General features: G+C 42.0%; 5 protein-coding genes across 5 annotated transcripts; all 5 read right to left on the minus strand.

Moving 5' to 3' along the window:
• Positions 1–2,133: 2,133 nt before the first annotated feature.
• On the minus strand, positions 2,134–9,972 carry calcrlb (calcitonin receptor-like b). The gene is made up of 13 exons (XM_073462520.1): positions 9,860–9,972; positions 6,145–6,220; positions 4,653–4,803; positions 4,455–4,565; positions 4,260–4,372; positions 4,082–4,173; positions 3,874–4,000; positions 3,650–3,803; positions 3,513–3,573; positions 3,357–3,423; positions 3,025–3,243; positions 2,802–2,843; positions 2,134–2,490 (listed from the first exon to the last, which is right to left on the minus strand). The coding sequence occupies exons 2-13, from the start codon at positions 6,208–6,210 to the stop codon at positions 2,284–2,286; spliced, it is 1,410 nt and encodes a 469-aa protein (XP_073318621.1). The 5' UTR covers positions 6,211–6,220; positions 9,860–9,972; the 3' UTR covers positions 2,134–2,283.
• A 7,107-nt stretch (positions 9,973–17,079) lies between these two features.
• fam171b (family with sequence similarity 171 member B) lies at positions 17,080–24,582 on the minus strand. Its single transcript, XM_073462114.1, is given in 8 exon segments — positions 17,080–18,373; positions 18,595–18,739; positions 18,839–18,955; positions 19,047–19,217; positions 19,460–19,618; positions 20,084–20,176; positions 21,922–22,155; positions 24,357–24,582. Coding segments are annotated over 8 exon segments (2,439 nt in total).
• Positions 24,583–29,613: 5,031 nt separating this feature from the next.
• On the minus strand, positions 29,614–47,519 carry LOC141020386 (SLAIN motif-containing protein 1-like). The gene is made up of 9 exons (XM_073495442.1): positions 46,965–47,519; positions 43,565–43,701; positions 37,233–37,397; positions 37,041–37,154; positions 34,890–35,039; positions 32,774–33,145; positions 31,206–31,355; positions 30,781–31,123; positions 29,614–30,691 (listed from the first exon to the last, which is right to left on the minus strand). The coding sequence occupies exons 1-9, from the start codon at positions 47,390–47,392 to the stop codon at positions 30,616–30,618; spliced, it is 1,935 nt and encodes a 644-aa protein (XP_073351543.1). The 5' UTR covers positions 47,393–47,519; the 3' UTR covers positions 29,614–30,615.
• A 4,349-nt stretch (positions 47,520–51,868) lies between these two features.
• On the minus strand, positions 51,869–63,722 carry mrps9 (mitochondrial ribosomal protein S9). The gene is made up of 11 exons (XM_073462704.1): positions 63,617–63,722; positions 63,088–63,270; positions 59,097–59,159; positions 58,152–58,182; positions 57,988–58,067; positions 54,906–54,991; positions 54,636–54,711; positions 54,386–54,554; positions 54,138–54,246; positions 53,242–53,411; positions 51,869–52,189 (listed from the first exon to the last, which is right to left on the minus strand). Exons 1-11 carry the CDS (start codon positions 63,713–63,715, stop codon positions 52,098–52,100), a joined length of 1,158 nt encoding a protein of 385 aa, XP_073318805.1. The 5' UTR covers positions 63,716–63,722; the 3' UTR covers positions 51,869–52,097.
• A 22,892-nt stretch (positions 63,723–86,614) lies between these two features.
• On the minus strand, positions 86,615–88,338 carry pou3f3b (POU class 3 homeobox 3b). The gene is made up of 2 exons (XM_073462558.1): positions 87,127–88,338; positions 86,615–86,713 (listed from the first exon to the last, which is right to left on the minus strand). The coding sequence occupies exons 1-2, from the start codon at positions 88,336–88,338 to the stop codon at positions 86,615–86,617; spliced, it is 1,311 nt and encodes a 436-aa protein (XP_073318659.1).
• Between the last annotated feature and the right edge of the window lie 55,841 nt (positions 88,339–144,179).

The raw sequence follows: 144,179 nt of genomic DNA on the forward strand, positions 1-144,179 counted from the left end.
ATTGAAAAATCAGATTCAGACTCGTGACTAAAACATCTTTGAAATATCAGAAAACGCACGTGTAACAGCTTAAACATCGGGAAAACATATCTGGGATAATATATTCTAAACTCAAGGTTCACTTACTGGCTTTTTAAGACCTTTCAGCCAGATCGTATCACCTTCTTCAGTCTAAGTATAGTCAGAGACAGAAGTCACAATCTTCTCTTAACATATACGTTACCGCTAGACAACGATTGGGGTCGTTCCTCGTGGAAGAAGGCAACAGAATATAGTTGAAATATAATATAATAATCGTCTTTGTGAAGAGATTTTGGAAAATACGCTGATTTGCTTTCTTGCTGCTACTAAGATGAGAGGATAGATAACACAAGAACGCAAATAAGTGTATTTTACAGTGTCTAACTGTTCTTTAAGAAATTAATGCCTATTAGAGCCTATAAAACATAGCACGTACGTATATGTCCAGTGTAACATACAATAAATAATCGACCTACTGCTATTAAGCACATCCAGATACTGTAGTCATATCTAGGATTTTCTTCGGAGGGTTTTATTTCTATCACTAAAAGTCATTTAAATATCAACACAGAAAGAAAGTAGGCTAATAAAGTATTTTAGCTAGTTTTATTTAGGGTTCAGTGCTACACGTTTAAAGAATAGTAGTAGTAGTTAATTGGATTTTGTTTGGACAGGGTCAACCTAGCTAGCTGTTTATACCCCTGTTTTGGGTGTAAGCTAACAGGCTGCTAGCTAACGTTAGCTTTATAATGAACAGAGTGGTGTTAATCTTTATCTCATCTAACTCTCAGCTTTCATGTTTAACTATGACTTTCTATAACGTTACAATTATTCATTATCGTAGGCCTACTTCCCGTTTAACAAGGCTGAAACCAGCAGCTTTATGACAGGACAGTTAGCTCCATCGCTACCTGGAGGTGACAGACTTTATCGTCACGATACTGACGACACTGATGGTTGATAATAATCAAATCAGTGAATCAAAAAAGTCAGTTCCTGCTGATTTTCTTTCTCGGTCACCAAACTCTTTAAGAGAATTCAGAATTGGTCTTTTCTGTAAATTAAGCAGCTGCAGTTTGTGGGCACGTAACATAAAATATAACATAAGTGACATACGATGACGTGTTCATAGCTGACTTGAAAATGATACAAAGTAGTACACTTAAAGCTAAATACATCATATTTTGTGTCTTGATAAACTGTATGTCATATTCATACACAATCAAATATATGTACAATCACATGCACTTTTCAGTCGTATTTTCCTCCGTCACTACCTCACGTTAATCTCTCCAGCATTTTGGAATAATCAGATGTGAAGCAAAAAAACACAGTGAGGCTAATGGAACGTTAGCTTGAAAGATACTGCAGCTAGCATCAAGCCACATGTGATAAGACAATGTCAGCGTATGTTTCTGACAATATTTCACTGTGAAACTCATTGTTTTTAACTTAGCTGAAGGAAATAATACATAAATAGAAAACTCTCCTCAGAGGATCATGCATTTAATTCAAAAGTAGGCCAGCTAAAGCAGGAGTGACGTTTAGCAAAGCAAGCTAGCTGATTATTTCTTCATTTTTGTGTGTTTTTGTACTTTTTTTGCTTTTACATTTTACATGTCTAGTTCTGTATAGTACTAAAAAGAAATAATAGTAAATTTTTATTTTGCCTTTCTAGTCAGAAAGAGGCTTTACTGCCTACCTTTTGAACACTTATTTCTTTGCTATTCAAGCTAGCCATTGAGCTAACTCCGCGCGATTATGGCTCATGCTCCACCCAAAGAAGTTCTGAGATATGTGCCAACAACTAGATTTCGAGAGGTGGTTAAACAGGTTTTATGTGCCTTTCTTTTACACAACACCTTTTGTTGATAACAACCTATTTTTTAAATGCATCAATATTCTCAAAATGCCCAGAAAAGAAAAACATAACTTCTCTCTTAGCAAGAATGTTAGCAACAGAACAGCTTCTTGTTCACCGAGGGATCTTCAAGTTTATTCCACACGATCAAAAAAGCTTTAATTCCTTGTGTTGCAATTGCATATGAAGAAACAGTCTTTGGTCTCAATCGCCTTCTGTTTCGATAATATTTGTGGGAGAAAAAAGTTAAAAAAAAAAGGAAAATATGGTTTCGGCCGAGAGATGGAAAAAAAAGTCAGATAAAAGAGAAGTTGGTCAAGTAGTTAAACTCCCAAGAAAACACTGACGTCGATCTTCGTAACATCTCCGGAGAAGTCGAAGCAAAACATCGAGGGCCGCCTTCACACGAAAGGGCTGTCTGATCTGAATATGTCTGAGTAGCTCTTGCCGTTCATGTGCTCTGTGTGGCTTTCGATGCTGTAGCAGCGGTGGACCTCCGTGAGCGAAGACGCCACGTAGGAGGCCGAGCGGAAGAAGTCGGCGTTGGCGAACGTACCGGCGAACTGCATACGCTGCTGGTTCCAGTGTCTCCGCAGGACACTCTGGACCTGGACGAGGAGACACAAAGAGGATCCAAGTCAATTTTCACAGTTAGCTTAACAGTATCTAGGCTACGATCTGTTTTATTGTTTTTTTAGCTTTTTTAATATTTTGCTAATCACCTCAGAAGTGAGTTTAGCCAATAAGCTAGGCTATCTACAACAGACAATCTCAGTATTAGCATAACAAAATACTACACAGCGTTGAAAAACATAATGAAACTCTGGTTTACAAACATAAAACTAGTCAAAAATACTAAATTTAGCCTTATTATGATATATCTTTAGCAATAATTTGCTGAATCAAGCTCATAACTCACCTCCCCGTTGAAGAAACAGAATATTGTAGAAACCAAGAGACCCTGCGTGGGAAAACAAATGTGAGAAATTACACGATAGGGAATCCTTTAAGCTCAAACAGCTGCACAAAGAGCCTGCAGAAATAGTTCACAGTGCCACATGTTCATGCTCTTACTCTAGAAATATTTGTAATATTTGCAGAACCAGTGTTTTATTAGCAGTGTTGGATGTGTATCTACTGACCTGGTAATGCATGAGGATCTCCATGATGTACAGGTAGATCTCAAACACCCAGTGGTCCTGAGGCTTGTAGGGGAGCAGGACGAACTGGATGCCCAGCAGAGGGATGAGGATGAGGGTGGCTCTCACGGCCCGCATGTAGAGGCTGGACTCGGCCTGGTGCGTCACCCTGAGCTTGGTGATGAGAACCCGAACGATGTTGAGCAGGAAGAAGAGGTTCACCTGGAATCAGAAATATATTGCACTCAGTCAAAAACAAAGAAAAACAAAGAAAAGTCCAGTGTGGTTGTGTCGCTTCAGTAAACACTAAATCCCACAGGATTTCGGTTGCTTACCACCAATGCAGCACAGATGGGACCGTGGATAATGTACAACAAGGCTGTGTCTGAGCTGACCCAACATCTGTGAACAAATGGATCAGAACATCTCATCACACAGTACGGAAAACATCTGATGATATCTTGAAATGGTCGTGTGTGGAGGTCACTCACCTGTCGTTGTAGTAGCAGTGGCGTGCTATCGAATGTAGCACCGCTGGCACGAGTGGAAAACCTGCAAAAACCCAATCAGAACTATGAGATTCAAGTCTTAAATGTATAATTAAATATTTGCACGAACGCTTACTCACCCCATCCCAGCAGATAATACCACATGAGGTGTTGCTTCTCTGCAAACACCGCCACAACGATCAGCGTGTGCAGGTAGATTCCCTCGCAAAGCATCCAGAAGTAGTTACAGCTCAGCAGGTACAGGTGGACGAACATGACCAGCTTGCAGCTCGCCTGGACGGAGGAAGCAACGTGAGCTTTTCGTTGGCTTTAATGAAAATTAAAGGAATATGTTGCCACTTACAGAATCGTTGTACGTGTGTCCCTGTTTCTTCACCACCGTCGTGAGCCAGACGATGGTGATGATCGAGTTCAGCACAAACGACAGGAAGAGGTTTTTGTGGAGCGTTATCCTCTGACAGCTCAGACTCCTGAAGGCAGCAGAGGAGGAGACGCACATGAAACACAGAATCTGACACACGAATAACATTAAAAGGTTTTAGTACACTTACTTAAAATGGAAGAATATTCCTAACGAGATGAGCAGTGAAACCAGCGACAGGCCGTGACCGATCATAACCAAGTAGAAGTGAGTCATCGCCGCCTGTAAACAACACAAATTAACACAACGTCAGGAGTGGGAACTACTTTCTATTGAACCTTTATCTTCTAATCTTTATTCGTTCTTACTGTCCCGTGATGTGTGGTATTGTCTTTGCAGTTTGTGAAGTTGGTCCACGTCCTCTTGCTCTCCGGGTGGCGTCCCCACTCGCCGGTCTCCGTGCACACTTTGAATGCCTGGGCTGTCAACAAAAAGGTCAAGAAACTTAGCAGTGGTTAATAAACTGCTACAGATTCGACAGGAATCATAGACGGCAAATGTACCATGAGGGTCAAAATCGTGGTAGTAGTCTGGACAGTTCTGCTCTGTTGTTACACCGGCTTCAGTTTTGTCCCAGCACAGCCACCCGTCCCAGGTCCTGTTGCACTCCGGCCCTGCTCACAACAAAAGGACAAACACAGTAATGGAAAACAGTAACATCAAAAAAATCTTCTACAGCTTTTTTGACATGATCTCCTCACCTATTGTTTTTGTTTTGTGGTAGGACTCTTTCACCATCCTCTGGAAACACTCGTACTGGGCCAGGGCGATCTGGTTCCGTGTCGCCTGGTGTTCACTCCGATGGGTCAGATGCTCCTGGTACTCATCTTCAGGGGTTGTAGCCACAATCAGCTGAGGCATATACACAAACATACATGAGACGGCAACTTTCAAGCATGATATAAAAAAAAAACAGGCAGTCTAATGAGACATGCTCTTAAGTTTAACCCATATTAGGATGTAAAATTTTCAGCTGCTCCCATTTTTGATCACTACTTTTAGAAATCTGTCTCTCTTAAATGGCCAATGAGTAAGAATTTGAGTTCAGTCAGTTAAAAATGAACTAAAATTGTCACCAAAATGTAAAGAAATAGCAGTTTTGACATTTATGTATTGTGTTAGCATGCTAACCAGCTAGCCCTGATCCCTCCCAGCCCAAAAAGCCTTTGTTAAAGGTGTTAACACCAATACTCTCCTGGTCCCCAAGCTCCTAGTCTAAACCACTAGCTGCACGGTTAACTGAGCTAACGGCAGCTATATTTAGCAGCAGTTAGCGGTTACTCTGGTGATATGCTGCCCCTTATTTGTTTTGATTGTGAATTTGACAGTTGACCAATTCTTACATATTGCACCTTTAAGTTCTCCAATGTTGTAGAAATGCAACATTAAATCCCTGTACTACCCCTTTGGGCACTTCATCAGGAGGTTAAGAGAATTCAGATGCTTTTTAGACATGAAAAGCTAAGCTAAGCTAATTACTGTTACAAATATTCCAAAAACAGGGGTTGAAACACAGAATGCAGAACATAAACAACAAAAATAAATGTCAGAGAATAAAATAAAAGTTCTGACACTTGTATATTGTAAAGTGTTGCAGAGCTATCTACTGAAGTTAGCATGCTAACCTGCTAGCCCTGATCTTCTTAGTCTAAACCACTAGCTGCACGGCTAACTGAGCTAACAGCTAACCCCTTATTTGTTGTTGCTACTTTTAAGTTCTCCAAAGTTGTAGAAACCTGATATTAAATCACTGCAGTGCCCCTTTAAAGACTTCATAGGAGGTTTAGAGAATTCAACCAATCATGAAAAGAGATTTAAACAACACGATGTGACAGACAGCTGCTTTTTAGACACAAAAAGCTAAGCTAAGTAAAGCTAAGTAAAAATGTAGTCATGGTTATAAATATTCTAAAAACAGGAACACAGAATGCCTCCAGTGCATCGCCAAAATACAGGAAATACAACAAATGTCATAAAATAAAACATCACACTTGTAATTCTAATTATCAGAAATGCTGTCATTAATTATTATTTATGGAATTTTTTGGGGGGAAAGTTTGAAATTCTGGATCTAATGATGGCTGGATGATCTTAAAATCAATGCTGAAGCTACAAAAACATTAAAGATGCATCTCTTAAATCATGTGTGGGTGACTTATTTAACTAAAAAACAGTTCAGATACAACAGATCACCTTATTGAGGGTGCAGAGGACCAGAAGAAACATAAAGCAGCTCAGATCCATCTGCGCTCTGATCATCACGGGTAATCTGAGGGAAAAAGGAAAGTGGAGTGAGACTTTTGTACAAGAAGACAAAAGACAAATTGGACAGTTCACTCCTATTTCTGTTTCCTTGGAAGTTATTTTTGTACGATACGGAGGAGCTGGTAAAACTTTTAGCGCCATCCCAGATAGTTTCCCCCAGAGCTCGATAAGAGAAACGCTTCCGGAGTCGCAGCGGCTGCCAACGTGATCCAACACACGATGTGTTGACAAGGAGCTGGCGCCAAACTCCAGCTCACATGCTGTCACACCCATACTGTACAATGTAACGTGTCATTTCATTGGTATGTTTTTATTTGTACTACCTGTAAATGACCCTGTAGTTGATTTTCCCTTCTTAACTATCATGGCTGTAGGGTCAGTCTCACTTTAAACAATGTCCCGTTCCTTCACCTGTGACCTTATCCAAACTCATGTAAACAAAAGCGCGACTGTGTCTCCAAACCTATGTTTTTGATTTGTGATGGCAGGTCTCTGGATCCCTTGTTGGACGCCGGGGGGGTTTACAGTTTTGGCCTTCTGCTTCCTCTGTTCTCCACAGCTTCCTTCCTGCATGCTTATTATGCATGTTGAGCAGGTTTAACTAAGGTTTAGCCAAATAAAGACATCAATACGAGCATGTGCACGTAACAGATCAGCAAACTAAATGTGTCAGACGGTCGCTCCGAGTGGTAAGCAGTTAAAAATTGGGGTGTGCAGCAGCAACTTAAATCTACATTCAGATAATAAACATTAGATGGAAACAAATATGCCAAACTGAAAGCAGAAGCAGAAAGGATTTTGCCATGAAGTGCTTTTTTCCAGACTAAAGATAATGTGTCCTGCTTTTCCTAGTAAAGGTGTGACGGTTAGTGGAAACTATGTGCACAGCAGTATAAATAGGCTGGAGGTTGTAATGGCATTTAAATTTAAAGTTCCTGTCACTTTTTATTTCATGTCATTGCTGCACAGAAGATAAAATTACAATTTATGATTTCATTTTGGGAAACGAGTGGTTCATGACAAGTGTCATCCTACGCTTTCTAATATCAGCAGTCATAAAACACTATAGATATGACTTATAATGATTATAAACTAGAGGCTGACTTATAATACAGTATAACTACTAGTAGGGAAGGAGCACAGGTTGCTAATGTTAGCCTGTAAACCACCACTAGTGTCCAGGTGATAAAGCAGTGTTATTTTTTATTTGTTGACGTCATTGGTAGCGTGAAGTTGTGAACAAATTGGGAGCATTTCTATCTCCTTTAGATAAATGACAAACGGTTTCACCACAGCTGACGACAACATGTTAGAAATGAGAGTTTCATAGGGAGATTTCAGCCACTAGTCTTTGTATTTCTGTTCTGAGGGGCAAGGAGGCAAATGAAAACAAGTGGTAAAGGGTAAAAATTGGAAATGGATTGAGCCTTTGTATATCACGACCGTCCATCAAGATATAATTGTACGTTTGAGGTTAAGAGTTGCACAGATCTATAAACAAGCGTGCTTCATGTTTAATTGTTGTTGGTAGATAAAGTGTAATGTAATATGTATTGTCAGGCATCTGAAAGAACCTCTGCTGCATCATATGTGATTTTTATCTAAGATGCCGAAATACAGAGAATTAAATGTTTCTCTTTTAGGAGTGAGTTATAAAACCTATGTGATCAATCAATTTCGTCAAGCTCTATTTCCACTTTAGGATGAAAACATTGAGTTTATGCAGCCACTGTGACGGCTACACTCATCATAACTTATGATGCTGCACGAACTATTATAGCAGATTATCAGTACTGACTACAGGTGACTGTTGAGGTGAGTGTAAGTAGTCTTTTGTTGTGATTTGTCATCATTATGTCACATCTGTAATGTTTTATGACACCAGGGCACCAGAAAGCATTGTGTGTTTATGAGTGTAGTCATAAAGCATTATCACCACATTATAACTCACTATTAATGCACCAATAACACACTATAGATGTGGTCTACATAGAGAACACAACCACAAGTGATGAGCTGCAACGCCTTAGTTTCATTGTACGTGTAGAGCTTCAGTCCAAAAACACGAGTCCGACTGGAAAAGTGTCACAATACAGTCTACAAAACAATGTAGGAAAAAGCAATGTGAGGTAAAGATGGATGTATCTGTCATTTTTCAACACCAGGGTTGAAAAATGTGTGTAGTAAACAAAGGTCTTTTTGTTTAAAATGTTAAGAGAGACTTGATGTTTTATGTGTTTTGAAGGGAAACTACTCGAAACACGAAATTATTGGCAACAACATCATCTTACGAGTGTATTTTCATTCAAATACAACATAAAATACAACATTTACACAACATTTCTTCATATAAAATGGACCTTTACCACATTCATCACCATGTTGCCTGTGCAACATGCATTCCTATATGTCATTAGACAAATACATTAAAAGATAACAATACAAAACAGCATAAAATACAGTAAAAAAAAACACTAAATACTATAAAATCCTAATGAGAATCACCTGATCATGACTAAAATGAAGCTAAAATGAACCTAAGCATGAGCTTTTGAACCCTGAAACAGAGAAAGACACCTCTGAAGAGTAGGTTTTAACAAAGGGGAAGACACTTTCTGGATATGTTTTTGCAAATTAAATTAACTTATTCAGCATATTTAGTTTCATGTTAAAATGGCAAAAGCATGAATTTAATCTGCATCTTATCCAAACATTTTATAAAGTAATTATGTGTAACTCATGGGGCTTGATTGTTGCAGAAGATGCTTGAGGGTTGCACAATAACTTAAATGCCAAAGAAAACCCTCGAGTGCATGAAAAAACACTGACAAAACATATGAAACAGTCACTGGTGAGTCTTTCTATCCCCGTGAGAGCGACACTTACTCATCCCTTCACTTTTTATTTGGAATAAAAACATTTTGTAACACGTCGCCACAGACCAACAAACTTTAATAATTTCCAACTCCCCCGACTGCTAATTCAGGAAATCTCTGTCAGTTTACAAGATGGATATCTTCTCGAACACACCCAGAGACGCTCTCTAAAGGACACTCAATAACTCAAAGTGAAGTTACTCCCTGGCTGTGTGGGCCATCTGTCCCACAACGCCAGGATTTACACTCTTTACCGTGTGAAGTGTCCTTTTATTAAAAACATATTGGTGTCGGAAATCACATGTCAACACTTTATGACCGACACGTGAGCAGGTTTTTCTTGTTAAGTGCGACTAAATAACAGGTGGGTTGAGGTTAGACCCATTAAATCAGAAGCATCCTTTTGTTTTAAATAATTAAAAATAATTTTGTCACTGTTTACTACTTGTGTAAAAAAGCAGGTATGTATAAGAAATCATACTAATCATAATATATGCTTCTTTAACTGGAATAAAACTGATTTTTGGTGGGATTTTCATCATTTTTTTACCTTGCCAACAGCAAAGTTTAGGTATACATTGTTTGTACTTTATCAAAAATATATTGGTTTTGTTTCCCCTGCAACAAACCTCCTGAAGTGCAACATTTTAAGTTAAATCTGACGTTCGTAAAGTGAAATCTGACCTGTTTGCAGCATCATAAATGCAGCTCTTCAGCAGTAATCACAGTCTACATGCTGGCAAACGTTAACTATTAAACAAACTTACCTTTGCAGCAGCAGGAAAATAATAAAACTCAGCCACCTCTTGTAGAATAATCCTTCAGTTTGACCTTTGCAGGAAAAGAAAAACACTGTTTTTGTGGTTTCTTTAAGAGTAGTCCGTCAGTGTGTGTGTTTCACACAGAGTCAAAGGCGACACTGAGCCGTAAAGATAAAAACCACTGGGGCTGTGGATGACATCACATGCCTGCCTTTTGTGGGACATCCCTACATTGCAACGGACACTACATAGCATTAATATACGTGATAACCTTTAAATTGTATCATTTATATCATGTTTAATACATAACGTATCATTAAAAAGTAACTTTAATGTCCTGGGTGTTGATTTTAAGGTAAATCATACAACTTAATGGATTTATTTTAACACCGAGAGATTATATGTGGTATGTTTATGGATTTATAGCTGAATACAACCACAAAATAGGAATGTTTATTCAAATAGAGCTTAATTTATATGGCAGTAAAACAAAACCCCATAAATAATAATAATAATAATAATAATAATAATAATAATAATAATAATCCTGATATGTCTACAGATTGAGTCCCAGGCCTAAAAACATGTTCTGTATTTAAAATATATCAGAAATAAACACTATATTATTATAAAAATGTCACTTTTTCTGTTTATTACTGAAAATCTGGCAGGAGAAAACGGACCAATCAGCAGGAGGCTTTCTATCCCTTAGCAACGGCGCCCTCTGCGGGTCCAACTCTCCTTGGCAACAGCCAAGTTACCATGGCTACTGGCTTCTCTTGAGTAACTTATTAATAAAAAATACCGTCGGGGATTACTTTTTGAGATGAGTAACGTAAAGCCTCCTGCTGTAAGTTTATTAAACTGACTTACTGTTTGTTTTAACAAATATAATTTTAATAGATATTAAGATATTAAGAGCTCGTTAACCGGAAGTAAGGTGCAACAATTAGCCGAATTAAAGTTAAGCTAGCAACGTAAGCTAATGAGTTAGCTCGCTTACCTGTGTTTTTCTGTCTTAAAATGGGATAATGTGCGGCTGTGTGATAGTTAAGAAGAACCAGAGCTACATGGGTTTCCTGCTACAGTAATATACATGATTAAGTTACTCGTTACTAGCTAGCGTTACCTGCCGAAGCTACTGTACCTTATCGTTGTCATGCTAGCTACGAAGTCAAACGTCATTTGTGACGTTAGTGTGTTTTCATGTGAAGAAGCTCCAGGTAAAAACTTTTATCACTTTGTATTGTGTCTATTATTATTGTTAGACTTGGCAGTGGTGGAAGAAGTACTCATAAGTAATAGCAAGCTACAAAATACCATTCTCTTAAAATACTCCATTACAAGTAAAAGTGCTAAGTTAAAAATGTAAGTATTATCAGCAAAATGTACTTAAAGTATCAAAAGCAATAGTACTCATCATGCAGGGTGGCTCCTTTCATAGTGTAAATGATTATATTATATTATATTCTGTTTTTAGCACTTACAAACAGTGTTGTAAAAAGTACCCAAAAGTCATACTTGAGTAAAAGTAAAGAAAATATTACTTTGGTAAAAGTGTAAGTCACCCATACCAATAGTACCTGGATAGAAGTCTTAAAGTATCTGATTTTAAATGTACTTTAGTATCAAAAGTCATTTTCTTGCAAAAAAAATCTCAGTATCTTTTCTTTTGTTTCGTTTTTTTTCTTTTCTGATTGTCAATAAAATAAATACATTTATGTAATCTGAAAAGTAACTAGTAACTAATGTTATCAAATGAATGTGGTGAGTAGAAAAGTACAGTATTTGCCTCAAAATTGTTGTGGAGTAGAAGTATAAAGTAGCAAGAAACTCAAGAAAAAGACAAGTAAAAGTACTTAAGTGAAGTACTTGAGTTTTACTATTGTAGTTTGTCAGTGTGGCGCCAATTCTACATACTGTGTCTACGACCAGGTAGATAAATAGAATAGTGTTGCATATTGTTGTATAAGTTTAGTGGAGTAAAAAATGCTGTATCTTTCCTTGAAATTCAATAGATCCTACCCGATGTATCGCTGTCGGCCTATCACAGATGTGTCTGTGTCAGGGTATGTGTTGTCCAACATGTGGCGATATGAAATCTCTTTATTTTAAAAGGTAACGATGCAGAAAAAGGTGCTTGAGGTTATTTATTATTAATACATTTCAGTGCTCTGGTGTTATTTTAGACAATAAAGTTTATTTTTAATCTGTAAAATAGATTTCCTCTGTTAGATGTCTTTGTCACGTGTTTGAAAACCAAGTTTGAGGGATTATTGTTAAATTTGTATATCATTGGATATATTGATATAAGTTTGAAAGTAAGTATTTAAGTTAATGTACTCAGTTACATTCCTCCCCTGCTGTAAGATGGGGGATGAAGATAACGAGAAACACATTTGCAAAGAAGAGATTTTAACATGACAACAACAAAACAGGTGTTGATACCCTGAACCCTTGTTTTCATTGTTTCAGGGTCGATGATTGATAAATATCTTTACTCTGCAGTGACCGGATGGTCAGGAAAACAGCTTGGAGGAACAGAGTCAGCGATGCTGTCAGGATCCACCAGGTCCAAGCCCTCAACACCACGTTTGTCATGAAATCTGTCGGCCTTGAAGCGTTTCTGTTCAGAGTGGACGGACAGGCCCAGAACGTCAAGGTAAATTATTCTGCCATTCATGTTGCTCAAACTCCCAAAAAATGTTTTGTATCCCAACTCCAGCATGTTCTCCTGTTCATGTTGTTCAGGTAAGCTTGGGTGACCCTCATACGTGCACTTGTCAGGTGTTCAACGGGGAGCGAGGACTGTGTAAACACACCTGCTGGTATCAGTAACACACAGAAAAGCTTTTCCTTCTAAACCTAACTTTCATGAATGTCACAATGAACACTTGATAGACTAGTTTTGAGTTTTTATGCTGTGCAGGGCTGCAAGTATTTATCTTCACTGTCGATTAATCTGTCAGTTATTTTCTTGATTAATCGATTAGTTGTTTGGTCTATAAAATGACAGAAAATGGTGAAAATGCCCAAGATGATGTCCTCAAATGTCTCAACAACCCAAAGACATTCAGTTTACTTTCATAGAGGAGGAAAGAAACCAAAATATATTCACATTTAAGATTCAAAATTTTAACTTTCATTCATTTGATAGTGGAAAACTAATCAATATATTGTTGCAGCTCTTATGCTGTGTGCTTATTTCAGGTTGAACTCTGAAACATTTGCTGTGTAAAGTCTGTAGGCAGTTTGAACAAGCTGACCCGCCCTTGTCCATGTGCTCCATGGTTTACACCAAACCAAAGCCCACCGGATGGAAATAAATCAGAAAGTGATCGAAGCCCAGGATGTGTGTCCGATCTGTCAAGAAGAGCAGCTGGAGAAAAAACTGCCTGTGTCTCACTGCAGGTGTGTGGGCAGCCGAGATCACACTGTTATTGTTACACTGCAGTCGTGTTTCAGGATGGTGTAAGATGTTCTGGTCAACTCTTGTTGCACTACTGGCCAGAACATGACCCCTATACATCCCACTACAGCACATCCAGCTGTTGACACGCTGCATGTTTAGAGGAAACCACCAGCACAGATTTGCGGATGTTATAAAATTAGCTTCAAATCTCCTGATATTCGCACAAGAGGACATTTCCTTCAAACACAGAGAAATAATGTGGAAAATGTTCTGTCCTCTTCTTTCCCCGGTTCGGATGTGGCAACAACGTCCACATCTTGTGCATGAAGGTGTGGGCACCCGGTCCGGACTGCTAACTGCACAGCTAACTGAGCTAACTAGCAAACTACAACTACAGTCAGTGGCAGTTGGCGGCGATATTGCATCTTTAAAGTTTTACATCATCAAATATAAACTTGAAAGCTGGGAAATCAATTTAAAAAAAAAATCCAAACAATAATTGGTATCAAGTAAGTTTATTAATTTAGTGCACAAAAAGGCAAGACTAATAACACTACTATCATTACAGAGGTAAACACAAAAGGTGCCCATTTTGGAAGAAACAAAAGCCCATGAGGTTCAATGGCTGGACACAGGAGGAGCACACTATAGAACACATTAAAATCAATACAAATACATTCAGCGAGATCACTTTAAAACGGGAGTGGCAGTAGGTTTGATTTCAAGAATTATCAGCACAAAGTGTTCACAAACTACTCCACGCATCGCCGTGTAAGCTGGGATATACTGTACTTTCAAGCCGATGACTAGCAGGAGAAAGTGTTTTCATTCGTAAGCATACTGAATGATTAAGTGCTCAAATTGTCGCTACATTTAAAATCACAAAGCTCAGGCTTGTACGCTCCCTTTGAAAAGACACTCTTTACGCTAACCTTAAAAAAATTGACTATCAATAACATTTCTCATGTGACGCCTCGTCATTCAAGCATTCACTGGAACACACCTCTCAGACCTTTGCTTTTAGATGAGAAAAACAGCACAAAATAAGTTAAATCACAGCCATGTAATACATAAAATGTCGCTTTACTATATACATACAAAAGAACACATGGATGTAGCTACAGAATCCAGCTTATACATATAAAATGAAGTGAAAAATTTACATTAGTACCAATACGGAAGACTAAATATGGCAAAATTGTGGCTGCAAAGTTCCTTTTTGAATTTGAATTTATGGTAAATATTGCTAGTCGAACCACTTTCTGGTATTCATGGTGAGTGTTTTGCCAAACCTTATCATGAGTGAATAATGATATCAGTATTGTTGTATCGTTGTCTTTTTTGTCGTACTATTTACACACTGAAAAGTCAATATGTTTCTGGGAACGCTGTGTGCCAGTGTAACAAGTGGGCTCATATTAAAGTGTGGTGTGCTTTGTTTGACTCCAGACAAAAGCTGCCATGTCAATTAGTAGAGGACAGATATGAAACGCAGGCATACATGTGACTTTGTTGTTTTACATTTTACTTCAGTAAAATACTTATGTGTACATATTTGTTGAAAAATGGTCAAACCTAAACAAGGCAAACAACTTTTTCGTTATGGTGGGACATGAGCCAAAAGTGAACACCTATTGTATTCTTATGTATTGTATTATATTGTTAAGATGCTAAATAGTGCGAGGATCCCGAGTTCCCTTATTTTGAAAAGTAAATGATAATTAGGGATCCTACATATTTTAAGAGAATTTTACCTCACAAAAAATAAAACAGCATGAGCAGTGATTTATAGTAGAATTATTTGTTAAACATAGAAACATCTGGAGGGCTAAATTGAATGTTATGGCGGCCCGTGGACAGTAGTGCTTTTAGCTAAACGCTAATGTCAGCATGCTTACAAACTCACAATGTCAAGGGTAATGTTAAGCAGGTATATGCTTAATAATGTTTACATTGTTCACCATCTTAGTTAAGCATGTTAGCATGCTAACATTTGCTAGTTAGCACTAAACACCAAGGCTGAGGCTAATAGGAATGTAGTTTTGTACATATTTTGTCAAAAATAGAAATTTTGGCCTCTTGATGGTGGTTAATGAAAAGTCTCTGAATCACCAAAGTTAGTACAGGCAATCCATCTAATTGAAACAGTTCATACAAAATCAAAAAATGTCAACCTCATGGTGGCGATAGAGGTAACAGAAATCAGCAAAGTCAGAAGGGTTCATCCCATGGGAACCATGAATGTAAGAAATTTGATGGCAATCCATCAAACAGTTGTTGAGATACTTCAGTCTGGACCAATTGCTAACTGACTTTGCAATCCCAAAAGCCAAAACCACTCTGTAGGCCGTATGTTCAGCACCATTAAGTTCAAAACTTTACATTGAACAATCAGTTTAAAACTATATTTCTCTCTTCAGTCATATCTCCCAGTTCAAAGAAAGTAGTCCCATGGTCATGTTGACCAGGAAGTAATATATTTTCTCGTTTGGTTGTGAAAGAAAAACACCAAGGCACCAAATTCATGTTGTGAAGAGAAAAACTACAAGAAATAGTACTTCATGTTATTAAAACAAGAAAATAATAATAATGCATAACTTGTGGGGCTAAGCAGAACATTATGGCCCACTTAACTTAACACTAATATATCAAATTGTTAATCATTTTACCAGCCTCAGCAACTACTCCTTTCTCAGACTGATGTACCATGAGTTGCTTCAAACATCTGAATTGTCCCACACTCACCAGTCACACTAATGAATCCCATAAAACAAAACTTTGACATGTTTTAGCGCCAAGTCTTTGCATGGAATTTAAAATTGGATTCACCCATGATCATAGTATAGAAGTCCTGTAACAGTAGTTACAGTTGGCAGCACGACACTGAGTCTTCTTTCAAGACGAGACAATCAAATTAATCATTCAGTCACCAAGTAATCTAACTGCTACAATGATGTAATGTTAGCTCTACAGTAAAACACAAAATATTTTCATACACACAAGGAAACATTCATTTTCATGCATTCTAACATAATCGTAGGCTTCAAACCTTGAATATCAGGTGCGATAACTTCAAAATGGCAGCTTAGCTTTACAATGTACATCAGTGTTTATTACTCCAATGTAGAGGAGTATTTCGTGTCATGGGTTAAAACCTTAAAATTGTCTGAAAAGCTGATTCCAATGATGACGTAACTGAGTCTTTTCATGAACCCCAGAGTCTCTTTTTAAGTAAAATGAGGCAAACAAGATGTCAGGACTGCAAACTGGGAAAGCTTCTATATCTTATTTAATTTACAGCAGGCATTTACGGTGAGGTTAAGTGCACTACACATAGACCTGTATCTGTGTCCATCCTGCAATCTCACCGGATTTTACTAAATATCGACAACTACCATTTCTTTTGTAATCATATTTAACGATTACAGGCAGTAAGAAGGCACCCTCTTTAATGCCAGTACTGGGGACCATGAGATATCGTGTTCACACGGACATTTTGCTGTGAAGAATCTCGCTGGTGATCTTCAGATTCGGGAAAAATGAGAGAACATGGTGCACGTACTTGTCTAACAGCAGCTACATAATGCTTGAACATGACATAGATCCTGCTTTATTTCTTGAGCTAGCTTTACGCATTCTTTGGCAAAGTTGTACAATCACGGAACTCAACAACAACAATGCCTGTGTGAGCACAAGTGGTCAAAACTAATCCAGATCACTCAGCATTGATGTGACACCATGTGATGAAATAGCTCAATAAATGGTTGATGGGACATGAATGAGAAAATGCTGGAAATTTGCAATGAGCCATGCTCTAACTTCGCTTGGTCAGAGGTCTACCCTCGCGGACATGCTTGGCGCTCCTCTTTTCCGTCTTCCCCTTCTCCCTCACCTTCCTCAGGCGGCGTGGAGGTGGCGTTCCTCTCGACTCGCTGTCCTCCTGAGCACTGGATGTATCCATCCCGTCTCGCTCTTCGGGAATGTTGGGAATAGCCCCACTGCTCCCGTCTAGGATGTTCCTCAGGGAAGGGTCCTCTGGTGTACAGGTGGCCGTGGTGCCACTCTCACTACTGCTCAGGTCCTGCTCTTCACCGTAACGCCCTCCTCGGCTGTGGTGCGGCAGGGACGAGGCCCTGATCGAGGGCCTGTCGCGCTCTGTCTCACGGATATTCTGCAGTGGCTCGTTCATGTCTACTCCAGAGTCCAGGCTGGTGTCGTTGCTGCTTGGCGGGCGGTGGCGACTCTGGAGCTCAATAATAGAGTGGCGAACGGACGCGGCTGGTTTCCCATCTAAGGAGACAAACCAGGCCCTGGGGTGGGACATTAAGGGCTTGCCCCGGGTCAGCTCGAGCAGGGTACGCTCCGAAATCCCCTGCAGCTCGCTGGGTAAGCCTTGCCCGCTGTTGAAGGCCTGCATCCCAGCCGCCTCGTTAAGAGTCCCAGGCACAGAGACGGAGGATTCGAGGAGGTTAGTGTAGCGTCCCCACACTCCAGCGTTAGGGCCTTGGCCTTGAGGAGGAGTCTCCAGAGGCTGGGGCTCATCTTGGCTGCTCGGCTGTGGGCTGTTTCCTCCTTGGGAGTGGTGGTGAGGGACTTTGGGTAGTGTCTGGGTGTAGCTGTCTTTACTTGCAGGCTCAGAGTGAGGGTCATACTCCACTCCGTTGCGGGGGAAAGTAGCAGACTTGCAGCCTGACAGCTGCTGCTCCTGAGCACTGAAAAGCTCCGGCGCCTGAATGATAGCCACCGGCTGATTGTAGAGATGAACCAGCTTGTCTTGAAAGAAGTTGTCGGAGTTCATGTTGTTCTGCTCTGACTTCTCCCGAAGCCGAGCCACCTCTTCGCTGTTGATGTAGTGAGGCAGCTGGGGACCTTTGATCCGATCCGAAGCAATGTTGTCATAAAAAGAACCTGCCGGGCGACTCCCTGGATCCTCCACGTAGATGTTGTAGTTGGCCTTGTGCCTCGGCGTGGAGGGTTCACACTGGACACTGCAGGAAGCGAGGCTGTTTTCGCCAGAACGGAACAACAGACCCTCCTCCATGTGGGTGGAGGTGGTCTGGTCTTTCTTCACCACCGTGAGTTTGGAGAAGCGAGCTCTCCTCCTCCTCCTGGGCTCTCGATTACAACTTCTGTATGTGGAAGAAACAGAATGTCATCAGGACGGACTGCAGTTTCATAGGGTTGTTTCTAAACATGTTCAGCCAATTCAGGGCAAGTTAAAGAGACGCTTTTTATTTTCAGACCCTTCTTTAAATGCCATATTTGTAAGAAAGGTTGCCAACCAATATCCCTCCCTAGCTTCCTAGGGGTAACATTTCCGTTCATTAACATTTCCGGGGAGATTTCTTACCGGCAGTGACACAGCAGCAAGGACAGAAATCCAATCACAATAGCCAGTGTTGCTCCAAAAATTCCCACCAACAGGTAGGTGTGGTACGCTAGGAAATCCAAAGAGCTTTCATGTCCCAGGAAATCTAAATGGTCAGATTTATAGATAGATAGATATAAACATTTACAAATACAAGTGTCAGAATTTACGTGAGTTACTGAAGTTAGATGTGTTACGTATGTACCGTATGATGATGGAAGGGGGGCAGCGATCCAGGAACCCAGATGGGAAGCAGTGTACGTCCAAACCAGCTCTTTACCAAATTGTTTCACTATTCCCAGACCCTGGTTCTCCCAGGCACCTTCACACAGCATAAAAAACAGCATAATAAGCATGATGTTGTCTTATTCTGTAGTGTAACTCAGTGGCTTCTCCGTAATCTATATTCTCACCTATTTTTAGGTTGAAGGCCCAGGCTGGTACAGTATCAGCAGCCCTGAGGCGTGTGTTGTGTCCCAGGGGCAGGCTGATCTGAATGGGCCCTCGAACCTGGAGCTCCTCCCAACCAGAATACAGCAGGACGTTGACGGCCGCCACCGGCTTCAGCTCCACGCTTCTGAACACTGCAGGCACAAGGAAGAGTAAAGTGAAAAAAGTAAGCAGTATCATGCTGCTTGAGTTAAAAAATACAGACCCATGTGTCCAACAAATCTAAAAATATCAACCTGTTTGCACAATTTAGTATATTTTGATAGATTTTCTATTCCAAGATGAGAATGTATGACCAAACTAAAACATTAAGCACTCCAGACTAAGAATAAACATCTTTAATCATTAATGAGGCCTCGCTGTGTTTAACGCTCACCTGATTTGCTGACGATGATGCCTGGAGTGCAGTTGCTGCAGTCTTTAGCTAGGTGATGCTGTGGCACAGTCAGGTATGCTGTCACGGAGGAGACGTTGCTCTTGTCAGACATCGTGAGGAGGTTCTTGGGGAACTTCACCTTGGGTTGGGATGAGCTGTCTGTAAAAACAAGATTGCGTTTGCAGAAAGTTTAAATATATAATGGAGCTTCAAGTGATTAATCAAAATATCAAAATCACAATATGGCCAGGTGCAATAAAGGTAAAATGTGACAAAACATCTTTATAATAAAGAACTGTAGTGCTGCAGAGACGTCCTAGAAACTTGATTTATTAGTTTTCTCAGGAAAAATGAAAATTGTGATGCTAAAACGATTATTCCCACTAACCGTAAATCATATCACTCGTAACATCTGTCAAAACAATCCCAATATAAAAGTTTTTTACAGTATCCTGCAGCCCTAGCCAAAAACTCGGACTAATCATGCTTACTGACGTATGTAGTCACCCCCAAAAGACCCATTCTGTGTTTGTGCAGTTACAAAAACAAAAAAACTTCAAAACAACCAAAATATACTGGTTAAAACGATCATGTTCAGCTCAGTTAACTCCTGTGTAACCTCACCAGGTAGCTTCCCGGTGATGAGTACCGAGTCTTCAAACAGCCAGATGTTCCCCTGACTGTGAGGGAGCAGCAGCAATGTCACAGCTGAGAAAACTGCAGGAAGATAAAAAAAGGTCAGAAAATACTGAGATTTTTTCGCTGTGAGAAAAAGTCACCATCACAGATAGAAACCCTGAATCACTACGTCGTTTCAGTTTAATATTATGTGATTTATGAGGCGAGAGGTCAAACTTTCTTTTCATTCTCCTGTATTTTTTGGACATAAAAGCCACTTATGGAGACTTGTAGTCCTGTAGCACCACCAGCAGATGGCAGTAACGCCTCAAACGCCTCTTTTAGGGTTCAGCCGTCTGGCTCGGCAGCACAAAAGGGAGGCGCCTCTGATGATGCAGAGCCGAGCAGGTCTCGACAGATGACACTCTTCATCATCCCTCTGATTTTATCCCTCCTAACACCTGCTCCGTCTTTGCTTCCGACCGGAGACAGGAAGTGGGACCACAGACAATAGAGTCACAGCCAGGCCCCCCCCCCCCTTTTTTTTTTTCTTCCCCACACCAACATGCGATCGGCGTGGCCAAACAGCCCCCACCCCCCTCTCTGCATCTGATTCGGCGCAGGACAAAGACAGTTTGCTGAGGCAGCTCTCGACTGTGCGTGCTGCTGTGGAGAGAATCAATAAAAAACGACTACAGGACACGGCGTCCGGTTACACTTGACTGTACGCGGGCAACATAAATTGCTTCATCACGAACAAACCTCAAGTTGTATGTTGTCGCAGACACTTCATTAATCTATAATGAGCATGAATAATGCAGCCGTGTGAATACAGAGGATGCGTTACAGAAAATAAGTGCTTACAAACAGCAAATAAAGCAAAAGCCGGCTTTATTTTCCTTCAGATCGAGCCTCCCACTTCATCATGTTATTTTTTTTGTTTACACAGCTATAACGGTGTTTGTTTATGAAGAGCAATGCTTGTTTTTCTGAGTGAGAGTCTCAGCTAAATGCCTTGATTGTGTTTGTTCTTCATGCTCTGATCGATCCTCGTTGGAAAATCCTTTCTTCAAGGGGAGGTCAGGGTCAGCCGTGACCCTGGAGCTGCTCAGGTTAGCGTCCAGCAGAGAGGATGATAACAATCACACGTTTTAAGACCATTTAAAGGGGCTTTATGTAACATTATTTAAGCACTTTACATGTATTAATCACTTTATTATTAGCCATGTGTGAGTGGATTGTACTCGGTTGTCTACAGACGCCTGTGGATGGTTTGTTGAAGTTGTTTAAAGCTGCTGGACTGTGGATTTCCTTGTGAAAGACTCAGGTTTTGCTTTCAGACGGACGTGACTTCATGCAGGTTCTCGAGTGCCTCATCATTTCTATTATTGGCTGTTTATCAGTATGTGTGAATTTCTGGTCGATTAATCCGGTAGGGAGCTGTTGAACATTGCGCCTTGACAGTGGTTGTGATCCATCAATAAAAATAGAGAAGAAGAAAGACAAGAAGAAGAAGTTGTAGAGCCAAACATGCTGTCGTGGGTGTGGACATTTATTTGTTACAGTCTCAGAGGAAGACTTTGCTGTACTGCTTAGAGCTTTCTTTACAAAATAGCTATTTTTCCAGCATTTCTAAGTAATTAATGGACTAACACTGCTGCATGGTTGTTGTACTTGCGTCAGAGGAGCTTCTCTTATGACTCAAGAGGCAGATTCAGTTAAATTCTGATGCAGTAAATTGAGAAATTTTGGGCCCATAAAGCTCAGAGAGAGATGATACAATGTGAGGCAGTCTTTGCTCGGATACCCGAAGCTTTAAATAGCTGTCATGTGGTGTTACTCACTGGGTCTCTTGGTGGTGCTCCAGGGCAGCGGGCTGGGGACGTAGCCTTGCATGTGTCCCAGCAGAGTCAGACTGAGGCGTGGACTGTACGTCACCCAGAGCAGGACCTCACCTCTCGCTCCTGTCTGGGTCGAGCTCGTCATGGTGTGGTTTACGTAAACGTCCACCGAAGCGCCCGGCAGCGGCTGACGGGTCACCATGTCCCTCACGAGGACCTTCAGGGCGAACTGGGACTCTGGAGGGTTAAAATCACCAGATTTAGACCTTTTTTTTGCTCGACGTTCTTTGTGTTGAACTTCTTTGTGGAGACACGTGTCTCTGCATGAGCTCTATCAATATGCAGACGAGCCTCCACCACTTCCTCTCAGCAGTACTCAGTAACCTTTCCCTCGCCATGAAAAAGTGATGAGGCAGGCACAGCAGAATCGTTGAGAGAATGAAGTGACAGAGAAGAAAAGCTACTCTACAAGGCCATGTTCGACGAGTTTTTAGCCTTTTAAAGTCTTAATTTAATATCTAATCAGGTTTTTAAGAGACGAATAGACTCAAAAACTCAATCCGAGGTCCTGTTTTGCCCCAAGTGCTCGTTTTAAGCGTTATATCTGGTCTGTAAATGGCAGCTTGAGTTCCTAGAAAGTGTCTAATTGTGTTTTTAAACCCTCCATGCTTCCCCACGCCAAATGTAAACAGAGGCCATCGCCATCAAAGAGCACAAGCTCACCTTCTGTATCAGCAGGATTACAGCGCTCCCCATTAATACATCACCTGCTCGGGCCAAAAAGATAAGCAGCCTAATCCCTCAAACCTCCACATTATACATCTTAATCCTCTTAGTGTGCTGCCCAGACCGCCTGTGAGTTATGTCCAACAGCTTATCAATAGATTCAGGAAAATAATTGGCGTTTAGGAAGAGAAAACATACAGGAGGGTTTAATTAAATATTAGCTTCATTTTCACTAACAAATACACAGAATACAGGATGTTTAAAGACTTGAATAAATAGGTTACTTTAAAGGGGCAATATGTAGTTTTTAAGATGAAATTCAAACTCAGGATTTTTATATTTACAATATTAATGAGGTTATTTTTAAATATCTTTTCCATCAGTGAGTAAACAAGCTGCCCTCAGAGGAAAACAAGGTCCCCAGAACACTGTTTGAAGCTAGAAATTTGGCAGGGTCCGCCACATATGAAGGTCAGTTTGTTTATTTAGTTTGTTTACGCATTAAAAAAGAAAAAGAAGATTTTTCTCTTCTAATTAAAATTTCTACACCAAAACTACAGAGTGCTCCTTTAAAATGATCATTTTCATGACATAGTGTGGCTGTTTCTGCTTAAATTTCTTTAAAGTGTAGTTTTGATTTTAATATTTACAATATTAATGAGGTAGTAACACAAACTCCGCTGTTCTCAGAGGAAAATAAGGTCCCCAGAAGTCCCTGTTTGAAGCTAGAAAGGTGGCAGGGTCCGCCACATATAAACAAGGTAAAGTATGAAAATGTGTTGTCCTTTAAGGTCAGTTTGTTTATTCAGTCATGAAAACAAAGAGTTTGTTTATTTAGTTTGTTTAAAAAAAAAAGAGTCAATGAAGATCTTTCACTTCTGATTAACAATTTCTACATATTGCACCTTTAAAATAATCTGGCAATCCTGCATTTTGTGACATTTTTCTGAATTTTACATTGTTTTTATATTAATTTTTACATAATTTGTCCTTGAAAAAACCCCAGCAAACTTTATTTTACTGTATATAGTCTAAAAAAGCAATATTATCTGAAGAAATGTCATGAAAACGATCTCAATTTACCCAAAACAAATACAGTTAAAGGGGCACTGTGTAGTTTCAAACTCAGAATTGTAATATATACAATATTAACAAGGTAATAATACAAACTCAGACATATTTATCTTTCCCATAACTGAAGAAACAAGCTGTTCTCAGAGGAAAAACACTGTTTGAAGCTAGCAAGGTGGCAGGGTCCGCCACATATAAACACAGTATGAATCTGTGTTGTCCTTTAAGGTCAGTTTGTTTATTCTGTCCTGAAAACAAAGAGAGTTTGTTTATGTAGTTTGTTTCGGCGTCTGATTGTGATTTCTACATAGCGCACCTTTAAAGATAATCACGTTGAGAGCATCAGATTGAATGCGATGCTGCATTTTGTGACATTTTTGTGCATTTTATCGACATATTTACACCATTTGCACCATAAAAACCCAATAAAACTGCAGCAAACCTCTTTCTAATGTATGTATCCTCAGCAACAGTGTAATTATGCAGCATTATTTCAAAGAAATGTCGTGAAAATGACCTGAATTTACCCAAAAACACTGGCTGCACAGCACCTGATTCAGTTGTGAGTCACAGTGCAGCTCATTTCCATTTTCTCTGACAACAATGAGACTCCAGCAGAGATCGTCTCTGTTGATGTTTACCTGCGATCAGAGCCGAGGGGCTGATGGATCTTCCGGGAGCGGTCGGGTCGGTGCTGGACGGGTCTCCGACCGCGACGGTGAGGCCATTGTCCCCGGGCGAGGAGGAGGGCAGGCCGCCGCCCTCCTCCTCCGCTCCTCTCACCGCCCCATCCAGGCAGGAGATCAGAAGCAGCGACGGGAGAAAGAGGAGCAGCGGCGGCGGCAGGTGGCGTTCAGCAGCGGGCATGGCGAGAGGGGGAGCAGGCTCAAAGACATACCGGACCGCGGCGGACGAGCTCGGGAGCAGGAGAACGAGGTCCAGCGGCGTGCGTCCGGATCACGAAGGCCTCATCCCTCTCACGGTGTCTCGAAAGGTTGGTGGGAACAACCCGGTGGAGAAGAGATGAGCTGGTGCTGAGGCTGGGTGTGTGTGGCCCAAGATCGTCCACACCGGAGGGATGTGTCACTCCCGAGTGCTGCAGGGATGACGTAGCCTGGTTTTGTAGGCCAACCCGGAAGTTGATTTTTTCCCCACTGTTGTTTTGTGTTATTGCAGAAAATAAATCTGTTTTATTTAGCAACACAGTCTTTACAGGTATTCACCACTTTTTTTCTGACCTATTTTTTTAAAACAAATAAATTAAAAAAATGTAAATGGGAAAAATATATATATTTTACACTACTAAAAATTAGTTAGGGGTATTGGGATATGGGTGCATGTATGCATGTGCATGGATATGCAATAAAAGTCAATAATAATGTGTCGCTTTTAGGGACCAAAAATATTCACAAAACGCTAAATAAAGAGTATTAGAGCCGAGGGTGAGAAAAAAATGAGAAGAGGAAGGTTTTTTTTTTCATTATGCACTTCATGACAAAAGTCAAATTGCTGAGAAAAAAGTCAAGATGTCAAGAAAAAAATCAAAATGTCAAGAAAAAAGTCAAAATGTCAAGAAAAAAATCATAATGTCAAGAAAAAAATCAAAATATCAAGAAAAAAGTCAAGAAAAAAAATCAAAATATCAAGAAAAAAGTCAAGAAAAAAAATCAAAATATCAAGTAAAAAGTCAAGAAAAAAGGCAAAATGTCAAGAAAAAAGTCAAGAAAAAAAATCAAAATATCAAGTAAAAAGTCAAGAAAAAAGGCAAAATGTCAAGAAAAAAGTCAAGAAAAAAAATCAAAATATCAAGAAAAAAGTCAAGAAAAAAGGCAAAAAGTCAAGAAAAAAGGCAAAATGTCAAGAAAAAAGTCAAAATGTCAAGAAAAAAAATCAAAATGTCGAGAGAAAAGTCAAGAAAAAAGTAGACATTTCAAAAGAGTCGACCTTATGAGACGACATCAAACGACGCATATGACCGCCTCAACAAAACGCCTTGTGCAGATGAGCTGGTGAAACTACTTCAGAATCTGCTTCAGTAACAAAGACATTATGTCTCTTTCAGCTCGTAAACACAGTGTAGTTATCAGTAATAGGACTTTGAAGATATTATGTTTCACTATAATGAAAAAATAAATTCCTCCTCTCATTTTTTTCTCACCCCTCATACTCTTCTGTAAAATAGCAATAAAAGTGTCAGTGTTTTTTTTGTGTGTGTGCGTTATGGATGAAAACTTGATGACCATTGCCGTACCAGGAAAAAGCCTCAGAGTGAGAGCTCTTCCTGTCATGACCATCTTGGGTAAGACGGGAGATGCTGTTACATCATGGGGGTCTGCGTGGCCCTCTGTCGGTAAACTGAGATCCCTGGACGACTATTTTTATCTCCTGCTTTGTCAAAAGTGTGGAAAATCCACCGATCAAGTCACATAAACAAACCTGTTAGAGTTCAGGTCTGAAGACAGGAACAATGAAGGCTCAATAAAAACATCAAGTGTTTTGTTGTGTTGTGATTATTTGTCAAGAATTAAACACTGATTAGGTAATTAAAATAATGAATCATATGCTGATCGAGTCCAACACCACAAAATCTCTACGAAACATTAGAAACGTGTCTCTGATCAAATAGCTCAGAGTGATAAGAATCTCTTCTTGAGATTTTAAGGATGCCGGTTCGATTCCCCACTCTAATCTGTAAGTTGTGATGTTTGTTGACCAGAAGAAAAAGTTAAACACTCTGAGAAATGGATGCGTGGTGCCTTGATCAGCATTTTATAAGACTGATATCAAATTTTGAGGATGTTTGTAGGATCAATTCTCGGGTAACTCTGTGAATTTTGAAGTCTTAACACCAAGAAGAATTGGGTAAGAAGTGTTCTTCATCGATATCTCAGGATGTTAGAGATCTCTCCAGAAGTATCTGGGTTCGATCACCTGCTGTAAAAGTTCTAAGAAATAGATGTGAAGCACCTCGGGTCAAATAGCTCAGCATGTTAGAAAACTGATCAGTAGCTCTGAGGTAAATCCTCAGGTAGCTCTGTGAATTTTGAAGTCCAACACCAAGAAGAAGACTCAAAACCTCCACAAAACACAGCATAACCCCTGAAGGAATAGCTCATGATGTTGGACATCTACTTGTAGTTTCTTAGCGTGTGGGTTCGATCCTCGATGAAACCTTTAAACTTGAAGTCCGTTTTTTAAAAAAAAGTGAAAGCTTCAGTGAATTTTGAAGGCCAGGCTGCCAAAGGAAAAAGTTAAAAACCTCTGAGAAACAGCAGTTTTAACTCTCATCCAATAGCTCATGTTGGAGTTTCAGAGGCTGAATGTTTGGTCCTTCAGAGGTTCTGTGAAGTCCAACACCAAGAGTAGGGATCAAAAGCTCCAAGAAACCTTAGTGTCACGTCCAAGATCAAATAGCTCAGAGTATTAGAGATCTATCGTTGACTTTTCAAGGGTGTGGGTTCAATCCCCGCTCTAATCTGTCAGTTTTGAGGTCTGTCACCCAAAAGAAAACGTGAAAAGCTCTCAGAAACATCAGTTCATCATCTTAGATCTAATAGCTCAACATGTTAGAGGAAGGATCAGAAGTTCTCAGGATGTGAGATTCATTCATTTTGAAGTCCAACACCAAGAGGAAGACTGAAAAGCTCCAAGAAACAGGGTAGTAGCACCCCTGATCAAGTAGCTCAGGATATTAAGGGGTGTCCTTGTAGATTTTTAGGCTGTGGGTTCGATCCTCACTCAAACCTTTGACTTAGGAGTCTGTTATCCAAAAGAAAAAGTGAAAAGCCCTAATGAAGGAAAAATACTTCAGGACAAATAGCTCAGCAACTAAGAAGACTGAGCCAAAGTTAGCAGGTTGTGAGTTCAAACCTGTGAGAAACAGGTTACTTGAGCAAGTCCAACACTCTAGCTGAAGACTAAAGACTGCTTGTGTTCAGTACCTGGATCATCAGAGTACCTCAAGAACAAACAATTAAGTTTGTTTTCCAACTTGTAATCACATCTCCAGATCTCAAACCTGTCATGTATAACTTTAAATATATGTTAGATGTATGTTGTTGCGTTCCTTTGTGTTTTATGGAGGTTTGTCAGAGCACCGGTTGGTTTTGAACCCTCAACCCGCAACCATAGATGAGCCTGGACTTGATCCCTCAACCCTTCAGGTATCAACAACAGTAGCATCTTATCTTACTGAGCTACTCCTCTATACAGTTTTTGCAGTTAACAGCACCTATAATATCAATAAATGTGCAGGAGAGCAATAATTTCACTTTGAGAATATAAAGATTAACAGAGACTTGAACCCAAAAACCTCACAGTCTGAAGGCAGCAGTGCAACAAGCGCTTACAAGCATGAAAACAACATTTCAGCCGTCTGTCTTAGATTCTGCTTCCATCTAGTGGCTCTGTTCGCCCATGTCATCATCACATAAATCAGCTGAACACCCACTTCAGAGCAACATTAGTGATATATAATAATATATAATAATATTAAGAGCTTCGGGGCTTCAAACTCATCAAACACGGCGACATCAGCAGCTGAAGCTCGACCATCACACCTCGCTGGTCACAGTTTTAGTTCATAATCCACGTTCAAGAAACCTTTGTGTTATTTAATTTGTATTTTTTTTTACAATTTCTTAAATTTTTTAATTATTTCAGTATTTAAACTTTTTTTTTTTTTTTCAAATAAAAATATTTTTGCCCGTGTCCATTTGTTTGTTGGTTTGTTACCAGGATTACACAAAAAATGCTAAACGGATTTCCATGAAACTTGGATGGAGTTTGAGTTTCGGTCCAGAAGAGACCTCATTAACTTTTGGGGTGGATCTGGATAAAGTGACAGATCCAGTAATTTTTTCTCATTTCCTTTTACATTGCAAGATAAGGTGTTTTTTTTTACTTTCTTGTCAATAAATATATAAATAATTAGATTGATTAAAAAAAAAGTATTTGTCCAGTTTATCAGTATTAAAATATGTATTATTTATATATGCATTTTAATTATTAAAAAAAAAATTCATATCAAAATATTACCCCTGCCAAGGAAGTTGTTTTTTGCCCGTGTCCATTTGTTTGTTGGTTTGTTACGAGGATTACACAAAAACTACTGAACGGATTTCCATGAAACTTGGCTAGAGGATGGGTTTTGGCCCACAATAGAACCAATTAACTTTTGGTGTGGATCTGGATAAAGTGACGTATCCAGGATTTTTTTTCTTTTTTGTCACTTTTTTCTTTTTTTTCTGTGTGCACTGGTTTGTTTTGTAAACTTTATCAGTTTACAAAACAAACCAGTGCACACAGAAAAAAAAAACACAAAGAAACAACATTAAACAACAAGAAAGACAATAGATGATCAGAAAATACAGATAATAACAATTAAACATAATATGGTAAGTGTCCAAGAGGAGTGATTATAGAGATTAGGTAGAGTATGTGTATATTTTGTTAATTTCTCAGGGAATAATGGACGGATCCCGATGAAAAAAAAAAAAATCTGGCATATTTAGGCGACTGGTATCTATGGATCTAGTTTTTAATTTTTAATTATTTATTTTTTACAAAATGTTTTATCAAACTTAGGATTTATTTGTGTTGTAATTATTCAGCATGTATTTATATTTATTTATTTCATAATGAAAAAGTCTTCTTTTGTCCTCCATATTTCACATAATTCAAATCACATCATTGGGTTCAGATTCAAGTTATGTATTATTCATGTGGTCTTTCTGGGGAAATACTTTGTAGTTGTTTGTATTAAACCCACAGTGAGCTGTCTGAACATCTACCACTAGATGGCAACATTGAGATGTCACTAACCAGCCTCTCCTGTTGCATACTGATGGGATTATATAAATCCAGTTTCAACACAAAGAAGTGAAGAAAACAGTCGTCTTTAATTCAGTGTGTTTTATTAAAATGTTCCACTCATTCAGTCCATCACAGTAACAAAAGTGTCGGGATTTTGTGAAATGTGAAAAACACAAGTCAAATATTACAAACAGAGGGTGCTACATTATGCCGTGTACAACTGTGAAATCTCCCCCAAAAACACTTAATTAACAGTTTGTTTTCCCCTTAAATCCAGAAGATACAAAGTAAAAGCAGTGCAAACATCAGTAAACAGAACGTAAAAATATACAAAGTGCAACAAGAACAGATCCCTTATAGGTCAATTTTAAAGTGTTAATATGCACAAAGTCTGTGGTGAGACAATTTTTGTAAAACACATTCAAACATTTTCCTTTTGGTCAAGATTCACATTTAAAATTCAATAATATTGCATCAATATATATTTATATGTATGCACACTGAATAGTTAAGATTTGTACACGAATACATACTTTAAACGTCTTGTAAAAATTAGACCAAATGTGCCCAAACGAACAGGGACTGATTACATTTTTTAGCAGCATCGTTGGCGCTTGTTGCCAGAAGGGAAAAAACACCTGATTAGTCAAAAAACGTTTTATTCAAAATAATAAATATATAAATAAATAAATACAGTATTGTGAAGAATCGCATCATAAAAACTGGCAGCCCTCTTCAGCAGGTTAGTATTACTGGTCGCCTAAAGACAGTGGTTTTATTGCACAAGAGCAACAGGGAGCGACTCCCACTTGGCACGAACCAAACTCACTCAAATCCAGAGAAGAAGAAAAAAAAAATAACCCGCCTTCCCCGAAGAAATTCTGCATAGAATCGGATTGACGACACGTGAAGACCCTCCACTGTTTTGAACTATTCTATGCAGGATCTCAGATTTAAGGTGAAGTTAACAGTTTACTTTTTGGTCAAAAACCCATTCAAAACGTCCCCCTTTTTCCCCCATGTTGAGGTGTAGCGAGTTACCCCAGCCAGCGGGGCAGCCCACTGCACTACCGCACCGGGTCGTCATCAGTAGCAGCCGTCTCTCCAGGTGCTGTCACGAAGGGCACTGAGGGTGGACAAGCTCTTTGGAGGAGTCAGTAAACTGAGGGAGAGATCAGTCAAAGTTGACTCAGGATGTAACCAACACCTTTGTTTTTATAGGAGATTAGATTAAATATTCAAAGGGTTTACCTTCGTGTTGGTTGGGCCACCTTGCTGCGAGGGGCGGAGCTTGGGGTGCCAACAAAGGAGGCGGGGCGGGGCAGGCCGCTGCGGGGAGTGGTCGGGGTCGAAGTGGGCGTCCCACCTCCGCCAGGTGGTTTACTGAGCATTGGGATCCCGCTGCCCACCCCGCTGTTACCCCCCGCAGTGCCGCCGCCGCCGCTCAGAGACTGGAGGCTGGTGGAGGTCGGCATGGAGGCCGAGCCCTTGATTGTGGGACTGACGTAGGCGGTGGCCTTTAACGTTTGACGTGACAAGGAGGTGAAGTTCCCGACGCTCTGGACCCTGTTCTGCAGCTGGCCGGGGGAGGGGACTGAGGGGAAAAAGAAAAATCAGTGATCCTGCTGCTGAATAACACTTTTAATTAAATTATTAGAGGAGAGCAGGTGTCTTACTGGAGGACTGCAGTCGAGTCAGCCCGCTGGACGAATCAAAACTCTGGCTGTTACGAAGCAAACAAGGGGAAGCGCTGGGATTGGTTGGAATGGGCACACTGGGCATGCTGGGAGCTCTGACAAGGTTAGGCATGCTCCTCCGCAGCTTATCTAACAGAGACACACAGATAAACCCACACAGATGTGAACAAATGACGATAAAAGATGCACTTTAATGCAGAAAGACACAAAACACCGTTACGTATAGTTAGCTGTCGGTCCTGCCTGTTCTTTTATTCCGACTCCATCCCATCAGACGGCTCATAAAGCTGGCTGTGATCTCCTTTAGCGTAACAGCTAGTTTCCAGCCCCCTCAGTCAGATATACACTCGCTAACTCTTAATCCCATCAAACTCTCTCTCGTCTCAGAGCGGAAACACACGCCAGTCTGGGAGCTTTAAGAGCGGTTGTACAAGAGGCTTAGACAGAGTTATTATTACGTGGAGGGAACATCGGTGTGGGTCAGTTTGGGGCGTCGATGGAGGATTAAAAGAGCGGAGGTGGGGAAACGTCTCAAAATGTAAAGAGACACATTTAGAAGTGATGAATTAGTGGATGTCTTCATCAAAAAAAGTTGGATTAATGATCATAAACAAAGTCAAGGTTAGAGACTTCTGAGTTTAGTGTAAAACGATGTCGACTTACTCTCAAAATCGGCTGGACGCCACGACGAAGTTTCCCCAAAACAATACGGCCAACAGCACACACAAATATACAAATACACACGTAAATATTTCACGTACAACAACATGTAAACAAAGAGATAACTGATTAGTGGTGTTCAGAGATCACAGTGGTAGATTTCAAGGTGAGCAAGGTTGAAACTACGGAGGACTGAAGGTGCCAAAATTCAAAATAGATAAACAAATAACTGAATTTAAGCATTATTCTTGAAATGTGAGTATTTCTTTACGTTTGTATGACTTTTTATTAGCTCTGCTTTGGTCTCTGCCATCTCCTGAAGGAAACATTTAGTCTTTTTTGCAGCTAAATGCTACACTAGCAAGTCGCTAACACTGGTTGGCAGCCATTTGGTGCATGGCACAGCTTTTTTGCTAAAAGAAATAATAAAAAAAATAAATAAAGACGTAAATAAGAGGAATGAGAATGACAGAAAACAGTTAGTTATGCACTTTAAAACCAAAACAATTAGCTGAAAGACTCAAACACCGGCAGAGCTTGATCTACTGGCATTTTTATTATCGATTCATCTTCTGATTGTTTTCTAGATGAAATTGATTAATCGTTTAGTCCACAAAAGGTCAGAAAATACTGAAAAAGTCCAAGGTAATGTCTTTAAATGTCTTGTTTTGTTGGTCCAAAACACCCAAATATTCAGTTTAATATGATATCGAACAGAGAAATTAGGAAAATCTGAACATTTTTTGCCAATTTTGCACGAAAATTTACTTTGATTATGATTACGTTAATTGCCTGCTGCCGTTTGGTCTTGCCTTCTCTTCACCTCGTCTTCAGTAAGAATCTGCTCAGACGTTCGGGAGACTCGTTAGATAAAAGTTATGTCTCACCTGATCCTGGTCTGAAGCCCTGGGGCTCGGCTGCGCTGAGGCTGCCCAGGCCCAGCCCCAGTCCCAATCCCTGGGGCGGAGGCTGGAAGGCGAACCCAGCGGAAGGGTACGGCGGCGTTGAAGGGGTGGAAGGTGGGGTGCACAGGGAGCTTGTGCTTCTTCGCCAGTCTCGGATGCTGGAGAAGGTGTGGGAGTGCGGAAGGCGGGTGAGGCGCGGCTGCGGCGGGGGCAGGAGGCCGTAGTCTTCGTCGTCCTCCTCGTCTTCCTCCTCCAGGTCGGGGCCGGCGCTGAGCTGGCTGAGCTGGAAGGTGAAGCTCTGGCTGCGGCGGTTGGCCAGGACCGACGACGTGCTGGCGTAGTCCTGTCTTAGACCTGGGGGAGCGAGATATGAGGACCAGCGGGGCAAAACACACACATACACAAACACACATGGTAGGGACACACACAAACACACACACACACACACAGACAATCATCACCTCCTGGGGTTAATGAAGCTGAAGTAGCGATGGGCTCTGAGATCTGGTGCCATATGTTAAAATATTAAAGAGGAGGGAACAATAGAGACAGATGGACAGCATGAGAAGAGAGCTGGCAAACAATGACACACAGACAACTAGAAAAAACTGAAATACAGACAAAATACACAACACGGAAACAGTTTTCACAAAAACATTCAGAATTTTTTTACTAGATTTTACTTGAAATGCAGATTAATATTTAAGATCACTTGTTAAAGTTTTTGGATCCGACCAAAACGTGTGTGTAACATCAAGAACTGTCAAGTACGGAAAGTTAGCATTAGCAACACTTTGCTAAATGTTTATATAGCGTTTAATTAAATATATCTTCAATTATGGATCAACCATTGATATTCCAGTTCATTTTTAGCTTTTTAGTTCATTCTTCTAGCTCTCTGCATGCTGCTGGTATCAAAAATTTCTGAAGTTTTAAAAAAACAAAAGAATTCAGATTTTTTGAAAAAAAAAAAAAAAAAAAAAATCAAGACTTTTTTGAAAACAAAATTTTTTTTCAAAATAAAAATCAGATTTTTTGAAAACAAATTTCTTTTAAAAAAATCAGATTTTTCTGAAAAACAAAAAAAATCAGATTTTTTGAAAAAACAAAAAAAACACCCAGATTTTTTGAAAAAACAAAAAAAGATTAAAAAAACCCGGATTTTTTGAAAAACAACAAAAATCAGATTTTTTTGAAAACAAAAAAAAAAAAAATCAGTTTTTTTGAAAAAACAAAAATGAAAAAAAACCCAGATTTTTTTAAAACAAAAAAAACTTCGGAATTTTTAGAAAAAAATCTTTGGAAAATAAAAAATAAATAAATAAAAATAAATTAGTAATTAATAAGAATTTAATTAAAATTCCTCGAAATTTTTCAAAGAATTCCTCGGAATTTTTATTTAAGTATTATCAATTATTATTATTATTATTTATTATTAAAAGAATTTGTCAGAATTTTTAAAAGAATTCGTCAGAATTAAAAACAAAAAACTCTTCTGAATTATCGGTTTCTTTTTTTCCCTCTTTGTGCTCAAAGCGAGTTTGGGCCCTTTGAGAACCAGTGTTTCTGGATCAAGTCAAAGTCGGCTTTGAACTATCAAACTGCAACCAATTGCATTTTTATATACTGGTAACAAAATTAGTGAATTTTAACATAACCCATCATCAAGAAAACACAGACTTTCTTTTCACGAATGTTTCCACGTCTGGTGAGCAAATTAAAAGTGAAAGTTTGCAACAAAATACCAGAATTCCTGTCTGGAAACATGTTTGCAAAATGTAAATGAATGTAGATAAAATCTTATTCACAGACCTCAGCTTGGTTTTAAAAAAACACTTCTGATGCAGTGAAGCAGTTAATGTCGTTAGTTACACCTGTGAACGAGTCAAATATCTGCTGTGAAGATGGTTTATTCAACCCTACACTCACGCCTCCGGCCCCACAGTTTGGGAACCACTGACCTAAAATAAGAAACAACCGCGGCAGCATGCAGCGAGCCAAATTCCCTACAATTTAGAGCTGTAATTATACACCATCTCTCAGAGCAGAGCTGCGCAGCGGAGAGAAAAACTGCCGTCAGACGTGGTAAATAACTTACTCTCCTCCTGCAGTCGGGCCATCACCTGGACGTCGGTGAGGTCCTGCAGTTTGTATCCCAGAGCGATGGAGTCGTCCTCCACCTCTGAAGCGCTGAGGTCGCTGTCCATGGACGACTGGGGGCTGAGGGTGGAGCGTCGGAGGCTGCGGCCTTCAAAACGAAAACAAAAACCGGTGTGAGAAAACAGAATCTGCAGCTTCTTCCTGCTCTGGAGCTCGTTACGACTCCACCACAGAGTTAAACAAATGAGAGTTTTGGCAGCTCGGTAATGAGAAAAGCCCCCTCGAGTCTTCTGAGTGCCCTCCACATGAAGATGAAGGATCCAAACTAATGGACTCGGATACTTGGCTGCGAGAATTAGAGCCTATTAAGCAGCAGTGAGGCAGAATATTATCACAGAGGTTATACCAGCGTCTCCCCGCTTAATGATATGCATCAAAATCTGAGCTCTGAACTGCTCTTTAAAATAATCCTTCCATCGTTTGTGTTATTATAATTACTTTTGTCACATTTTGCTCTTACGTGGTCACACAGGAGAACATTTCTGCTCCCTTTATTGGGTCATATTTTATCCAACTACTTCCATCGACAGCATTCAAAGTGTTTTTCCAGCGAGGTAAACGTGATTATTCTCAGTAATCTGGACCAGAAATGTTTGCAGAAATTGGATTTTTTCCAAACTATAAGCACTCGTGCAAATATCTAAAATCTGCACAACTAAACTGCTAAAGTTCGCTAAAGACGGCGCCCCTAAGAGTCACTTCCTGTCTCTGTTTCGCCACCACTTCAGGAGACGAGCTGGAGGTCAATTCAGTCTAATTGGAGATTTGAACAAGAGCACAGATAATGACCGATCCTTTCACCCGACAGCCAGTGAAGTAAAAACTGGACGTATTACTTTAACAAGCCACGAATCTTCCAAACACCGACACTAAAATGGCATTGGGCCTGTTCCTTTTAGCATATTAAGCTGACAGCTTGTCAGATTCACTAATGTGTTAGTATTAAAAAGGCCCGGAAATGTCTTTTTCCAAAGGATGCAGACAAGTAAGACATAAATCTGCTATTAATATTCACTACTGACACATTTCATACCTGCTGCGTAGGCCTCAATGAGCTGCCTGGTAGTCGTTTTGCAGCTGAAGCTAGCTACCAGTACAATACATGTTTGTGTCTTTCTTATTATTGTCACAATATACAAAGATAACACTTTCAGAAAGTATTATTAAGAAGTTATTTTCATGTTTTTTTTTTTTAAATACTCAAAAATCCTTATGGAGTTTGGTTTGTGGAATTTGGACTCGGTATTTCTAAAATCCTGGCTATGGCTCTGAATATCAGAACATTTTATTGGTGACACACAGGCGGTGCAGAAAGATCACAGTTTATTCAGTTTCATATGATATCAAACAGAAAATATCCATATGTTAGAGGATGAAAACCTTTTTTTCGGCCATTTTTGCGTGAAAAATTACTTACGAATGTCCGACAATCTAAATAGTTGCCGATTAGTCGACTAATTGTTGCACAAACACGCAGGAGTCGGGATTAAATAAAAGTTTTTGGTTTCACACCTGATTCTGGTCTAAAGCCGAAAACGCTCAAAAATCCGTATGGAGTTTGGTTGGTGGGATTTCTAGAAGTTCTTGCTATGGCTCTGAATATTATAACAGTGAGATGAAAGTGAGTTTGAAACGTGAAACAACACACAGCGTATCTCAAGAGTATTAGTGCCGTATCTCTGTTTGGACTTGCACCGTCATGGCACTGATCCTGGGGCTGAAGAGCCACCAGAGCTGCCCCTGTGGCAGTCAGTTGCCCCTGTGGCAGTCAGTTCCCTGCAGCTTCGCCCTCTGCCGAGTCTGGAGCATTAGTTTTTCTTCCACCACCAGTAACGCACAGAGAGGCTGCGGCTCGCTTTGATTCCTGCGACTGAAAACGCAGCTCGAAGCTGCTGCAGAGAAAACATTCTCCTCACTCCCACGACTTCACAAGTTGAAATAACGTGTCATAAAGCTCGCGGCTGACCCAGTTCTGTACGCGGCGTCTTCACCTGCACATTAATATGCTGATCAACAGAGGAACATTCAGTTTCGTGTTTCTGCTCCACATGAGGAGGAAAAAGCAGGAAGGGGGGCGTCTGAAGCTTACTGCGATGGTGAGGGAAGAACGTGGGAGTCCTCTCGGCTACAGGGGAGAGCTCCTTCGCCAAGGGGCTCAGCGTCCGATGGAGGATCGGGTGGAGCGGGGAGGAGAAGGATGGAGCTGAGGGAGAAAATGGAGTGTGACTTCAAGGGTTGAATCTCAAAACATCAGCTACAGTAGAAGAAGTTGTGAGGTTACCGTGTCTGTCAGACGGCTGGGGGGCGGAGCAGGGTTTGGCTAACGGGGAGGAAGCACCGATGGGCGACACTCCGGCCACTCGGCTCAGAGGAGGAGGAGGGCCGGGGGTGGAGGAGGTGGAGGAGGTGGGGGAAGGGCTGGAGAGGGAGCTACGCCACCTGGAGACTGAGGAGGAGGAGAAAACATTTATACATCCAGACAAGTATTCTTATTAGTATCATTTGAAAAAGGAACAATACGCATTTTTCTCTTCTTTCATTTTGTTTATCAACACGCCCCAGTTTCCTCACATCAATCACTCCCTTCTCTCTCTAACTCGCCTCACTCCTTTTGTCTTCTCCCTCTTTTGTCCTTTTATTTCCTTTGGTCTCGTGTCTTTCGTGTCCTATTCTTTGATGTCTTACCTTTTATGGCATATTTTTGTCACATTTAAATAACAAAGACAGAAAAATAAATAAATAAATCACAAAATAAGACAGGAAGCGGCACTGGAAAGCCTCATAATGCATGTGTCAAACCACTCGTTCCTCATATAAACCGTTTGGAGTGAGGTCTTTTTGGAAGCAGGACTCCATGTTGGTGACGTCTGGGCACAAAAATCCCATTTGATCACTTACAAATAATAGTGGAGACACTCCAGATGTTTCTCTTTCAGATGCCTGCAATCCATAAATATTATTCGTCTCACAAATGGTGATTAACATAAGCTAATAAACACATTTTAATACAAAATTAAAGTTACAGTATCAGGGATATCCAACCCGCTAAGGTTGCAACTAACGATTAGTTTCCATATCAATTAATCTGCAGATTATTTTGATGATTAATCGTTTGTTAATGTTAGAAAATAGTGAAAAATGTCTTTAAATGTCTTGTTTTGTTCGGTCAAAACCCAAAGAGACTCCCATTTCTGCATGAAAATTTACTTTGGCCATGTATCGACTGCCGCCTGGCAAAAGATACAGAAGTATTCACTGCCATACAGCCGAACTACAAAGCAGCTTCTTTCCTCAACAATGATTTCGACATAAAATGGATTTAATTATTAGCCCTGCTTTGGAAGTTTAAAATCGGGCCCGTTTTCACCCTGCTGCCGTCTGGCAAAAGATACAGAAGTATCCGCTGCTGTACCACCCGAACCCAAAGACTCTTCATTTACTGACATGAACGACAAAGAAAAACAGCAAATCCTCACATTTAAGAAGGTGAAACCAGACGATGTTCGACACTTTTACTTTAAAATTAAATAATCAGTCTTTACAGAACATGAACACAACTTCAAAAACAAACCAACACAGACACCTCAAAGCTCCGAAACCACAAACTGACTCGAACAACAACAACAAACATAAATCCAGAAATATTCATACACGACACACAGACATGAAGAGAGGGGCAGTGTTGTGCAGCGGTTACCTCACCGTCACTGTGACTGTCACCAACCGCTCTATTCAACACGCCACAACAAAGCTGCATTCAACACAACAAGAGCTGCTCGCACACTGCAGCTGTACCTGGTGCTGAGCGCCTCAGACAGACAACACACACACACACACACGCACACACACACACACACACACACCTCAGTTACTATTCATGGACGTAGAGGAGAAACTTGAAGCAGCTGAGAACAAAGAAGAATAAAAATGTGCTGCGTCGTGCATCTTATTAAAGGTGCAGGGGGAGGATTTCTCTGTGTTACCTGTCAATGCGAATATAAGCCATTTATCTATGAGGGGGTGGTGGAGGTGGTGTTGGTGGAGGTGGCGGGTGTATTCCTTTCATGTAAATGGTTGCCACGGCAACAGCTCTCCATTTCACTGTACTCAGCCTCCGCCGGCAGAGAGAGAGAGCGAGCGAGAGACAGCCGGGCCGAGCTGGTGGGAGGATTCCTCACAGTGATGCTCGGGCTCCAGCAGAGGACCGTTAGCCTCTGATGCAACAAGCTGCACAGCTGCTGCAACTTCACAGGGCTGAGACGAGTCAGAGGTCGCCCGCCGTGGCCCAGATACTGGCAGAGAACGGCTGCAGACGCCGGCCAAATGTATGCGGACGCCAGGAAATGCAACAATGGCCTCGTTTTCCAGTTTGATGAGGGAGAAAACTGACAGATTGCAAGCATACTAAACAAAGAAAATGTTTAGTGACTCATTTTGGAGCTTTATATAACATGTGTGGAGGGTTTTGTTTTATACTGGACAACAGTAATTACATTATTTAATGTAATATTGAATAAATTGTAATTTTTTGGTATCTGATATCTGAAATTTTGGGGGAAAGCGCTTGCTAGCTGCTTTGACAAGAGTTAGATAAGAAGATTGATACCACCCTTATGTCTCTACATTCAATATGTAACCCTGACGCCTCGTTTCCACACAGTTTTGTCTCGAGCTGCACGTTAGTTTAGCATTTCTTTGCATAAAGACTGGAAACGGGGGCAAACAGCTAACTTGGCTCCGTCTGAAAGTTACAAAATCTGGGAACGAGCACCTCTAAAGCTCACCAGCTTAACAAGTTATGCATTGTTTGTTTAATCTGTAATACATTTGCAGTGTATAAACTACAGTCGACCGTCGGGGTTGTGTGTCGGACTAACTTCTGACCAGGTGCAGTGACTAGTGTCAAACTATTCCCTACGACGAGGAACTTTCCTTGCAACCACTAATATTCTTGGATGATTTTCTTGACCTAAACTTTGAATGTCAATGTGTGAAGTGTCACCACACCAGAAAATATTACAACAAGTGTGGAAGCTTTCGTGAGCCGACTGAACTGACTGAAGGCGAAAGAGCAGTCGGACACAAACGCAGTCTTGAAAATCCTGTAGATAATGACCTTATTATTTTGAAAGTGTGGGAAGGCAGAGCGGCTTCGCACGCACACATAAACTCGCCCACGCCGGTGATCCATCGCCTCTCGTTAAAGACTTCTGGGTGTTAAGCTGCCTGTTTACCAGAGACCGTGGGAGCTGTTGTCTGCATTCACACTTCACAGGCAGCAGGGCGAAGGACTCTACATCTGGACTCAAGACTCATGAGTCTATTTGCTTGAATATTTTAAATATTCTCTCAGCTGATGCAACAAGCTGACTTTACTTTTAAGGAAGCTCTGTCGCTTCTTCCTGCTTTACTTCCTCAAACATGCTTCCTTGTTCTTCAGAACTGCTTCTTCCTTCCTCAGTGTTGCATTATATAGTTAAGCAATGCTCGTAATCATGACAGACAAGCAGGTCAGATGACCCTGCAAGCCCGATCTGCTTAATGCTATGAGGCATGGACAGATTAAGACCTACTGCCCCTGTTGAGCCTCATTAGTCACAGTGAAGTGATGAAGGTGAGCCAGCTTCAACCTGCTCATCGAGGCCACGAAGGAAAAGTATCTCTGGATGGTCATTTTTAGTTATTACCTGGCTTCCAAAAAGCCGATAAAAGAAACTCCGGCTGTCTCACCATCACCATCACCACCTAAGCGACTCTCACATCAACTTGCTTTCATCCCTACCAGCCAAGCGTCCAACATACAGTACATTCCTGTCCCATGTTTAAAAGGGTCATTGTCTCTTCGCTACATGTAGCGTAGCTGGTTTCAGCCTCAGTTGCTTGAAACGGCACGATTGAATGAAACACACCAGCAGTGGCTGCAGAAAAGAAACACCGTTGCCACCAATGTAGCCGTGTCTTGGGTTCGCCAAACTGGGCAATAATCGATGGCATCGTCCATCGGCCCAATTCTGTCTCCCTCCTTTGAATACCTATTTGGATGTCGATTACCATGGCAACCGTAGATGCTTCGAAGCAATCGGGTCAGCCCTACAAGTCAATGACTATACTTTTGTAGAAACCAGCCTAGAAAAAAAGAAAGTATAAAAAAAGAAAGGTGTCTTTTCACATAACACTACATTGGGCATCACATTGATATTTCACTTTTTTCCACTTGGACGACTGTACGATGCATTTCAAACACATTTTATAGACCAACATTTGCATAATTAATGACGAAAATATAACCCGAAGACTTATCAACAGTTTAAATAATTGTTAGTAGCAACCTTAAAGTATGATGAAGCAGAAAATAAAGGGGAACATGATTTCCCACATCCAAGTCTGTTTACAGGTCTTGCTACATTAGCTGCTACTAGCATTAAACACCCCAATCTCTGACTGAACTGATGGCTCTGAAGTGGCATTATAGTCAATGTGATACAGGAAGAAGAATGTGTGGAACAAAGTTGATTCTCCGATGCAAAGTTTCTTCCCTCTACTGACGAGGTTTAAAAAACATCCACAACTGCTTCTTTTTCTACAAGTAAATGATGCCAAAAACTGTAATTCTCCAAATGTATCCATTATAGAAAGAGCTACAAATTAGCTGTGAGATGATCAATACAGACTAACAGATTACCCACCAGGGATCCATCTCAAACTAAAGAAAATTATACTAATTCTGGTTCCTCTCTGCTTCCTTCACAAGGCAGCGAGAGCATTGAGCTGTTAAGTCTAGACGAGAAACAATTTAGCACTTCTTCTTGGCAAAGCTTTGTGCTGTGTGATTCACTGAGCTCCTGTGATTTTTGGCAAGGCACCTAAAAAGCTGTGTACACATCAGTTTAAAATAGCCTGAAGGAGAAGAGCATCCTGCAAACTAATCCACTGTCTCAGCCTTTGGTTCAGTCCGTAGAGTACGACCGAGAAACAAAAACACTGTGGCTGAGTACAAAGACATCTTGAGGAGACAAACATAAAATGGACACGGAAAGGAGAAACATGAAGTCTCAACTCCACAGAGACGTTCCAGCATCGTTTCATTAGTCAGCGAGAAACTCCCACACATGCACAAACAGCTATTTAACTGGACCTTATTCAAATCAAGATGAATCTTGCATCTTTTTTGCATTCTGGTCTGACAGCAAGTGATATTAACATTCGCTGAGTCTAGAAAGAAACCCTTCCTCTTTGTGAAGTTACAATCATTGCTAGCCAAGAATTAGATAAAAAGCTACTGTATGCTCCAGACATGTGGACAACCTCCAGCTGCTCAGTATCTGCTAAAGCCATTAGCAAGTTAGTTGCACAATTTAAGAGAAAGTGCAGCCAAAATGTCCCAATGCTAACATGCTAGCTTGACAGTGGTGAGTACTAACAATAGCCATGTTTGTTGTTGAAGTCTGTTATGATAATATGTGAGTGAGACATGAGGTAGCTGCCATGAGCCTGTTGTTCAGAAGCTAGCTAATTTAGTAGCACAAAACACACCGCCCCTAAGCCTGTTGTTCAGTAGCTAGCTGTGTCATAGCACTAAGCATACAGCCCCAGAGTCTGTTGTTCAGAAGCTAGCTATTTCAGTAGCACTAAACACAAGGTGTTCTTACAGGTGAGTGAGACATGAGGTAGCTGCCATGAGCCCGTTGTTCAGAAGCTAGCTAATTCAGTAGCACAAAACACACCGCCCCTAAGCCTGTTGTTCAGTAGCTAGCTGTGTCATAGCACTAAGCATACAGCCCCAGAGTCTGTTGTTCAGTAGGTAGCTATTTCAGTAGCACTGAAACACAAGGTGTTCTTACAGGTGAGTGAGACATGAGGTAGCTGCCATGAGCCCGTTGTTCAGCAGCTAATTGAGTATCACAAAGCACACAGCCCCTGAGCCTGCTGTTCGGCAGCTAAATTAGTAACACAAAGCACATAGCCCCTTGGCCTGTTGGTCAGCAGTTAGCTAATTCAGTAGCACAAAGCACACAGCCCCTGAGGCCAAAGAACAGAGCAACTGCGGCAGCAACAGATGCCTTCTGCAGCTAACGTTAGCACAAAGCACATAGCCCATTAGTCAAGCTAACCCAGTTCGTACAAAGCATAGGCAGCCTTTTCGGACTGAGGTATGTTCATGAAGACTATTTTACATGATTGTCGTATTTAAATGACTTGTTTTAATAATGTATTAATTAGACTAAAAAAAGCTAAGAGAGTGTGTTAAACTTTTCAGTCGGATGCTTTCAAAATGTAGCTTGCTCTCGCTGGTTTCTACAATCTTACCAACACCAGCTTTAAGAAAGTGCAAATAAATAAGGTTTGTAATCTTTAACACAGACAAACTTCTGGTTCTGGATGATCTTGCAGTTTTCTGAACAGTTTGTTTACAAATTCATGGTGTGATATCACTGACGCACAGAGCCATGTGATGTTGCACAATAACTTTTAAAACATCCTATGACAACAGTGGTGGTTTGTCTAGTTGTCTCTCATTGTGCACCGTCCGCTCTTTTACTGTACGACACAATCCCCCCGGGACCAATTAAAGTCTGTTTCTTTCCGCACACAAACAAATCTGTCGCCTCGTACCTTGTTCCAGTCGGAGGGACAGCGATCTCCTGGCGGCCTCCACCTCAGATTTGGGGGACTCCAGACCCTGTCGGCACCACTGCAGAGGTGTGAGGGAATCGTCTGAGTACTCTCGGGCTTTTGGCGACACATACAACCTGGAAAGAGACAAATTCAAATGGGTCAAACAATTGCTGCAACATGCTCGTAGCGACAGTGCTAACATGCCCATATTTAGCGAGTAGTGGATCACTGATATCATGAGGAAACATCTTCTTGGGACAATAAATAGTAGACGTTTGACCTGCTGGGGGGACTAAAAGAGAAGTCAGGGCATCATCAAGCCTTTTGGATTCATCCTCTGGGGACCACAAATGACTGAACTAGAATTCACGGCAAATCTATCCACTAGTTGCAGAGACATTTTAGTCAACATCTAAAACCTCATGGTGGCACTAGAGAAAAGTCATGAGGATACATCTTCTGGGAACCATGAACGTCAGTTAAAACTTTGGAAGCCAATCATCGAGTTAGTTGATTTTTCAGAGGATGAGTGACATGTTTGACCAGCTGGTGGCACAAGAAGAAAAATCAGAGGATCACCAACTTTACTGAGATTCGTCCTCTGGGGACCGTGAACGTCCGCACCAAATTTCATTCCAATGGATGCAAAAGTGTTTGAGATATTTCAATCTGGATCAGAGTGGTGGACAGAGTGAATCTCGGCTGCTAGCATGGCTCGAAACTCTGAAATTTAACCATTTAGTAAGATACAAGATGGCGTCCATGTTGCCACAAAAAGTAAAGTTTACAACTTTTAAATCGTTCTGTTTAAAAACCCAATTCCTGAGCATATGGAAGCCATTTTCTTTTGTTTTTCTCTTGGGTAAATATTGGCCTGACAATGGAAGTACCTGAAGCAACAGGTGCCATCGCTCTAGGATGTGATGGTCGTGACATTATTAAGAAATTGCCCTGTTGGGACTTTTCCTCCGTGTGGACAGATCACGACTCCATCTTTCCTTTGTGCCACCACCTCCTCCTCCTCTCCTCACCTCCTCTCCTCCTGACTCTCAGAAATCTCTCCCCTGGCTTTAAAAGGTGATGCTAAGCCTTTCAGATGTGAGGACGACGAGCTGCTCTGTTCAGACGGAGTGGATCAGATTATTCTGACAGCCCTGAACTCCTCCACCACCGTTTCTTCTCTGCGGGCGAAACACGCAGGGAAGCTGAATTATAGATTAAAACCTTCAGCGGCATCAGGTAGATAGAGCTCGACCTGAAGGGGACGCAAACACACCGCAACTGGTGCTATTCCTAGATCCAGGGAGGGGAAACGCCTGCTGGATGAATCCAGCAAATAAAAGATTCATCTGATGTGCTGCAGTGCAGAATCATTACTCTTTTGATCTCCTGTGTTTTAGGCCATGTAGTCGACCCTCACTGGTGTTAATGAGGTGGACGAAATAATAGAGACGGCCGCTGTAATGGGCATTAAGTTGAATCAACACCTTTTTTAAGTCCAAATTCTCATTCCAGCTTCTTAAATGTGAATATTTTCTGGTTTCGTTCCTCCTCTATGGCAGTAAACTGGACATCTGTGGGTTGTGGACAAAACAAGACATCTGAGGACGTCCTCTCGGGCTTTGATCGACTTTTTTCACCATTTTCAGAACCAAACACCTGATCGATTCATCGAGAAAATGAAAATAATCGTTACAAGAACAGGTGTAGGAGATGATTGCAGGACTGTTGTATACGACTTGTTAATTAATTTTCAGCTAGTTGAACCTAATAAAGTGGCAACTGGAGTCCAAATCCAAACACGTGTTATTATGTGTATTTTTACAACAACATCTGCAGTGATTCGCTGATTAATCAACTTGTTTATTGACGTAAAATCGCAAGATTAATCTGCTCTTGTCTTAATAATCTTCATCGCAGTTGATCTTGAGACGGTGTGGCTGCTAACGCTTTTAGCTTAGCAGCTACAGTGAAGATTTCGTCTTCAAAAAGGGTGAAAATATCATCTTTTCAGATCAATTTTGAGATGTCGGGGCTCGGATTGAGTCGTATGGAGCTACTTTATGTTTCTTTTGGTTGTTTTTTACATTTTAAAATAAGTCTCCAGCTACTTCAGTGGTTTAGGAGAATGCTACAACACTGTTTTGCTGTGAGCACATAATGCCTGCATTTACATTTTCTGGTGAACTGTTCCTTTAAGTGTGAAATAAAGCACATACACTGATGGTTCCTGGTGGAGACCGCCTCTAATGGACAACTTATTGATAAACTGATAAAGCTAAATCAATCAGTTACTAATGAGAGCAGCTGTTCTCACACTGAGCAGCTTCCTGTTGACACTTCAGCCGCCATGTTGCAACTAAATCAGCACAATTTCACTTCCTGTTTTGGATTTCGTGTCTTTGCAAACACCTCAAATGTCCAAGGCTCCAAATAAGGACTATTTTTATTGTCCGTTCATCTGTCGATCATTTTTTTGATTAACTGATCAATACTTTGGTCTTTAAAATGTCAGAAAATTGTCTTGTTTTGTCCCCAACCCACAGATATTCAGTTCACCGTCACAGAGGAGGAAAGAAACCAGAAAACATTCACATTTAACGAGCCTGAATCAGAGAATTTTGACCTTTTTTCCTTTAAATAAAAACTCGAAACCGATTAAAAGATCGTCAAGATAGATGGTGATTACTTTAATAGTTGACAACTGATAGTTTTAAACGTTCACTATGTAGTTTTGGGGAAGAAATTGTGATCAGAAGAGAAAAATCTTAAGTTACTGAAAGTCTGAGCTTGAATTTTATCTCTAAAACTACATAAAGCCCCTTTAAAATGATTAAATATTCAGTGAAGTTGACAGTTTTGGTTCACTGGTGGCATTTTAGACACTTAAGTTTATTGTTAATCTGTAAAAACGACAGCAATTGAGGGTTTAATGCAAAAAAAATGACGTATATATGCCCCAAATATTGTGTTTAGTCAGGCTGTAATAGAAAGATGATCACAATAGGTGACAACTAATTAATTAAATGATTAATTTCTGCAGCTCTTTAAGTGTCTTGCTCCTAAGAAATTGATTAAATGATGATTTTTTAGTTAAATTAAAGCTAAATCAGCCACATGATGTCACATAAACTGTGTTTTTGAAGCTGGTCATCAACACTTTTGTGATTTCCTGCCATTAAAACGTCCCTCTGGTCTGATTCTGAGCTGCAGCCTTGATAACAGGCCCGATAACAAGCTGCCTCCCCCGAGCTGAGCCGCTTTGTCCGGGCTGCAGGAGTCCGGACGGGCCGGAGCAGAACCCCCGCAGACAATGAGGCCATCACACCTGTCACACACGATGCCTTCACGTGTCTGACACATCACAGAAAAAGCACACAAAGCAACAAATGGTTACCATGTCTCGTCTGACTCGTCTGAGCAGGACAGAGAATTCAAGTCCAAAAGTTCCAGCTCGTCCAGAACCGACGGCTCGGATCCGTCCTCCTCCTCATCCTCCTCCTCCTCATCCTCCTCCTCCCCCGCAGCTCCGTCCCCGCCCGTGTGCGGGAGGAAATAGTCGAAAGGCTCCTCCGGAGGCACGAAGGACGCGTGTCGGAGGAGGGCGGGCAGCGGACCGGGCAGCGGGCCGGGCAGCGGGCCGGGCAGGCAGAACCCGCCGCCGCCGCCGTACGTGCTCGTCGCCCGGGTCCGCAGCTGCTCGTTCTGCCGCTCCAGCTTGCGGACCAGCTCCTGCAGCTTCTTCACCTCCAGCTCGGCGTTCAGGCTGTTGCTGTTGTGGTCCACCTCGGCCACCATCGCGGGGTTCAGCACCGCAGCCTCCATGTGCGTAAACGCGTCCGGACCGCTGCTGCTGCTGCTGCTGCTGCTGCTGCCGCCTCACAGCGTCTGTCTGCGGCTGCTGCTGCTGCTGCTGCCGGCGGGAGGGACCAGTCTAGTACCGCCTGTCTGGACCGAGATGTAACTCCACCCACCACACACACACACACACACACACACATTATAACACACACACACACACACACACACACACACACACACACACACACACACACACACACCTCCTCCTCTTTAACCCACAAGCCTGACTGCAGGTAGAAGCAGCACCTGTCAGTCTGAACTCAGGGCCAACATCCTGTTTTTACTACAAACTCACCTGTAATCTTAAAAAAAAAACAGATTTAAACGTGTTTATCTGCTTTAAGACACAATCCCGCACCAGATATCGCTTCCCCGCTGATCGATATCTAATCAATCGACGCTCAGACCTGATAAAGGTGTGCTGTAATCAGCAGACACACCTGGTCCGCATTTACGCGCGTCTGGCGACATCTAGTGGCAGAGGAGCGTCATGACAGCGTTTTTAAACGTGTTGCATTTATATTCAGATCAAAATAATGTTAGAAATATTAAGATTTAATGAAAAGTGTTTAAAAAAGTTAAGATTTTCTCTGATATTCAGTTGAATTATGTTATTATGACGTCCTGAAACTGACAAAATGTCATCAATTAATAAAATATTGAGATTTATACTCTATAATATATATATATATATATTGGAGTTTTTTAAAAATGCTGAATTTATCTACAGATCAAAAATAATTTGAAAATTATAAAACTTAATGAAGACTTTTTGGAAAAAGTTACAACTTTCTCTAAAATTTGTCCCAAATTACATTTTTCTTTCCCAAAAAAAGCTCCTATCATGATCCAAAACTGACAAAATATGATCAGTTAAATCATTGAAATAGATTATAAAAATTAAATATGAAGATTTAATGACGTTTTTTGGGGAAAAGTTAAAATTTTCTCTGAAATTTGTACCAAATTACATTTTTCGTTCAATAAAATGTTATGATGTCCTGAAACGGACAAAATATGATCAGTTTAATCATTTAGATTGATTATAAAAAATAAATATTAAGATTTATACTCTATAATATATATAGGAGGTTTTAAACATGTCAAATGTATCATTAAAAAATATAACATTAAAAATATTTGTCTTTTCTTCTTGGAAAATTCAATCCTTGTCATACGAGGTGTGTGTAACTTACATTTTGGTGCATTTATAAACTATTCTTGTCTCTGTGTGTCTTTAACTGTATCTTCACATAGTTTCAAACAGGATAATAAATGAAAACTTGTCTACATTTTTTCCCAAATGACCTTTTTCGTTCTAGGAAATGTTAGTATGGAGCTCAAACACTGATTAAATGTTTGTTAAATCATTGATATAGATTATAAAACATAAATATAAAGACGTATATGTTCCTGTAACTCCCAATCAGCTCCAAACGAATACATCAAAAACTAAAAATTAAGTAAAAAGTACAATAACTGCCTCCAAAATGTGGTGGAGTGGGAGTATTAAGTAGCAGAAAACATGTAAAAAGTTTAAACTTCCTGTCGGTCAGAGGCAAAAGAACAAAACACTTGTGTTTTTATGTGAAAAACATGATTTATTGTTTAATACACTGATAAATATAATCCAACTCTCATTTATTGACACGTGGCTCCATCTGGTGGCTGAAGAGTTTCGCTGCAGCCGGTTCAGACATCATGAAACATGGCCGCCGGCGAGGACGATCGGCTGCTTGTTCTCAGACGTGACGTTAACTCTGAAGTTCAACATTAAAACCACGACCCGCCGCCTCAGCGTTTCTTCCAGGTGAACTTCTTTCGGGCTCCCTCCCGACCCGGCTTCTTCCTCTCCCTCACTCTGGGGTCGGGGGTCAGCAGACCAGCTGGAAGCAAACAGAGACGAGGACGTGAGGAGACAAAGTGACGTCTGACATGTTTTGTTTGGATGCGTCTCAGTCCGTCTTTGTGTTGTTTCATACTTTCAGGCCTCCTGAGGTTCAACCAGCATCATCTTTCTGCATTTGTGAGCTTTTATTGTTGTAAAACCTTCACAGGAAGTCAGTTAACCAACATGGTTTTATTAAAACAACATGTTTTTGTTGACTCCTTCTCAGACTGTGTAATTACGTATTGATATTTTCTTTCTCTCCTTCCCTCAGGAGGGTTTGTCTTTCTGCCAGCTGCCATTGTAAATAATGATTTGTTCTTAATGACTCAAATAAATAAAACAATACACAAGAAGCAGAACCGTCCAGAACAACCCGCACAGATCATCTGTTTCAAATACCACTGGAGTTGAATAGAGCTAAAAACAATTAGCTCATCGACCGAGGAGCCGCGGATACAACAATAAAACATATTTTAGACTGGGGAAGAGTTTTTACACGACATCGTCTGTACCAGTGATATCATTTCCCTTTAAATAGACTTTACTGAAACGGACAAAATATGATCAGTTTAATCATTTAGATTGATTATAAAAAATAAATATTAAGATTTATACTCTATAATATATATAGGAGGTTTTAAACATGTCAAATGTATCATTAAAAAATATAACATTAAAAATATTTGTCTTTTCTTCTTGGAAAATTCAATCCTTGTCATACGAGGTGTGTGTAACTTACATTTTGGTGCATTTATAAACTATTCTTGTCTCTGTGTGTCTTTAACTGTATCTTCACATAGTTTCAAACAGGATAATAAATGAAAACTTGTCTACATTTTTTCCCAAATGACCTTTTTCGTTCTAGGAAATGTTAGTATGGAGCTCAAACACTGATTAAATGTTTGTTAAATCATTGATATAGATTATAAAACATAAATATAAAGACGTATATGTTCCTGTAACTCCCAATCAGCTCCAAACGAATACATCAAAAACTAAAAATTAAGTAAAAAGTACAATAACTGCCTCCAAAATGTGGTGGAGTGGGAGTATTAAGTAGCAGAAAACATGTAAAAAGTTTAAACTTCCTGTCGGTCAGAGGCAAAAGAACAAAACACTTGTGTTTTTATGTGAAAAACATGATTTATTGTTTAATACACTGATAAATATAATCCAACTCTCATTTATTGACACGTGGCTCCATCTGGTGGCTGAAGAGTTTCGCTGCAGCCGGTTCAGACATCACGAAACATGGCCGCCGGCGAGGACGATCGGCTGCTTGTTCTCAGACGTGACGTTAACTCTGAAGTTCAACATTAAAACCACGACCCGCCGCCTCAGCGTTTCTTCCAGGTGAACTTCTTTCGGGCTCCCTCCCGACCCGGCTTCTTCCTCTCCCTCACTCTGGGGTCGGGGGTCAGCAGACCAGCTGGAAGCAAACAGAGACGAGGACGTGAGGAGACAAAGTGACGTCTGACATGTTTTGTTTGGATGCGTCTCAGTCCGTCTTTGTGTTGTTTCATACTTTCAGGCCTCCTGAGGTTCAACCAGCATCATCTTTCTGCATTTGTGAGCTTTTATTGTTGTAAAACCTTCACAGGAAGTCAGTTAACCAACATGGTTTTATTAAAACAACATGTTTTTGTTGACTCCTTCTCAGACTGTGTAATTACGTATTGATATTTTCTTTCTCTCCTTCCCTCAGGAGGGTTTGTCTTTCTGCCAGCTGCCATTGTAAATAATGATTTGTTCTTAATGACTCAAATAAATAAAACAATACACAAGAAGCAGAACCGTCCAGAACAACCCGCACAGATCATCTGTTTCAAATACCACTGGAGTTGAATAGAGCTAAAAACAATTAGCTCATCGGTTCTCGACCGAGGAGCCGCGGATAAAACAATAAAACATATTTTAGACTGGGGAAGAGTTTTTACACGACATCGTCTGTACCAGTGATATCATTTCCCTTTAAATAGACTTTACTGAAACGGACAAAATATGATCAGTTTAATCATTTAGATTGATTATAAAAAATAAATATTAAGATTTATACTCTATAATATATATAGGAGGTTTTAAACATGTCAAATGTATCATTAAAAAATATAACATTAAAAATATTTGTCTTTTCTTCTTGGAAAATTCAATCCTTGTCATACGAGGTGTGTGTAACTTACATTTTGGTGCATTTATAAACTATTCTTGTCTCTGTGTGTCTTTAACTGTATCTTCACATAGTTTCAAACAGGATAATAAATGAAAACTTGTCTACATTTTTTCCCAAATGACCTTTTTCGTTCTAGGAAATGTTAGTATGGAGCTCAAACACTGATTAAATGTTTGTTAAATCATTGATATAGATTATAAAACATAAATATAAAGACGTATATGTTCCTGTAACTCCCAATCAGCTCCAAACGAATACATCAAAAACTAAAAATTAAGTAAAAAGTACAATAACTGCCTCCAAAATGTGGTGGAGTGGGAGTATTAAGTAGCAGAAAACATGTAAAAAGTTTAAACTTCCTGTCGGTCAGAGGCAAAAGAACAAAACACTTGTGTTTTTATGTGAAAAACATGATTTATTGTTTAATACACTGATAAATATAATCCAACTCTCATTTATTGACACGTGGCTCCATCTGGTGGCTGAAGAGTTTCGCTGCAGCCGGTTCAGACATCATGAAACATGGCCGCCGGCGAGGACGATCGGCTGCTTGTTCTCAGACGTGACGTTAACTCTGAAGTTCAACATTAAAACCACGACCCGCCGCCTCAGCGTTTCTTCCAGGTGAACTTCTTTCGGGCTCCCTCCCGACCCGGCTTCTTCCTCTCCCTCACTCTGGGGTCGGGGGTCAGCAGACCAGCTGGAAGCAAACAGAGACGAGGACGTGAGGAGACAAAGTGACGTCTGACATGTTTTGTTTGGATGCGTCTCAGTCCGTCTTTGTGTTGTTTCATACTTTCAGGCCTCCTGAGGTTCAACCAGCATCATCTTTCTGCATTTGTGAGCTTTTATTGTTGTAAAACCTTCACAGGAAGTCAGTTAACCAACATGGTTTTATTAAAACAACATGTTTTTGTTGACTTCTTCTCAGACTGTGTAATTACGTATTGATATTTTCTTTCTCTCCTTCCCTCAGGAGGGTTTGTCTTTCTGCCAGCTGCCATTGTAAATAATGATTTGTTCTTAATGACTCAAATAAATAAAACAATACACAAGAAGCAGAACCGTCCAGAACAACCCGCACAGATCATCTGTTTCAAATACCACTGGAGTTGAATAGAGCTAAAAACAATTAGCTCATCGGTTCTCGACCGAGGAGCCGCGGATAAAACAATAAAACATATTTTAGACTGGGGAAGAGTTTTTACACGACATCGTCTGTACCAGTGATATCATTTCCCTTTAAATAGACTTTACTGAGTTTGATTATTGAGTTCTTCGATCGATTAATCATTCAAGACATTTCTTCAAGTAAAACTGTCAAACATCGTCTGATTCCTGCTGGTTAAACGTAAAGATTTGCTGCTTTTCTTTGGCATTTATGACAGTGAATGAAGTCTGAATGAGTCTTTGAGTTTTAGACTGTTGGTCGGACAGAAGAAACAATCTGAAGGCGTCACTTTGACTTTTATAGACTCAACATCAGTCAGTTTATTGTGAAAATAGTCTGCAGATTAATCAATTTGTTGCGGCCCTACAGGTGGATTTCACGCCACAATCAGGAGCCAACAGCTGCTTCAAACTTGGTAACATTGATATAAATATGTTGTGTTTTGTAAAAATAATTAGCAATAATGAAAAACGTTACGTGTGGAGCACGTTCTTGAGACAAAGGAAAGAAAGAAGAAGCATCAAAACAGGAAAAGGAAACAAAATAAGCAGAAGAAACGTCTTCCTGAGGCGACCACCCACCTTGCCTCATGTTCTCCACCTCCCCGTCGGACAGGAAGCTGAGCAGCGCCCGAGAGATGGCGAGCCGCAGCGCCCCCGCCTGGCCGGACCTCCCGCCGCCGCTCACGGTGCACTCGAGGTCGAAGCGTCCCAGCAGGCCCATGAACTGCAGCGGGAACATCAGCTGCTCTCTGAGAGGAAGACAGAGCCATGATTTTAAAAAAAAAAGAAAAAGGAGAATGGAACGTGGCTGAACGGGGCAGAGCGGGGTGTGTGCCATTTAGCAGATAGCGGTATCAACGGGCCGGGCCGAGCTCATTTAATGTCTGGTTGGGTGACTTTTCAGACGAGCGGCGGAGGATCCCGGCGCCGTGGAAAAAGCTTTCTCTGACAATCTCACCGCCACATATTACAGAGTAACTTCTGACTCAGCAGGAACGGGATGACTTTGTGTGTGTGTGTGTGTGTGTGTGTGTGTGTGTGTGTCTGTGTGTGTGTGTGTGTGTGTGTGTGTGTGTGTGTGTGAAGAGAAAGTGTTCTGGATGGCGTCTCAGCCTGAATGGCCTATGGCTGCTGACAAAGTCAATTGTCACCTCTCTGCTCCAATTACAGCCCGTCCTCACACGGCGTGACAACACCGGCTCTGGACATTCACACACACACACACACACACAGACACACACGTATACACACACACACACACACACACAATCACTCAACTGTGTAATTAACTTACTACAAGGAGATAAATAAAAAACGAGGCGATGCTGTGAAGAGTGAAAAAGCTGCTTTTTAATTTTTTTTTTTTTTTTTTTGGAGCGGGGGAGTAAAACACATCACGTCGTGCATTTTTTAAAGGAAAAACGGTATCTGTGAATGAAGCAGCCTGCCGTGAGGGGGTTTATTTGTTCACCTACCTGTCCTGTAGCACGGGGAAGTACTGCAGGTAGTCCCTGCCGTTGATGGTGATTCGTCCGGAGCCGCAGTCTCGAAGGATCACGGTGGACTCGGACGTCTTCCTCCGACCTGAGAGGAGAAATAAACTGGTTTATCTCTGATGTACGGTGGCCCTGAGGGTCAAATCACAACTACTTCAAAAGTAGTTTTATCCAAAATGTTGAGTTTCCTCTCCTACATCATATAAAAACAAACTTGTTGTATCTACCGTCCGCGGTGCTGAAGGCCACGCCCCTCTCGTCTCGCTCCAGCAGCGGCATTATCTGCTTCCTGGACTGAGCCTCCAGATTCTGACGGTACCGCAGGACGAACTCCTCCTCTGTGCTGCAGTAGGGCATCGCCAGCAGGCGCTCCATCAGCTGGATGAAGCGATCGTACTGAAGGAAACAATGTATTCAAGTCACCTTCTCCAGCTTCCTCTCGTTTTCTTAAAGACGTGACAGAGACACAGTTCTTACGTCGTGAGTGGAGATTTTCTCGACCAGCAGCTCCTCCAGTTCCTCCTTTTTCAGCCACCTGCTCGCGCTGAGAGAGCTGACGGACACAAACACGAGTCCAAAATCAATAAGTTGAAGCGCTGAAGGAGATGATCTGCTTCTCTGACACGTCTCTGGTGGCAAACTGCCTTTCTTTAAGCCTTTGGACGACTATTACTGGAATCGTGCGAGTCCATCACGTGACAACGAACGATAAACCTTAAAATACAGACGCCATGCTCTTCTACTTACATCTGCTTGACGTCCTTGGTGAGCAGCCCCTTGGCGCTCAGACGATCTTGGTGCTTCTCTATCTTCAGGATTTTGCCAAATGTTTCCTGTAACACACCAAAAACATTCAGGTGAACACATTCTGATGTACAAACAGGCAGATTACAACACACCAGGAGAAGAAGACCACCCCGTTTCTCCTCCTGCTCCCCACGGCAGCGCCGGGCGACGGCTCTGGACAGATTAGAGAAACCGAACTTTGTGGTCTCTTGTTGTTTATTGTTGAATATCATCTGAACCCATCTCATGCTAGCCTTCAAAAGACACCAGGATAAAGTCAAGCTGCTGTTGTAAAATGCCTCCATCTTATAAGAATCTCACAATGTAAAGGACACTTGTCAGGACATAAAACCAACGATCTGTTGAGCTTTACTGAGAGCTGAATTTTGTGAATGAATTATGTTTTCTGAAATGTTTCTGTGTCTTTCGAAATGTCGTGTTTTCTGAAACGGCGTCGTGTTTTCGTCAAGTGAGTGAGGAGTTTTTGACGCTTCAGACACTGAAGGTCCAGAGACTTGAGAGTCAACGATGTCCGAGTTGGTTTTCACTTCTTAATCTTTATTTCTGTTACAGTTTTGATTGGAAATTGAATACGAAGCCCTCCGAATCTTCTTACGTGTACATTCATAGTGTCTTGTAAAACAAAAACTTCCATCGTTCACGTGTTAAACTTCACACGGACACCTGTGCTTGTATTAAACCCCGAAACAAAGCTGGAAGGAAACCAGCCGGAGCGTCAGCGTGGGCCTGAACAGGCGACAGGACGGGTTTTGGGGTCTCGCTCGTCTTTCGATCAGCGCGTCGCGGCGACGGGCGCAGATGGAGGCCGCGGAGGGGGGAGCATGCCGGTCACGTCCCCGAGGCAGACGCCCCCCACCTCGGCCCTGCACCAGCGCCTGGGTGAGAACTCATTTCCCCGTCAATTATTCACCAGATGTTTGTTTAATTCCTTCTTGATAGAGTGTGCCTAATCCGCTGCCACTCCGACCAGCGACGGAGGGGTGTGGAGGGAGGAGGAGGACGAGGAGGAGGAGGAGGAGGGGTACAAACATCAAGCAAAAACCAATTTTCTTTGCAAAAAAAAAAAAAGAAGAAGGGTAATAGAAAATGAGAAAAAAAAGAGAAGGCACGGGGACACGTTTGCAAACACTGGGCGCTACAATGCCGAGGAATAATTCGCATGGATCGGCCGGATGAAAGAGGAAGAGGGCGAGTATCTGGAGACGTTTAAGTCGAGGTTGTTACAGAGACGGACAGCTAGACCTCCACACTCTCTATTCACTGAGGTGTCTTTATATGCACGGCGACACTTCCAGGCTTTAGCTGCTCCCTCTCACTCTCTGGTGTTGAAAGTTAAAGTGAAGGGTGGAGGTGGAGGTGGAGGCTCCCCGGGGTTGTGTGGCCATAAAAGGGCTCAGCGGAGCAGTGAGCAGGTTAATGCACCGACGACAGCCAGAGGAGAGAGCAGCCGAGCAGGGAGGCTGCTTTACACGCCACTGCCCCCTCCTGGAAACACTCCTGAGGTGTGTGTGTGTGTGTGTGACGACAAAAAAAAAATCCTGGAAAACAGGAAGAGGAAAGGAAAAGGTGGAGGAAGAGGGAAAATGTGAGGGTAAAAAGGAGCAGACAGGCAGCACGAGCTCTCAGACATGTCTGACATACCTATTTAAACCAACAGCAGGGGGTGCAGATTGCAGCTGCAGGGCACAATAGTGTGTGTGTGTGTGTGTGTGTGTGTGTGTGTGTGTGTGTGTGTGTGTGTGTGTGTGTGTGTGAGAGAGAGCCCGGACCAATATTCAGACATCACACCTCTCTTGTGTTTTCGGTACAGACACACGCCTCGCACACACCAGACGTCTTTGAACAAGGTCAGCGGCAGACAGGAAGCGAACGGTCGAGCGCGTGAAGGCAACAAAAGATGGAGGAAAGAAAAGAGGAGCTCAGGAGGTGAGGAGGAGGAGGAGCGGGGTGAGTGGTGGAGGTAGCAGCTCCTCTACACCCCTCTTTGCCCCAAACCCCGCTTCCCCCCCTCTTCAAATCCCCGTGGAGGAGTCGCTCCCCCGTGGCGAGGACAAAGGCAGCGGCGCCACACCTCGAATCTGAACCCGGACGCTGACACACGGTTTAGATCACCGTGGATTTATGAAAATAAAGATTGTTTCTAGACATTTTTTGTGCTGCAGAAGCAAAAAAATTCTAAAATGTTTGAAAGAGTGTGAATTCGATCAAACAAATGTATGAAGCGACCATTAAATCAACCTACATAGATGTTTGTTGAAGTTCAGAAGACTTCTTCAGCCCCACGATATGAGATTAGATTCATATTCAAACTTTTACAGCAAAACCTCGTAAAATTGGTTATTTGCCAGTTTTACTAGAACACCGCCTCCACACATCAGTCGTGTTTCTGTCTCCTAGCTGTGGCCTCCTCCTTTTTAGACATTTGTGTAAAATTTTATCGCAATAATCGTTTAAAATTATTGAGTTGTGGCTTCACGTCTGACCTTTGACCACCAAAATCTAATGAATTCATCCTTCAGAGTCAGAGCGGACATTTCTCTACATGCATTTGTGAGATTGCGTTCACGAGAATGGGACGCCGTGAGGTCACAGTGATCTTGACCTTTGACCTTTAACCACCAGTTTCTAATCAGTTCATCCAGTCCAAGTGGAATGATTCTGATCATTCTGATTCTGCTGAGAAAATAAACTATCCGAGCTCCTTGTTCACCACTTCTGGATCACACAGGTATCCCTCACTCTGTACACCAGGTGACCTTTGACCCGTCGCTCCTCCCTCCCTCCCTCCGCCTCACCTCCATCTACCCTCCCACCTCTCCTTCACCCCGGCTCTGCTCTCCGTGTGGAGAAGAGGATCTGACGTCGCCTCTCCTCGGGGACGGCCTCTCGACTCGCTCCGTCTGAATAGGAAATGACCCGAGGGGGCAGCAGGAGGCAGAGCTGGGGGATTTGAGCTGGATGGAGATTTACCTCCACCGCCTCCTCCTCGCGTATGAACCCGACCGCTACCTGCAGTACTCACATGCATCAGGGAGTAGTAGGACTGTTTGCCGGTGTAGAACAGGAAGTGGAACGGCCGTCTGTCCTCGCCCCACTGGACGGCTTTAAAAGACAGGAATCAGACGTGAAGCAGCGAACACACAACAAAAATATGAATCTGGAAACATTGAGGTGAAGGAAACGTACCTCTCTGCTTTGGAAATATGTCATCTGGGTGCTGGAAAGGAAAAAAAGAGGAGATTTTAAACATACATTCAATTATTTTTGGTGTCTGTGAGCATGAAAATAAAGACATCAGGACCCGAGTGACTGAAGTGACAGAAAATATTAGATTAGATCTTCACTTTTATACAATTTGTCAAACCCATAATGTATGTATTTATGTAACTACTCACATTAAACTCCCCGTGTAGTTTGATTTGTCTGTTTACAAGCCTTTATTTACTTTATTTATTTATTTATACAGGCAAAGAGACAAAACTAGAGAAGAAGAGCTATAAAAGAAAAGAGAAACAAGGAAAAATGACCAAAAAAGTCAATAAAATAAACATAATGTTGTGTTACATTATTGCTTTTCCTTTTTTGTGACCATTCAAATTCATCTTTGGACTATTGGACTATTATTTATACACCAAAACTACCAAAATATAAAATAAATAACCAGGTCTATAAATAAATGTAGGTATTAATGAATTTATAAAATGTGACAATGTGTTGTTGTTTCTGCTTCTGTGTTCACTTGTCTTTGTATCATTTGCCCCTTTTAAATTGTATTTTCTCATTTATTTGTTAATTTATTCATTTTTAAACTTATTTATCTTTTTACGTGTTTATTTATGTCTTATCTTTGTCTCTGCGTCCGTCTATACCTCTGATTTACCTTCATAAACATATTTATTTTGACATTTAACCTAAAAAAGCAATAACAAGGTAAAGAAGCTAAATGTTATGTGACTTTTTTTGCCTGTTTTTATTATGAAATTGAATGAAAACAACATATGATGTGGAAAAATGTGACACCAACCAACAACATCAGTTTGACATGAATCTCTATGATAAACACGAATGATTTACAGCCTTTAAAGTCGATTTCTGTGTGAGTTTCTGTGAGTCCGACCCGCAGACACGTACCTTCATGAGCGGCCGGGCTTTCTTATCAAACAGGCCGGAGGGGAAGAGGTACTTGATGCTCCTCTGTGGAGAGAAAAAAGAAAAACAGAATAAACGAGAGGAGGAAGAAGAAGAAATGGCAGTTTGAGAGCTGATGGCACGTCGTGACGAGGCTGACGTGTCCGAACAACAGAGGTCACACCGACGGACGCCGCGGAAGAAAGTGACAGAAAGAAGAGGCGCAAGCTGGTGTCGGGTTCAAGGAAAGGCGAGCGTGATGAGTGTGTGTCTGTGTGTGTGAGAGTGTGTGTGTGTGTGTGTGTGTGTGTGTGTGTGTGAGTTATTGTCGAGTTAGAGGAGAAAACAAGCAGAAAAAGGCACAAGTTTTTGGCCGGGCTGACAGCGAGCAGAGGACACTGTGGACGTCCAACAGTTCACTCCAAGTTCATCCTCCGCTCGGTGTGTGTGTGTGTGTGTGTGTGTGTGTGTCGTTAGCGAGGCTACAGATGGCACTGCAAATGTGTGTGTGTGTGTGTGTGTGTGATAGAAGAGAGGGAGACAGGAAGTGTGTTGGCCCCCGCCACACTCATCAAGACAGTCTGTTCATCGCTCCTCTTCCTCCATCCCGCCGTCCCTCCTCTTCCTCGTTCGTTTGTTCCTCCTCTCTCCGTCGGTTCAATTAGCGAGGCAGCAGGTGCCGCCGGCAGAGAGCAGGTTGCCGCCTTTAAGGTTGTCAAAACGACGGAAAGCGAGGAGAAGAGGACCGGTGGAGAGAAGTGTGTGTGTGTGTGAGGAAGAAGTTAAAGGGTACGAAGAGGAGGAAAGACAGGCAGGGAACAGATGAAGACACACCTGTGCGTCCCCGGAGCGTCGGCACAATATGGCCGAGATCCCCGAGGGGGGAAGACGGACTGACGGAGGGAGGAAGAGTCCAACGGGCGCCAGAACAACGGCGTCAGATTTACTGAGCGACATCGTGAAATCAATCAGGCAACAAGTCTTTAATCGTCTGCTGTCTCACACGATGACATGAAGAGAGACACGAAGCTTCGACAGATCAGCAGACAGTAAAAACAAGCTAAATGGACTCAAAGTTGTTTTTAAACCTACAGAACCACCTGGTAATGAATCAGAACCTATGGGAAGACTTCTTCAGACTTCAGTCATCAGCTTTTAACACCTACAGTGGAAACAAAATGGATGCCGTTCCCTAAAACCACCAACTTGTTATCACTTTAGTGCCAATAAAGAACTTTTCTAACTAGTCGAGGTCACGTCACCTGAACAGGAATCAATAAATACGAGCTAATAACTGATATCTAACACATGAATTGATAAAACCGACCACACATTTACGTTCATCCGTCTGTATGACGTCAAAATCGAGTAGTTGCGTACCAAAATTCTGACTCCAAACTCATTTGTCTGATTATTCCTGCGACACATGAACGCTCAGTTAATTTCCACGCGTGCTGAAATGATTAGTTGATTCGTGGATCGACAGAAGACACTTAAAAAGCCGGACCCAGCAGATGTTGAGTACTTTTTTGCTTCATGACGTCTTGTTAGGACGAATAATTCTCGTTTTTCCTGATAAAAAAGGTTTTTTTCTTACTTGAACTGAGAGTTTAAAGGACAGACGATGTTATGAAACTAAAACTGACTCGATCATCTCGTGAAGAAGTTCATCATTTCAGCGCTAAATGAAATATTCTGTGGCTGTAAGCTGCTGAGAGAAAACAAGTTGTTTAAACTGAGGCTCTGTGAAATCACAACGGGCATCTCTTCTCACCATTTTCTGACATTTTATAAACAAAACAATTTATTAATGAATCAAAATAATAATCAGCTTATTATTAAATGATGAAAATCTTTAGTCTGAGCCCTGGTTTCTGTATTAACTCCTTTGAATCTGTCATGTATAACTTCCTATAATCGATTAATTATTTACTTTACAAAACGGCACAAAAATAGAGACAATTTTAATATTTATAACGACAAAAAACACACAAAGAAACGCAGAAAATTTAAGAATCTAGAAGCAAAGAATGTTTAATAAATCTTTACTGTCATTGATTGATGAATAAATCAACTTTTTGTTTCTAATCGAGGCTCAAACTCAGAAAATCTGAATATTTCGTGTCTATTTTGACATTTTTGTTTCCAACTAACAGTCAGGAGATTTTAATTCCTCCCCCGGGCTGTAAACATCCTCCTGATTCTCCCTGGATCTTCACCACCGTCACACCTGAGGAGTCTGGACTCAGAACCGGAGCGGAGGGATTTATCAGACGCCTCTCCGCTCCCCCTCCAGTCCTCCCAAATTTTCCTCTTCCCCTCCTCACATCTGAGTTTGGGCTGCCGGCCGTCGCTTTGGCTTTCACAGCCGGGCGCCAACAGCTCTCTTCATTACCCGTGAGGGACGCTGGGGACCGGGCCGAGGGACGAGTGGGAAATCGAGCTAAACGGTCGGAGCGGCGAGGGCCGGTGTGTTGCCAAAAGCTGCAATCAGCATGTGTGTTTGAGGGCGTTGCTAATGTCCCTGATGCAGCAGATTAGCCAGCGGTGGCTCCACCTGCCCGATGATGATGATGATGATGATGATGATGATGTGAAGAGACGACGGAGGTTTAAAACACAGAAGCTCTGAAGGAGCCTGATCAGAGTTTTAATGCTTTAACTGATTGTGGCTTAAAGGTCTGTGTCATTTATCTGAGACTGGACATGATCTCGATCTATCCATCGAGAGAAACATAATGGACAACTATTTTGATAATCGATTAATCGTTTCGTTTCATTTTTCAAGCACAAGTGTCAAACATTGTCTGCTTCCAGCTTCATAAATGTGAAGATTTGCTGCTTTTCTTCGACATTTATGACACTAAATGACGAATCTTTGGGTTTTGGACTGTTTCGATGCGCATTTTTCAAAATGTTTTGACAATTTATAAACGATTAAGCGTGAAAATAATCAGCAGATGAATAACTAATGAAAATAATCCTTAGCTGCAGCCGTACGTGAGATACGAAGCTTCAACGGGCCAGCAGACAACAGAAAACACAATCAAGCTTGTAAGTCTGAGACGTTTTTTAAACCTGCAAAACCACCCGGTTAACAATCAGAAGATAATTTACTGTAGTGCTGCAACGATTAGTTAGTAAACTGGTTAGTTAATCGGCAGAAAATGAAGTCATTTTGAAGCAGAAAAGGGAAAAAAGGAAAGGATTAGAAAACAGACAACAGCCAGGAACTAGTAAACATCATTTGACGACAAAACCAGATTATTTCTTACTGTCAACAACAAGAAAATCCAACAAAAAGCCAACAATGTGTTACTTTATGTCTCAAAACGTCCCTACAATGTTTGGATCACTCAGCCACAAGCCTATTTGTAGATTTTACTCTTTAATAAATGTTCGGTGACGTCGCTCAACAGCTGGTTACTGTAGTTTTCAGAAATATTATTCAAACAAGAGTAAAAAGTGCATTTGTTTGGGACTATTTTCAGCGGTGGATGAATCCACATTTGGTCCTCTGACGAGTATCTCAGGCAGCAGAAGGATTGTGTCGAAAACCACAAAAAAAAAACTACCTGATGATTATTGTCTCGGATAATCGATTTGTTCTTTATAAAATGTCAGAAAATTGTGAAAAACGCCCAAGAAGACGTCCTCAAATGTCTCGTTTGGTCCACAACTCAAAGATATTCAGTTTACAGTCATAGAGGAGGAAAGAAAACAATCTCACCAGCCTTCTACTATACATTTAGCCATTTTAACACTTAAAGATCAAAGCTGACTTTTCACTTACTGCCTTAAAATAATCAAATTATGTGAGACTGACTGAAACAACAGAGCTTTTACACCTGTTTTACACCTGTATGACATAATAACATGTTCAGGAGCAACTTATCCTTCATACAAGAGACAGAAAACAAGGAAAGCCACCAAAACTGTGGCTGCAAAACGAGCTAGCACACAGAAGCCCACAGAGAAAACAGCAAACTCTCACATCTATGTCCTCCTGGGTGAAGTTCTCGGGGTCTTCTCCCATCATGTTCGCCAGGTGTCGTTTCCCGATGTCAAACTCCTCCACCTGCTTCTTGATGTACTCCGCGGTGAACTTCTCCGGTCCTGCGGCCGCCAGGTTCTTCCTGAGGCGGGCGGAGCTCACACATATGGGCCTGATCAGCACCTGAGGAGGAGGACGAGCGCCGTTATGTTGACAGGTGTCACGTTAGCAAAACGATGCTAACTTTCTACCTATCTGTGACATTGGCAGCATCAAACTACAGCCGAAGTCAAGTTAAGGGTACATTGAGTTGGTTTAAAATATCAAAAAGTCTTTCACGCGGTGATAAAACTAAACGCAGCGACGGTTAAATTTAAATCCACATATTCGTCAGGCTAGTTTCGGCTAGCTGCAAGAGGATGCTAGCTCAAGGACGTCAGTGGTTGCGCATTGTGGTTCGTTTCTACGAGTTCACGTTTGTTTTACACGCAGGACAGTTTAGTTTATTAAAGACAAAACAGCACTTTACCTGTCGGCTTAACTGCGACGTGACTGCGTTTAAACTCGAGCTGCTATTCCCACATTTTCCCAAAAACGATCCCACGGTTCGCGCACAGGACGCCGCCATGTTGGCTGACAGCAGTGGCGTCACTGGCGGAAGTTGTCAGAATAAGAGTCACGTGCCATGAAATGTACAACAAATTACTATTTTATTATTGTTTTTAGCATTATTGTTATTGTCTTACTTCACTTATCTGTTTATTCTTTATTTGTTTACCTGTACACGTGGTTATTTTGCTCTTTCACTGTGATTTCTGATGATTATTTGTATAGTGAAATAAAGAAAAGTGATAAAAAAAAATGACAAATAATAACAAATATTTCAAAGATATGACCAGAAATCTCAAGGCTATTATTGCTCATAACCTAATGACAATCCATTTATTTTATTTCTTGTTTAAAGCTGTTTTAGCCTTTCGAAAAGGCACCAAAATAAAATGTTTTCACATCTTTAGTGGTCATCAGCTGTGTTGAATAATATTTTTTATTTTATTTTTAAGTTTAAACAGCAAATCTGGTGTATCCTGTAGCCCACATGATGTGTTCAAGTGCTCTTTAACGAGCATAGAAAACTGTACAATTGATATTAGCATGCTAACCTGGCATGTCCCAGCCCATAGCTCCTCTGCTAGCAGTGTTAACACTAACACGCCCCTGGTCCCAGCTAGCTGCATGGCTAACTAGCTAAGGGCAGCTACAGTTAGCAGTAGTTAGCGGTTTCTCTGGTGCTAGATGCCCCCTGTTTGTTTTGAGTTCTTACATACTGCACCTTTAACATCAAAAATATCAGAAATGTAAAGGAGATGTAGACGTATAAAAAGATGTCTTCACACCAAAACAAAAGTGGCGACACAAGAAATAAAAAGAAGAAAATAAAGACAATAATCCGAGCCACATGACAACGACCACAACGTTGCGTAACCTGTCCGAGATGACAAATGAGAACGAATAAAAATGTGTAAACTCCGAAGAAAGGGACATAACATTTTTAAAACAATTGACTATAGTAACTTAAATCAGCAGCATCTCTCAGACGTCAATCCAGATCACATCACTCGCTCATTGAAAACTCGTGTTGTTCAGTACGATGACGGAAATCCAAACCAGGCCGGCCACATGGCGCAGCTAAAAGCAAAACCTCCAGTGATCCAGCACACTGCTCTTTATTGAGGTTGTAAATCAACACCAGCCATCGTCTAAACTTTAAATGCTTAAAACCGCTCAAATGTGTTTACCTGCAGGTTAAAAAATAACTAAATTCACATCTCACCTTCGGCACAAATTAGAGATGGCTGATTCGTGCCAACAAACACAAACTATCTGAGACCGCTTTGACCGAAGAGCCCCACTTTTACAGGCTCTGATGCCCGGTCCGGTTTAACGCGAGCTGCATGTGAGCACCATCTGTCTCCCATGTAAAGAAAAAAAAAAAAAATCACTGACAATAAGAGGCGAGCGCTGCACATGTCACGCCACAGGATTTAAAAAGCAGCCGATCCACATGACTTATCAGAAATAACACAATAAAAAATGCTCAGTCACTGTCTGCCAAACACGCTGGCAAGGCGACACATAAAACAGATTGTTTTTGCATATGTGCCGCAGTCGGTGCCGGGCAGAGCCGACATGGATTAACACAACATTTTGTGCAGATTCCTTGAATAGATGAGCACAAGCTGCCACCTTAGCCTGACTAACTTAGCTCGGGATGAGAATAATCTTCATTCCTGCAGGGAGCGATGAGTGAGCATGTCGGCGCAACACATGTTCTGCAAAACCACAGTTTTCACATTCTCGATGTTAAACAGCTGGAGCCTCATTCAACAACGTGTGTACATGTTCAGTTTTCCTTTCTTTTTACCAGTTTGGGATAAATTTATGGAGCTATGTGGAGTTAAAGCTGCTTATAGTCTGATGTTAGTTTGATTTTTACTCTCTACACTTGAATTTTGCCATTAATCACTGACATAAAACAGCAAAACAGAAGCTCTTCTGGCTTTGCAGGGGACCATTATGATCTTAGCATGTAGCAATTTTAGCTAATACCATGCACGTTATACTTTTTAGTGTTTTTTTAGGTCAATATGTAAGAAAATTAGTTTAAAGAGGATGAATAGAATTAATGAATTTCACTTGTTTACTTAAATTTTTCAAGTCGAATGAACTTCGCTATATTAGATATTGAATCTATACGACTTTTTTGTCACTTGTTCGTCACTTTTGAATAAAACACAACAGTAAAATGTCAAAAACAACAAAACATATCGCAAATGTATATTTCATTCTCCATGAAACTGAATTATTGTAAGATTTGAATGAAAAGTTGTCAATTACGAGCTGAGTTTCAAGTTAGAAAAATGCAATTTGCCAAAATCAAAACCATTTATCTCCAAAGTTTGGCCAATTTAAGCTCGAAGATGATACTTCAAGTTAAATAAACCATTAAAACTTGATTAGATGAGCTGAAGAAAACTTTAAAGGGTTTTGTCATGAAAATCTGACATTTAAGTGACAAAACAGTCCTTCTTCTCCTTTAATATACTAAGAAAAGGTTGATTAACATTACGTGGTGAGATGTTTATGTGTGAAAACACTGTAATAACCACTATAAAATATGAAATCCATGTTCAAGAAGAAGCACATGAGATGTAAAGACGATTATAATCCATTTAAATCTGACTTCCTTTGGTTTGGTCACAAGTTGAGGAGAAACTCACCTCCTTGCCTCTCAGTGTGTGTGTGTGTGTGTGTGTGTGTGTGTGTGTGTGTTTTCAGTACAGTACTATGCTGTGTTTACAGATCAATGCTGTGTGTCTTCACTTAGATCACTTTGATAGAGTTGGAACAGGAACACGGGGAGATTAATCAAACTGAAGGGGCACTGACTCCCGGCCCCGTGCCAGTCGATACGGCCGCGTGGTTAATTTGCCCCGAGGAGGGCTGTCGTCAGGCAGATGATAAACAGTGTTTGCCCCGTTTTTTAGCCACAAGCGCGCTCCTGCTCACCAAGAAAAATAGTTTCGACCCGTGGTCTCTAATTTACAGTGGGGGGTGAGAGGTGGGACATAAATCATCCTTCTGCCGTGGCCCGTCTCTGACAGGCCGAGCCACCGTGGGTGGAGATATTCGTTTGGGTGAGCTCGCTGTGGACTCACAGGGGCAGTTTGTAAAGATATGGACATTATTTTAGTTTAAAAGATTCAAGAAATGAACTGAGATCATCAAGAGAATGCAAAGAAACAAGTGTTGACTTGTTGTCAAAGATTTCTATGTACTGTGTTATGCTAACCAGCTAGCCCTTGTGCAATAGTCTGATAACTCAATCTAGGAGATGTAAAACTAGCACTAGCATAAATAATAAAGCACCTTCAAAGCCTTAGAAGCGTTAGCTAGGTGGGCTAAGCGATAAAAATAGTGTTAGTAGTATTCAGCAGATCTTCATGAATAAATGATACCCTTTAGCGTCTGTTAGACAACAGCTAACGTTAGCATTCAACCACCTCCTAGCAAACATTACTGTTTAATAGTTAAAAAATATCATACCGTATATTGGAAACATTTATTCAAGCCTGGAGGTGAAACACACCGGATTTAATCAAACAGTAATGTTAGCTAGGAAGTTCGAATGCTAACTTTAGCTAATGGGTTATCAAATTTGTAGTTTTACCTCAAATTATGGCTCAAATTCTCCAGATTTTCATTGTCCAATAACTTTTAGGTTGCTAAACAACTCATAACTCATGTGTACGACCTGCAACCTGCAACATGTCAGTGCACACATTAGCATTGGATAGTTTTGGAGCTAACGTTGAATTCTGGCCCTAAACACCTTTAGGTTAAACCTCACAACTTACTGTGATGCTTTGGAGAACAGTCTCTTTTATGTTAATGAGAGGATACACCTTGTTAATGAGAACCAAACAGAGCCAGTAGCTGTGAAAATGCACTGAAAACAGGCGCTGTGACGTGGATTCTTTTAAGGGAACCTCATGGGCGTCTGTTTTCATGCTTTGGCATGTGCCATCAATGCTTCATACGCTGGCTGTAGCTCGGTGCCAGGCATCAGAGAGCTGGCTCTCATCCAACCGTTCCAACAAATCTCCATATGGACACCGGGGATTCCAGCGCCGTCTTGAAAAGGAAACACCACAATAGGCGACATTGACCTCCTCTCAATTTGCCCCCGTCCCCAGATTGGGTGACATCCTTTTAATTGTACGGCTAAAACAGAGATGGAGGAAGAAATAATGGAGGATATCACACCGTGGAGCTGTGCCAAGTCCGCTCCTTCCCCCCTCTTTCCCGAGGATGGAGTGCTGGAGAATTGAGGGCTTATAATACCAGCGAGCTGAGGCTTTGCTCCAGTCATCATTTCCATGCTGCTTTACGCTGATTCCCTAATATCCTTAGCGCCTTGCGTAGGGATAAGCCCATCGTGCTGAAACATGGCTGTCATGCCTATAAACCGTTCACGGCTCTAAAGAATCCATTATGGTTTGCTCCACAAACATGGGGACTCAAAGGGCCACTTTGCTCAAGCTCATTTACTCTTTTAAAAGCGTATTTATTTACCCTTAGTGCTGCGGTAGAAGGGATCGCCAATACGCCACAATGCATCACAGCAGGTTGTAGAAAATGATGTATTTAAGCGTAAGTGGTCATTCAGAGTGTGACTCACTCATCTTAAATATACTGAGCTACATATCCTTACAAAGCACGTGTTAATCTTGCTGAGCACAGATACAGAAACCCAAATATATCACTGCAAGTATACCTTAAATCATGACTCACCTTCCTGAAGTCATCTTTTCATCGGGAGGTATCTACAAAACAAAGGCCTCAGGATGTATTGGCAAAAGACGAGTCCATCGCTGGATGTGTTGTGTCCCGATAGATTCATTTCTCAGTGGCATACAGTTAGAAATCTGGATCACTCACTTACATTTGAGCCACACATCAAGCATTTAACACAACCTGCTGTCCTCCACCTCCATAACAAGCCCAAATACGCCCAATTTTATCAAAATCAGACGCAGAAATCCTCATGACCCCTCGAATAGACTACTGTAATGCAAAACCCGGAAATCGGTTCGCACTTTTGCACACCTGGTTGCCTCGTCTCAAAGTCTGTTTCGAGACTACAAACGTTCTGCCAGTCGATGAGTTATGAAATAATGTGGTTTAATTTTAAATGTTAGAGAAGGAGTCAAATTTCAGACAATTTGCCCTTCGAAAAGTGGACGTTTCTGTCGAATGACCCACATGTAAAGTTGTGTTTTTCTGTTTTAATGACTTGTAAAGAGACTCTGGATGATACTTATCCCAATTTCTACTCTTGCTCCTCTTCCCATTACAATTTATTTTCCTGTTCTTGTTTTCCTTTTCCAATTCCACCTATAATTTCAGTTTTTTGCATTACTGAAATGCTTCCAATGTCATACTTCTACTTCTACTTTTATAATTTCTACAACTTGTGCTACTGCTACTTGTCCGTTACTATGATACAAAGACCTGCCGCTAATACAACTACTACAATAATCAGTATATGTATATACAGTCATACTGATGCTCGTGCAGCAGTGTGCTGCAGCTCACTCTGTCAACACCCACAGTTATCTTTGTGTGAGGTAAACCAAGTTATACGCTACGGTTCAAAGCTCCATCAGGGATTTCTCATCCTCCCTTTTCACACACACACACACACACTCACACACCAATTCGCAGATTATCAACAAGTATGGTCATTGAGTGGAAATTAATTTGCCACTGGTAATGGATAGAGACATTTTGCTGAGATGCGTAAAAACAGCTGAACTGCCAGCGATTACCTGCTGGAATCAGCCTTCATCAATATCAGGATAATTACAAAGCACTTCTGGCAGTGCGTGAAATGAACGGAGCGTGCAACAGATTGGGCGGTGGCCATAGATGTCTGCAGATATTAGGCCTCCTCCTCAGAGTAGCTCCACAGGGGAGAAGAGCTACCTGAACAGACTGGAAGCTGCTGCTGCTTCTGCTGCAGCAGCAGGTTCAGGAGGCAGTCGGGGAGGGATTCATATTAAAACTGAAAAACAGTCAGGTAGCAGAGAGCAGAGCCGACTGTGACTGAATCTAATAGAGTTGCACAGTTTCAGAATAGAGTAAAGACGAAGCATAGAATTAGATAGAACAGCACAAAATGCAACTAAATAGAATAAAATGAAGGAAAAGGGAAGAAGTGAGAAGTGAATGAGACGTTTAGAAAGAAGTGTGTAGAAGAGAATAAAACAAAAGCAAAGTCTGGAGAGGAGCAGTCAGTGCAGCACAGGAAAGAAAAAGTAGAGCAGGATAGATGAAAATTTAATAGATGTGGCGGAGCAGAGTAGAACGGGACATTGTAAGAACACCAAAGAACATATGTGAACGCAACCGAATGAAATCGAATCAAATAAAAGGACGGGAAGAAGAAAACAAAACATCAGAATAGAAAACAAAGACAAATTTAAAAGTGTTTCAAAATTGGTAATTAAAATGTTTTTGACAGTTAAAAAACTGAGGAGACAGAAAAATAGAATAAATGTTAATTAAATGGAATTAAATAAAATACAAACTGACAAAAAATGTATGCGATATCCACTTTTGGTGCAGTCAGTGGTCAGTAACAAGTTAAAGAGTCTGTAGCTGTTCTGAGGCTTTCGACTGCATCACACAATCTTTCTCAGCGGGCAGAGTTTGCCAAGAAACGTCTATGTTTCTTTTTATGTTTGCTTTTAAAAGTCTAACCTGTAAATGAATTTGTGAACTCAACAAATCAATAGTTCAAATGTCCAGTTTCTGAGCACTTATGAAGAAATTCTTGTCCATTTTGGGTTTAGAAATTGAGATTTAAAAAGCGTTAAATCTAGATTTGAAAGTGGCTGAAATTGGGGTGACACAAAACTGTCATGCACTGGTCAATTTTGAGATTTTGGGCTGTTATGCGTCCATAACATGTCTTCTCTCAGACTACAGAAAAAACAAAAAATGTCCAAGATACACATTCATGTGTTGTTTGTAGTTCAGGTTTCTGTTTAGGACATAAAACATAAAAGTTGTAATACAAAAAACAATTGTCTTAATATAAGTGATCAACTGGGGGCGTTTCATTGGTCAATCAGTTATTTTTTTCCCTGATCGCAAGGAAGTAGCATCTATGTGTAGCGCTTCACCGGGCTTGGTTCTGATTCAAGTCGTGTACTAGCTGACCGCTATGGTACCTTGGGTTTATACTCCTCAAGCGTGTTCAGCGTATTAACAAGAAGAGCACGGAGTGGAAGGAAATGTCTATAGAAGAGGGCAGAACAGCACTAACACAGAAAAATAAAGACCAGATTCGATGCCGATGATCAGACCCATTTCATCACGTCCAGACCAAAGGATGGGACTCTGCAAGGTGGTTTGAGATGGGAAACAGGGGGAGTGAAAGGGAGGGGTGTTCAGGGTGTCGATCCCCGTCTTTCCCAGACTTCACTTCCATCCCTCACATGGAACCACTTTGGTTACCCCCCTTTTCCCTTTGCCCTCTCCTTTCTGTCCTCTCAGGCAGCGAGCTGGAGGCAGTATTGAGTTTCCTCTCCAGCTGAAGGGTTACTTCAGTCCATCTCTGGGATGAAAAGATGACTATTTCCCTCCCCGTCTTCCATCTGACTGTTTTTTTTTCTCAGGTGAGAGGCTCGAGGGAGGAAGGAAACTATTACATGCGGGGTGAAAGGGGGCCTGGAGACGCAGCCCTGCCCGGCTTGTCGGGGGAGGAAGAGGATCGGGATGCGAGACTGGATGGGGGAGAAACCCGAGATCTCTGGAAATGGCTGGGAATGACCCAAGAAAAACTTCCGCCATCCTCGTCTCGTCCTGTCGGAAAGTGTTTCCCATAATGGTCTCAGTCTGCTATATGACAGCGAGGGGATCCCTAAAGGCCCACGACTCGGACAAGCATGTGTGAAAGCATGAGAACGCAGAAAGCACCCTCGGGAACAGGCACAAAAATCATGTTCATATACGATTAAAAATTAAAAGGTCATATTGCGATGTAGATCTCCTCGAATTTCTGTTTTGTCTGCTCAACACCTAATAGTTCGAGAATGATCGAAACCAGGCACAGCTGCTTGACGTCAGTTGGAGGGAGATTTACATATCTGGGTTGAATTTTTTAAATACCGAGGCTGGATCTAAAAAGTGGGGAGGGGGGAGTCCATCCTTCGGATCGTGTTTTCATATTGTTTCCATCTCATCTGGACTTCGAGTGAGCGCTCGCACGCAGTCGCACATCAATCACCGCCTTTTTAGGCGAGAGGGATTAGGCGGAAAAACAATGCTTATTATACGAGGAACGGGATTGCGTAATTGCTGCTCGTTTGACCTTCGGCTCGGAGCTGGAATGTGAGCGAGTTCAACTAAAATCTAGACCCCGTTGCTTTGTCTGCAATTCGCTGTTCTCTCGATGACTTTCAGAGAAGTCTACCCTCAGCGCCACGTAAGAAAAATGAATTTCGTTGGTGGTCGCAATCAGAATTTAACCACAGAAGTCTTGGCTGTTGGTTGCAAACTATTTTGGCTGAAATTAAATAGTTTCAGATGAGGAAAGGAGTCTAATAACTGTTTCCAAGCCAGTTTCAATATGTAGAAATGCAGTATTTTCTCTCCCATAGCATTCGGGGAAAGACCCGTGTAAGTGTCCTACCTCACCAGGTGACAAATTGCTCGACTGATTGAACTGAGAGACTACTTGCTAGGTTAATATCTACCATTGATCTTTTCATTGATCATTTGTACCCCCTCTAATGACTATGACTGGACTGATTCTAGAATAATATGTCTCACTTGTAACCTGACATGAGAGGACGGGATAAGGATCGGAGTATGACCACTTTCCCCGGGAAGGAAACCGCTGCGAAAAATCAGCTTTGAAAGGCCAGAGGAAATTGAGACGATATTCAAAAGAAAAAGGTTCAATCTGTGAGCTTTTTTCCCTCCTGCTGATGAGAAGACTACCGCTGGGCTCCTTAACATCTGGTTGGGCAATTTACCCCGCTCTGACGACTGGAAAGGTTAAACCACTAAAATCTAATATTTGCCTAGAGGGGGTCAAGGCACTGCAATTACAAGGTACAATCGGCAGGGCTAATCAGCTAGTAGCGCGTACCGGGGGCTCGGCTGGGCAAATAAGCCCTGATCAGAAGCACTGTTCCCTGCCTCTCCTGTTTACTTATTAAACCCTGTTCTCATGTTCAAGGGCCCCTACTGCAGCCTCTGGCCCCACACACCCCCGAGGCACAGGGGAGTAAATTTAGCTCCTGACGCTTTTTAAATGGGACCACGCCACTTGGCTAAGAAAGTAGCCCCCGTGTTAATCAGTATCTGCGGCCTTTTGTTGCGAAATGATCTCAAATTACTTTCCTCCAATCTGGCAGGCATTAACACCTCGGGAAGGATAGGTAGGCCCTGAGGAGGAAGTGCAGATGTGTGTGTGTGTGAGGACACTGACGAAGGCCCACATAGGCGTCACGTCTCAGAAGGATGTGTGTGTTCCACGATGTTGTTTACATGATTGCTCTTTGACACACATTTCCTAATTGACTGAGTATCAAGTGCAGGATTAGTGTATAATATATCAGAACTGTCTGGCGCGCAACACTTTTGAACAAGGCTCGGGGAACAATTACTGGTAATTAAATATGTGCCAGTTACTGGAAAAGATAATTATGTCCTTGGTGTATAACACCAATTAATTACTTTTATTTCAGCGAGCAAAGCTTTTAAATGGCAGCGGAAGCCATTCGAACGGCACCCGTGTTTGAGTGCAAGCAACCTCTGTGTTTGCTAATGTGTAAGTCGTGTTCTGATGAGCATTTAGGCGCCGCACATGAAATTGTTTAAGTCAGAATCAGGCGTTTTTCTCTTTGCCATAAAGCTTCTGCAGCAGACGCAGCAGCTTCAAAAACAACCGTGAGAAATTGACAGCAGCATTCGAGAGTTGCAAACAAGCTCTGCTCGAGGCTACAGTCGTAAAGCCTTCACCTCTCTCCTCTCCCTCCTTAGGCATTAAACATTGACATAATAGGTTGAATGAAAAAGAGACTTCTCCAGGGAGGGCAGAGCTCAACTCTCTCTTGCTAAGAGGATTGGTCAGATTGGATATAGAGCCTACGAGGAATCATGAGCGCACCGTATATCCTCACACCTTCTCCTTCTGTGCTCACAACACCTCACCACCGCCGAGATAGCAGCACTAGATTTGCTGTAAAACCTTTAAAAGTAACTGCTTTGAATCCAAACATGCTCCTATTCACATATCAAACGGGGGTTCAAGAATCACAGAGCTGGAAATATAGGGATTAGCAAATGATCTCATATTGGTGCGTCCGCCTCTAATGTCTAACTTTGAAATACCTGTGGCCGATCATTAGTAATCTATTAAATCCACGACCTAGAAATGGTTACACTGCAAGTCCCCACTGAGCCAAACGTGGCTGATGCTGCTTTTCCAACCCCCCCCCTCCCTCCTCCTGCTTTGGTTAATGAGATACAGAATCAGACGGCCCGAGCGTGCTTTCTCTTCCTTCACCTCGCTCTCTTTCTCTCTGGTCCTGCAGCACACGGTCGTTTTTATCAGCCGGCTCGCTCTCGACTCCTGCACCAACAGCTTAATCCACGCATCCATGCATCCTCAAACAATCAGTCTGTCAGGAGTGTATGGCTGTGTGTGTGTGTGTGTGTGTGTGTGTGTGTTCATGCTAATGAGGGGAATGTTTTCATATGTCTTTTTTTTTCTCTTGCTCAAATGTCGATGTGTAAATAAGAGCACAGCACAATATTCTTGCATATCCTGCTATGTGCAAGTGTGCATGCACAGGCAAAAAGCCTATGGTAATGTTTACATGCATGCCAATGCGTGTTTGCACGTGTAGCTCTATTAATCACATTGTGGTACACTCACATTGCGAGGACCCTTTTTGCTTGTGGAGACAATATCCAGGTCCCCATAAGGTCAACCATTAAAGTTAGGGGTCGAGAGCTGTATCCCAATTTCATAAGACGTACTATTAAAGCAAAAACTGAGACTCTTTATAACAGTTGTTTAAACTACAGCATGGAAACCTGACCAGAATTTGGCCGGGATTGGCCAAAATTTAGAAATGATGTCCAGGTTCGGGTCAGGTTGGGTCACGCAACACAGAGGCTGAACGGCAAACATTCATGTAGTTTTAGCTAACTAAAGATGGAGGAAGTAAAGCAAAAATTGTAATCAGATAAGTTTGAAATTCCCGAAAACCATTCAGGGAAATCGATGGTATGGAGACATTTCGATGTAGTCGATAATGCAGAAAAAAACGAAGCAGTATGTTGTAATGTAAATGTCTCCCGGGTGACAGTCCTTTGCTTAACCTCTTCATCCATCACCTCCTCCCTAATGTGTGGACTTTGTCGCTCTTTAAACTACATAACCTGAGCTTCTGGCAGAAAGCCCAGGAGTCAAACTTCTCCCATGTGCCATGTGAAAACAGCTTGGATAAAGACTCTTGCAGACACCACAGGCTTCAAACAATGACACAGGGAAATAATTTACATGTAGCTATACAAAGAATAGCAAAACCATGTTTTGGAGTGGACGTCACAGTGTGGACGTCTGATCACAACCAGAATGTCTTCTTCAGTTGTTGTACAAGAAATCCAGATACGTTAATGTTTACAAACAGGAAATGATGCAATGTGTGCACCATCTGGCAGCAATAAAATTGTGACTTTAGGATGACACTAAAGCAAAATGCTTTTTACAAATATTAAATATGTTGTGTTTAGTCTTCTGAGGTCTTCCTCTGTCTGCAATTCATTTAAATCTGTTGCAGCTGTGGGCAAAACCTCTACTTCCTTTTTTTTGCCTTTGCTTCGAGGGACAATGGTTTAAATCAACAGTACACTTTTCTTGGAGTAGAGATCCATAATTTTGGGTGTGTGAACATACTGTGCGATCAAAACATGCTTGGAATTAGAATGGAGAGGGGAATTGGGACACATCTTTGGTTTTTGGTTGAGATTCTGGTGAGACTGATTTTAGGGTTTGGGTGGGGTTAGGCATGTAGTGGTTGTGGTTAAGATTGAGGGTGAGTCTCTAGGGAATGAATGTGAGTGAATGCGAAGCGCTTGTATCTGTCTGTCCAATGCATGTGATGTGTTTCATGTCTTTCTTGAGTTGTTTTTTTTTTTAGCTGAAATGATCCCTGATGATGCTAAATATAACCAATATGACCACTTCTGCATGTTCTTGAGTGCCTGGTCTCAGTGCCTCTCACCACTCCGCTAACATGGAGCAACAGTAGCTAACGTTAGTTTAGAAACAGAGGCTAATAATAAAACTACCGGCCGGCTTCATGCACAAGTTTTACAGAGCCTACTCAAGGTTATGCTGCATTCACATGCACCTCGGATGGTCCCACTTCCCGAGTTGGGTAGTCATTTTGCCGACTTGTTTTCCTTTGTGGTACTTTGGTAAAAGTTTCTCACCATCAACCCAATTTCTACTTTCATCCACCATGTTTTTCAGCGTCACGTGACGTCAACTCTGCAACTCGTGTACCATAGATGGACTCCCTGACTTGTTGTTCCGACTTGAGTGGGCCTTGGCATGAATTATCCCAGTCAGAAAAACGTTTTTCTAATTACTCCGACGCCACATGAACGCACAATTAGGTCTCTAGGGAACCAATTTACATCCACGCAATGTCCTCTTAAGTGATAAAAACAAGCTGGCTTCAAAAGATGCTACTGAATGTAAAAAAAATAAATTTTTTGTTGTTTTTTTTTTGCAAAATTGGGAATATTTTAATGCTTATTGAGTATTTGGGTGTAGCCTGCGCCATGGATATGTGCAGGTACATGTTTTTCGAAGCCAATATAAACTAGACAGTATGTTGCACTTCATTCATGTGCATGTATATTGCAGTATGTAGGGGTACAAAAAAACTGTCACATAATGCCAACCCATTTAGAGACAAAAGCAGGTCCCCATGCTGAGTCTTGTTTTGATGGTTAGGCTTTGTGGTTAAACATGTAATGGTAATGATTAAAGTTGGGTTTAGTCTAAATTGAATGAATTTAAGTCTTTACAACTTCATCCTTATTGTCCAAAACAAATCCGTGTATGTGTCTCTTCGTGATGCATCTGATTTTTCATCCCTTTCTTGTATGTTTGGGCCTAATTACGCTCATGCTGGTCCGGGTTAATTCAGGCCACAATTAAAAATTAGTGGGTGTATCCTTGCAGAATGTATATGCCTGTGCTTGTTTATATGTGTGTGTGCTTGCTCTCTGGAGGGGCCCAGTGTGTGTCACGGCGGGCCCGGCTCCCCCTGGATCTAAGCAGTATTGACAAACCCATCAGAGCTGGTGATGCATCGGGCTCCCTGCCTGCTCCCCCTCCCGCCCTCAGCGGTGCTGCAGGGCCGTGCTGACATGCTGTCACCTTGGTAACTGCTGCCAGAGCGAATGGCCTGCTGGGATAGCTGACCCGAGCTGGCGGTCGGCCGGCGAGCTGCAGCAGGAGATGTCACCGGCCGGACCCCTGAGGACCGGCCGACCCCTGTCCCTGTCCCCGACCATCGATCCGTCTGCTGCTGAGATCTGTCACCACCCGGGACGCTCGCTGGCATACGACACACACACACACACACAGAGAAAACACACGGATTTGCTTTATGTGAGTCAGGAAGGATTTGTTAACAGATCCGGATCTTATTGTTCTCAGTACGCTGATTTAAAAATGTGACTGTCTTGACATCAAACTCAACAGCAAAGTGCTTAAAGCCAAAACTGTCCTCAAGAACTCAAAACTACAAAAACATCTGCCTCAGAGTCCGTGTTTGAGAAAGAAGTCCTTCTCCGTGTGATGTTTGTGCTCATAAGAAGAAAGTCCTGGCACGTCTTCGGAGATTCTTCTCTTCTACTTTTTCGAGGTTACCAAGTCATTACTTGGCAACTTCTGCATCTCTGTACGATCGTTCCCGGAGCCAACATAAACAGCGGTTGTTGGCAGCGGCCCGTTTGGCGGCTGCGGGCGTCAGTCTCCATGAATGTTCAGAGCCCTTTGAAATGCTGACCAGCTTTTTGACACGAGGCTTTTGGAAGCGGCTGAGCTCACACTGCGAGATGTGGGCCCGGCTGGATGTGAGGTGGGACTGGGTTCAATTCTCGGTTGAGAGGGATTATGAGCAGGGAGCAATACGTTTGACATCGCAGGTTGCACTTAACCTCACATGGCAATTTGTTCAAAGGTAACTGTATGGACACGAGGTCCAGTGGGAAGTACTGTTCTGAGGAGTATTTTCATTTCATGTGTATTTTCTTTCTCTTGGACACCTAAAAAATGCGGCTTTGATGAGAAAATACATCTAGAATTGGACTATAATACAAGCATATAGCAAAAATCATGTGGCCCAGATCTAGCCCAAAACGTCCACAGGTTCTGGCCCAGATCTGTCAAACGGACCTGGCTTGGCGTCCTTTGGCACAACAGGCAAATACTGCCGCTGATATGATTTTTACATCTGGACCAGCCCTGGGCCCACTCTGGAACAGGTAGAGGGCCAGATCTGGATCAGTAACGAACTGGTTCTTGGCAAGAGACTCCCATAAGTTCCAGGCCCGACCTGTAAGACAGACCCGGGACATTATCCTTTGGTGGGCCACAACTGGTGCTGATTCGTTTTTCACATCTGGACCAACCCTAGGCCTGTTCCGGAACAACAGAGGATTTTGTGCCCTTTGGCACAATGGACCAATACTGGTGTTGATCTGTTTTTTGTTTTTCTTTTAGATCTGGACCAACCCGAGGCCAGCTCTGGACGGGATAAGGAATATATTGTAGTCATTTCACTCAAGGGAGGGGCAGATCTGGATCAGTACCATACTGGTTCCCGGCCCGAGACGCCATGATTTCTTGGCTTGATCTGAAAATGGACCTCTCCAGCTCCGGCTGATAATTATTTTCTGGTAATTTTGGCTCAAAGGTAGGCCAGACCTGGATCAGTTTTATGCTGGTTCTTATCAAGACCCTTCATAAATCTTGGCCAGCACTTCACAACAGACCCAGGACGGTGTGGTCTTTTGGCCCAGATTTGATTTTCACATGTGGACCAGCCTCAAGCCAGTTCTGGAACAGTTGAGGTTTATTTTGCAGTCATCTGGGCCAAAGAGGGGCAAATGTGGATGAGTTCCATACTGGTTCAGACCCTCCATAAGTTCTGGGCCAGATTTGTATAAATGGACCTGACCCGGTGTCCTTTGGTACTGGAGTTTTTTAAAAACCTGGGCCACCTTATATCATGGTTGCAAATACTTTTCCTTAATGTTTGATTGGTGTCTTATTTTTTCCACTTCTACCAAACTAAACGACATAATTTCTTATTCCACAACTGAAATAAAAGCTCGTAAGACTTAACAAGACGCTGCCTTACACCAATTACTCCCGTGGGAGTGATTATGGGATGCCATCAGCATCAACAAAAGTAGCCTCGCTCGCAATAATCCTCAAAAAAAGGTATTATGGCTTCTTTGCACAATGCTCTCTGAAAACACATGTGCGCCGACTGAAAGGCTGTCTCTCGTGTCGCACGCGTAAACAACGGGGGAAGATGTGAAAGATCACTAACTAGCTTCCTGGTTTCCACGGCAACCGATGAAGCAGGGCCAGGCCGTCTTTTTGTAGGGGAGATCATCAGCGCGGGTGGAGCATGTGTTTAACCCCCGAGCTGAAAACGAGACGCTTGGATGTTATGAGACTGAATGAAACAAGCTCGGAGCTGAATTTTAGACAAAAAAACTGAAAAAAGTTGCAGGAAACCAATTAAGTTTAATTTCATAAATGGAGTGTAGAAGAATTGTGAGCCAAGTGCGCTGCTGTGACTAGATGTTACTCCAAAATGTTAACTTTTTAACTTTAAGAAAAAATAGGAGGATTTTCTCAGCAACCTTCAGTTCATCTGAAAAACTGACCAGATTTGGAAATCCAATTTTCTTAAACTGTAGAGCGAATACAAGCATACAGTGGTGTATAAAGTACCCAAAAGTTACTTATCATGTTAAAATATTACTTTGGTAAAAGTGAAAGTCACCCATATGAATAGTACTTGATTAAAGTCTTAAAGTATCTGATATGAATTGTGCTTAAGTATCAAAGTAGAAGTTAAAGTGAATTATACATATATTTACATGATTGTATATATACACTGTATACTATAAATCAACCAAAATGTAATAAATATATTATAAAAAATAAATGAAAAAAAAACCTCAATACATCAAAACATGCAATTCAGTCACTTGGCTCTACGTAGAAATGAAGTTGGAGCTCAATTTTTTAATATTACTTCCACTGTTGGGCACAATAATAAGTAAAAACAGGACAACACTTTACAAAAAGCATAATTAAGAAATGGTAAATGTACAATGAATTAACAACTGGTGTTTATAAAACGTGTTGTTAATAAACACTGTTCAGTTCATCTATAAACATTATTTGGTGGTCTTATAAAGTTGCAACTGATGTTTTTAAACCTTTACAATTGCATTTTACAAGTTAACAATGCAATAACTATAAACTAGAGTTTAATTAACTATTAATTTACTATTTATTACAATGAAGTGTTTATATAAATGCTACTCATCCACTTGGCTGTTAAGTTGGAACTTAACATGTATTATTGTCGTCATTGTTCAACATTATTGTGAGTGAAAAGTGTAACATTACAATTTTAAATGAGAGTAAATTCAACCAAATGTTTGTGAAACAGATGTCCTGTAAATATCTGCATACACACCTTATGTATATGAACCTCTAGAATAGCTTAATAAATGGTTTGTAAAGCAGTTTGTTGTTAGTTAACAGTGAAATAACTATAAATTAAAGCTTAATTAACTATAAATTTACCATTTTATTAATGATGGTTATTATAAAATGTTACATATAAATACATAAGTCATGCTATTCATCCATTTGAATAAGTTGTAGCTTAATGTTTATTATTGTCTTCATTGTTTAACATTAATAGTTAATAAAAGCGATGAAATGCAGTTTTAAATGAGTAAATTCAACCAAATATTAGTAAAACAGACTTCCCGTTAATGTTGCATATACGCCTTAAAAAAACATGTCAATGTCTACAAACTCTTGCAAAAATCTAAATGTTCATAATCCAAAATGCCACCTTGATTAATTACCTTTGATTAAAGCAGCTGATTCCAGTGGAGATAATGACGGCAGCGTTTTTGAACCTCCAACCGGCCACAGGGTGGCGCTGTAGGGTCAGGGAAGCTGCAGAGGAGAGAGTCAGTCCTGTTCATTTCATCAAGAAGAGAAGAGGTTTTTATTATGAATATGGATTATTTCAGTATCAGGATGGAGTGTTTTTTATTGTGGAAATAATATTTGGAGGAATAATTGTTTTAATCAGTTTGATGTTTCAAAATAAAATGCGAGAAAAACGTGATTAAATGCTTTTTATTCATTCTTGTATTTAAAGCTGTTTGTTATCTGCAATAAATAATTATTTAAAAAAAACTATTTCTTGTGCAACTACATTACAACTTGTGCATTAATGTGTTATAGAAATATAGTGTGAGTGTCTGAGTTTGGGGCCTTTTTTGTTACTGCTGCAACTTTTCCTCCATAAAGACACAAAATCTCTCCTCAAATCTGATTTTTTTAAACACGATTTTGATTAAAGAGCGAGCGAGATTAACCGAGACAAAACGTCAAAACACAAATAATTACAGATTTGATTTATTTGGACTGGATTTAGTAATTTGTGCGTGCAGGGGTGTGTGTGTTTGTGTGGGCTGACCTGCAGCAAAGACCCGATCGGGATTATTTGCACGGCCTGAAAACTTCCCAACACTATAGTTTGTGTTTGAAAGAAGGAAACATGCAATAAAGTGCGAACAAAGTTATTATAGTGGCAGGACGTTGTTCTTACGAGAGCAGAAATAAAAGATTATACTTTATAGAACTATAAAAAAAGACATGAATTTCATATATATTACCATGTGACTAAAATCTTACAACACACTTATTTAAATGTAGTAGGACAATTATTTTATACAGCCTTCATTTAATGTGGATTTAAACGATGACATGTCGCTACAATCTTAAAAAACAAACTTACCATTTTGGATACAGGCCTAGAGCGAAAAAAAACAAACACATGACACACACGTGTAGGAATAATTAAATGTGTATGTATTTGGGGCCCGTTTTAGGCGTTTTATTTTGAAAATGTACACATAAAATGATCGATATTCGCCTGTCAGGTATAAACGTGTGAATTAAATCCAACAGAATCACTCGTGCTGTTGAATTAAAGGCGTTAAATCCGCGTTTTGGAAGCAGGAGGAAGAGGAGAGAGAGGAGAGAGAGGGGGAAGAAGGAAAAAAACATTAGACTCCACCGTGCGAGGCTTTATGTGCTTTTGAAATGCAGACAGGCAGATGAGATGCTGAAGTACATTACCTCTGTACGGCTGAGCTGCCTTCAGACTCCATTCACCTCCCCTCCTCTCCTCCTCCTCCTCCTCCTCCTCCTCCTCCTCTCTACCTATCCATCCTGCCTGCTCACAAAACCATGACCTTCACAATTTATAGAGAGGAAACCCCCGAGAGTCACGTCATATTTTAAAAAACGTCCTCCTCTTCTTTCTCTGCTCTTCTTCTTCTGCTGCTGCCACGTAAACGACTTGATAAGCTCGATTTATATGTGGAGGCCTATTATTGTCTTTTGTTAAGACGTCGTCCTGGATTTTATTTTTATTTTTTATTGTTGTTTGTGGAGGAAAAGTGCCCTGTAAATACCGTGCACACACACACACATATATATATATACACCTGCATGATAATAATAATAATAATAATAATAATAATAATAATAGACTGGTGATTCTTCTTCTTTTTTTTTCTTTTTTTTTACAAATTAAACACTCATGAAAAATATAAAGTAACACCTGAAAATGTTTATTTTATTATTTTAAGTGAAACCCATGATCAAAATATTTCCTCAAGTGTTTAAAATCAATCAAATTAAATATTATATAAGAATATATATGATATAAAAAATATAAATGCTAATAAAATGAAATAATAGATTGAAAACATTCCCGGATTGACGTTTTTCTAAAAATGTGATTTTTTCTTATGGAGTTCTGCACGGGTGTGACACCACCACCACCACCACCAAATAAAGGGCTGAATCACAGAAAACACGCCACCATACTTACTGTAAAATACCAGCAATAATAATGATCAAAAGTCAGCAGTCACAAGCAGACAGGAGGATATTTTCTGAGCTTCTTTTTCTTTTCTTTTTCTTTTTTTTGCTGCAGCAGAGATAAATCCATGTGGACGTGCAAGAGGAAGGCTCCCCGCGGAGAGCAGCTCAGAATGATCCATATTCATGCGCTCGACACGTGGAGTAAATACAGTATGAGAGAGTGAGGGGTGGCGGAGGGGGGAACCATTGTGTGTACATGCACAGTTTCACCAGGTTAGAATGAGCCTGACACCAGACATTTAGTAGCTTTGAGTGACACACAGTTTAACTTTATATCACATCTTATTGACAGTGTAAACAGCCTGTATTTAAGATAGGCCCATAAAAACATAAACACATATTTAGTGTAATTAAAAGCGTGTCACGTCAATCAAAAAGTGCAGCTGAGAGTGTGGCTGTGTATTAGAAAATAAACATCACATGATATTACAAAGCGTTATAATGTGTATTTAAACACATTTACGCAAACAGATATTTAAGTTAAACTACAAATCTGCGTCATTACAGATCATTTTTATAGATCTTTATAATTAAAGTGTCAGTGGCTGATTGACAAGCGCTGTTCGGTGGCATCCACGTGCATTTTTTAAATAATAATTAAGCATTAAAAGTTTGTTTTCGCAGGGTGAACGCCTCCACTTTCTCCCGCTGAAGTCTTGCTTTAAAGAGCAGAGTGGTGTGACGACGAGCTGCTTTAATTAGCGCGACGAGCCTGTTGGGCCACTGGCGTCCTAAATCAATATAGCAGAGGAAAGCAAAGTGCTCCTAAGGCCTCACACACACACACACACACACATATATATAGGCTATATATATACACACACGCACATGAACGCACACCCATGCGTGCTCCTGCCAACATGTAGACCCATGAAGAAAAGGCAAATCTGGTGCAGAATAGGCGCACCAAAGCCCATTATGAGATTTGATTTTTTTGTTTTTAAATGTGTGTGTCGTCTCGAAAAATCACGCACCACATTTTTGGGGATATTTACGCACCAAAGCGCACGAGCTGCTACGTTTCGGCGGCACGTCATGTGACTTTGCATTGGGTTTTTTTTTTTTTTATAGGAGCACATAGGGGTCTGCATGCATACTGAGCACATGCATAGGTAGGCTGACATCAGGGGCCAAAGCTGGAGGTGCTTCATTTGTTTTTAAATAATAATAATGTTGTTTTTTTTTTAAACCCAAATTCAATTAAACCAACTGAACATCATGTCCTCGTGATTACATTGTGAAAACAGCTCACGTGCTCGCACCACTCGCGGAAATAAAACCACAAAAATATAGATAAAGTTTGGAGGGGATGGGGATGGGAGGGCTCGCACGTACAGCGAGCCTCTGCTGCCACTTTTACTAATGGAGACAAAGAAAAATGATGCCCACTTCTCTATATCATTGAATTCAGTTGCTAAGCAACTAGTATGGGAAATCATCCGCGAAATTCAAATCCTGCAGCGCGAGGACACGTTTTGTTGAGTTTTGCTGAATAGGCAAACGAGAAAACTCAAAGAAAAAAGAAAAAAGAAAAAGTTTGGGAGCTGGAGGATGTTTGCCTCTTCCAGCCACGAGGAAATACCAAAAAAAATTATTTTTTTTAAATAACAGCTTTGACATTTTGAACCATTAATACGAAAAAACAGCCACTTCTGCAGGATTATTATTATTGTTGTTGTTAAGTCCTGATATGAATCTGACATGTCAACCAGCACTTCAGACAGACACAATCAATAAACTCTCTCTGACCCACTGCCCCGCATCCTACAAAAAAACACAACAACATGTCAGACTCTCAGGAGCTCTAACACACCTGGACAACACGCCACACCTCACCTTTTTGAGCCAAACATCCACTTTTGGGCGTAAATCAACTTTTTATTTATTTATTTCTAATCAGGCGCTCGTCAAACAGCCCCCCAATAACGACCACTTCGACGCCATTAATGTGACGCAACGTAAATATTACATAAGTGCAGTCAGGACACAAAATGGACGCGTGTGTTTGTCACACTCTCTATTTTTTATTTTTTATTTTATTTAGGCACAGTTTGGGTCACCTACTTTTTAGTCGCCCAAGGCCCAAAAGCGAGATGTAAACAAACAAAGATATTAGCGCCATTTTCGTGGAGGCCGCCATGATTAATTTAAATCCATATGCTAATAACACCGTCACGGGATGCTAACACAGCTTCCTTTCAACTTATTAGCAAGCTAACTTATCGTCTTCTTTGTGAATTTAAGCAAATAAAACGCCATATATTTTTTTTTTTTTGTAGTTTTAAAGCAGTATTTTCATGTTCAAACCCCCCACAAAGAGTCTTTGTTGTGTTATTATTCTAATGCAGGTTATTATTAGCTGCATCTGGGACAAACACAGTCCACCATTTTCTTCATTAGCTGCTGTGCGAGGCAGAAAATAGCACACAGGGGTGATTCCCACAACCTTTTCTGCATAAAACAATAGGATATAAAACCTCAGAAGACAAACATGACTGCGTTTCATTCTAACAAATTTATTGTGTCTCAATCAGCTCGTACGGAACCACTACTGGAAATTAAATTACAATCAAATTATCACATCAAAATATACCCTTATTACCTAACAACGGTCAGCTTATGATGATTTTGTGCTCCTTTCGAAAAAAAAACAAAAACGATAATAATAAAAAAAAAAACAAAGTAAGAAAAATGTGGAAATAAAAACAAGAAATAAAAAAAAGGGGAGTAGGGGGGGGAGGAAAGCATCTTACACAAGTTTCCTGGAAGAGGAAGAAGAAAAGGGGGGGAAAATAAATTACCGTTTGGAATAATTCATACGTATTCCGAATAAAATATTAAAACAAGTAATTCTGATGAAAAATATAAAGTAAATAACTCAGATCAGTATCTGATCTAGTGATCTATATTGCCGGCTTTACAGAGTTTTTTGTTTATTAAAACCTACCAAAGAACACTGCTTAGAAAGGGCAGCATTAATAGTATATCCACAGCACCCACTCAGTCACACTTGGCAACATCTTGATTTTTTCACCCCCCCAAATAAGTGCAGTTGAAAGTCTCTTTTTTTTTTTTCTTTCTCAAAATGTCTTTTTTTATGCTCTATTTGTTGAAAAAAAGAGGAGAAAGGGAGGAGAAAAATCCACTCGCGGCGTCAAAGTCCTTTAAATAATAAGAATTAAAAAAAAAACAGATCTTTGAGATCAAGTCCTGGTTGTTGTTGTTGTGAGGGGGCCTCAACGTAATCCTCCGTTTTCTTTCTTTCTTTCTTTCTTTCAGTGTGAGTGTGTGTGAATAAAAACCATGCAGTCCATCTTCAGGGGAAGAAAATAAAATAGCTGGGAAATCATGATGGAAGCGTCGTGGATGTCACTCTCTTATTTGTTGCAGTTTTATTCCCCCCCCTCCTCTCTTATTGTGAAGGGGGGAAAAGGCGGTTCAGTCCCATGTCTAAATATACAAAATGCCTGCTCCTTTGTTTTTTCTTCAATCAAACACAGGATAATGGAAAAAAAGTGGTGGGGTTGGGGAGGGAAGATTTTTTTTTTCATGTGGAGGGTTAAAGGGAGGAGAAAAATGTTTCAAAAAATAAAAAACAATACTTGGTTGTTTTTTTGTTTCCTTCTTGGTGTGTTTTTAATGCGCCAAAATTACCTGGTGGAATGAACTTGTGGTTGTCACCCTCTGGTCGCTCGCCTCACTTGCATCTTTTAAGTAATCTACTAAAAAATGCCCCTGAAAGAAAAAAGCAGAAGGAACCTTTTAGACATTTTTTGTAGGGCCTGGATGGAAGAAGAAGAAGAAGAAGAAGAAGAAGAAGAAGATTTTTTTTTGTTTGTTTTTCTGTTTTTTGTTTCTGAAGGGTGGGGAGGAAAAAGGTGATGTGGGGGGAAAAGGTTTCTCTCTCTTTCTCTGTTTTTTTCTCTGTGGGTGAAAAATAGATAACACAATTTTTTTTGCAGTCTCATTCATATTCCCTCACAATCACAGTATCAAAAAAATGTCTATCCTGGGAGATAGTCTGTATGTTTTTTTTTTGTTTTTAATCAGTTTTAATTTCATATAAAATATTTCTGCTGTGCTGTTTTCTATGTTTCACTGAACATTCGTTTGCAGTCCATGGAGGGGGGCGGTGTTTCTGCACTCACATTGCCGACCTGAGAGTACACATCCTCCGGCGTCTGTGCCACTCCTGGGGGCGTCATCCGCTTTTCCTTCTGTCTCCTATTGCAAAACCACACTCTAACCACCTCTTTCTCCAGCTGCAAGTTGTCCGCCAGGGAGGTGATCTCCTGCGCCGAGGGTTTGGGGCATTTTAGGAAGTGGCTCTCCAGAGCCCCCTTGACGCTCACTTCGATGGACGTGCGCTTCTTTCGCTTCCTCCCCTGCGCCGCGATCTTGTCGATGCTGGTGGGGCTGCCGGTGGACGAGTCGGCCTCCTCCAGCCACTTGTTTAACAAAGGCTTCAGCTTGCACATGTTCTTGAAGCTCAGCTGCAGAGCCTCGAATCTGCAAATGGTCGTCTGAGAGAAAACGTTCCCGTACAGGGTGCCCAAAGCCAAGCCGACGTCCGCCTGCGTAAAGCCCAGTTTGATCCTCCGCTGCTTGAACTGCTTGGCGAACTGCTCCAGGTCGTCCGAGGTCGGCGTGTCGTCGTCCGAGTGCGGGTCGTGGCTGCTGACGCCGCCGTGGTGCTGGTGATGCGGATGCTGGTGGTGATGGTGGTGATGGTGGCTGCCGTGGTCCAGATCCGGGGTGTCCCCCCTCACCAAGCCCGGGTGCACCAAGCTCTGGCTGCCAGGACTCAGCATCCCGTTCACAGTGAAGCCACCGGGCTGCGAGTAGATGAGCGACTGCTGCTGCTGCTGTCCCCCGGAAATGGAGTTAATGTGCGCCGCAGTCGTGCTCCCCCAAGCCCCGGCGTGAGTCTGATGTGGAGCTAAATGAGGCGGCCTGTGGTGCAGCGCGGTGCCCGTGTGCAGATCGTCTCTGCCGGAGTTTTTCACGTCCTGCTGCTGCGGGCTGCCCGTCATCCCGACGGGGCTCGACGACCACGGCGATCCGGCTTCAGCTGCAGCCACCGCGGCTGCTGCTGCGGCCGCCGCGGCGTGCGGGAGGGACGTCACCCACTGATGGGCATGGCTCAGCATGTGTCCCCCGTTGCTCGCTGCCATCGCGCCTTGCATAAAGTCACTCTGTACCATCTTGACCGAGGGGTCTCCCCTGTAGCCTCCAGACCCCGAAGTAACCGCAGCACTGCCCGGCTGCATGCCACCACCTCCGGAGTCAGAGTGCACGATGGAGCCGGACGATAAGATGCTATTGCTGGCCAGATAAGGATTGGAAGCCGCGGTGGCCATTCCGTCAACCCTTATGAATATGTTTGTGGATAACCCCCCTCCCTTCTTTTTCTTCTTCTTCTTCTTACAGTCACTTCTTTCGAGCAGGCAAATTGTATCTCATGAATTATTCAAACTTTAAAAGTATGGGGAGCTTTTTTGGCGAATACCATCGACGAAAAAACTGAGTAAAATCCGCGCGTGTATTCATTCACACCATTTCTACTTCGGCTGGATGAAGCAGCGCGCCGAGGAGAGGAAATTAGAAGAAAAAAAATAAAAAAATATCCAACGGTTCTTCTCAGAAGCCCTTTGAAACCATGTGCAGTCCGCTCACAAACTTTTGCACCGGCGTGAAATTAAAAATGTAAAAAAAAAAAAAAAAAAAAAAAAAAAAGCAGGCTGAAGAAGACGCGTCGTCCCAAAACAAACTTTTGGCTTCTCGCAAGAAAACAATAATAATAAAAAAAAAACCAGCCTCGCAGAAATTCTCCACAAAGTCCCAGTTTATGTCCCCTTTGGATGTGGAAAACATTAGCGGAGTGTCCTCAGCTCTTTTGTAATTCAGTCGCAGAGATTTCTCCCTCGCTTTATTCTTTTCTCTCTCTTCTTTTATAGCACTGTAGAGCCTCTCTTTGTTCTGTTTTGATGTATATAAACCTGCCAAACCACAAACTCCCGTTGAAGTAGAATCCCAGTGTAACTGCACGGCTGCTGCCTGCGAGCCTCTCCTCTCATTCGCTTGTTCTCTCTCTCCACCTCTCTCTCTATATCTCTCTGTCTCTCTCTCTCTCTCTCCCTGACAGGCCCTGCTAGTCCCGCCCACCCTCCCCCCTTTCCACCCCTCCCCGAGTCCCTCCGCCGACGACGCGCGGATGTTTACCCCCGTGCGTCCGCGCTGATTGGCCACTCCGAGGTGTGAGTGGCAGGGCTCGTCCAAAAAAGCTCTCGCTCCGGGGGCTGCGCGCAGAACCTCCTTCCGGGCTGTTCCGATTGGCTGGTTTTTAATTGCAGTCCAAACAAAAACGGGGCAACACAACTTGGTAGTAAATAGTACTGAGGTATAAGTACACAGACAGGGTAAATAAACTGCGACCTCTTCAGGGTTATGGTTCATAAACTCCCCCTCTTACCCAGAAAAGCTGAAATATATATTTCCACCTTATATTTATATATAAAACACCTGTTTTAAAGCGTAAATTTGATTATAAATGCGTCAAATTGACGTTCAGTAATGTAACGTGCTAGGATTCGTGTACATTTGCACGATTTTTCTAATTTAAAGTCACGAAAAAACTCCACAATTCGTGTCAAAGTGCACGATTTCTTCATAACATTTAAAGAAATGCCTCAAAAGTCTTCATTCAGGAATGTAACTTTTAGGATTTCGTGCACAAAGTCACGAAAATCTCAACAATACGTGCAAATGTACACGATTTTCTATAAATAACATATCGTGGCTTCATCCTGGGTCAGATCTTCTGACTGGATTAAACATGTTTTATGTAAAGGTTCGACCTCCAGCTCCTCAAATCCAGATTTCTGTCATCATCACATCTTTTGTTAACCATTATAATTGTCTCCTCACCCTGACCTGGTTGTGTAATAGAAATAAGATCGTCCAGGAAGGAGGTTCAAATCCCTCTGGGGCCAAATACAGGAAAGACTCACTCAATGAATAATAATAATAATAATAAAAAGCTTCACTGCTTTATCTTGTTATAATAACCTGACGTCCTGTGGCCAGATTCGCGTGTCACCAGCTCGGGTTAATTGTTTATGAGCGCGTAAAGGTGTTTGTGGCGTGATTTTGGGGCGCAGAAGAAGAAACACAAGCGGACTGAGCAGATCCTGCAGGATGGAGGCCAGATTCAGATCCCTCTGCACCCGTTTTTTCTTCAAGTGAGGGTGCTGCACCAAAAACGAGGCCTGTGCAGGTGATCATGGACCGAAGTATCAACTTTAACATTCATGCACAAAGTCATGAACGAAAAAAAACGTGACAATTCGTGCAAATACACACGATTTCTATCAATAACATGTCGCCACTCTTTCATGAACGTCTTGATTCTGGATTAAAGGAGCATTATGTAGTTTTGGAGAATAATTTGAATATTTGTAATAATACAAACTCAGACGTATTTATTTATTTTCCATCAACTAACACTGTAAGGAGAAAGGTGGCGGGGTCCGCCATGCATAAACAAAGTAAAACAGTATGAAACTGTGTTGTGCTTTAGGGTCAGTTTGTTTATTCGGCTTATTCAGACATGAAAACGAAGAGAGTTTGTTTATTTAGGCATAAAAAATAAAAATCAGTCAATGAAGATCTTTGTCATCTTCCGCAAAACTACATAATGCACCTTTAATGAGCCAGATATAGATCCCACTGCAGTCATGTCTTGAGGTGAAGGTGATGCTTGTTGAGTGGCCCCAAAAATGAGGTCAAAATATACGAAATACAACTTTAAAAAGGTCACAGATTTTCTGTTTTAAAGTCACGAAAAACTTGACGATTTGTGCCAAAGTGCAGGATTTCTTGAAAACATTTCGCCAAGAGAAGCCTCAGTTCCCTGCGAAAGTCTGAACTCTTCGTTCAAGAACTTATAAAAAGGATTTCGTGCACAAACTCACGAAAACACGTGACAATTCGTGCAAATGCGCACGTTTTTCTTTACAGATAACATTTCGTGGCTCCTGGGTCGGATTATCTGCCCGGATTAAACATATTTCATGTTGGGGTTAGTCCTCCATGTCGTGTCAAGCTCCTCAAATCCAAAAAAAATGGCGCAAAGATTTGTGATTTGAAGTCAAATATAAGGCAGTGGAGTATCTGTGTTCACCTCCTCCCTCCTCCTCCTCCTCCTCCTCCTTCTTCTTCTCATCCCAGTAGATTTAATTTGGACTGGGCTCAAAACTGAGGGAGCCTCGTGGATTTGTTTACATTGAATAGGCAGGCTAGGGGCCAGAACCATGTGGCCCCCTCCTCCCTCCTCACTCCCCTGCCTCCCTCTCCCCTCTATTCATTAATATACAGTGAGGATTTCGCTCTAAATTACCGCTGTTCAATCCGCCAGTGCGCGCTTTGAAAGGGCGTCTCAGGCGGACACCCGAGAAGAGGTGCGCACGATAACCTCTGAAAACCATGTAAAAAAAAAAAATACACAACATAATGTGAAGAAGAGTCAGAAACATGCAGCAGAAAAGCTCCAGCCTGAGATTAAAAAAACTCCTCTCTGATATATGATGTGTTTATTATTTATTTGCTTATTATATATATATATATAAAAAGTCCCCAAGTTCCCTGCTGGGGGAGTTCATTTATTTTGTATGCAAGAAGAAGAAAAAAAAGAAAGAAGGAAAGAAAGAAAGAAAGAAAGGGGGGAGAGGAGGAAAAAAAAATCATCCCCAAGTATAACAAGAGACGAACAGTTAGTGCTGATTTTCATTTGCATAAATTTTCATATATTTTAGTGAAAATAATAGCGGGAGCCGAGGAGTGCTCCTGCTCAGTTGAGGCAGAGGAAAGAAAATCTTAGGGAGCAGCGAGTCGTGTAGGGAAGGAAGGGGAGATATAACCGCGTACAGCCTCCGATGTGAACAATGTGAAGCTGTTTTTCCCCTTCACGTTTTTTTTTCCTCCTTCCTCTCGGACACAAGGTAAGTCAACAATCATGTAGCCTATCTGCGGATTTTCTTTTCTCGAGGAATGTTTGGAGTTTTATTCTCTTTGCGTTGCTCCAAACCCTCAAACCCTTTCCTCTCTCTCTCTGCCTTCCTCTCTGCGTGCTTTTAAATCACATTTCAACCCTGATGTGTGTCGATTACTGTCTAACTTGTTTTTCAAAATTAAACAAAACACAAAAACGCGTGTCCCTTTTTTTTTTCGCCTTTTTACGCACGGATGCGTAAAAATCAATACGCGCGGCGCTGCTCGCTTCTCTTCCTCGCCTTTTTCCCCCCTCTGCTTTTTTTTTTTTACATAAATAGCAGGCAGATGGATAAGCTGTGGTGTTTTGTAGTGAATGTCCACCGGAGAAAAGTGCAATCAATCACATTTTAAGCAGGGAGAGAGAGAGAGAGAGAGAGAGAGGGAGTGAGAAAGAGAGTGTGAGTGTGAGAGAGAGAGACCTCTCGGTTGAATCCTCCGGAGGGATCGCGTAGGCAATATGAAAATCGTTTAATACGAATCGATCTGGCGAAGTTTGTTTAAAGTTTAAGCGTCAAGACGGACACGGAGAGATGTGAGATGGTGGTTTTTTGTTCTTTATTTCGCTGTTTCGGGGGCGGACACGTCTCCAAAAGTCACCAAAAAGACGCAGAAACACCCGAGATCTGGCAACAAGCTGTTATTTATCACTGTCACAACTTTTATCGCGCGGAAATCGTTTTTTTATTCGTGATGCATTTCTGTTCTCACGGGTTAACTCGGTCTCCTTCATTGATGGAGGGGGAGTGCGGGAGGGTGCGGGAGGAGGAGGAGGAGGGGGGAGGTGGGGGGGGGAGCGCGCATTGCTGAGCCCCGCATTCGGTAGCCATGGTGAGCCCCATGAAAGGGGGGAACACTAGTCGCATTAAGCTGTATGTTTGTGCACTGGAGTCGAGATGAAAAGAGGGCTCGCTGTCCCCGCGGGCCAGCGAGCAACAGCGAGGCTGCAGCACCGGTACTGGGCGGGTAACGCGTTACAGTAACGACAGTAATCTCGTTTTGGTGCGTTTTTTTTAAAACGTTTTTTTGGGCCAAAATATGATGATTTTATCAGCTGCGTTCATAAAAAAAACTCTGGATCATAAATAAATTCAGATATTTTTGGATTAATGAGGCAAATCATGACTTTTTTATGACCTGGCAAGTTATCGCGATGTTTAAAAATAACCCCTAAAACCACTTCTGTGCGGATCATCATGATCTTCAAAGAGCTACTTAAGAGAAATCCGCTATTTCTGACCCTTATCGGCACCCTTACATGTTGTATGGATGTTGCTTGAGGTGAAACACTCTGAGTGATTGATCATAAATAAAAAAATAAAATATAAATCACGCGCTACCTGCCGCCAGGTGTCGCGCTCACTCATGATGCAACCATGTCCGGTTTTAAACCCCCCAAAACTGCCAATCTTATGTCACAAACTGACTAATTTCTTTTACATTAATTATTCATTAATCTATGTTTTTATTCGACACATTTTATTCTGGTGATCTGATACCGGAAGTGCTTGATTTTGCGGCTGTATACATATTTTGCGGGTGTTTTATGGTTTCGACATGATTGGCAATTAAGATATCAGCGAGGTCACACACACACACACACACACACACACACACACACACACACACACACACACACACACACACACACACACTGAGGAAGCACGTGTTTAATAAATAATAACCCCCCCTCCTCCCTTTTTTTTTGCAAAACAACTAAAATCCGGGCTCCGTCTATTTTCTGGATCATCCCCTCAATCCCAAAGGCAATTAAAACCGACTTTAATTTAATTATCTAATTCTTCCAGCACACCACGCCGGATTTTAATCCACATAAATTATTATTTTTAGCAGACAAACCTGCTTGTATCGATCTGTAATGACAGCCCTCTAGTTAAGCAAATAAACCAGGGATTAGACGGGTCCCTCCGACCAGCGACTTCAGGAATTATGAGCAAACGAGGACGTGGATCAATCCAGGAATTAGTCTGATGCAACAAACGCATCAATATAACTCCTCATGGCAGGAGGAGGCTGTTTATTTATCCCATGATGCCTTCACGGACCTAAAATGTATATATTTTTGGGTTAAAATCTGAATATAATCGCGTTTAAGGTGGAATAAAAGCCACCCTCCTCTCCTCTCCTCTCTCTCTGTCTCCACTTCCTCATTAATTTACGACACCTGACAAACAGATTTATGTCACCCCTCAAAAAAAAAAAAAAAAAAAAAGGTGCCTTCACTGCAGCCTCCACCTTCCACCTTTCCTCGGTGGCAATATTCAGATTAAATTGACGCAATTCCTGCCGTTTTTTAATTACGGCCTACTTAAGTTGCCTATGGGCGACATAATTTATTTCCTCCTCCTCCTCCTCCTCCTCCTTCTTCTTCTTCTTCTTCCTCCTCTTTTTTATTTTTTGGTCCAGTCACTAATCCGGGACGACATACGTTGAGTGTGCCTCACGTCAGGAGCCTAAACGTTGATTTAAAGCCCGAATCCAACTTGCAGCACTTAATGATAATGTAGCTACTATACCGTTAATTAAATGGGCCACACTGGGTATCAGTGTGAGCATTAAACATGCCTTCAATTTCCAGGACATGAATGAGGTTTCTCTCCCTCTCTTAACCCATTCAAACGAGACAGAGGCTCTTTATTAATATGCTATTAATAACAGGCCAGTATGGAGGCATGTTTAGTGTTATTGCATTGATTTCTTGGATTGGGGATCAATAGGAAGGGCCTAAAAAATAAGAGTCCGTGTTGTGTAGTTGCAGTTTTTTTTTTATATATTTTATATTTTTATCAGTAATTTCTTTCATGTGTGTGTTCTGCAGTTGAATTAAATGATTAAATGAGATTATTTCTTTAAAAAAAAAAAACATTTCAGCACAGGAAAAAGTGTTTCAATTAGTCGGGGTGATTAATTGAGTTTTTGTTCGGGGAGGAAACTGATTGGGAAATTTTGTGGCTTTGTTTTTTTTTTTTTTGTGAGAATTAATTTGAGAATAAAAGGTCAAAAGTTGCACACACACACACCTAGATAATAATAATAATAAATAAATAAATAATAATAAAAATAATATTTAAAGCCACCAGTGCCGGCTGGTGAGGAGGTGAGTGACGGAGGAGGAGGAGGAGGAGGAGGAGGAGGAGGAGGAGGAGGAGGGTGGTGGTGGTGGGGGCAGATCGGTGAAGATAAGATGAAGTGCAGCTTTCTGAGTCAGAGGAGAGAGAGGAGGTGTGTGTGTGTGTGTGTGTGTTTTCATGTGTGTGTTTGGGTGCTTTGTCTGTCACTCAGCCTCACCCCACCCCCCTCCCTCTCTCTCTCTCTCACACACTCTCTCTCTGTAACACACACACACTCATACATACAGATGTTTAACACATCAGCATGGACACACACGCCTAAACCAAACACCCTCCACCTCCTCCTCCAGAATGCATCAAAACAAAACCGCCGCGTTATTGTGTATGCAAATCAGTCGACGGACACGCTGGCATTTTTTTCTATTCTATTAGACTGTATTACACATGCTAATCAAAGACTGATATTGTGTTATTAAGCAGAGTAATTAATAAATAAACTAAATCCGCGGGAAAAATCTATAGAAGTGTGCCGGCTGGGTTTGTAGCCACTGTGCGCGTCTCTCCTGCGTTTTTTTTTTGTTTTTGTTTGTTAAACAGTGGCGTTCCCTCAGGATACAGGAGGGAGGGCGCGGGGGGGGGGGGGGGGGGGGGGGGGGAGGTTTGCGTGGCACCTCCCTTGCCCAGGATTACATTAATCAAAGTATTTATTTCCCTCGGGGAGCCAGGCGCAAATCACTCCAAATCCCAGTAAAATTGGATAACAGAAGAACGGGCGCATCTAGGGTAACCCTTTTCTGCTCATTTCGCCAACTTAATGGATCTAGTTCTATCTAACTTTGCGGAGAGAGGTGTGTGTGTGTGTGTGTGGAAGAGAGGGGAAAGGGAGGGGAGGCAAAGCTAGTGGTATTGAGGCCTTTGAGAAAGACAAACAACATAATTGGATGGAAGCGGGGCGCTCAGGTAGAGAAAAAACAACACTAACCACATCCCCGATAGGAGTGACTCTGGATATAGAGCTGTACAAATAACAGCCGCTCTCTGATTCCCCGTCGAGGCGATATAGGCATGCCTGGGTCCGAGCCAGCAGCAGAAACTAGCCTCCATTTGGAAAATAGGCGGCCCGGGCCTTGCTTTCTTTCTCTCCGCTAAGTCCGGTCAATCCATCGCAAAGACTAAAAACAACACAAAAAAGCCCGATACCGTCTTTGCACTATTTGCTAAGTAATTACGTGTGATGTTTGGGCGAAAAGCCTGCACGGCTAATAAATCAGCAAATGTTTACAGCCGAGCCGGCTCCTGATAAGGCCATAAATACACCGCCCAATACGCTTCCTATTACAGGTAATGCAAATAAAATAATAGGGCTGTAATTTTTCCTTATGTGTTGTGGCGCTGCTGCCTCCGTCTTTGATATTCATGAGGGAAATGAGGAGGAAATGTCGTCCCTCCGTCTTTATGGGCGCCGCATTGTAGCGCAAATTCAACCACCTCTGCTGCTGCTGCCTGCGTCCCAATCAGGGATAAATGATGGCCTCTCGTTGGAGAACACACACACACACAGGATCCTAAACACACTACAAACATGCATTTCTTGCTGCCATGTATGCTCGGGGGGTACGAGGGCGGCTGGCGGGGCCCTGACTCAGAGCCAGGCCTCTCGGGGTAAAGGCAGCCTGCCCTGCCTGGTGTTCCCTACATGTGTAGGAATATTTCCACAGTTTGGCTTCTATAGCATCTCTGTGAGTGTGTAGACAGTAGTTCTGTACGCAAAGCTGCCAAGTTTATCCAGCCTTGTGTGTGTGTGTGTGTGTGTGTGTGTGTGTGTGTGTACAGTATATACATGTGTCGAGGTGCAGGTGTGATGCACAAACTGTTCGTCCGTCTGATGATGCGTGATGCTTCGCAAATGAGCAGAAAATCTACAGCTCTGAGGGGACCAGTGCAGGCAGGACGGAGGAGGAAGTAAAGGACGTGAACGTAAAGAGACGTAAACTCCATAATCAGCTGTTAGACCTGTTATAACAGAGTGTTACCGTGAAATGTGGGCGAACTGCTTGTGAGTGCGTCGTAGTTATACCCTCATTGTTTTCAAGGGATTATTATGATCGCAGACTTTATTTCAAGCAACTCTCAGGGATCATTTTGCATGTTTTACCTCATAGCAAATCATGTTGCCTAGTTTTGAATGTGTTTCTCCCACCACCTCAGGCAGCCATTGACTTCCACTCATTTCTGCAGTCTCGTAAAAAAGTACCTAAAAGTCATACTTGTGTAAAAGTAAAGATATCGTGTTGAAATATTACTAAGTTTCCGATATTAAATGTAATTAAGTATCAAAAGCACCATTAAAAGTAAATTATACATTTATTCACGTTTGTATATACCGTAGTCTCGCCTGATCGACTGTCAGATCTGATATTAGTGTTTTTTCAGGCTACCGATAAAATAAATACATTTTAAAATGCTACTTTTGCTCTGATGCAGCGTGTTATCTGCAAAATAACTCGAAACTAAAGTAATCAGATTACAGTGGAGAAACAAGTACAATATGAGTGGCATAAGCATAAAGTAGCAGAAAATGGAAATACTCAACTACTCGATTAATACAATTACCTCAAACTCGTACTTAAATACAGTACTAGAGTAAATGTACGGCGTTAGTTGTTGAGTTACTCCATCACTGTCTTTATAAATTACTTTTTATGTTATTGCTGCAAATTAATTTTTACCGGCCATTTAAAAAAATACTCAGCGCAGAGTTACAAATTTGAGTGTGTTTTTTTTCTCAGTGTCCCAGGCAGCCATTGACTTCAATTGTTTTCACAACCTATTTGTAGACGCTTAAAAGTTGCTTGTCTGCATTAAGTTTTATAACAGTTACACTGATGTTACAATGTAAAAAACAGTGCAGATGGAAAGTGAAGGCCGTGCTGTGATGGATTACAAGCTAAAACTAGTTTTAAGAGTCTGTTAATTGATTTTAAGGCCACACAGAAATGAATAGAAGTAAATGGCTGCCTTATATAGCAGTGACATGATTTGCAGCAGTGTTTGTTTTATAAGTGTGTAAAGCTAATTGACTTTCAAATTGCATAGAAATGAAGGGAAATCAATGGCTGCTTGCAAGAGTTAAAAAAAACAAAAACATTGTTATATCCTTTAAGGGTCATTATGTTTTATGAACATTTTAAAGCAACTCTTCAGGATCATTTTGCAGGTTTTTGCCTGTGCAAAACAAAGAAAATGATCAGTGTGACAGATTACTAACTAAAGCAGATTTTAAGAGTTTTGCTAATCGATCTTCAGACAGCAAAGAAATGGATGGAAATCAATGGCTGCGTTAAAAAGTAGCGGAAATGCATTAAGAACGTAAAACGCTGTTGTATGACTTGCAATATTGATATATAATGACGGATATACAACATCTCTCCTCTGTGACTTTCATATTGCATAGAAATCAGTGGAAATCAATGGCTGTTTGCAAGAGTTTGAACAATAAGTCAAAAACTCAAACTGTTCAGCAAAAATTTAAAGCATACTGTATTTGTAAAGGAGATAAATGTTCAAACATATTGTACGGTCCTTAAAAAGCCTCCACGGGGCCCCCCTTTGTCCCCGGGCCGCACTATAAGACCCCTGTGCTACAAGGCCGTGTAGGTTTTGCATGTATTATACAGCATCTCCATCACACACACTGAATAAACATGTACGACTGACTGAGCGTGGCTAGCTCGCAGCAGCTCCGAGGCGTCTATAATAATGATCAGTGACTCTAACTTCCGAATGGGGGCCCTTTGCTGTTGGGGTCGCCCACTGTTGTTGATGATATGCGGCCGCGGGTGACATGTGCTATTCATACGCGAGCCTGTGTGGTCACGTTCGGCAGCCGGGAAGTCTTGATTCATGCGGGCATTATGCACGCCGGACGCTTATGGCACCTCTCCCTGTTGCCGTGCAGTCAGGCCCATTTGTTTGGAAATGGGTTTACATACATCTTCCTCCAAATGACTCTGCCTCTTCCCCTCCCTCGGCTTACAGCTCCTGCACACACACACACACACACACACACACACACACACACAAGCTACAAACATGCAACTGTACCAGAGGGCATTAAGGTGATGCAATCCACCCTCTGTCGGCCATGTTGGAGGTATTTAGCATGGGCAGCCGTGGTTGTAAAAGCCCATTATGCTTCTATATGTTGAACTTTAGCTCCTTCAGTAGGATCCAGTGATCGAGGAATATAATCATGTAATAATATGTAAATGTAACCGATCCAGTGACACATCACTCTTAGCTTTTAGCTCCTTTGCATCGGCTTCCAGTTGATTTTAAGGTTTTACCTCTTTTGAAGCACCCTGTATTTCTGGCTGTAGGATACATTTGTGAGCTTTTGTGCCCACGTGTACTGAAAATCAACCCCTAGTTGTCGTCTGGTCCGGAGTTAAAGGCCCTGAAAACCTGTTTTCTCAATCAGCTTCTTAATTTTAGCAATCTGATCCCACATGGGCACACAAATATAAGCTAAACTTTACATTTTATTGGTTTTTACACACAGAGATTTCTGTATTTGAGTTTTTCTGTTACTGGTTTGAAGTGGGCAACGCTCGATGATGTCACACACTTCTGTGGGCCAATCAGGCTTTCAGGAGTATTTGAATGAAGCGCTGATGACTGTAATCAAGATGAAGCAGCTTTTTAGTGTTGAATTCTTCATTTTCTTGTTCAGACTTTAACTTCGAGTGTTTAAAGCAGCTGCACGTAACTTTAATTCGTTGATTCTGGCGACACCTGTGGACAAAAGCGGCATGACGGCCACCGCGTCCTGTCGTAAAGATCTTGTTCTTGCTAGCGCACATGTTTGTTTTGAAGGAACACATTTGTAATACTATTTTCTTGGATACTTGTGGCTTCGTAAGATCAATAACTGCAACACTACTTTGTTTTAATGCCTATAGAGCAGCTTCTTTCCTCAGGCTGTGAAAATTATTTTAATTTTATGACCTTTCTAACCAAGATAAGTCGGATTCTGACCTGGTGACGGACATTAAGTACAACTAAATCGCCAATCCTCTACTGAAGGTCATAAAGAGGCACCTAAACATACATATATGACTGTTAATAACCAGTTAAAAAAACTCCTTGTGGTACATTTAAGAGATACATATTTTCAGGGGCTTTGAGGTTTCTACTTTTAAAGAAACTCCATGTTCTGACTTTAACATACATCTCTGAGCTTTTGTGTCCACATCCTCTCATGCACTCAACTCAACTCTGCTAGAAAGTTTTTCCTTTAATAGACTTGAGGAGGACTCTGCCTGCTGCCCCACTGACTTTTTAATATCTGTTAAAAACATTTTTTTTTTCTGAACTTCCATTTCTTGCTTTTTAACGTGGTCTCTTTTGTAGCCCCGTCTCTTTTGAACTCTTTTGTAGTTATTTGGGTCATCGTCTCTCTCTGTGTTTCAGTGTTTTGGCATGTGTGTGTTTTGTCGGTTCTTCTGTTGAGCAATTTGTAATTTACTTCTGAAAAACGCTGAATACAAATAAGAGAGGCTGATAGTGGTTTTATTAAAGGAACAGTTGGTCCAAATAATGCAAATTCAGTCTCATGCTGATGTCAGGTGACGTTTCGTTGTCCGCAAAACATTTCTTTGTGACGATAAAACGATATTTCCACCCTTAAGGCGCGGTCAAGCTTTTGCACGTTACACGGAGAGCTTGCTAGTGTTTTTAACTTGATAAGGGCATAAATAACGTCTTTTCACATTATTTATGTCTTTCTTTACAGCTAATCCGCCGTAATCCAAGTCACCAGAAGTCTCTAGATTCCCAATTGATTTTAAAAGACATTATTTACATCCTTTTTAAGCCAAAAGCCTTAAAAGCCTTAAAAGCCTTAGCATGCACTCCATCTAAAGTCGGTACACCAGCTCTACTGTGCGTCTAGGGGTGTAAATAACGTCTTAATTTGGGATCTCGGGGCTTCTGGAGACTCGGATTAGGCCGGACGAGCCGAATGGAGCCATTTAATGTTCTTTATTTGGTTGTTTCAACGCTGCTTTTGCTGTGAAGCTCCAGAAATCTATGAAACTTCACCTGACTTTCCATCAGCACGGGGCGGAGGAGGAGATAATGACTGAACGTTCATGTTGGGGTGAATTTATGCTACCGCTAACATTTCTCTGCTAAATTAGCCTGGTACGCTTTGAAACTATTACGTTTCTTGTTGATGAGTGTCAAAGACTCGACTCTACTCGTGTTTTTGATCTGCGAATCCACCACCCTTCTCATTAGTTTGTGACTTCATTGCTTCTTTTAAACTAAAATTGCAGTTTCCTACCGCTCTCACACAACTTATTTCCTTCCTGACCTTCTCGCTCTCAGACTTTACAGTCCTCGAGTCGAGGCAGCAGACGTGATTCCTGGACGTGTGACAACTGCAAAGCCTCTATACTAGTTTGATTGGCCACACTTATAGGCACACTCTCTCTCTTCCCTGCTTCACAGAGCTGCTGCTGCTGCTAGCCCCTTTTCCTCCTCCACCACCACCATCACATCTCCACCCTCCTCCCTCTTTCTTCGCCCAGGCCCTGGCGTGAGCGTTCAAGCCAGCAGCATCACAAAAGCGGCTTTGAGGGGATCGCACGCTGGCCGCCGAGTCCTCTGAGCTCACACCCTGCACACATTAGTCACCAGCAGCAGGCCTTATAGTGGGAAACAGTGTATGTCGCAGGACTCTATACCTCTCTCCTCTGTTTTTAGTTTTTTTTATTCTTTGAAGGAGGGTCTTTAGCTTGTATAAATGAGGATTAGTAAGAGGAGAGTTAAACAATGCAGCACAGACCGGAGCACAATAGAAACTTTGTTGTTGAACCGTGTTGGAAAATTGCCTCAGCATGGACTGTCAAGTCAAATATCCCTCTCGGCTTTTTTTTTGGCTTTTTTGGTCGTGGCACTGTCAGTTAGTCATTCCAGGAAGTGATGCTGAGTGTGTGTGGACATGTGCGCTCGTATCCACTCGTTTGCGTGTTTTGGCGAGCAAAAAAGAAAAGAAAAAAGAAAAGAAAGAAAGCAACACCAGGATTTGTTTTCAGCCGAGCAGGATCACATTAAATCTGTCCTTCTCGGGGATTTGATATAAATAGTTTTCACATTTTTTTGAGATATTTTTCACACTGCCTGAAAGGTAGTGTCACATCTCGGCGTCATGTGTCGTCAATTTGGGACAAAACACGTTTTTTTTCTTTGCTACTTTTTCGACGCGGCATATGGCAGCACACATGCTGGTATTAATATATATATCGCCTCAAACAGTATCACTGCTCACGTCTTCATTGTCAGAAAGACTGAAAAGCCTCGTATTATGTTCCTCCAACCTCCAAATCAAGGTCTTCCACAGGGACGCCTCCTTTGTATGACTGAACTTGAGATAATGCAGGGTGTCATGTAAAATGAAATTACATGCAGCGCGCCGTTCTCTCTGCTCGCCGCGGTCTTGTTCTCAGACTGTATAACCTTCATATTGTAGGTGTGAGACGAAAGCTTAGCAAAGCATGGCCAATTCTCAGCGGTTACGCCTGTGGTTGGCGAGCGAGGGGTGTTTTAAATTCAGTCCTCCCCGGTGTGCGCCGCTGTGTTTGTCGTAGACCTTTCGGATTAGCAGTCCACAAACACAAATCCTCCCTCCCTCCCCCCCCAACAATGACTCACGCACGTCTCAATACGTCGCCAGTGTCACAGAAACTCTGTTTAGCCTACATTTTTCTAGCTGGAACTCTGAGTGACACCGCGTTACGTAATCTGACTGCATGTCTTTGAGTCTTCTTCTAGAGGAAAAAGCTGCACCCACAGGAGTCTGTGTCAGAGCTGTGATCCATATTCTGATGTCTGAATGCAAAATGTTTGAGGAAACAGCTGATCTCAAGGTTAGGAAGCAGCCGCTCTTGCTCTTGTCGAAGGCAGATTTTTGTTTTAACTCTGTTGGGATCACTAAAAACAATCGAGATGCATAAAAAGCACTAAAGATAAGAGAGAAAATGTGTATTTTTGATTTTGGGGTGAAGTATTCCTTTAAAGGTATGGTTGTAGGGTTGTGAATCAGCTTCTGAATATAGATATAAGTTTAGAGAGGCGAAGTCCCTTCTTTCGATCCTGTTTGTCAATTTATAAGATCATTTTGCAAGTCAGGAACGTCTCAGTTTGTTGTAAAGATGCACACAGCACAATATATGTCACCAACGCCAACATGGCCGCCACCTCGGTACAGAAAAAGTATTAAAAAAGGTGAAAATGACAACAAATCTGTCATAGTTAGGTTCAGTTTACCCCCTAAATCAAAAATACATATGTTTCCTCTTACCTTTCGTGCTTTTTATCCATCTAGATTGTTTTGGTGTGAGTTGCCAAGTTTTGGAGATATCAGGAACTAGACGATGCTCAAACAGCTCTGTCCCGTCTACAAGTCATGACCCGGTTACTCAAGATAATCCACAGACCTTGCAGTTTCATGTAGGAACTATTTTCTTTGCGCGCAGACAGAGGCGTTCATCTACTCATGGATGAGATGCTAGCTAAATAAGCTAATGTTACAGCTCAGCCCACTAATGTTTACATCCTGTGCCTCTCTGGTCTCTGAGTTGATGCCACATTGAAAGAAACTCTGAAAGAGACGTCACATCGTCAGAAAAATGTTTGCTTTTCTATCTAAATGTAAAATATTGTATTCTTATTTTTTAATGTCAACATTAATGCCATCCTCCTCAGCTGAGCTCATAAGCTAGCTTTGTTAGCCTATAAGCTAAACTTTCCTCCTCTGTGTGATGATACCACTGAAATAAAATAGCTCCGCTTTTCACGTAGTAACTATTTTCTTTCTATCGTATCACCGAGCAAAAGGAAACGTGCAACTACTCATAAGGGCCTCGCTAACTAAGCTAACTATGCTAGCTAACATCAGAGCTCAGCCAGCTAATGTCACAAACCCGAGTCTCTATTGTCTTAAACATTATTAGCATCCTCCTCGTCGAGTCTCATGTTTCGTTATTCTCTATCTTAGGATGACAGAAAGTTTCTCTCAGTAGTTGAGATGACTGATTAGTTTCACGTCTCAAAACAAAAAAAAAAATCAGGAAAATGGAAATCCACGGAGCAGCTCTGGTGACAACAATCATTTTAAACGTGTGTCACCGTCTCTGGTGGCTCACCGCTGCGTTACTGCATCCCCGCGCTGCACTTTCCAGAAATCACCTGCCAATCAGACAGCGTGGGCGGCACTGTTTAGTCCTTTTTTTACATACATTTCTCTCTCGGTGACATTTCAGTTTCTTCTCTGTATTTTTCCTCAACTAGCAAGGCCGTCACTGCTTATGCTAAGTAGCCTCTTCTTCTTCTTCTTCTGCTGCTGCTTTCTCCAAACAAACTGAAAACACATCATGTTCCCAGTAAAGACTTGCCAGGCGTTTGGACCGGCGAGTGGAAAAGCTTTCATGAACTCACTATAGGCTGAAGTACAGGCGGTGGACGTCGACAAATGTTTGCACAAATCTGTTTTTTGGGACGAGTCGAAACCTCATGCAAACCATAAGAAAATGTCACAACAGTGATGTGGAGGAGTTGTGTTTTACTGATTTTATCTTGGTGTCTTATAGTAAAGCCTGCTCGTAACTTTTACTTTTATGATCCACAAAATACAGAGCTTGAAGAGTAAACACACTCAGGAGGAGCTGCTTCTGTCAGAGTTACATTATTAAGCATTGTACATTATTAAATACACTAAACACAGCCCTGTTTCCAGCTTTGTGACTGCATATTTCCCATAATCCAATGTCTTTTTACATGTATTTAGCTGACTCCTTCAGTGTATCTAAAAAACAACCAACCTCACCAGTTGTGGAGATACTTGCATTCAAAGCTGATTTTCCTCGTATGAACTGTTTGGTTGTTGAGTGTAAAAATAGACTAAAAGAGCTGCAAACTGTACTGAAACCACCCAGTAAATTAATTTCAATAGAGCAACGTTTTCCGTCCAACAAAAGATCCTCATCAGAGCCGACACAAACACACTCAGGTGTTTGCAGTCGGCTTGATTAAGAATCAATCTGCTCTCTGAATGCAACAATCAGAGCCAAGCTGAGACTCTCGTAAGGTCAACGTGAGCTTCGAACAAAAGGCTGTAAAAGAAAACAAAAAGCATGTTGAATGTACGTCATTATAACAGGAATGTATAAATGTATGCGGAGTCATGTAAATAATCCAAAGAAAAAGACTTACCATGCAGTTAGACTTTAACAATGTGTGTTTTCTATGTTTTCTTTCATCTGCAAAGTAATTAGTGTTGTTAAAATAACCTAAATGTCATATTTGATTAAAGTCAAGTTTTACAAAATTAAAAAGGCACCCATTCAAATTGTACTTCGAGTATCTGATATTCAATGTACTCAAGTATTAAAACTACAAGTAAAAGGTAAATATGCTCCTTAAATACTTTTGGTCAACTGATTATTGAAATCATAAATTAATTTTAAAAAGTGCCACTTTGGCTCTGATGCAGCATGTAATCTTCAAAGTAACTAGTAACTAAAGTAATCAAATACATATAGTGGAGCGAAAAGAACAATATTTGACTTTAAAATGTAGTGGAGTAGACTTCTACTCCACTACACTCCACTACACAATATATAAAGTACAATAAAGTAGAAAATGTAAAGTATAAGTACCTCAAAATTGTACTTAAGTACAGTTTTTGAGTAAATGTACTTACATCACTGAAAGTAACTAGTAACTAAAGCTGGCAGATGAGGAGTAAAAAAGTAAAATATTTTATTCTGAAAGGTTGTGTAGTACAAGTATGAAGTAACTGGTTTTTGAAGTATTCAGTTTGTATTGTAAGTAAACGTAGCAAAATGTACTTGAAGCATTGAAGTAAAAGTACTCAATGAAGAGGATCTTTTAACGATTGTAGTTGGATGAGGTGGAGCTTATTTTAGCTATTTTTTGACTGGAGTTTGGTTTAATCAACAATGCATCATATTTTGCAGGATTATCGTGTGTTGTGTGTGTAAAAACTTGATTTTTAAAGTAACTTAGCTGTCAAATAAATGTAACGGAGTAAAAACCACCACGTGGAGTACATATATAAAGTCGCATCAAATAGAAATACTCAAGTGCAAGTACAAGTACCTCAAAATTGTACTTTCCTCTGCTTGGTTTTGTGTGTTTTTCGTGCAATATTCGAACATACTTTTTGTTTTTAAGAGTGCACCCATCTGATTCTAATGTCTGTTTCTCTTTGTCTCTTCCTCTTTCAGGAGATCCACAGTCCCCTGGCATCACACACACACACACACACACACACACACACACACACATAGACAAACACACACACACACACACCAAAGTTTGGTCCTCCTATGACTCCCCTCCTTGTCCCCCATCCTCCCCCTGATGCACAACCTCTGGAGGTAAGGGCCCTAGCTTGTGTGTGTGTGTGCGTGAGAGTGTGTATATGTATATATGTGTGTGTGTGTGTGTGTGTGTGTGCGTGCACGGTCTCTTCTCTCCCCCAGCAAAAGCGGACACGCCGTCTCCCCAGCTTCCGTTTTCCTCTGCACGCCCGCTGCTGGAGTATTCACGCTTCAGGCTGTTTTCTTTGAGAGAGAGAGAGAGAGAGAGACGGAGTATAAAAATATGCAAATGCTATTGTTGAAGCGCAGAAACGAAGAGGGGTGGAGGTGTGGAGGTGTGGTGGTGGTGATGGCGGTGGTGGGGGGGGCCAACCGCACTGCCGCCGCCATCGCCGCCGCCGCCGCCGCTGCTGCTGCCACCCTTTGCTGCTTCCACCTCCATCCATCCATCCTCTACATGGAGGGAGGGAGAGAGAGAGGGAGAGACAGCAGAGGGCAGGATATTAAAAATATGCTGAAAGGCCGCTATTGTCTGTTTCAGTTCAGGCCTTTTTTTTTCTGGACACACACACAAAGAGAGAGAGAGAGAGAGAGAGAGAGACATGCAGTTATTCACATAATGAAATCCATCACACAAACCACAAGGCCGGACCTGCAACTGTCCCAAAGAGACGGAGAGAGAGCGAGTATGATGTCCTGTCTACTGTACACAGTGTACGCAGATGACTGAACAGAGTCAATACCACCAGTCTGATTGATACATGTTACTTGAATTAAACCGATAGAGACAAGAGAAAGAAAGGAAAAACTTTAAAAGGCGTGTCTCAATTAAAGGCCCTGCTGCACCAGGGTCCATGTAAAAAAAGCATAATTTAAGGGTAAGTTTCAGGGTCCTCGTATCGTCCATGCTGACGATGTTATTCCCACTATAAAGAGTCAAAATTGAGATAATTTACTTAAAGGAACCCAAACAAATAAAAATTCAGTCATTACCTACTAACATAAAATGGCTTCATACACCCCGAAATCTCAAAGTAATTTCAAAAGACGTTAGCACATACTCAAAACGTGGTTAAGCTTGAGCTGTATGGAGCCATTTTATCTTTTTCTTGTTGCTCTTGTTTTTTTTTAACGTTTCAAAACGTAGTTAACAAAACATTTCTGGAGCTTCACAGCAAAACAGAGTTGCAGTTTTTTACTAAACCACTGAAGTAGACGGGGACTAAAATCATAAAATGGCTCTGTACAGCTCCTCTGGTGTAATCCAAGATCACAAATTGATTTGAAAAGACATTATTTAAACCCCTTTTCTGAAGCCGAAATCTTCACTGTAGCTGCAGAGCTAAAAGCGCTAGCGCCCAACTTGAATGTGCGTCGAGGATGTAAACAATGTCTTTTCAAATCAATGTGCTGCTAGAGGCTTGGATTATGAGAAGTATGGAGCCACTTTATTATTTAGTAGTCCCTTCTACTTCAGTTGTTCAGGAGAATGCTGCAACAGTGTTTTGCTGTGAAGCTCCGGAAATGTTTTGTGGACTATGGAAACTTCAGCATGATGACTGAATTTCCAGTTTTGGGTGAACTATTCCTTTAAGTAAAAGTCACAGTATTGTGGTGTAGAAATACTCAATTTCAAGTCAAAGTTCTGTCTACAAAATTTTTATTTATACAATCGGATCATTAGCAGGAAAATACTGTATACTTCTACGTAGTCATGAAGTATAATAACATCTCGTAGTGTTGTTGATTATCACTGTTGCCTTAATATGTTAGCAGGGTCAAAGTGGAGTTTTTGTTACTATTTAATCTATAATAATGTAATTTATACAGTTACTTTCCCCCCTAAAGTAACTAGTAACTACAGCTGTCATCAAGTACAATAGTTCTCTATGAAATGTAGTCAAGTGAAAGTAGAAAGTAGCAGAAAATAGGAATACTTACACAAAAACACACAAAAAAACAACAACAATGGGTTAAAAATGTATCTGTGCAGGGACAATATGAACACAACACTGGTACTGGGTTAACTTGACCCAGTACCAGTGTTTTGTTACGGTGATATTCTCACATTACTGTTGGGTGACTGGATCAAAACAAACCTTCTGATAGCTGGTTTTCTACCTAAAATTAGCCTAGCATCGAGCTATATTGACCCCGCACAGGATCAAACGTAACCCGTTACTTTTTTAGCGTGTAGGTATCTATTTTTCTCACATACAATCATGATCAGAGACAATCGCACACACATATATAAGGGTAGAAACTTAAAACAGGCTCGGAGAGAATGAGAGCGCAGGCCCGTGGTGGTGGGGAGCCCATCTGTAAAGCCCTCACGCTCTCAGGAAGACTTTTTGAAGTGATTATGAAGACAGTTCAGATCAAAGGATTTGACAAGTCTGAGTGCGCGCCAAATACGAGGCCGGGTAATCACACTCAAGCCCCTCCATACAAGATGGCAGTGGTCCCCCCAGCTGCTTTGCAAATGTAATGTGACACTTACGGATAAACAGATTATCAAGGAAACGGAGGGGTGGGGCCGGGCGAAGGGACCGAAAAGAAACGAAAAAAAATCTCCACAAGTTTGTAGAAACGAGAGGTTGGCGGCGTAGTTTATTTAATGAACTCTGGGGACGGGCAGTGTCAGAGAAACGATGATTAATTCTCCGGCGCCGATACAGGTCTAAACGATATAATTTGGGAATATTAGCGGGAACATTAGGTGATGAGGCAGTATTTCTCGTGGTGGGGTTGGTAGACTCGAGGCTCCAGAGACTGTTTTTTTTTTCCTCCCTTTCTCTTTTCCTTCACTAGTTATTATAGATTAATCCATAATCCTCACCACCTAAAGACATTTTTGTCAGTGAAGCTCAGGGATAGAGCCGGTAGAATTTTTTATTTTTTATGAATATATCTCTCCTCGTGCTCATTTCCCCTCAGCATGATGTCACATTGTCACGTCTCCTACTGAAAATACTCTATCGCCAGCTTCCTCTCAGATATACTGTTTCATAAGGTATTTTGGCAGAGCTGAGGTGGGACTTAGGAGTTTATGTAACAGGAAATTTTCCACATCATGTACACCTTTTTTTTTCAGCCTTCTGCCTTGCTAAATATGATGTTCGGTGCTCATAAAAGGACATAAAATGCTCATTTTAGTGGTTTTATGAATGAATTCAAGTAGAAGAATGTTGTATATAGCACGAATATATTGATGTCAAGGTATATTTATTATGTTTGTACTGTGTCATGATGTCAGATAATATGCTTGTGCTGTATTTGAAGGAATTGCTTGTGCCTGAGCTGTGTTGAGATTTTTCATGCCAAACTCCATTGAGAAAAGCATCGTTTTTATTGCTGTTTTGTTCTGCCTGTCTGTAAAGCATTTCAGCAAGCAGCATAAATAATCTGACCTATTACATGTCCAGATATATGTGGCATTCATAGTAGAGAAACAATGAAGTGTTTAGAGGTTGTTAGGTCCAAACTCCATAGAGAAAAGCATTGTTTTTATTGCTGTTTTGTTGGGTTAAGGTTCGGTTGAGCATTTTAGGACTGTAGTACACAAAACTAAGAAAAAATAAATATAGTCTTTTTTGCAGCAAAGACAATTTGATGTATCACATGCCATTGCTGTCCAGTTAAAACCACACATCTCCAAATTTTGATGATATGACTGAATTTTTCAAAAAGACAATTTTTCAACTAAGCAAAGTATTTTAAAACTTATTGGATCATATGAAAAATGCTCGTCTCTAAGCGCAAAACAGCTCATGAAAGTTTTAAACTTTGGAGATATGTTGTTTTCATGGGAGAGCAACAATGAAATGTTTATAGCGTTTTGTTTTTTTTAATTCCAAACTCCATTGAGAAAAGCATCGTTTTTATTGCTGTTTTGTTCTGCCTGTCTGTAAAGCATTTCAGCAAGCTGCATAAATAATATAACGTATTACATGTTGTCGCTGTCCAGTTAAAACTACGTATCTCCAAAGCTGGTGACGTTGACTTTTTCAGATTTAGATTAGTGTTCAGAAAGTGTGACCTAAAGTTTCTTGACTGGATTTTGGAAAATTCATCAATTTTTCAGCTACTGAAAATATTTAAAATCTCATTGGACTAAATGCTTCACTACTAAGCTAAAAACATCTCATGAGAGTTTGACTTTTCTGGGATATGTGGTTTTAATAGGAGAGCAACAACAAAATGTTTATAGAGGTTTTTAATGCCAAACTCCATTGAGAAAAGCGTTGTTTTTATTGCTGTTTTGTTCTGCCTGTTTGAGCATTTTAGGACGGTATAACACCAAATTCTGAACAAAGTAAACGTGATCTCCTGCACGGCAAAACAATTTGATGTATTACATGTTGTCCCTGTCCAGTGAAAACCATGTATCTCCAAATTTGATGATTGATTATATTTCAAAAATGGATTGGATTATCTGAAAAATGTTCAATAATACAATAAATGTTGGCAGTGTACATTTCTGCAAACATCAGATGTGTTAAAATGTAACATTTCTTTAGGTCCAAAAATCACGCAATATGCCTTAAATTACCTAGACGTGGCTGAAAATTTACCCCATGTCTAGTTAAAAATATCTGGTTTCTTTTACGTAAGTCAGCTCATATACTTGTAATCTGAACGTGATATGGCCCATATTGTAAAAATGTTGATATGACAACATTTTATTTGGTCAACAGGGTCAAAAATCTGAAAACAGCTCATGAAAAGCTGACTGTTCGGAGATATGTGGTTTTCACATGACATTGTCAGAATAATAATGGACTGCTGAGAGAAATGTCACTGATCTGACTGCAACACACCAGCTACTGTATGTTCATGACTGTCATTAATCTAAATAAAATAATAAAAACAGAAGCTTTGCTCTTCGTCTGTTTTGTCCTCTACGTGTTTCCACATCTTAAAAACAAAGTCCTCTACTTCCATCGTACGAGGCGATCAGAGTGCTCCTGAAGTGCCTCTCTCAGAGTCACCGAGTGTCCATTTGTCCAGTCAGAAGAGGGTGTGCTTCTCCCCGTCCTCATCTGTATGTGTGTGTGTGTGCTCTGAACGACCCTTGTGGCGGGACAAACGTCCCTTTGAGGGCGCCGGGACAGATGGACGGACGGGGCGAGTCAGCGACAGACACAGAGGACTGAGGCTCCAGTGTGGCCGCCGCCACGTGGCCTGAATCCCCTTTCATCTGCACAACTCGTCCATTTCCTGTCACACAAACAGACCGTGATGCAGCACGGGGGCGACGGATAGATAAATAGATAAACAGATAGATAGATGGAAGGATTGGCGTCTTGAGGTGTCACAAGATTGGTCCGTTTCCCTTCTTTCAAACAGCTTCCTGGCCTCATTTATGCACAAATATTTTCAGTTTGGTTTATTTGCAAAATACAAATGCCAAAAAAGCTGACAAGAGCACAGCGACAGGGAGGCAGGAAGACAAAACCGTGTGCGGTTGAGAGAAAGAAACCCCACGGAGCTGATAAAAATATCTCACCCCGAAAGAGAAAAGAGGGAGAAAGAAAAAACAAGTTCACCAGCAAAGACACAGGTGAATTTGTCAGAGGAAGGAAAATAGTGCCAAGAACTGATACAGAGTGGCATTGTTGATTTTGTTTCTGCATCAAATTATTATAAAAACATCCTTTTCCTTCAAATTCTTTAAAAACAACTGAATATACGCCTTCATGTTGGACATAATTCTTCCTGTAATGTCCCACAAATTAATCAATAATCTTTTATCAGTGTCTGTGAATGCATCATAAACCTGACACCACCATGCACTCCGCACAGCTTCGGTTCGATGTGTCAACAAGAGATGTCGGTTTGATTGGTCAGTACTGAGGCCAGACGGCTATCGATCGGCCGGTCATTAGGAGCGAGCGGCCCGGCGGGAGTATCGGCGCTGACACCGTTAACACCGAGCGCTGCCGTGTCGACCGCTCTTTAACGAACGGCCATCAGCCGAGCGGGACCTCGGCCATTGACCCGGCGGCTCCCTGCAATCCCTTACTGCCGGGCTGGAGTGTGAGTAAAGGGCTGTGGTGTGTGGTGGTATTGATCCCTGTATCGGAGACAAGTTTACAATCAGAGTGAGAGTGATTTTTTAGCTCGGAGAGTGGAGCACGCCAGAAGAAAATCCAAAAAGGGATACATTGAAACAAGCGCTTTTTGGTCCACTAGTGTATATTTTACACTTTGTTTCACACCACGCCGATGCTCTGGCTCCGTTTGTTTGTAATCTGCAAAGACTTAAAGAAATAAAACACTTCCCCTAAAATATGCTGCAGCAACTGTTGTGCTATTTGCGACCAAATGGAGCGAGCACGGATGAGACGCGTCCAGCCAAATTCTGCTCGCACGAACAGATCAAGAACAGGGAACAACTGGAGAGATTCATGAAAATCAATCCCTGTAATTAACATAATTACGTGTGTGAGAAACGTCCTGCAGTAGCCGGAGGTTTTTTTTACATGGAGTAACGGAGGTGTGAGTAACTGAACGATGACGACAGGGTCACCACAGAGAGCAGATGCAACTTTAAGCTTTGAATTGGTGAAGTTTTGGTGCTTCTGTTTACACATATTTAAAGAAAATTGTACATCCTGATACAGAGTATGTTAAATGTAGTAAAATACCAGGATGTTCTACTGTACCCTGTCAGGGTTATGGTGTTACAGGGTTAGGTTTGGGGTTGGGGTTAAGGGTCAGGGTGTTAAAGGGTCACAGTAAGGGTTGGGGTGTTAAAGGTCAAGGGGTTAGGTTGGGGTTAAAACAGTAGTTAGGGTTAGGAATAGTGGCAGAACAATGAAAAAACACATGACCTCAACGTAGAGAGCACAGACAGATGACAGCTCATTGGCTGCATTCCAGATCGCTTACTTTTTGTTTTTATGTCAAACTTCGTGCTTTGGACTCTGATGGATGTTTGAGCAAGAGGGTCAAAGCTGAAGGTGCAATGTTATAAAGAAATCCCAACTGTAAGCGTACACCTCCCATACTCCCGGGTAGACTTTAATTACCACGACCTTAACCAAGCATTAGCTACCTTAAACCAATCATACTCATACCGTCGTGTATTTGCTTTCACTATAATCTTTCCCTTCACTGTGCTGCTGTTACCGCATGAAGATATCGCAGAAGGGGTGAATTTTAAAAACATTGAAAGTGACGTTTTTGCAGAATTGTCCAATATTACCAATCTTGTCCGCTGATAAGAAAAGGAGACTCTGAGGCTCACCTGCAAACATCCCTCCCTCTGCAGCAGCAGCAGATTTATCTTGTATCATTCAACAGAAATGACAATTCCATGTTTTTTTTCTCTACGTCTCTTTTCTTCTATGTAACTTTAATATTTTGTCACATCTCCCGTCAAAGTGCCGCAGCTTCTAACAGTCGCAGCAGGCGTTCTCGAGGTTGAACAGGTGTTTATTTGATGACATTTGATGAACCTGTAGCTGCTGCCTGCCGTGCATCGTGAAGTCAGTATCTTCATACCCAATCTGTCTTTAGCCCATATTTTTGTCTCCCATGATGTCATATTGTTACAACTGACACCAAACTTGGCCACTTTCTGCCCGTCTGTGCCGCCGCTTCTGACGACATCCTATAAAATCTGCTCTCACAACTGAACGAACTCGTGCTGCGTACAGCACGCAGCATTAGCTAAACGCCTGGGATGTAAGCAAATGTATTACATGCTGTGTTTCTCAGGTATTTGACCATTTGGCTGATCAGACGTCTTCATACTGAGAGTTGGCAGAGGTACAAGTCAACAAAAGCGGATTGGTTCAGCACTGCCGTGCCTTCTGGGGTGCTTGCACATAAATATGTGTGTGTGTGTGGAGAAAGAGAGTAAGTGTGTGTGTGGACGGGGAAAAAGATGCGAGCTTGTGTGTGACAGCTCGAGCCCGTTTTTTGGCACGAGCTACTCTTTGAAATATCATTAGCTGTACTTATCAGATTAGTTTGAGAAAGGGATTAACATGATTGTGATACTGGCTGCCTGTAGAAGCGGGTTTATTCAGCTGGTTTAAAAACTGCTCAAAATATTTTAAAAAAGCTACTTTTTCTTAATATATTTTGAATCGAGGGGATAAATGATGCACCGATGGCTCTTAAAACAAGTTTATTCTGAATGAAGTCTGGTAAGTAACGGCGATCACAGACTGTCAAAGCGGAGGAAATGTTCCCCGACGTCGAGGAAGTGAGGGACGAAAATAGCAGATACGACGAAGGCAGCCTCGGATGTGTGTGTGTGTGTCAGTTTGAGTGTGTGTGTCAGTTTGAGTGTGTGAGCGAGAGAGTTGTGATCAGAAAGTGAATGAGCCATTTCACTGGCTGCAGCTCTCCTCTGTCTCGCTCTCTCTCTCTCGGAGGGGAAGCCTGAGCGGTGGACAGCAGTGGAAATGAGCTCGGCCGTGCAGTAAGTGTGGCGACCTCGTGGCTAACCCCGCACTGTTTCCAACGCTCTCCCCACTAAATGATGCCTACTGTATCCTGCCCAGGAGGAGGAGGAGGAGGAGGAGGAGGAGGAGGAGGAGGAGGAGGAGGAGGAAGGGGGATGGAGCTGGAACTACCCCAGCCTGTCTCCCACCCTCCCTCCTTTCCCAGTTTGCTCCCGTCAGCCAATATGGAGGGAGCAGCTATAAGGAGCAGAGACGTGATAATTGTATCTTCAAGGGATGTTGTGACGGTTCATTTGTGACAGTACTGGTGAACTGTGTGCTAAAGGTCAGGTTAGGTTTAGTCAAAGAAAACCCCACTTGGTTAAGGTTAGGAAAAGATGCATTTTGGCCTAAAATATCCGGTTTTGTTGCCACAAACACAGCCGGAGAATATCCTTTGATTTCATGCTTAAAAATGTTTAAACGCAGTCTTGAACGGTGGTCTCTGGCTTGGCAGCCTGACGTCTTCGCAAAAATATCCTGTTTAGTCGCCACAAACAAGGCTGGAAAATGTTCTGACGTAGTGTTAAAAATATCCAGTGGTTTCACGCTTACAAATGTTCAAACCCAGTCTTGAACAGTGGTCTCTGGCTTGGCGGCCTTCTTGTCTAACTCTGTTTATGTTCCCTTAAATGCAGCTGGAAAATTGTCCTGATGTCTGGTCAAAAATATCTGGTTTTGTTGCCACAAACACGGCTGGCCAATGTCCGGATGTCTCGTTAACAATATCCAGTGGTTGCATGCTTGAAACGGTTGAAACGCAGTCTTGAACGGTGGTCTCTGGCTTGGCGACCGTCTCACTTAGCTTAACGTCAGCACCATCCCCTCCTCAACAGCTATAATTAATATCTTTACTTACAGTAGATCATGTGATGACACCTGGACTCATTTATACTTATGAAATATATTTAAATTGTATATTAATGTTAATTAATAACATGTTGTCTTATTAAATCATTGTACATTATATTAAATGGAAATTATTCTACTTGTCTTTCATTAAAACTTCCAAAAATTCAGCCTGAATAGTTTTTTTTGCATCTTTTGAAAACTTTGGGATGTTGAATTTTAAAGATAAAGTTGTGTGGGTTTGAATAATGTGTTCCTGTATGAGTCTGTAATGATTAATGATCCGACTCCAAAACTTAAGTTAAATGCCTCCTGGGCTTTGGAACGCTGACAAATCATAACGTCGATAGAAATATACCAAAATATACACAATGTTCGGCGCAGCGTAGGTTTTGGCAGAGTTAAATTATCTGATAACTTCGAGCGCGGGCCAACTTCTCGCCAGCACCTCAACAATCCACAGAAATGCATTTAACTTTGTGTTCAAACAATAAATCATTAGAATGGATTCTGCCAAATAACCGTTTATGTTTTCCTACATTCAAGTTTTAAGAGCTTCATATAAAGAACAGCAACGACTTTTCTTCATGTCTGACAATGTGTCCGTCCTGCTAATATAAGTATACTTGTAGTATACATCTGTAGTACTTCCTCTCAGTTTACCTGGAAGATGTATTGGTGTAGTTTTAGTAGAAGTCTAATAAGTTAATGAATGTAATTGACAGGTGTTCATTTCTGGCTGGTTCTTCAAGTGTCTCCTCAATGCAAAAAACTCAAAATCTTACCAGGTTCTCTATATGGGGCTAATTTCTCGACACAATAACCTAGAAAGTAACATTTCAGTGACATAAATGAGAAGTGTTTTAACAAGACTATCACTTGTTCCATTAGCTTTTTATGAACTTAACATTTTTGAAGCATTGACATGCACATTTTTCAGGAAATACTGATGTATTGATATTTAATTGACATAGCATGACATTAAGTTTTTACATTTTATTGTTTTTTGGCTCTTTTACTGGCTTTATTTAAGGGCCACAGGTCGGGTATGAACCCTGGGCGGCTGCAGCGAGGATACAGCCTCTGTACTTGGGGCGTATGTTCTACCAACTGGGGTTGTTTCAGCTTGGCTACCAAACATTTTAGAGGGTTATTAAAATGTCTTTTCAAGTGTTGCATAAGCGTAAGATGACTGGGACAGCTTAAACCCATCCTTACATGAGCATGTAATCCTTAAACTGAAGCTAAAAAATAAACAAAGATGAACATATTGTTTCCGCAGGTCAAAGAATAGAAATAAAAAGTAAAAATTGCCAGAACATCATGATCTCCCTCCATAAAAACAAAGAACAGGACTTCACCGGACTTCACTGATTTAATAACCCACAATTCATTGCAGTATGGACGTGACGTTGTACAACTTTTTATGAATGGGTACTTGAATCGTGCAGGCTGAAAATAATACTCAACCACGTGAGAACACATAAATATTTAGAGGAATAGACTGGAGAGGTAATCCAAATGCATTTTATTATTGTAGACCCTAGGCCGAGCTATCAGGGGCCTATTTTTGCCTTGCAGTCCCACGCAGTCGCAGACTTGACGTGATGACAGTGAACACATCACGGTACCGTCGACTGAAGTCCAGACGGTGGAGATTTGGATTGAAGGATCCAAAACAGAAGTCTATACCTTGGAGACTCTTACCTCATACAGGTGCTGGAGCTCAGTATACTCCCCTACATACTGTGCTATAGCAATGTTGCATCACGTGCCGTATTCTGATTGGTTGGTTTGCGGATATGGGTTGTAGCATCATAGATTCACCACATCTTCTTTCACAGTCCGTCCTGTGGGACGCGGCGGAGTAGCTTCTGGAAAGTGAGAGGAGGAAAAAAAAAAAGACGAGGTGGCGAGATCCGGGGAAGCGAAAAGAAGTGAGAGCACGGAGAGGAAGAAACACACCTGTAGAAAGAGGGAGAGCAAGGTGAGGAGCAGACGAGAGGAAGAAAGAGGATGTAAGTGGGGAAAGAGAGAGAGAGGGAGCAGCAAACATCCAGCTCTCCTCACAGGGGAGCCAGCTGGGCAGATTGCATGTGAAACAGAGGCTTTGATGGTTGCAGGTAGCAGCTTTTTTGCCCCCCTCTTGCCCTCCCTTCCCTCCCTTCACTCCCCCTTCCCGGTTCCTCTCAGCGGAGCAACAGCGCGAACCAGAGCGGCCCTTCAGCAGGCACAGGTGGTATTGCTCACTCCAATTTAGCTCAAACCCCGGACTTGAAATAGCGCGGCTGTCATAGGCAATCTGCGGCGCGAGATGGACCGCTGACTCCGGCGGAGGAGGGTGGAGGGGAAGACGATGAAGCGAGGGAGAGCGGGAGGAATGGAGGGAACAGAGAGAAGGGGTGAGGATGGAGGAGGGAGGAGGTAAGCCCCCCCCCCCGCTGAGCTCTTCCCCATCCAGCAGCAGCACATGTTCAGACCGAGCTCGGTGCAGGCAGAGGTCAGAGCAGCCAGCAGTTTATTTATCACAGGTTCGGACTGACCGCCATATGGGGGGTCCAATCTGTTAGCGTCCGTCCTGCTGTCCGCTGGAGGGGCCAAAGGTGCAGGTGACACATGGGACAGCTGAGGGGGAACAAACTTTGAAACCAGAGTGTACTGAATATTATATCTGGTGCTGTTATATAAGTTATATAACCTCCTCTGTGATGGCAGCCATGTTGGAGGTCAACTAACAGCTCTGTGAAGTTAGAGAAAAAGATATTGGCTGTAAGACCGTGATGGTTAACCAGACGTAGCAACTTGCTAACCATCTAGCTAATTTCATTGGCTGCCCATTAGCTGATGAATTAGCATCAACAACAAACCAAAAACCAATGCTAGGGGTTCGGAAAACATGTTTAAAAAAAGTCCTTGTTTCATTTCCAAAAACAAGGCTGGAAAATGTTTCACCGTCTCCTTCAAATTATCCAGCGGTTTCACCCCTTAAAAATGTTTTCAAAGCAGTCCTGAACAGTGGTCACTGGCTTCACCTGCACCAGGTCAAAAGATACCATGCACACGGTCTAACTTAAGCTAAGCTAGTAGTCAAAGCTCTCAAAACCAAGCAACGACAGCCATCTAAGCAGCGTAGATGTACTGTATTGTACTGAACTTTGAACCTTTAACTTGACACTGACATCACATATCCATAAGTTTAAAGAAGATGACACCACTGATTACAAAGTCAACATATCACCTTCACCTCACTTGGAACTGATCAAAACACCTGATAGTTGTGAAGACAATATCAAAGATTCCTTTCCAGTAGATTGTACAGTGTTGACATCCAGTTCTTCACCTGAATATTATCTAACTCATCCCCAGAACAGGTCAGAAGAACATCTGGACTCCTTCTCTTTAAGCTGTGTCGACGAGGTTTTCCGCTCTGCGCGTGTGGAAAGAATCGCTGTCGACTGACGATACAAGCGTGCACCGCCTTAAAAGACACAAAAACGAGATAGCCAGGAAATATGAGTGTGTGCTGCCGACTTTGTTGCAGAGAAAGGTGTGATCGCAAGGTCCTGAAAATAAACCTCAAACGTTTTGAACCCGGGAGAGAGATGAGGAGAACGGATTTCGGTTCAGAGGGGGAATGAATCTTGGATCGTATTTTACGCGAAAGCTTCCTCTTCCCTCTATTTTTCCTATCATCCTCAGTGTCTGCCTCACTCACTCTTTTTCTCTTTGTCTCACCCTCACACACACACACACACACACACACACACAGGGAAACACACACCCATCTGTGGTATAATTGTCTTAAGTGCAGATGCTCTCTTCAGAGGTGCATTAACTGGTAATGCCTGCTTCTGAGGATCCCTGGGTGCCTGATATCCAGCGAGCAGACACTGAGAGCACCCAGCAGTGTCGCACAGCTCGCAAACAGCAAGGGATTTACACACACACACACAGACACACACAGCAACAAAAACAGGAAGCACACGATTAGAATGAGCTCAGAGAGACTGAAAGCGTTTCTTCTTCGACAGGGTGCGTTTAAAGCCTTGTTGTTTTCGCCCGCAGCTACAGCCAGCTCAGATGATGTCGAGTTCCTTACAGAGGCTGCACCAGGCTGCTTCGGCTGCATGTTAATGTCGACTACAAATATCTGGAAAGAAAAAGGAAAACATGCAAGCTCACTGTCGGCGCGTAGAGTTTAAACGCCAGCTTTGGTTAAATCAGCTAATTTTTTTTGTGTTGTTGTTGTGCTCAGAAAACAAGGAGGAGAGGAGCATCGTTTTTAATTTGATGATATATTTTCTTGCGTGTGAGCGAACGAAGACGCAGACGAGTGTTTTCAAGGATTTGACACCAACTGAGACACATTGTTGTTCTTTATAGACTCATTTTTAGGCATCGTGTCGCCAAAATACAACTAAATTTAGGGCTGAAAATAGGTTACATGAAATATACCGGGTATAATACCAGGGATGTGGCAGCGCGTCACTGGATGACGTTCGTTGGAGCAAAAGTTTGGCACAATAACGAGGCCTAAAGGTTTCCATTCAAATTAATGAGAGGGCTGCATTAATACTCAGCTACGTTTACCTCGAGGCCCGAACCCAAACTGTTAGACAGTGCTTTTGGTGTTGCCTTCAAAAGTGACCAATATGAGCCTTTTCGTCAGTGCCTTGCATTGAAACATACATTGAAACTAAAACCACTCGGTTAAGGACAGGGGAGGATCGTGGTTGGCAATTCTGATGGAAGAAACTGCTCCCAACCGGCTGGTGGACGTTCGGATGAATTCTGCCCTGTCGTCAGTAGAGCCACGAGACGACTCCCACGGTTGGGACCTTTTTCCTTGCTGCGACTGTCCAAAGTGGATCGGGTCGGTCGAGCTATGACAGCAGAAAACTTGCCTCTTTATGGTTTTCTCTGCGTTATATCACGACTGCAGGTGATACTTTGGGTTCTGACAGCTAGCTAGCTTGTTAGTTTGTCAGTGGTGCTGACTAGTGTGTATGTTAAAAATGTTATTTTCTATTTTACAAGTACAGTTTGAGCACTCGGGTCGTGGCCTGACGATCGGACCGTACAGATGCTTTACATCTCAGACCGCTTACAATACAAATGGGACTTGAACACGCCCAGTTTAACAGCGTGATTTGCAGAAACACTGCAGTGAACTGAGATCTTGTGGCCAATTAGACTTTTTTGAATGAACCAGCAGTGAAACTACAACTGTTAACTTTAATTGGCACTGCAGTTAGTCTGGATTCTTGATAGAGTGAAGGAATGTGGCTAAAACACACACATCTGTACCTAAAGTGCACACACACACGTATATATATATATATGTATAGATCTACTGTGTCTCAGGAGACCACGCTGAGTTCAGTGACACTCACGTCGTCCCTATCCGCCCAGAGCCCCTCCAGGTCAATACTCTTTCATCTGAGGGGGGAAAAAAACGGCAGCCTGTGCCTTTAATTAAAGAAGTGGCCGGCCACCGAGTTGTCCATCAGAGGCAGAGTCAGAAGAGAGCGAACGAGCGAGCACGAGTAGAGGGAGGGTAGAGAGAGAGAGAGAGAGCGGCGACTTTCATCCTCTGGCTTCAAACGCTCTGCTGAAAATGGAGTTTTTAGCCACTCCGGCGCGAAAACGTAGCGGACGGCCCTCGGCGCGTGACGACTCGCACCCCGCGGCGTCAGCGGGGAGCCTGCTCAAAAGCACCGCACGCACACACACATGAAAAGACAAAGACGATGAAAACACACACACAACCACACACACGAGATAGAAAGAGAGAGAGAGGGGGAACTAAGTAGTCGGTGTGGAAGCTCCAGGAGCATAATGACTGAAAACTGGACTCTTTTATGTAACGGCGCTGCAAACTAAAGCAACGGACCGACATCGAGAAGGGACGCGGTTAACTTTGGAGGGGCATCCGAGTCGTCTCTCCACGTTGACGGCGCTTTAAAAAGTACGATAGTACTCGTGCGTGGGCGTGCGTGCCAACCTGGAAACAAGATCTCCCCGAGAAACACCTACGTAAACTCTCATCTGCAACCGAGGTGACAAATGAAATCGCGTCAGAGCGAGAGAGTTGAAGATAAATGGCACAACCCCGGCGTGGAGCAATTAAACCTCTTTCTGTGCCCACATTATTCACTTCCTCCTCCTCCCCGCTCCTCCCTGCTCCTCTCTCCAGGGGGTCCCAGCCTCACTTTGTTTGTTTTAATTATTTTCCCGTATGCAAATGTGCCTTTCCTTCATAATTGCTGCATGAGCTCCTCGTGTCTGATTTGGAGAATTGAGAGGAGAGTTTCGGGAGGAGGTGGAGGAGGAAGATGGGGGTGAGGCAGGAAAAGAAAAGAAAGAGCACTGGTTATCGATTCCAGGGGAGCCATCTTTGGAGAAGTCATCAGCTAGTAGCGCTAAGGTAATCAATCGTTCATGTACATCCCCCCCACCACCACCACCACCCCTTCCTCCGTGTACTAGCAGCGTGAGAAGTGTTAATGCTACCTCGCGACATCAATCACACACTGAGACAGGGGCGGGGAGGTGGTAGGAGGCAGAGAGGAAGCAGGGGAAGAGGCGAACAGGAAAGAGGAGTGCGAAAGAGAAGGGATGTGGCAGGTTGGAGGGGAAAGACAAAGGGAGGATGATTGCTGTCTGACACTGGAAATCTTTGAAAAGTAAAAGACATGTTCGGGTGAAAATCACTTCCGCTTAAGGCCGAGAAGAGTTGAGGGTTTAACTGCCTCGCTGCTAAAACTGACGGGACCTTTGACATAAACACTGAAGCAAAGGGCAACAAAGACTGAATTCTCTGCAGAGGTTAAATGTTTCTAACATGAACAGGATCCATCGTATCAGCCCCGAGCTTCACCATGATTCACTCAGTTACGCCTGGTTGTTAAAATGTGATCTGGATCTGGATATTATATCTATGAAAGTGGATGAAATGCGTGTTTTCGCAAGGTGAAAATCTACCCTGCACCCAGACAACAATGTGTTGAAAGGTCACCGAACTTAGAAAGTCCTCCAAGTGTTTGCGGTGCTGTGAAGGTTTGGTCAGGTTGAGGTTTATGGACAGAGATGTTTTGGTCTAAAAATGTAAGCTTATGAGAAAATGACCCTACTAAACAGTTTCCTGATGAGTTGATGGTCTCAGTCTCTAGTTTTGAGTCTTCTTCAACACAGTGTGATGCTCAGTTTGTAAATTAAGGTCCTGTTTAGTGTAAAATAGACGATAAAGCAGGGTATGATTGTGATTGTTGGTGTCTCCTTGGGTTTTGAGTCAGATCCAATCAGTATATCCTCCCCAGATCCAAACATGGTCACTTCTGGCTCCAAAAAAAAAAGAAAGAAAGGTAGCTATGTCCGTGACGCCAAACTCGAGGTTCAAGATTCAAGGTTCAGGCTCACAATTACTTTGTAGAGTTGTGTGAGAGTTCGTTGTTAAGGTTCAGGGACAATCCTGCCCAGGCTTTTCAAAACTCGCTCACCATTGGTTGGAAACAAATAGCAGTCACCCGATGTTCAAGTCCAACATTTTGACGACCCGTTCATCCACCCAGACTTTGTCGTTTTTGGGGCATTCACTGAAACAAGTGATGCTGTCGTAGGACGTTCCTCGAGCTGGTCCCAGAAGAATAAGTGGAGCCCATACGGCAGCCATTGACCTGGGACCAATCTGTTTCCTCTTTCGTTACCGAGACATAGTCGCTCTGTAGTGGACGTCTGCGCAGCCGAAATCTACCTAATTTGTGTTTTAATTTGATGTTTTTGTAAACTAAAGTCTGAAAAGTTCAACGTACTTTGTACTTTTTGGACGAACCCTAAAGAAAGCTCGAGTAAATTGAGAAAATAAGCGTGTGAGGAATGTGTTTTTAAACCAAACACAGACGAGCGGTAACAATACCACTGCGGCGAGACAGAGGCTACTAATCATCTCGACTGTGGCCTCATCAATTCAGGATAATTATCTCAAGGTATAACAGTTAATTAGACAGTGATATATTGATGTTTGAAAATGCTACACATGCTACCTTTAATAAACACAACGCTCGGAAAAAAAAGAGCCATTCCTCATTTATCGCCTCATTGACAACAACGCTGCTGAAACTTAAAAATATCACATTTTTTGGAGGAAGATTGGCGGGAAAGTGACAGAAATAAATAAATAAATCCTTTTTTTTTTGCTACCCAAAAGTAGTCGAAAAAGATGTTTTGGGGCAGGTGTGTGTGTGTTGGGCCTTAATGAGGCATCCTAAAAAAAAAAAAAAAGCCAGAAAAGGATGGAGACAAATATTGAGAGGGAGCCGTGAAGATTTGGAGGGGAAGGCGAGGAGGAGGAGGACGAGGAGGAGGAGGAGGAGAGTGTACAGTGAGTTGGCTGTGTGCTCAAAGACAAGAGAACAAACCCCTCAAAGTCATTCGGCTAATCCATCTCGACAACACTGAAGCCTCATCATATCGACCCCTCCCTCAGCTGTACACACAAACACACACATATACACACATTTCACTCCTTTTCCTGACAGCCCCCCTCCACCTCCTCCTCCACCCTCCTCCTCCTCCAACCACCACCAGCTCCTCTGAAAGGAGAGAGGGATGAAACGAGCAGGAGGAGGAAGGTCAGGAGGGATAAAGGAGGGAGGAAGAACAGCTGAGGTTCAACCCGTGGGCGATGTGGCGGCGTGGACAGCCCCCTCCACCCCTCCTCCACCTGACTACTACAATAACTAGTAACCTCCTACGACTGATGGCTTCACTAGCTGACCACCCACGTTTTTGCAGGGGAAAGAAAAAAAAGGGAATCCTCCTCCGTCCTCACATGAGAACCTAACCAACCCCTCGCTGCAGTTTTTCAGCTGAAATTAAAAAGATGACAGATCTTCAGGTGCTCAGTAAGATTCATGGAGCCCCGGAGCCACTCAGGTGTTTTTTATTGGGCTATTTTTCGTCCTCCCCCCTCGTTCGGGTGAGTTCCCGTCCCAACGCTTGTCACTCAGCCTGATGAGCTGTCAACCTTGAGTCGGTGTCCAGCCTGAGGCCGAAGCGACGGGCGAGGGAGGTCCACCTGCAATTAAATGCAAACAAAAGTTCACCTCCAATTTCGAATGGGACTTCTGAAACACCAAAATAAGGCTCCATGACGGACAAATAACAAAGCTGCGTTTTGTAGTTTGAACCCAGATTATGTAACTTTTAAAAGACGAGACAACACATTCATCCACATACAAATAAAAGCTTAAATCATAAGGAATAAAACGCACTCTTGCTCAATTTAATGGGGTTTGCAAAAAGCCCGTAAAACTGTTGACAGGACACGAAGAACTGCAAACAATCTCAACTTCCCTCAAGACGAGTAAAGTCTATGAGCTGAGCGGGAACTAGCATAACCAGGAAGTAAACGCGGACGCTAGGAAACCTTTTTGGCGCATGTGCTAGGCGAGCAATTCTGGTTTGAATGGGCGCCATCTTTGCATCTGGTATCTAGTTAATTGACCAGTAGCTCATGGTGGCTAATGTTAGCAAAATGTAGCTTTACCATGTATCCTGTAACTTTTTGCAGCAGCGGCCACTGTTCCGCAAAAGTTATATAGTTGCAATTTTAACGTTTTCAGTGTTTCTGATTGTTTTGATAATCACCTAACTAGCGATGTTAGCCAGTTAGCTAGCCTAGCACCGTCAAGTTTAAGTTTACTGCTTGCTTCTTCAAAACACAGAGTTACTCATGCATCGAGGAGAAGTAAAGTCAGCCCTTTAACCATATCTTAACATAAAAAACAGTGTTTACTGTTATGTAAATGTTCAAAATCTCACATATAGAGCCTTTAAGCCCTTTAAATTGCATATTTAAGCTCCAGATACCTGCATGTTTGATGGTGTTTCATGGGTACAAAGCAGGTACACGTGATTACTTGTAATCTTTGCAGTAAGTCTAGAGCACCGGCACGTGCCTCCGTGTTTCAGTTTCAGGAAATTTCCAGCCAACAGTTTATAAACATTAAACATTAACAGGAATGATCTCCTGTTTTTCTTTAAACTCTACGTGACCCCATCGTCTCACAGTCAAACATGAGTCATAATAAGCAGGTTAAACGGAGTCGCTCGGTAGAAAACTCTGGGAAAATGTGTTTACTGCTGCTATTTTTGTTGCCCTTTAATCTCAGAAGTGTTCCTGCTCAGTCCTCATCCGACTACAATACAAATACGATGATAAGTGAGAGATTTTTATCGTCTGAGAGGAGAAAGATTGTGTCATTTTTCCAAAAAAGCCATACTCGGCTTCTGATATTCGTGATATTTCCTTAATTCATGCCAAATTGAGCCTATTATACATTTTGAAAATGAGCAGTCACAGACTTAATGAACAGGTTTACACATTATTAATGGTTGTTGATCAGAATCACCATGGCGACCGGAGAAGCAGCAGGCCACCGCGACATTCAGCCAAGCGTTTTTTTTGTTTTTTTTTTCTTTTTCCTGTCACTCCTCCTCCCCCCCAGCAGCAGCAGCAGCAGCGTCTCCTCCTCAGAACTCGGATGGTAAACCGCCGCCAGAAAAGTGAATTTTTCCTGTCCGACAGTGGATTGGCCGCCCCGTGGAGAGGGGGATTGTGGGGAAGGCAGGGCGCCGAGGCTCTGATGTTGTGTGGCCGTTGGCATCGTTCAGATGCTCTGCCCCCAGAACCGATGGCATTACTAAAGATTACCGCGCCACGCTTGGCAGCAGTGTGTGTGTGTTTGACTGTGTGGGTTATTTTTCCCCACGTCGGGCGTGTTTATGTGTGTGTGTGTTCGCGCTTGTGCATGTGCAATCGTTTATGTAGCTGGATGTACATGTGAATGGACTCTGAGTGTGTGTGTGTGCGTGCTGTGTGTGTCTGAGTGTGTGTGTCCCCTCTGGACAGCTGGCGTGCCAAAGCCTGTTGAGCTGTTTGTCACACTTCTCTCACTCAGGAGAGCTCAAACGGCGTGTAGAGGCCTTTCACGGCTGACATGCTGGAGACTGTACTGACACACACACACACACACACACACACACACACACACACACTTATACATTTTCCAACATTTTCTTATTTCAAAAAAATTGTCACTTAAGACGGCGTTTTGCGTCCGACGATCCGACCAGACAGGATGTAAACAAAAGATCCAGTTTTGAGTCTGTGTGTCCAATTATAGTCTCGTCTTTAAAGGAAAAATGCAACTAAATATGCAACAGACCGTGCATGTGAACGTTTTCCTGAGCAATCTTTCTTGTAAATCAAAAAAATGTAAGGGTAGGAGAGCCTCCTGGAAGTGCCTTTATTCAGTCGCTCCATGTCGCGATCGCAAAAATGAACCAATTTCACCCAAATCTCTTGAATTCTGCTGGGACTTTTCAGCAAATTTGACCAGTCATCATGGTTTTATTTGACTTTCACCAGTCGTAGTAGCCCCTTGTGCAAAATGTCGAGCCATTATGTACGTCACCAAACTCACTTCCTTGTTTCGACGCGAACGTCTCGCAACAAACCAACAAAAATCACTGCTGAAGACCAGAGAAGACAATTCCCTGATGTTCTGCATTAAAATGGACGTTAACTAATGAACACAAACATTTCATTAATTGACAAACAGCCAAACACACCTATAACGGCTGACACACGTGGACAAAAGACAAGAGAAATCACAGACAGAAGCGGTTTCATCCTGATCTATTGCGAGCTGAGTTAGATTAAATACACATCGGGCTAATAAGAGTCTGAAATAAAATGTTTGCTGTGAAAGCTTCAGTCAAAACATCAAGCTGGATGTGTAAGAAATCAAAAATGGAGGGCGTGTGTGTGTGATTATACAAAAAATAACTACTTTTGCACATTTTCACTCACTCCTGCAGTTTCATTGCAAAAAACATCGCGATTTTTGTAAAATGCTGCCATAGATTTTGATATTTTAGGTCACAACAATCCCAAAAACAAACTCTGATGTGTTTTGGCATCAAGCCTTTGTCAGGGAGTCAAGAAAAGAAGTCTGTGGCCTTTTCCCAGTTTGCCGACGGTGTCGTTTTTCTGCTTTGTTTCAATTTTTTGACACTTGGCTTGTGTTTGCTTCTAAATCTCAAATACACTCAAGTTTTTAAGGAGTCAAGTTGCCTTGAATCAAGTCTTAAAGGTACCCTGTGGAGGTTTTGACCACTTTTCACTACGTACAGACGATGTTTTAGGTGCGTGTCCACATTTTGTTCTCTCGCAGGAGGATGCATGAATGCACCAGCAAAGGCAGGGAAGATATCAACAGAATCAATACAGGTTTTAAAAATGTTAAGAATATTCTGTCTGGCAACTGTTTTACAAGGAAAGAAATACATTTAATGTTTTAATGTTTACAAGAAAACACCACAGGGCACCTTAAACATCGTTAATAATGCTTTAACGCTCAGGAAATATGTTCGTATCATCCGTCTGCTCGTGTTCTTTGACTCTTCTCAGCGATTAATCAAATTGAACGGGAACGATGTGTAAAAGTACAAAACTAAGACAGAAAAGTCTTTTCCTTGAACTGTTATTGTCTTATTCTCACTGAGCTGGATGTCAGTGTTGGATTTCCCTCCGTGCTTCTGCTACTGTTTGCTCCTCGCAAAGCTGCTCTGAGCTGCATCCCTTAAAACGTGACATACTGCATGGTGTACTTGTTGCAAAGCAAACACTGTAGGAGTCTGACATTTTACTGAAATCCCGCCGCAGCGTTCAGGAAGCTGACACACTGCTCTCCTTTTCCTGGTGTCAGAATATATGAGCAGCAGTCTGGAGAGTAGCGGTTCAGTATGTCTGCCCGGATACACCTCGCTTACACTCAGGCTTGGAACAAAAATATCGAGACTTAATAAATAGTGTATGTATTTGCATGCTGTGCAGAAATATGCTTAACTGAACGTGTTAGAGTGTGTGTGTGGTGTGTGTGTGTGTAGTATTTGTCTGTGTGTGAATGCATTTCTGCATGAACAATCCTCCAAGTATTAATTTGGAGCTGCTAATCCTTTTACATTCCCCTCCTACTCCCCGACGCTGAAAGGGGCTCACACACACACACACACACACACACACACTACAGTTTATACTGCGTTACAGACCTAAACTGTCATGGATTGAGTGGCCTTCCCTTCCCCCGACCCCCTGCTGGGTATTGAAATTATTCAGTTATCTGGCTCCTTTTGATTGGAATAATTTACAGTTCCACATTAAAATTAGCTTATTTTTTGTAAATTAAATGTTGTTCTCGCGTCTTATGTTCCACTTTATATTAAGCATTATCATGACAGTGATTTAGTTATCCTTTCTGTAGCCTGTTTTAGCAACTCTGATGCAACGAAGACCTGGCATGCTATCCAAAATCACACAATGGGGCAGCATTAAACGCCACAATGTCCCGTCCTGCCTGCCCGCAACAAAGACCTGCCGTTGTTTATTTACACTGAAAGCATAATCCCGCCCCAGTGTATGATTTTGGATAGTATGCCATGGCTTTAGCGTGGTAAAGTAAGAGAAGATGGAAAGAAACAGTGAAGACATGAAGATGAGGTTGGAGCGCTGCTACGTCTTGTCGGTATGCATGAAACCCAATGACCAACTGTGTAGGAAAAATATGGGATTATTGAGGCTGTGTACATAGCAACAGCTAAGATGTCAACTACAGCTCCCAAGGTGCATTTTTCTGACGTCCGAACATCCGACCACAGGGCTTAAAATTCAAAAGATGAGACGAGCTGTGATGGTGTCACACTCTGCTGCTCTTCATCCAAAACACCCACTTTCTCTGCCATAAGTGACACGTGTTTCAGCAGTAAAGCCAGAAAAATGAGGCATAGTTTGGAGGAGCTACCGGCTGCTGCAGCTTCATGCGCCACCGTTGCCATAACTAACCAGCGATCACACAATTCTGACACAACGAAGACCTTTGTTGACACCGCCTTTGTTTATTTAGCAGCGTAATGCCGCCCCAGTGTGTATGATTTTGGATAGCTTGCCACCGTTCTGCAAGCAATGGCAGCCAAGGCTCATGGGTAATGTAGTATGCAGTATTAAAATATTAAGTAATTTAAACTGGCGGCCTATAAATGCTAATAATGGCAATACAAAATGGGGAAAACACCGGAAGATACCAAATAAAGGACGACAAAGTCGGATGGAAAGGGGAAGAATGAGAAATGAAAGGATATAAGACTATAAAAAAGAGGAAGAGAAGACAGACGGCAGGTAGAAAAGGATGGAAAGAAAAAAGGGTCAAAACGTTTTTAAATAGAAGCGACAGAGGAGGAATAAAAGAAAGAGAAGTGTAAGAAAGGAAAAGAAAATTGATTATAACGGAGGGGAACGAAGGGATGAAACCAAGGGCAGCTGAAAGGGAAGGAAGGAAGAAGAAGGGAAGGAGGGAGTGAAAGAGAGATGTCCTCACTCTGCCTTCACATCCACGAGCTCCAGCAGTAAATTTCTTGCCATTTCATGGCCGTCAGCCGGGGCCAGTAAAACGCTGCCGCCGCCGCCGAGAAGAAAGACCCCGGGGGGCCGAGGTGAGCCTGAAGGACGAGCTGTCCCTCACACACACACACACACACTTGCTCTTTTTCTCACCAACACACTCTCATCTCTCTCTCTCTCTTTTTGTCATTCACACACACATTTCCTTCCTCCTCTCGTCGTCTCACACCCAATTTCTCTCGTCAATTTTCATCTTTTTTGCTCTTTTACTTTCACACACACACACTCACATGCCATCCTTCCCGACGAGAGGGGAGACCCCCTGGTGTCCCTGAGTCCGGAGGCGCCTATGTATCCCAGGGAGCCTTGCTGTGGGACTGCGAGGGTCACGGCCTCGGAGCCCAAAGTCCCATCCTTCATTTCCTCTTATTTCGGAAAAGGACGAGCAGGAAATTCCCTGGGAAAAAAGGGAAAAAAAACATAAAAATCAAGGGCAACTGAGTTAACGTGACTGTGTGTGTGTGTCCAGGAAAAAGGAGGCAAATGAAAAAGAAGAGAAGGAGGGAGTGTGAGAGATAAAGCGTATTAAGGGTGTTTGGGAAGATGAGTGTATGACCCATAAAGATATAAAGAGGCCGGTGGTATGGGCTTTCCGCAGGCTTTATCCATTAAACTGAGTCCCATGGCTCACAAATGACAGATAATACACACTCGGACTGGTGGTGACAATCCCTCTGTCGGCCTCGACGGCCAGTCGGTCAGCACACATGTAGTGTTAAATCACTGGAGAGAGAAAATTTAGGAAAGTGGGACAAAGAGAGACAAAGAATCTGACACAAATATTAGAAAGCGAGACAGTATTCAGATGTTTATATGCCTGTTGTGGCTTCTGATGCTAGTTTTGCTCATAAATGGGACGTTGGGATTTAATTTTATGGTAAAATGTGAAAGTATGCAGATAGTAGATACATAGTTTTACTAGAATAGGTAAATCAAGCACAAAGCTGGTTTCACAGGTAGATTTACGAAGGCAAAGAGCTCTTATGATTGATAAAACAATGAAGGAATGTGAATCTAATGAAGTATTTTGAGAAACTGGTTCTCCAGCACATCAAAAATCACAGCCAGTATGCTTTCAGCACCAACAGATCCACAGAGGATGCCATATCCACTGCCCTCCACTCAGTCTCCACACACCTGGAGGATAAGAACAGCTACAAGGAGCTGATTGTGGGTTAAATTTTACACAGGAGCAACTAAAAGCATCCTGACTGGAAACATGACAAACTTGCATGGTTCGTGCACAGCCCAGGACAGGACGGCTCTACAGCGGGTGATTAAAACCGCCCAGAACATCACTGGTACCATCCACAGAGCATCAGTGACATCGGTGAAGTGAGACGTCTGCACGGAGCCCAAATATACCTGGATAAAATAACTCAAACCAAGTTTTGTTTAAAAAGAGATAAAAGTGAATGTTTGCTTTAATGATTATGAACTCAGTAGATTAAAAAAGACTCTAATGTACTTTTTGCTCACTTTCCTCAGGCTGTCTTAACGTACTATGAACCCAAACCGATAAGTAGTCTGAGTCTACACACCTGTGGAAGGTGAACCCGGCACATGCATGTACACAACAGCCACTTCTTAAGTACTCATGGATGTATACTTCAAATTATAAATTCAAACAGGAGGACTCAGACTGACATCTCTCGTATTTTGATTTGTCAAACACAGGTGCACCTAATAGCATTAATGGATGCGTTGCATTGCAGTAATTGCTGGATGGGAGTCGTCATTAATGTCGCTGGTTCCACCTGCTATACGAAGGTTTGAGATTCATTTAGGATTGATAAACAAACACGAGTGCTCCGGTGCTGTCGAGACTTCAGAGATTCAGGTTGGAGAGATTTATTCTGGAGGCAGAATGACGTGAAAAGTAGCAGATGGACAGACAACGACCGTCTTTGAACAGAGGAGGTGGCCTACGACGTTACTTATCACCCACCTACAATGCAGTGCTGAGTTCCCTCCCCAGACAGCCTAACAACCATTCACACCTGGGCTCACCTAGCCCTAGCAACCCACATGAAGGCCGGTTGGGTCAACGACCCACATGAGGCCCTAACGACTCTGAAACTCAGAGCTCACACGTGTCCTTAATGACTCTGTAAGGACACTCCCACACAGAGTTTAAAAGCCTGCAGCTCCCCTCCAGTTAGTTCGAACTGAAGAAGCCTCTTGGATGAGAGGTGAAACTGAAACAAGTCCAGTTGCCTACGATACAGCACAATTATCATGACCTGGATGACTGAGAACCTTCATCAACATTTGAAAACTTGTATGGACCAAGCTTTTTACTTTTACTTTTACAATTTGTTCATTTATTTTATAAGCGTACAAGAAACGTGCCATTGATTCAGTTATTTTAAAGTCCAGAAAACAACATTTCGAGAGTATCCAGCTGCTGTGTCGTGATACTGCATCGAGTGAAACAGGCGGGACATGACGACGGAAGGAATTTGGTTTTAAAAAGTTAAAAAGTGGGCGTGAGTGAGGTGGCTAAACAACCAAAGATGGCGTACCATGCTGTTGCTAGCTAGCTAACCATTTAATCTATAGCAATACTGCTAAAAATTGAAGAATGATTATTGGTTGAAACATAAGCTGATGTAAGGGATTGGATTTTGATACAAGAATACAAAGAAATGGATGTTTTCTATCGTTTTTGGCAGATTTTGTTTAATCGGTGCACAATACGACCATTTCATCATGACTTCATAATTGAAATTGCACGTTGGTGCGTTGGCAGGAAATTATTTTTGGTTTCGGGTTCGAAATTGGGCAGTAAAATGTTGGGTTTTGCTGGTAATATTTGACGACTTTCAGACAATCTGGACCAACATTCACAATCTGCTGTTGTTTTAATGTGTACAGGAGGAAGTATTATGGCAAAGACAATCCATCACACTTAGCTTTGACTCCAGTTTCACAAACAAAATATACTTGTGAGCCCATGTGACTCTTTCCAAGCTTTGGCTTCTTTATAAATGGCCTCAATACAAAAAAGAAAAATGGAACAAAAAAATCATCTTTTCCACTTTGTTTTGGACTGGAAACACTTGATTTGGCTCCAAAAAGGCGACTGGTGTAAAAAAAAAATCTCTCCTTGTTTCGGCAGGAACGCCAAAGATATGGCCAAGCGCTCCGCAAACAGATGCAGCGCGGGGTGAACAGGTGCCCCGCAGGAGGTGGAGGTCCTACAAAGAGACGGAGGTGTGTGTGTGTGTGTGTGTGTGTGTGTTAATGTGTGTGTGTGTGTGCCAGCAGGGCAGCAGAGGGCCAGGCCTGTCTGAATCCCCTGACAGCCACTTGTCACTCTCCCCTCAGACCATCTGGGCCCTCTCCTCTGTCTTATCTCAGCACACACACACTGACGCACACACACACACACACACACATGGACGGACGCGCTGCACCAATGGGAGCTGGTGGTGACAGTGGTGATGGCGGGGGTTGGGAGGGCAACAGATGCCAGTTTCTCCGCGTTTGTTTCCCTCCATGATTTTCACCTTCCCACCTCCCTCCGTCTCCATCCATCCATCCTTTCCTCTGTCTTCCTTTTCCTTCTTCCTTCTTCACTCCATCCTCCGCCTCTGTCATGTCCGGGCCAGCTGGCATCTCGACGCTCCTCACCACTCTCGCTCTCCGAGCCATATGCTCGGAGCTGACCTCCACCGCTGCATTAGAGCAGGGATGTAGTTTTAACACAAGGCAACGATTCATCGGGGACTATTAAACTCTCTTGAAGCAGTATGTGGCAGTTCAGTTAAAAGCTGATTCACAGCGAGACGAGCTGCAGGATTCCAGCGTGACTGATTAACTGAAGACAACCTCACTTCACACCGATACGATTACAGTGGCGACTATATTCCTGTATGACTACATGCTTTCATTCATGTTTGTCTGTCAGATTAAGAGTTAAAGATGCCTCCACCCTGTACTATAACAGCAATATAGGAGTTTCATGTGCAGAGTCTAATAAAATCTTTGTCTCAGCCTGAAAGATCAATTTTAAAATCATGTCAGCTGCAAACTAAATAGAAAAAACATGCAAGCACTGCAAATAGATCTGTGTTTTCCAAGGATTAAAATCTTAGATTTGGAAATATAAGTCATTTACTGGCATATCCTCGCGCAGCGGTCTTCTGCCTCTTCCAAAATCTGTTCAGTGGTTTTTGTGTAATCCTGCTGACGAACCAGCAAACAAAACGGACACGGGTGAAAACAAAACCTCCCTGACGGAGGTAAACAAAGTGTATCATATTCTTAAATTGATTATAAATGATCATAATTGATTATGAGTCTTGATTTCTGTCTGCCTAGCTACCAAATAATTATAAGTGTGTGATCTTTTATGTAGCTATAAGGTTTTATTATTAAAAAAAAATGAGGGACATGTATGTGTATGTTTATGTGCGCAGCATTTGAGTTCAAGACAAATTATCCCACAGGGACAATAAAGTATATGTTATGGTATTGTATTGTACGGTATGGTATGGTATCATATATGGTTTTGTATGGTATGATATTGTATTGTATTGTACCGTATCGTATGGTTTTGTATCGTATCATATGGTATGGTATCTTATCGTTTTATATCGTATCGTATTGTTTTGTATCGTATTGTATTGTATCATAAATAAGATTGCATCCAGCAATAACAGTATTCTCTGCAAAGTAATCTTCTTGCAATACCCGCTTGACAGGATAAACCTTTTTCATGTACTCCAAGTAACTGTGAGAGGTGCACCAAACTACAGGCTTTGATTTCTCTCTTGCTTTGAATGTGCTGAGAGGCTGGTGAGAAACATAAATTGGCTTCAGGGTTGAAAATGTAGACAAATGAGAGGAAAACACAAAAAATGTTCATGTTTCGAAATGTGCCACCGGTCTGTAAATACACCTGCAAAAGAGTCATAGTTCAGTAAAAGCAAAGACATCGTGTTAATATATTACTTTGGTAAAAGTAAACATATCTGATGCAGTATATAATCTTCAAAGTAACTAAAGTTATCACAGAAATTATTGAAGTAAAAAGTGTCCTCCAAAATATAGGAGTAGAAGTATAAACTAGCAGAAAATGGAAAAACTCAAGTACAAATACCTCAAAACTGTACCTAAATACAGTACTTGAGTAGATGTACTTAGTTACATTCGATCACTACATCCTATTTAACCTGGCTGAGTCGATCTGAAACGATTTTCTATGAAAGTAAAGCAGTAACAAACAGTCTCAAAGCGCTTTTCCAACCTTGAAGCCATTAAAATCCAAGTTACTCGATAAGAATACTCCAAAGTACCGGTCCCACCTTACTCGACATCGTTCCTATCGCTCCACCTCGTGACGTCTCGGAGGTTTCTTGGGTCAAAGAGGAGCTAATTAGCCTCTTCCTCCTCCTCCTGCTTCTTCTTCTTCTTCTGCTCTTTTATTTCCTGTCCCTCTCTTCCACTTCCCCTCCTTATCCATCTCCCCTGCGTCCACTCCTCTTTGCTGTTTCGAATACTCGCGCACACCTCTCCTCCTCCTCCTCCTCCACCTTCCTCCTCTTCATCCCTTCGGGGAGGACACCCCATCACCAGTCTAGACACATAACCAGTCCCAGCCACGAGTGACAGCATCACACACACACACAGACACACACACACACACACACACACACACACACACACACACACTACTCTCCACCCGTCACATTTACATTTCAAACCTCCTGCGCTTCCACCAACACATCCATTATTTACCAGCCTCTGGCCAAAGAGGAGAGCACTGTATCCACACTCCCCAGGTAGAGTGTGTGTGTGTGTGTGTGTGTGTGTGTGTGTGTGTGTGTGAGGTACCCAAGTCGGCTGCACTTCCTTCCCTCGGCAGCCTGCAATTACATTTTTACAAACTTCATAAACTAAAATTCTCCCTTCCTTTTCTCGTTGTTGCTTCCTGCTCTCGCTCGTCTCGATCTTTAAAAAGTCGATTACGTCCCGTTGGCGGCGTCAGAACGACTGAACGTCACCTGAAGTCGATGGAAATGAAAACGCAGAGTGGGTTTTTGTTTTGAAGAACACGAGAAAAGGAAGTGGTTTGACTCCCGGTTGGAAAAAAGTGGAGTTATGGTGGGTTTTTGGTCTTTGTTTCGAGCCACTTCCATGTCAGATTTTTGTTGTTTTATTTTGGTGGGGTATTTTTAGCCGTCTCCACAGTTGTGTCTTTAAGAAAAGAAAACCTCTCTTCCCTCAGTTTCCTTCTCCTTCAATGCACAGATAACGTTTTTAAGGCATGTACTCGGCATGTACGTTCGTGTGTGATTCATGCTTCGCACCCTGACCGCTGTCTGCGAGCGTGCGCCCGACTGTTTGTTCATAACGTGCACGATTCACACCCGGGGAGGGAGACAGAAGAAGCGGCACATTCTGTCCATCTTGCACACACCTCCTTCTTGCTGTTTTTCTAGCCTCTCTGCACCTCCTGATGCCTCCTCACACCTCCTCCATATGAGGTGAGAGCTCAGAACGAGACGTTGACTCTCGGTTGTAAATTGTTTGTGGAGGATACGACTGATTTTTTTTGTCTCCGAACAGCATTCAGCTTTTTGTGTCTCGCTTTGATCTGTTATATTAAGAGAGGGGAGTCAAAGCTATTGTGGACTAGCGGCTATGTAAAAGGGTGTGAGGGTGGCCTAGTTAAAGCACTCATAATGGATTACATTAGGCTATAAACACACTCTCCTCCTCCTGACTTCTCTGCCCGAGTCACCTAAACGAGCCAGTAAATGAACGGTTGGGTTGGTCCCAGTGAGGTTTCACCAGCAAATCCTCTCGACTCACAGCATTGTGTTTCTTTGGTGAACATTGCATATGTCTTTATGTTTTCTGATATCCTGATTTGTCACGTCTATTTAAAGGATTAGATTTTAAAATTGCGTAAAGTATACACGACAAAGTCCAAGTTAGCGTGCAGGTGATACGCCAATCCTGGAAAACAGATGCCTCCAAATACTAAAATACCAAAGGTTTTCACCCAGGAGACCAGTGACTGATGGAGTAAGAAACATATTTCCTTGAAGCATTTTTGTGATATAAGAGAAAGTTTCCAAACAAGCCACCGTGTTGGTCTGGGAAGTGTTTGCACGGCTGTAGCAGCTGTTAGTTAGTTGCACGCCCATCAAGCGTCGAACATCACCCCTGTGGACACGTACCATTACTTTTACGAGGTTTAGTGGACAGTCGAAGTTCAGTATCTCACACTGCAGATTTACTTCTCCAGGGAATCGCAAGAAAATGGTGCGACCCAAGAGACTGAAGAACAGTTTTTAGCTGAAGACTTGAGAATTGGCCTATTTTATGTCTTTAAACAGATATTAGTTCTGTGAAAGAGTATCAAGGACTACAACGTCTTGGAAGAACCATCTGTACTAATCCGCAGCTGAAAGTAGTCCCTAGTTTTAGGAAGTTATTAACCTTTTTAGAAATTATATTCATGTGTGTAACTGCCACAGACAGGGTGAAAAGTCAGATAGTATGAAGCGAGATGGACTGAGACATGGTTGGTTTTGGTCTTGTCGCTGATTTTGATTGAAACATCGAACCACAGTGAAGAAAAGAAGCACCAAGTGATCTCAGCAGATCTCAGAACAAATGTGTGATGATTCCTCTGATGCATGTGATGTTTTATCAAAACACTCCGCCTTGAATTAATACGGATCCAACAGCTCCCGCTACGGACCGCAGGCCTCTTCCTTCATCAGTGACACGCACCAAAGGATTGTGGGATTTCTGGCCAAGCGTCTTGGCACGGGCCCCCGTGGTTGGCTGCTGCCAGGGCGATGAAGCGGTGTGATGTTCTCTCCAGCAGACCCCCGCGATCGCTGCGCCGGTAGACCACAACAACACACCTTGGCCGGCTTTCCTGGCTCGCGTCCTGCCGAGCCTCGAACACCAAAACAGCGTGCGCCTCCTCTTCCCTCCCCTCCTCCGCTCTCCTCACCTTCCTTCCTCCCTACAGTCTTGTTTTCTACTTTACTTTCTCACCTAGCCAGATGAGCGTGCACTGAAATAGCAAGCGGTGTATATTTGTACGTCTAAAACATCACAGAGATGTCACAACATTGGTGATGCTGAGTGTTAGACATCGCGCGCTGCCTTTAATACCGCCGCCTCGAGTCTTGCAGCCCGTACTGTGGACAGCAGTCTGTTCGTTCACACCTCTGCAGCGCTCATATAAGGTGTGATAATTTCTCAGAGCAAAACAGCAACGAGTTTGTCCCGTCGGTCAACTCACCTGTTAACTTAAAAGCACAAATTCACCCACATGTACTCTCTTAGACTCTGCAAGGGAACAAGTCGTCCTTTGTAAAACATCAACAGTTACAATTTTAAACAATTTTTTCAGGGAATTTAACAAATCACTCATACAAAACTTCATCTAAAGAACTAGCTAATTGTCGTCTGTTGTTTAAGTTTGAAGCATTGACACATGACCTGACACATGACTTGACGTTAACATGCCTCTTACAATTGCCGAATTTACAACAAGGGCCAAAGAATTAAGAATTTGTCATAGATGGATTCTCACAACGTTTGTAAGTTTCTCTCAGCTCAACAGCTCTCAAAATTGAGAGGTTTTTTAAAGGGAGTCTGGACTTTCTGCACAGGCGCCAACAAAGATCTAATTTAATTGCTTCATGTGCAATAACAAATTTTGCATCGCTGTGACAAGCAAGGATATGGTTTAAAACACAAACACAAACACACTTCTGCCGAACTTAAAAAAAAAAAAGGTCCAAATATTTAAGAATTTGTTGTTAAGTGTTTCACCAAGTTCGTAAAGTTTCGCTTAACGCAACAGCTCACAAAATTGAGAGATTTTTTAAGGGAGTCTGGTTTGGTTACATGTTACTATACTGGCATGTGTCTCTACATGCATGACAAGTGATCACCTGGGTTTGGATCTTTACACAAAGAAATAAATAACTCAATGTATAACTTTTGCAGAATTCACAAGAAGATCCAAAGAATTAAGAATTTGTCTAACAGCGTTTCACAAAGTATATAAAGTCTCTCCTCACTCAACATCGCTCAAAATTGAATGATTTTTTAAGGGAGTCTGGTGACTTCCTGCATGGAAGACAAAGAAGTGGCCTACAGGTAATTGTCACTATTTACTACATTGGTGCCTGTAAGTGACCACTTGTGACTGGATCTTTACATGCAAATAAATATGTAAATCACTGGGATAAACATGTTTAATAAACACTGAAAGAAAGAAAGAAATTAATGTATAACTTTTGCCGAATATGCAAGAGGGCCCAAATGTTTAAGAATTTCCTATAAAAAGTGTTTCATACATTTTATAAAGCTTCTTCTAACTCAACAACTTACAAAATCAAGCAATTTTTAAAGGGAGTCTGGTGACTTTCTGCAGGGGCAACAAAGAAGTAGCTTACATTGGTTACCGTTTACTGTATTTGTAAAATTTGCCATCAATAAAATGTTGTCTTCTTTTTTCATAAATTTAGCTTAAATGCTAAAATCAGGCAAACAAACACGATGCTTTTATACAAAGAAAGAACTTCATGTGTAATGTTTGCTGAATTTACAAGCAGTTGTCATAAACAGCATTTCACAAAGTTTATAAAGCGTCTCCTAACTCTGGAGACTTGATTACTGTTTACTGTATCTGTTAAACTTGACATGTTTGCAGTAAATAAAATGTGAATGCACCCGTTACCTCACAGCAGTCATGCTCCACTAAAACACGGCTGGCTGCTCGCACTTCAACAGAGACACCAGTTTAGCCGAGCTACCACCGAAGTCAAATGGTTTCCAGGCGAGTGGAAACACATGGAGGTGATTCAGACGTACTTTTGCTGTTTCGCAGAAAGACTCCTAATCTCCCGCAACATGTGTGGGCCATACATTTGTTCTGTCTCTGTTCGGGACATCCTCCTGGCACGACTACAGTCAAGAGGTTTGCGCCGCACCTGTGCGTCCTGCTCCTGTGTGACGGTGTGTGTGTGTGCGTGTCGATTCAAATTAAAAGCCCGTGGCACCCGGTCATCTTTAAACGCACACAGCTGCTCTGTGAAAGTGTAAGAGGGAAAGCAAACTGTTTTTGCACACACATTTGAGTGTAAATCTGATCGTGTACGTGCGTATATGAAAATTACATCACTCGGACATCTGCAGGACCGAGGCCCCCCTCGAGGGCAACGAGGTGGCCCAGTTATCTTCACTTAAGTCTGATTCGCAACAAAGCCTGACTTGCGGCACGCACGCTGACTGCCTGCTACATAAATACAGAACATAACACCTGTTCTGTAATCCAAGGTCAGAGACTCCCTTTAAATGTGTGTCGTTCACATCAATACACAGGACCTGATGGTACGATGCATTTTCCAGCTCATCCAAAAGGGTTTGTAAAGAGATTTTTCAATCCATAATCACCAAATTTGGAGAACTTTAGTGTTCACTCGATGGGTAGGGTATGAAAAATTGTGATCTGATAGTAACTTAAGCTGTCAGATAAACGCAGTGAGGTAAAAAGTACAATATTTAGCTGGGAGATGCTGTTAAGTAGATTTTTAAAAGTTGCATGAAACAGAAACACATTTCCTTAAAATTGTACGGTAGTTGAGTAAATCTACTTAGTTTCATTCTCCTGGGAATCAGATTGCTCAACAGGCTGGAAAAAGAGTCACATGGAGTTAAAATGTGTAAAAATGGAGCTCGACCCTCATGATATTTTTGTTACCTAAAATAGTTTCTGCACTCTGAAAGGGAACAGGAACTTCTTCGCCTTCAAGCATCTCCACAGCTTTCTTCAGACTACTGTTGCACATATCACAGAGGTTTTCTTTCAGCGTCCTAGGTCGAGTTACAGCGAACTCAAGAGAGCACCGTAAGCCAGCGGAGGCAATGCAACCGCTCAGACTTTCTGGAAGTCCAACGAGTTTATTCTTTGGTTATTTCTCAGGTTTCGATCTTTAATCTTAATCGTTTAAAACAAGCAGATCTCAGGTGGAACCAAAAGGGTTCAAGTTGCAGGAAATACAAAGATCTTTTTGGGAATTGTTTCATCACTCAATGTTGGAAATTGACTTTCAATCACCAAAATTAGAATAAAAGTTATAATGATTGATAACAAACTATGTACAACAGCCTGTTTATTATTGCCAGACCACTGTCCTTAGTCTTCACATGTGAGTTAAAGGGTAACTCCACCAATTTTCCACATTAAAGTGTGTTTATAGGTCTTGTGGAGTACTGCTACATATGTAATACAAAAGAGTAGTATAAAGTCTTGTGTGGCTCCAGAGGAAGCTCCATGTAATTAAATTTTTTATGACTCATGAATCATATATATCCATATTTACATTAACACGTGTTATATTACGTTTGCATTACATATGTATAAGATGACTTTCATGTAAGGAGACTGAGGGGATGGTGCTGGCGTTGAATGTAGGCGAGGAGGCTGCCAAGACAGAGACCACTGTTTAAGACTGAGTTTCAACATTTGTAAGCGTGAAAGCACTGGATGCTTATAAGTAAACTTCGGGACATTTTCGAGCCTACTTTGTGGAGACAGACCGGATATTTTAGGCCAAAACATGATCTTTACCGAACGCTAACCAAGCGTTTTTTGTACCTAAACCAAAATAAGACCATAAGCCCAAGATTGTCACAACATAAAACTAAAAATATAACGTGAGACATGTAAAGTTGCAACTCCAGAGAGGCTAAATGATGGCAGATCACTGTGTCACATACTGGAGTTCATGTAACTTTTACAACTCCTGGTTCACTTGTAAACTTCAAAGTGTGAAACCACAGGAGCCAAACATCATCACAGTAAACTTTCCCTCTGCAGGTGTGATCGCGCCGCTCACTTCCCTCAAATGTAATCCCATTTCCTAAAATCTGCAGCTCATGATGAAAAATCCACCGCGTGTCTCCAGCTCACAGAGCTTTTGTCACATTAGTCAACAAGGCCCCCGCGACTACAGGCTGTTTACAAAGCGGAGCCTCTCTCCTCTCTGTCACGTCGCGCTACAACTGGAGGGGGAGCGCGCAAATCAAAGCTCGCCGAACACACGTCATCCTTTGAGGGGGGTCTTTGAAAAATCTGGCCCTCATCCGCACGCAGGAGCGCATCACGCCGCATTAGACAGTTTGTGGAATAAATATTTGACGGCCGGCAGTATCACAAGACGCAGAGCAACCTCCTAGCACGCAGCTGTTCATCCCCCCTTACGCTCCCCGCTTTCCCCTCCCATCCTTTATCCTCCCCTCCTCGCAGCCCTCCGCCCTGCCTGCCTGGCTCCTGCAGACAGAGAGCTGGTTTAAAGCTCAATTGTGCATTTTGCAGATAAAGTAGCAAAACTACTAGAGGCGGTGTTGTGAGCGCCGGTTGCCATCGCAACACTGGTGGGGAGACCTGGTTCTCCATTACTACTTAATTTAGGCGCTCTAATTGCATTCCACACAATCTGTGGCCACAATGTTATGCAGAGGAAGAGGAGGGAAAAGTTTGGGCGGGGGCGGTCGGGGGATAGGTCTTCAGTAAACCCCTGCCTAGGAGCAAAAAATAAAATGCCTCACAAACCGAGCGCAGGGGCAAACGGCTTTGAAATTCTCCTTATTGCTGTTTGCGGTGATAAAATGTTTCGCTTAAAGATGAACCAAAACATTAAATTTCAATTTCGCACAATTCTCAAGAGCACATTATCACGTCGTCTTTAATTCCAGGACGGAGTCGCCCCGCAAAATGTTGAATGTCATCAACTGCTCAGAAGTTAAATATATTGTCTGCTGAGTGAATAGAAAGGGAGGGAGACGACAGAGCATGGATCTTTGTTTGGGAAAGATTGTGCGAGGGGAAGAGATAGAGGGAGGGAGTGAGAGTGGAGTAAAATTGCTCTAATTGTTCAAGCTTCTAGCCTCTGAGCTCATCTTTCCCTTCAAAAGAGTGCACACACACACACACACACACACAACACACACACAACACACACACACACAGGCCTGGGAGCCTCACTGTCCCTTTGAACCTCCACAGGCCGTGGCCCTGAGAGAAAGCTGGCCCACGATGCTTTTCTTCAGCCGGGGGTTTGAAATGATTGGTAACTGTTGAGCCAGTGTTTTCAGGTCCCTGACCCCCAGCACTGAAGTGCCACAGACACTAGATACAACATAGCCCCAATTATCCTGCACTCTTCCCGGCCACTTCACCGACCCGGTGGACACCCCGCCTCAGCTGCACTGCAAAAAAATACACTCCGTGAACAGCACGAGAGGGTTTTCTCGACTCAAAGGATTGATTTTTGTTAAAGAAAGACGTGGCATTTTGGCAGATTTTACATTGCTTAAGAGAAAAAACAGCTTGGTATCGAGCATGATCAACGATAACTGCCACAGTCAAAGATACAATAAAGTGTCATTCAAATCTAGTAGACTTTAAAGATGTCAGAATTGCTCTACTTGTCATATTACAAGACATTTGTTGGCGTAACTGATCTCAGATGAGGTGTACGGATCAAAGATGATTCAGTTTTTCCGATCACTGCCCGTGGCGTGTTTCGACCATCCGATTTGTCCAGCCGGACCGCCTCAGGGAGGAAGAGAGCTGGGAAAAAGTGTCATGTGAATCTAGCTTGGTTTTAAAGCTGCTCCCGGCGAATGTCCTCTCGCATGAAATGGAAGGACAACTGGGACTGAGGCTGGCCAAGCAACAGGAAATCAGAGACTGTTTTGGCCACATCTTTACGGAAACCTGTCTCCACCACATCTTTACAGCCACCTGTCTCCACCACATCTTTACAGAGACCT

This window comes from Pagrus major, chromosome 24 (assembly GCF_040436345.1).
Source record: "Pagrus major chromosome 24, Pma_NU_1.0".
NCBI classification, from domain to species: domain Eukaryota; kingdom Metazoa; phylum Chordata; class Actinopteri; order Spariformes; family Sparidae; genus Pagrus; species Pagrus major.

Excerpts from the sequence above, each read along its gene's own strand:
- calcrlb (XM_073462520.1), bottom strand. The coding sequence starts at position 6,210 with ATGATCAGAGCGCAGATGGATCTGAGCTGCTTTATGTTTCTTCTGGTC. Across the intron at positions 4,804-6,144 it reads TCCTCTGCACCCTCAATAAG|CTGATTGTGGCTACAACCCC; the intron begins GTGATCTGTTGT and ends TATATGCCTCAG. Across the intron at positions 3,244-3,356 it reads CCATCTGTGCTGCATTGGTG|GTGAACCTCTTCTTCCTGCT; the intron begins GTAAGCAACCGA and ends TTCTGATTCCAG.
- LOC141020386 (XM_073495442.1), bottom strand. The coding sequence starts at position 47,392 with ATGGAGGCTGCGGTGCTGAACCCCGCGATGGTGGCCGAGGTGGACCAC. Across the intron at positions 43,702-46,964 it reads GACGAGTCAGACGAGACATG|GTTGTATGTGTCGCCAAAAG; the intron begins GTAACCATTTGT and ends GTCTCTTTCCAG. Across the intron at positions 33,146-34,889 it reads GGCCCGACTGCAGGAGGAGA|GTCTAAGACAGGACTACGCC; the intron begins GTAAGTTATTTA and ends TCGCTCCCCCAG.
- mrps9 (XM_073462704.1), bottom strand. The coding sequence starts at position 63,715 with ATGGCGGCGTCCTGTGCGCGAACCGTGGGATCGTTTTTGGGAAAATGT. Across the intron at positions 59,160-63,087 it reads TCACCCAGGAGGACATAGAT|AGGAGCATCAAGTACCTCTT; the intron begins GTGAGAGTTTGC and ends TTCTCTCCACAG. Across the intron at positions 52,190-53,241 it reads GGTGGAGAACATGAGGCAAG|CTGGTCTGCTGACCCCCGAC; the intron begins GTGGGTGGTCGC and ends GTTTGCTTCCAG.
- pou3f3b (XM_073462558.1), bottom strand. The coding sequence starts at position 88,338 with ATGGCCACCGCGGCTTCCAATCCTTATCTGGCCAGCAATAGCATCTTA. Across the intron at positions 86,714-87,126 it reads TGTACTCTCAGGTCGGCAAT|GGGCATTTTTTAGTAGATTA; the intron begins GTGAGTGCAGAA and ends TTTTTCTTTCAG.